Here is a 134,662-nt window from a genome sequence, read left to right as displayed (position 1 = left end):
TTTAGTAAGCGTATGTGTTTTTGTTGAGTGTAATGTTTGATACTTGAGTCTCATATGAGAATATGAAGCTCACATTCAGGAAGAAAAAACCCAGTTTTATCCATATGTCCAAACTGAGCAAAAATATGGCATTTAGTGCAGTTGCTGAAATATATCAGGCCAAAAAGTATAATAAAATTCTGACCTTTGTGACAGCAGAGATACTTAATACATGAAATGCATATCAGTCGTCACTTTATATCTGCCAATAATATGTCTTAATAAGTTGATATTTAAATGTTGTAGTTTTATGATCAAAACTCTGTTTTAAAACTTTTGCAATCCAATGATAATTGAGAGATGAACAAATAAACCTTCCTAAAGCCTGATGGATCCTCACATATATGAACATGATCTTCATCTTAAAATATTTCTAACAATATACAAGTTATTTTTTACGTTTACGAGCTGAAAATAGACATTTTTACTATTAGACTCAAAGGCCTTTTATTTGTTAAAAAAAACAGAAGGAATGTAGTAGATTGTGAACAACAGGTTTTTCAGCAACATTTTGATCATGTTGATAATGTAGAGGCCTTTTAATTTGCATTTCAAATATGACACAACATGCTATTGTGAATCTAAAACAGGTATGACAGCACATACTCAAGCAGAATAAACTCCCAAGCTGCACCGTAATTACACTTCTGGCCATTCATTACACACACACACACACACACACACACACACACACACACACACACACACACACACACACACACACACACACACACACACACACTGAAAGTCATTGTGAAGTGTGTTGTTGGCTGAATGCATATTTACTCATATCAATCATTTCATTTTTCCACTAAATGTTACATAACCAGCAGCCATGATTGGGATTCAAATCCCTCAGATTATGTGCATAATGGTAAAAACAAAACCATTTTTTTAACATCTCCATTAACCATCTTTTTAATCTTGCCTGAAAACTACATTTTTCAAGTGTCTATACTTTATTAAAAGTTTTTCTTTGGGAAAACTTTAACTTCACAACATTCCAAAGCATAATGTCGTACTTTTTACTGCCCTACATTTCACGTTGAATATCTTTAAATACTTAATTATAATAATAAAAATCTAGTACTTTCTTCCTTTTACTCAGATAAAAGTATAATTAAAAGTTTTACTTGAGTACAAGAAAGAAAGTACAACATTTTTATTGTACTTAAGTATTAAATGTTTTTAAAAAAAACTTTTATTTATTAAACATAATGCAGTAAAAAAGTACGACATTATTCTTTGGAATATAGTAAAGTAAAAGTTTTCCAAAAATTTTACTTGAGTACTTCACTACTGTCCGCTTCTGAAAGGGAAAGTATTTGTACATTATGGCTAGGTTAAAAATGTCAATTTCTCGATTTTAATACATTTTTAATCGATTCTTGGTCTGATGGCCCAATATCGATTCTTAAATCCCAAATCTTTAGGCTGTTTTTAGTTGATGAATGAACCATCTAATACATCGCAATAAGCTTTGTGCTTTCTTACTTTTGACATGAATCAAAGTCTCAACTTTCAAATTCTGTCGAATTAATTACAAAATTCAAACAATAGGCCTTCCGCTTTAGCACTGAGTCTGCTGACAGATCAGCTCTTCCACTTTACTACTAGTTACAGCACCAAATAAACATGAATGAACATCAGACTCGATATAGTCCGGCTATGGGTAACCCACTTTTTGCCAAAATAACTTGCGAGAAGTATGATGTACCATCATGTAAGTCAGCAGTGATTACAAGGTTTGGTTTCGTTTCTTTCACATGTTCTGGATGACTAGTGTATTCTTGGACTATGGTTCAACGTCTATTACATTTTCTCTGTAGAGGTCAGGGCTGTGTTCAGACGGCTATTAGATGTCTTTTAAAGGCAAAATTGCTTGCTGAGTATGTTAAAGTATGACTTACTAAAATCTGAATCATGATGTCTCATCGTGTAATCGCTTGATCAGAGTTTCAACCGAGGAAAGGCGTCAATAAAACAGCTTGTTAACAATATGTCCACGTAATAGCTCCGATAAGACATTCAATGCACTAACTCGTACAGCATTAGATATTTTCCATGTACTGTACCTGTCCTTATGGCTTCCCCACATTTTATCAACATCGAATCGTAATTTAGTCAAATCACAACTTGTGAATCAAATTGTGAAATTTGTGTGGCATAATTTTTTTATGTCCAAATACTGGAGCCATTGAAATGTCCTTTGCAATAGGTTACACTACAGTACAGTTAACTATAACATATACATTAGTTCTCCTTCATTTTGATAACAATGCTGCACAATCATGGATCACTCATGCTGAAAGGTGGAGAAATAGCAGACAGTGAAACATTGACATGTAGAGGCATGAGTGATCAAAATCAGGTCCAGACGGCACAAGCTGTAGGTTGGCAAACTGGAAGAAAAACATGCCATCAGACACGGACAATGCGGTTTATTAGAGGGGTGTGTGTGTAATGACATCATAGAGGACCAATAAAAAGTGAACTTTGTATGTCTGTGTGTGTGATGTTATATCTGTGATCAAAATGGCTGGTTCAAAGTAGCATAAAAAACCATGACACCTTTCATCTCTGAAACATTTAAAGTGTAAAATGTGATAGTGGTCTTCAACTGGTGCGCGCTGTATATCCCCAGCACTTCTTTTTATATAAAGAGCGAATTAAATAACATGCAAACTTACTAGCAATGTTAGTAACCATGAAATTCCCTAAAGGTATAGACACCAAAAGGTACCAAAAATAACATAAGTAGTATGTTGTGTGTTAGCTGGAAAGGATTTGCATACAGGTGTGATGTTCATCAGGATCAGTGTCCAGATGTTTGATTCACACTTCATGTTAGCATTGTGTATTTACAATGATAACCTAGTTTTCATAACCTTAATTTTCACACTTCATTTTCATTTTGTGTCAAAGCCTCTTTTGTCATTAAAAACTACTGTCAGGATTTACTAAAGACACGCAGTGATGAATTAGCGCTAAAAGGGCGTGGATAGGATTATTTTTGCGACTGTTCTTATTGCATAAGCATTTGTACGAATTTCTTTTTAGACCAAAATTTATAGGAGAAGAGCATTTAAATTAATTACGCAAGAGTATTTACTAAGGTTTGTGCTCCTCAATTTAATGTTGTTTGCACTAATATTTACCCAACCGGCAACCTCCCCCAGTTTCTCTTTTAGCCAATATAGTAATGATTTATTAATAATTAATAATTTAATGCAATTCCTCGACTGGCCAGAAGGACCAGAATCTCATTGAGCCCCATATTAAAATGCCCAACTTTACAGCAGAAAAAAACATGTTTCCAGCCTGGTACAAATTATGGTTCTCATCTATACGGCTAATTTTGCCTTTCATGACAACTGTGAGGGGGGTAAATTTATTTTATAACTCATTTGTTTACATTATATAAAGCCTTACATTTCCGCATAATTAAGGGCGTGGCCACTTTAATTGACAGGTGGATAGCCATTTACATTTAAGCTCCGCCCACGTCCCGCCTCTTTGCCCATTTTCAGTTATCCGGGAGTGACGCACAATGATGTGCTGCCAAGATGGCGACGGCCATCTCGTCTCTACTTTACGCTTCAGAACGGCTCTTCACAATCCAATGGGTGACGTCACGGACACTACGTCCATATTTTTCTCTATGGATTTACGGCACAAAAAAAGCACGTCTTAAACCAGACGCTAACTGGTCGATTGTTTTGGTCATTATGGAAATGATCCGGCTGTGTCTGTGTTGACGGTGTTATTTACAACCTTTTGGCATAAAGGGCTCTTTAAAATTGAGTCAAAAACTCTATAGAACCCCAATTAACCTTTTTTTTTCCGAAGAGTTTAGCAACTGCAGAGCAACGGCATGGCAAAAAAAAAAAACTAGCAGAAACTTTTACAGGCAAACACAACTTAAAGGATGGGTAAGTGTTATTTCAAAACCATTTTACAAAAAGGACTCGGGCCTAGTCCAATAACAAACTTGTAGCCAATCAGCAGGTAAGGGGCGTGTCTAATAACAAACTTGTAACCAATCAGCAGGTAAGGGGCGTGTCTAATAACAAACTTGTAGCCAATCAGCAGGTAAGGGGTGTGTCTAATAACAAACTTGTAGCCAATCAGCAGGTAAGGGGCGTGTCTAATAACAAACTTGTATCCAATCAGCAGGTAAGGGGCGTGTCTAATAACAAACTTGTAGCCAATCAGCAGGTAAGGGGCGTGTCTAATAACAAACTTGTATCCAATCAGCAGGTAAGGGGCGTGTCTAATAACAAACTTGTAGCCAATCAGCAGGTAAGGGGCGTGTCTAATAACAAACTTGTAGCCAATCAGCAGGTAAGGGGCATGTCTAATAACAAACTTGTAGCCAATCAGCAAGAAAGAGGCGTGTCTAATAACAAACTTGTAGCCAATCAGCAGGTAAGGGGCGTGTCTAATAACAAACTTGTATCCAATCAGCAGGTAAGGGGCGTGTCTAATAACAAACTTGTAGCCAATCAGCAGGTAAGGGGCGTGTCTAATAACAAACTTGTAGCCAATCAACAGGTAAGGGGCGTGTCTAATAACAAACTTGTATCCAATCAGGAGGTAAGGGGCGTGTCTAATAACAAACTTGTAGCCAATCAGCAGGTAAGGGGCATGTCTAATAACAAACTTGTAGCCAATCAGCAAGAAAGAGGCGTGTCTAATAACAAACTTGTATCCAATCAGGAGGTAAGGGGCGTGTCTAATAACAAACTTGTAGCCAATCAGCAGGTAAGGGGCGTGTTTAATAACAAACTTGTAGCCAATCAGCAGGTAAGGGGTGTGTCTAATAACAAACTTGTAGCCAATCAGCAGGTAAGGGGCGTGTCTAATAACAAACTTGTAGCCAATCAGCAGGTAAGGGGCGTGTCTAATAACAAACTTGTAGCCAATCAGCAGGTAAGGGGCATGTCTAATAACAAACTTGTAGCCAATCAGCAGGTAAGGGGCATGTCTAATAACAAACTTGTAGCCAATCAGCAGGTAAGGGGCGTGTTTAATAACAAACTTGTAGCCAATCAGCAGGTAAGGGGCGTGTCTAATAACAAACTTGTAGCCAATCAGCAGGTAAGGGGCGTGTCTAATAACAAACTTGTAGCCAATCAGCAGGTAAGGGGCATGTCTAATAACAAACTTGTAGCCAATCAGCAGGTAAGGGGCGTGTCTAATAACAAACTTGTAGCCAATCAGCAGGTAAGGGTCGTGTCTAATAACAAAATTGTAGCCAATCAGCAGGTAAGGGGCGTGTCTAATAACAAACTTGTAGCCAATCAGCAGGTAAGGGGCGTGTCTAATAACAAACTTGTAGCCAATCAGCAGGTAAGGGGCGTGTCTAATAACAAACTTGTAGCCAATCAGCAGGTAAGGGGCATGTCTAATAATGATGTTAAGAAGAGATTTTAAAGAGAGATGGTAAGGTATTATTAAACACACATGACGGACATTAGCCGAGAACTAATATATGCTGCTTTTGCTTGAATATGCTCGTGTGTCATGTTCGCTTGTTTGTCCATTTGTGATCGTATTCAGGGCCGGCGCGTGCCTATAGGCGAACTAGGCAGCCGCCTAGGGCGGCAGCTCAGCCAGGGCGGCAAGAGAGAGAGAAGGCGAGAGAGCGAAAGCGAGAATTTTTTTTATAAATTTATTTGTTAGTTTTACATTAGGTAGGTTACAATTATCGCACTTATATCAACAACATTTTTTCCCACTCCATTAGTATGAATTTAAATTAACTTTAAATTTAGAATAAAAATTCCCGCCCGATCGCGCCCCCACCTCACTTAGAGCAGCATCGATTAGTATATGCGTGCAAAATACGCTCGACTGTGCCATCCGTTCCGTGGAAGAGCGCTTTCCGCTGCTTCGAGACCATGGGCGCTTATTTGGATTTTTATATGACATCGCATCTCTCAAAGAAATAGGAGAACAGCCTACAATAGTTCTTCAGGATTGCTTAAGACTGGAAAAGTATGGCGTTATTTCCCTGTCAAATGTCGAGAGCGCAAATCTCTCTGCTCGCGCGCGGAATATAATGTGCGAGCGCGAATCTCCCTGCTCGCGCGCGAGAACTCTGCGTGCGCTCTCCCTCAGATACGCTGCTCTTGTTAGACATTTTTGTCTGGGCTCACTCAGAGAATATGCCTGCACTTAAAACGATTATGCAATGTTACTGTGTGCTGCAGCTTCAACTGTTCACTTGTATTCAATAATGTTTTACATTTATATTATTAGGCTGAGAATTGTGAAATTTCACTGATATCTACTGTTGTGGGTGCTTATTTATTGTTACATATTTAAGGTTACATTGGTCAAAACAATGAAAACAAATAAGTATAACACATGATATTCATGGTCTCTGGACCCCCTAAAGCAGCCTTGGCCACCCCATGTATAAAAGTCTAGTTCTGCCACTGCCAGTGGATTATTTAGAAATGTATGCCAACTTTTGCGGTGAAAGGTAACTTAACTCACAAATTGCAGTAACATTTTCCCAACAAAATGGATTTCATTAATTTAGTAGTCAGTATTTTTAATTAGTTTTATTCTGTTGCATTTGTGTTTGATGCAGTTAGATATATCATAATTTTACTGGGGCATTTTGCCCCCTTATCTATTATTACATTATATATGCTTATATTATATCTATTAGGGGGCATTTTGTTCAGATTTTAATTATTTTTGCCTTTTGGAATCTGAATTCGCGATTGCACTGGACACGTTTTAAGTGCAGGCATATTCTCTGAGTGAGCCCAGACAAAAAATTCTAACAAGAGCAGCGTATCTGAGAGCGCACGCAGAGTTCTTCAGGGAGAACTGGAGATTCGCGCTCAGACATTACATTCCGCGTGCGAGCAGAGAGAGATTTGCGCTCGCACATTATATTCCGCGCGCGAGCAGAGAGATTTGCGCTCGCGCACTATATTAATGTACTTTCGCGCTACAATAATGCGCTCTCGAGTTTGCAATCTTGTGGTGCATATGGTACGCGGTTTTTCGCGTGCATATGATACGCACTTTATGGCGTATTATACATACGAACCGTATTATTAGGGTTATGGCGTATTATACGCATAAAGTGCGTATCTATTTATACGAATGACCATGAGATTGTGTTGATTTTTCCAAATGTTTTTATAGCATTGAGAGTGCTTCTCACTCTCCCCGTCACTGAGCTCTGGAGAACGCAGTTTCTCAAAGCTTAAACTGATTAAAAATGATCTCCGAGTCCGACGTACAATGACAAAAGACAGACTCAATGACTAGCAACAATTGCAATTGAGCACGAACTTGTAGAAAAAGTTAAACTCGAGGACGCAATCAAAGCGTTTGCCACTGCGAAAGCCCGACGCGCACGCTTCTGAAATGTAGGCTATTATGTGAATGTCTGTTTGTGTGTATCAGTCAAGAAAAAATCAAAACCTCCAATGAGCTAAAAAGTTGCGTGCATATGTTTAGTTTTATTCTGTACACTGTCTATTATAAAACAGAAATTGCAGCTGTAGAGCACTGTGTACTTTTTTCACGTTGCAGAATGAAAAATAAAATCTGAAAACATGCTTGCACGTTTTTATTTTAGTTTAATTTTATAGATAAAGAAAATATTAATTTGTATGTACATGCATCTTAAGGATACCTAATTGTGAGTGGGGCGGCACGATCGTGCTCTGCCTAGAGCGGCATTTGAGCTTGCGCCGGCCCTGATCGTATTGTGTCTCACTTCAGCGATGATAAAGACCCGTTCATTTCCACACAGTATGAGCATCTAAATCTCCTCCGTGTGTGCTTCAAGCATCAGCTCACAATGTGTCACACATAAGATACTATACTCCTAATATATGTTTGTTTCCTCTTTTCATGATCTATATAACCCTTATCTGGTCATAACTGTAATATGTCGTTAGCTGGACTGTCGTGCTTGTGTTCTATCGAGTTGTTCATGAGAACGGTTTGTGTTTTTGTGATAGAATGGGATGACTTTTTAATTGAATATTCAACCTGGATTAGTTACACACAGATTCTGCCATAGTCGTTGCCTGGGTTACGTATGTGTGGGGCGGAGCTATCAAAATAGCGCCGAGACCCTTTTAGGGGTAGGGTGTGTTTCTTTTGGTGATTTGAAATAACAACAATGGTTACCAGATATCACTTACCCCACCTTTAAGGCTGATTTATACTTCTGCGCTGGACCTGCGCCGTAGCATTTAAGCTGTGGGCTACACGTCAATTTTCATCTATACTTCTGCATCCTTGTCCATGTCGACGTGCAGTTACCATAGACTGTAAAAAAATATGGACGTCGTGTCCGTGACGTCACCCAGAGGATTCCGATGAGCCTTTCTAAAGTAGGGCCGAGCTGGGCATCTCCATCTTGCGAGCGAGTCATCCCGTGTCACTCCCGGATAACAGAAAATGGGTAAAAAGGTGGGATGGGGGCGGAGCTGAGGTGATGCGATGACTAACATACAGCAGATAAATGGCTATCCACCTGTCACTCAAAATAACCACGCCCTTAATTATGCAGAACTTTAAGGCTTTATATAACGTAAACGAATGAGTTATAACAAAATTCACCCCCCTCACAGTTGTCATGAAGGTCAAAATTAGCCGTATAGGCCAAAACTACAATTTGTACCAAGCTGTAAACGTTTTTTTTTTTCTGCTGTAAAGTTGGGAATTTTAAAATGGGGCTCAATACGATTCTGCTCCCTTCTGATGCCTGTCCCTAGTGGCCAGTCGATGAATTGCAGTTTACATTACTTCTGTATTGGCTTCAAGAGAGATCGTGGGAGGAGCCGCTTGGCAGTTACACATGCAGAGGAAACATACCCTTAGGGTTCTGACAGACCAATCACAGCGCTTGCGGTCTTGTTACATTTTTGGAGAGGTACACATCAGGTTATGTCGTAGGCTACAACATGTAGCTATAGCGCAGAAGTATAAATTGGGCTTTACATTTTCTTTTTTTCTTTGTATATTTGTAATGATCTTTGTTGTTTGGCAATCAAATGAATGTCTGCATACACTCTCTCACCCAATCACCTGCTAGCGCACATATGTTCCCTTCAGACATGACCGCACACGCCCCAGAGCTCTGAAACACATTCTTGTCTAGTGAAAGCCAAACATCTTCACTAATTCATCAAAGTTAGTTAACATCACACTCTTTGACTGAATGCTTTTGGTGAGCTCCGTTTCAAAAACATTTATGATGGTTACACTTTAATTTGGTAGTCCCACTTTAGACATGCAATAAGTAGGCTAAGTAACTTTGCAACTACAATAACATTCTGGCTTCATGAAACATACCTCAAACAAATCCACTTTTTATTTTAATGGCATGTCTTTTTCCAGATCAAGTACAGGAAAAAAGTATGGAATCACTCAATGCTGAGGAAAAACGTCTTCCTCAAAAAAATTTAATTTCTATTTTAAAATGAATACTGGGGAAGCCTATATTTTTATTTAGTCAGCCGTTAAAAAGGAGTGCTTACGCACCTTATAGAAATAGAAATACGGCCCCAACAAGAGAGTTGACAGTTGAAACAATGGAAAGGGTTATAAAACAGTGGCCAAAGAAGTTGGTTGTTCCCAGTCAGCTGTGTCTAAAATTTGGTCCAAGTATAAACTAATTGGCAAGCTTATAAAGGAAAACGTACAGGCAGACCAAAGATGTCGAAGCACCAGGATAGAAATCTCAAATCTCATATGCCTTTAAAATAGAAAATGCACAACAAAACAAACGGAGAGAGGAGCCAACTGTAGGAAACCTGAATGAAATGGGATTTAAAACCAAACAAAAATGAGTATTAACAAAGTGGCAGTGCATGGGCTATAAAGAAGCAATCATGTAGTGTGTGGATAAATGGATGAAACAAATGCTGGGTTTTGTTTTGTTTTTGAACCCAAATGCTGGGTTCAGCTAGCCTGACAAGCCAGACCCACATCAAGATGTTTGGTCTGGAAACTCACCAGCTCAATCCGAGGGGCGGATAAACGGTTGTCTTTCAAACTCCCTCTGCACGCGATAGGATAGCGCTACAACCAACCAGAGCAACGAAGGTGAAGCAGAGCTAGCTGATAGATTAAACATTCGCCGTATCCGGTCGGCAAAACTCAGAACACATCTTCCCTTCTTAAGAATGACTTCAGTGCCGTTCTTTGTTCTTTTCTCAGAGAAAAGCTTAACTCCAAGTCTTCAGTCGTGGTCAAAGCTGATTCGAAAGACCGCCGTTCGCCAGTTTCTCTGTTTACTAGAAGCATGCGCACGCGCAATTCGGCCGTCGTCATTTTGGCCCCGCCCACCGACGATGTGATTGGCCCGATTACAGCTCAGAAAAGGGTATAAAGAGTTGCTAGACGACACTCGTGGGCAGATTAGGTTTTCTGCCACTAACGTGGGTCTAGATTTCTAGGCTAGGGTTCAGTCTGTTTGGTCCTTTTATTTGGTAATTTAAAGAAATATATTTTTTACACAATGCTCTGTGGTTTTTCTGTAACTCAGCGAGTCATTTACTGTCAATACAATTGATGAACCCCCCTCATAGATCAATCCAGCAAAAGGGTTAAAGTATAAATCCTAACAAGCTGGGTAAAAAATAACTCAGCATGTGTTCTGTCCAATATTTCCCCAGCGCTAGGTTGCCAAATAACCTAGAAATTGTTGTTTTTAACCCAGCATTCTTTAGAGTGGTGAGGAATCACGAATCTAGATTGGCCAAGGAGTGATCCTCAACTTTGGTCGGGTGCCGTTCTTATGAAACAGAAAACGATAATTTTTATTTATGATTCATGTGAGGTTACAGTAAATACACAGGTGTATATTGAAATTTTGGGCACTTTTCTCGTTCCATCAAAAGAAAATTGGTGATAGGACGATAATGCATCTTGCCACAGAGCAAAAAGCGTTTAAGCTTTTCTTTAGGAAAGGCATATTAACTGACATGGCCAGTAAGTAGTCAAGATCTCAATCCAATTGAAAATGGAAAATGGTGGAAATTAAAAAAACTGGTCCATCTTGCAAAGCTGATCTGTCAACCGCTATTTGAGAAAGTTGGATTGGGTTGATGGATTTTCATAGTGATGTCCATGCCTCCAAGAATTCAGGCTATCAAAAGCCAGAGGGTTTTTTTGATGATTGCATATTTTTTTCCACTGAGTGATTCCATACTTTTTTTCCTCTACTTGATCTGGAAAAAGCTATTAATAATAATAAAAAAAGATTAGTTTGAGGTATGCTTCATGAAGCCAGAATGTTAAGCTGTTGAATAAAACCTCTTTTTGTGTCATGATTTGTTTGATTGCTATAAAGTATAAAATCTGGGTATTTTTTTCCAGGGGTTGAACTTGGTGAGTTAATTATAGTCAGTAGAATGTCTGTCGTGGAGCATCAAAACAAAGTATCAGCAGATATTTCTATTTATTCATTGTAAGACAGTTATCATGCACTGTTTCTGAGAAATCACTCGCTCACACACCCTTTGGCACGAGTGGCTTTTTACGCAACTGTGTAAAGGTGTGGTACTTTATAAGATAAGACATAATTTAGTAATTGAATAAAGCAATGGTTTCAACCAAAATGAAAATGTAATCAGCCTTATGTCATTCAAAATGCCTTTCTGTCATCCATGAAACACAAAAGGAGAAATTTTGAACTTTTCCTGTGAAGAAAAATGTATTCATGCCTTGAAATAGCTTGAATGTAACTCTACACACCCATGCTTCATTTGGTACATGTGGAGCCATGAATATGCAAATTATCCCCGCCTCCAGTCTCTCTATTTAACTGCATCAACTATATCACTGATCTGCTCAAATTCTCGCTATATGATAAATTGAAAGGAGCTGATAACATCACCGTTTTCTCCAGAACGACTGTACAGCCAAATCAAATTTTGTTGCAATATTTTCCAACACTGTGAAGCTGCTTTGAAAAAATCGTCATTGTAAAAGCGCGATATAAATAAAGTTGACTTGACTCGCACCAGCTCAGCCTCAGAGATCGCTGGACGTCGTCTGACCACTTACAGATTCACTCGCTCAACAACTTTGCTGTAGTAAACGTTGCACGATGACAAGTGTAAATACTGTTTTAATTCTTTTATATATGTTTTAACCATGGTTCAGAAGAAAAAATGGAAGAGTGAATTATACAGGCTCGTCTTCAAATCAATGTATCAGAATGGTAATGCGTTTTATGTATCACAATATCGGACACATAACGCTATAATAAATTAGATTCGCCTTTAGCTTGACGACACTATCAAATAATAATGTGTTGCTAATGTTACACAAAGTGTATTCCCGTTCGCCAACTCAGAGTCCGAGTCTCTGTCCTTCTAACAATCAGCATCCTTAGAAACGCTTTGAACATTAGAAGGTCAATGGAGAATGGCATATCGTTTATCAAAACATTGTAAATGTTGTTGTTGATGTGCTAGAAGCAGGAAAATGATTTGATGGCTAGACGACTGGGTCAGAGCATCTCCAAAACTGCAGCTCTTGTGGGCTGTTCCCGGTCTGCAGTGGTCAGTATCTATCAAAAGTGCTCCAAGGAAGGAACAGTGGAGAACCGGCCACAGGGTCATGGGCGGCCAAGGCTCATTGAAGCACGTGGGGAGCGAAGGCTGGCCCGTGTGGGCCGATCAAACAGACGAGCTACTGGAGCTCAAACTGCTTTAGAAGTTAATGCTGGTTCTGATAGAAAGCTGTCAGAATACACAGAGCATCTCAGTTTGTTGCGTATGGGGCTGCAAACCAATCAGGTGCCCATGCTGACCCCTGACCCCGCCGAAAGCATCAACAGTGGCACCTGAGCATCAGAACTGGACCACGGAGCAATGGAAGAATGAGGCCTGGTCTGATGATTCACATTTTATTTTACTTTACCTGGATGGCCGTGTGTGTGTGTGTGTGTGGCTTACCTGGTGAACACATGGCCCCAGGATGCATTATGGGAAGAAGGCGAGCCGGCGGAGGCAGTGTGATGCTTTGGGCGATGTTCTGCTGGGAAACCTTGAGTCCTCCATCCATGTGGATGTTACTTTGACACACTCCACCTACCTAAGCATTGCTGAGACCGTGTTCAGCCTTTGATGGAAACGGTATTCTGGTGGCTGTGGCTCTTCCAGCAGGATAATTCTCCTGACACAAAGCACAAATGCTTCAGGAATGGTTTGAGGAGCACAACAACGAGTTTGAGGAGTTAACTTGGCCTCCAAATTCCCCACATCTCAATCCAATCGAGCATCTGTGGGATGTGCTGAACAAACAAATCAGATCCATGGAGAGCTCACCTCACAACTTAATGCGTTGTGTTTTCTTCTGGAGCATCAGTGAATGTTTGAAGCTTTTGTAATAGTTGTGGTTGAGTCCCTCAATCGTCCTCAGTGTGAAAAGATGGATCTGAAAATCATACAGCCACTGCTGGAGAGGGTTCAATTACGCAAAAGATGCTGGAAAACTCAAGAGTTTGCAGGACCTGAAGGATTTTTCTGAAGAACGTTTCTCAGTTTCACTGATCGGGACAAAAAAGAGACTCAAGATCAACTATCACAACACACACACACACACACACACACACACACACACACACACACACACACACACACACACACACGCACACACACACACACACACACACACACATCATTAGGGAACGACACAGTTAAAAATCAAGGGTTCATAAGCTTTTGAACGGGGTCATTTTTATAAATTGAGCTTTTTTTGTCTTGTGGACTATATAATCATCTTTTATGTAAAATATTTTATTTAGGAAAGCACTAAATGAAAAACAACATGCATTTTATATGATCCCTCTTATTTTGTTAAAATTATTCACATTTTCACAGAATCTGCAAAGAAGTACCACTTCAATGTCATTAGATGATTTTTTAATTGCATTTAACAGAATACATATTCAATAAAAACAATGAAACAGGATATCATTTAGTGAAGCATTCGGTTCAATAGATTCAAAAAGCTTCTTTTCTAGTTCTGTGGACTTTTATTTTGATAGTTTCGGTTTCCTATAGGTTACTGATTATATCCCTGTTAGTTCGGTAGACCCTTGTTTGTTCTTGTCTTTATTTGTATGTGGTTTGTTTATCTCTAGCAATCTCCTGCGTTACATACTACACACTATTTAGAGTGTATCCTGTTTGTGTGTATTACTTACTACACCATTTTAATGTTCAGTGGCAAACATTCTCCCTCATCAAGCTGCACATTTTGAGTTATCATTCACGTCATTAACATAGGGTGCAAAAGATCACTATCGCTATTGGTGATAACAGTGTCTACATGTTTTATATCATCCAATAACCAACCACAACCTCTTCGGTTTAAATCCATAAAAATCTGTATTTATAACTATATCTAATAAGTGTTGAACACACTGTTTTATCATAGCTAGAGGTGGGCAATATGACCAAAATGTAATATCTCAATGAGTAATTTTATTCTACAATAACGATATGTATCACAATACAGTTATTTTTGTTGTAAATAAGGTTATGATATCAAAGTTTTTGATACCATTAAAATTTCATAATTCTTATCAGCATTTTCAATATTATTTTAAAAAAACTAATACTAGCCTAAAAAACTCTCAAGCTCAAGCTTACTGAAGACAATTAAACAGTGATAAAGAAAACTAACTGCAACAGAACCGACACCAATGAAATAGACCTGAAAAACTCTGGAAATACTACATAAAATGTATAAAGTAATCAAATGTGGGGGAAAAAATGCAGTCTTTACTGTGAAAATTAAATATATATTTATTCTTATTAAAGTTACAAAAGTGATTCAGTCGAGAGCAGTACGAGATTTTCTCTTTTTTGTAATTTGATCATATTATTAATGACAGCAGGTAAATTTGGATGCTGTCACTTTAAGACAATATCGAGCGAGTGTAACCAACGATAGAGACGATAGTCCAGAATGTCTACGGTTGACACATTTATATATATATATATATATCGGTTAACTGTGTATAACAGTATAACACCTGCCATTTTTTGTGACATCTGGAGTTCATTTTCTGCTCAAAATGACAGTCATACTCATAAATGATCTATTGAGTGTTACCATCACTGTATATTGTGTACAATACCTGAGGTGTTCAGATGCTGCGTTAATTCTGCGGTGTGGATTTGGTGTCTATATATATTGTATTATTTACTTGCAATAAATGTATTTAAGGAAACTTCAACTAAGTGAAATGTTTTTACTGGCCAAGTTCCATGTACTTCCTTAGTTAATTTGACATTTAGTTAAGTAGGTTTTACGTAATATGTGAAATTTGTGTGTGCAAAAACGTGCGCTAGAAAAATCAAGTACGGTTTACTTGGCTTTTTTAAGTGCTGTACCAAAAAATGTTGAGTAGGTTTTACTATGAATTATATAACGTTGATATTTACGCTTGAATTAAGCACTAATTGATAATTTACTTTGTTTTATGAATTCTTGCCTTTTAAGTTTTTCCTGTAAAAATTATTTTTTTCTGTAGTACTTCACCACATAATCATTTTTATCAGTGAGGAGACCATTACCAAGGATTCTTGACAGGACACATTTTAGAACTTTTTATCATTATTTATTAAACAAAAATATCATCTCACATGTCATTTAAAGGATGTCACCAGATTGATGTGGGCAGTCATTATTTGGTAATGACGATTACAGATATGTGCTCATTAACAGCCCACCATCTCCTCTCTAAATAACACATGTTAAAAAGATTGAAAATATCCACAGTTTCAATTAATACACGATTCTCGTCGTCTTAAAAATGCCATTCAATTTAAAAATGATCTGATATGCAGAAGTAGAGCAGACGTCCGGGGGCAGGACAGAAAGTGTGAGGATGTGAGAGGAGCCGTGACAGGATTCATTTTGCTCCTTCTCCAGTCTTCTTTTCTTGCTCAATATCTGTGAACAGATGAAACGAGAGTGGTGTAACAATGACTGTGGTGGTGTGGAGAGAATTTGCCCCATGACAAGAGAAACAGAAACCGTTTCATTAACACTTTGGGCTCAGGGTGCGTTTGCACAACAACGATGTACTAAAAGCAGAAATGGTTTTCCTTTGCCTTTTTCGTGTACAGGCGACAACGTTTTCAGAGCGATCCACGGATCCACAAAGCGACTAAAAGCTCTGTGTTACGCTGCCAGACCAGTAGATGGCGACGTCACTTTGTAAAGAAAAACTATGCGCCTATAAAATGAACAAAGCCACTTAAAGGCAAGCCTGCAATCATTTTTAATGGATGTCCAGCACCTAATATCGCTCATTTCACCATCTCAGTTAACTATACACTGTAAAAAAGTTAGTAAAAATAGGGCACAATTGTACTGTACACTCTAAAAAATGCTGGGTTAAAAACAACCCAAGTTGGGTTGAAAATGCACCGACCCAACAATTGGGTTGTTTTAACCCAATGGTTGAGTTGTTCTTACCCAGCAATTGGGTTGTCCTAAGCAACATTTAACCCAACCACTGGGTTAAAACAACTCAACCACTGGGTTAAAACAACCCAATTGTTGGGTCGGTGCATTTTCAACCCAACTTGGGTTGTTTTTAACCCAGCATTTTTTAGAGTGTATATATATGAAGGAATTTTCCGTATTGTCTTTTTACAGGTGTTTCACCTGTATTTTGAATTACACATTGCATTAGTTTGTGTTTTAAGTGTTAACGGAAATTTCAGAAAATGATCTGGCAGAAAATGATCTGTACATTTTCCGTTTTTATTTTTTACAGTGTAGACCTGATATGGACCGGCACTGAGTAACCCACTTCTTGCCAAAATAACCTTGAATTTGGTTGTTTTTGCCAAAATAACTAGATGTATGATATTCCATCATGTAATCACTGTTGACTTTGCTTATAAGAAGTTTGGTTTCATTTCTTTGACATGTTCATGTTCTGGATGACTATTCTTGGGCTGTGGTTCGAAGTCTATTACATTTTCACTGACAGCACACATTTTGCCTTGTTTTAGCCTGGACGTCAGGGCTGTTTGGACCGTTATTAGCCATCTTTTAAATGCAAATTGCTTTCTGGGAGGCTTCACTAAGCGCTAATAAACTGCTTTTGTGAGAATAAAGCTTAATCATTTAATGAACCGACAGCACATCAGCTAATCTTCAACATGTTTGCTCTTGGATTGATATATTTTTAGGTTTACACAGAGAGAAAAAAAATCCTGTTTTATAAGAAGTCACAGACATTTTTGCGTGACAGCCGGGTATGATTAATTTTACGGCACTTCTTATTCCTACACTGTCAGAAAAAAAGGTACAGTGCTGTCACTGGGGCGGTACCCTACGGTACAAAACCGAAAAGGTACTACTATGTACCTTTAAGGTACTAATTCACACTCTTAAGGTACTAATATGTACCATTTAGGGGTGAGTAAGGTACAAAGATGTACCTTTTCACTTTTGTACCTTTAGAGTACCGCCCCAGTGACAGCACTGTACCTATTTTTCTGAGAGAGTAATCTCATAATTTGAGTTATGTAATCAGATTAAAAAGTTTTTCAAGTAACTAGTAAAGAAATGCATTACTTTTAGAATAGAAATCTGTTACTTTTTCAAATAAGTAACGCAAGTTACTTTATTTATCGACTGATAGCTCTCGTCCCAATGTTGAGAAAAATCGAGGCGTCTGTGAACATGATGGATATTATAGGATAGTTTTAGACTTAATGTGGGCATGCATTTACTAATCAGTATTTCTCAAAATGAGCAAGATCAGTCAAATGGTAAATCAGAAGACTATGCAAACCTCAGATTACTAAATATGTAAATAAATAAAACAAATATTTAATGCATTTAAATCTCAATTTATTGACCAATGTACTTGCAGATGACCTTTAATGATTGTGTTAAACCCATTTAAATGTGAATCTGCCTTTTCTTCAGCCTTAGTATTTCAATTTTGGTGTGAAAGGGTCTTTACATTTGCCCCAAAACAGAACTTTTTTGTTATAAAAATAAAAAAAACACACACACAAAAGTAACGTAATGCATTACTTTTGTTAAAAAGTAACTAAATTAGTTACTTTTTAACGGAATATTATAATGCATACCTTTTCAAAGTAACTTTCCTCAACATTGGTCACCGTCACCAAATTTGCAAATTAGACAAAAACGGTAAAAGTTTTCAAAAACTTGCACTTTGAAACTCAAAAACGTCAAAAGTTTGTTTCCAGGCCTCTAAAACACTAGCCTGTATGCCAGCCGAACATAGCCCCGCCCACAGCATTTGAGGTCGGGAAGTTCGGTCTGGACTTGATCCGTTGTGGAGCAACTACGCTCGAACCAGAGCTGTTCGGACCAATCAAATCATCAGGGCGGGCGTTATACGATGATCGACAGATGATCAACAGTAACGTCACCAAAGAGCGCTTGGGTTGAAGTTGTTCTAATGCTAAACGGAGAACTTGTTCTTATGCGTTCACCTTTACTATTTCTCTCAGAACTTATGATCGTGTTGGTAAGTACTCCGTGTATCCTGAAATTCTTTTACAACACCGGCAAATATCGTTTACACTCATCTTCTTCTCCTTTTTCTAGTGTGTGTGTGCAGATTGGTTGTAGGTCTGTCCAAATAAGTGCAGAGGCCTTTCTTTCCTGGTTCGGTTGAAACGCCCCAATAATCACAATGGAGCAGAATCAGACTCATATTCTGACTAAAGTATGACCACGGGAGGCTACCAAAACACCGTTGTGTAAATTAACAGACAAATTGCATTAAAAAAGTCTTCTCTTTTTATAGAAAACGGTATTGTGTAAACGGCCCCAGAGTGTGAAATATTGCTTAACTCTGGGTTAAAAGTGGCCTGAAGATTAGCATGAAAGATATGTAAATAAAAATGCAAGCGACAAATGCTACAAATGAAAAGCAAGGATTCGTTTTTAGCTAATAAACAAGGGTCACTGGCCATCTAAAACATTCTGAGAACCAAAGTTATAGATTAGGGTTTCCTCAGGACGCATGGGTTAAATCAGGTGTTTTAATAAATTCATAAAACACTGTTATGGAGCATGACTTGTACTCGAGCACATCATATGCTGCTTTGAAACAACCTTTACTGTAGCCGTATATAAATTAAAGTGACTTGACTAAATGATCATTACAATGCCAGCGCATACAGATATGCAAGAAAGTTTCTTGTACATTTTTCTCTTGTTTTTGAGGAAACTGTAAATGCAAATTTTTATGTAAATGAATGACTTCCACTGAATGAGCAAAACAAAGGCACATTAAACACAAAACACTGTGGGAAGAAATGTAAATGGGTCATGTGGAAGATGTTTATAATTATTAGTAGTAGTTGAGACATTGACCTGAGCAAGCTTGACAAGCTGTACTGAAAACTAAAGGCAATGCTTGAGGAAAATAAATACTTAAATCTACTCAGTATGTGTCGACTTAAAGGGTTAGTTCACCCAAAAATGAAAATTTGGTCATTAATTCCTCACCCTAATGTCGTTCGACATCCGTCAGACCTCCGTTCATCTTCACACACAGATGAAGATATTAGTGTTGAAATCTGATGGCTCAGAAAGGCCTTCATTGACACCAATGTCATTTCCTCTCTCAAGACCCATAAAGGCACTAAAGACGTCGTTACAAAGCCCATCTCACTACAGCGGCTCTACAATCATTTTATGAAGCGGCGAGAATAGTTTTTGTGCCAAAAAAACGAACTTATATAGTGATGGTCTGATTTCGAAACAAAGATTCAAACCGTTATGAATCAGTGAATCGATTCATGATTCAGATCACGTGTCAAACTGCTGAAATCACGTGAAATTAGCGATCCAAATTATGAATCGAATCACTGATTTATAACGGTTCGAATCTTTGGTTGTTTTTTTGGGCACAAAAACTCTTCCCGTGTCTTCATTAAATGATTGTAGAGCCGCTGTAGTGAGATGGGGTTTGTAACGACGTCTTTAGTGCCTTTATGGGTCTTGAGAGAGGAAATGACATTGGTGTCAATGAAGGCCTTTCTGAGCCATCGGATTTCAACACTAATATCATCATCTGTGTCTGACGATGAACGGAGGTCTGGCGGGTGTCGAACGACATGAGGGTGAGGAATTAATGACAGGATTTTCATTTTTGGGTGAACTAATCCTTTAAGTGTCTCATCTTATCAGGGCCGGCCCGTGGCATAGGCGGAATAGGCAAATGCTTGGGGCGCCACTCGTCCATAGGGGCGCCAAAATGAGTGATTTTTCCGGTTTTATTACTGCTACTTTTTATTCATATTAATTCAAAATATTACCAAAAAAACCTTAAACAAATCCCCAGACTCTTCCCAGACCACCGCATCAATCTCCTCTTGCGAGTGCTTTAGTGTGTCCGACATTGAACGCGCGATCAGTTTAACGTTGGGGATTTGTTGTCGCGTCACCTCTCGCGCATCTAACAGACAGGATTGTGCTTGTTTGCGCACCAGTGAAAGTTGGAAAGTTGCCTAATTATTTATGACGGATGGCCAATGTGTCAAAAAGACTGAAGCCCTCTAATAACAGGAATATAAAGGAATAAGGGGATAAAGACAGAGGTAAAGTGATGAAATTAATGAACAGTTTATCTAAATGCATTATCTAAATATGAATGTTTGCTAATTAATTACAATTATTTTTATCTTAAACTTTATGTAAGCAACTGTTCTGGATGATCAGAATCAGTAAAAAAATTATGTCAATTTTTTATAAACATATATAATTTTTTTTAATAGCCTAATGTTTTTACTCAGTTGTGCATTTGTAAGGGGATATATGGCGTTTGTAAAATGTCTTTTCTGAAATTAGTAATGATATTTATCTACAGGTTTATCTAAAATAGCTAAAAAATTAAATAAAATGCACACTAAATATAAAAATTTCTTAAAAAGTTTAATTCATGGTGAAAACATGAGCATGCATAGTTTAGTGGAGGATATACGTATACACACATTTTTGTATATATATATATATATGTATGTGTGTGTGTGTCCTTGTTTATATTACGTGTGTGTGTGTGTGTGTGTGTGTGTGTGTGTGTGTGTGTGTGTGTGTGTGTGTGTGTGTGTGTGTGTGTGTGTGTGTGTGTGTGTGTGTGTGTGTGTGTGTGTGCTTGTTTATTTTTATTTTAAAAATTATAAAAACACAACCAACATATAAAAACCAAAATGAGGGGCACCAAGTAAAATCTTGCCTAGGGCAGCAAATTGGTCAGGGCCGGCCCTGCATCTTCTCATTCCCTGCCATATGCAGTAACATTTTATACTTGTGTGGAGGGGTGTATGTTGCATCAATATTCATTAAAGAAAATCTAGCCTAAAGTTCACAACAAGCGTTTGTAAATCTTGCTGCAGCTGATAATCACAGGAGTGCCACTCCTTTCAGCTCGGCTCTTATCTCAGCAGAATTCCTCTATGTGTATATTCTTGCATTGTTTGCTTTGCCGTGTCAGATCGGCACAAGACCGTGCAAGGGTGAGCTGTGATCTGGAACAATGAATCATTAAGGGCGAGGCTGCCAAACACGCTTACCTTCTTTAGTCGGCAGAGTGTTCTTCTCCGCCGTGTTGGTCTTTTTTAGACATTTCTTGTCAAAGTTCTTCACTTCTTCTTTAACAGGGTTATCACTCATTTTGGAGAGTCTGTGAGAATCCAAGAAATTGAATATGTTACAGACAGATTCAGTCTGCTTAATCCTTAGTCATTAAAAACTTTATTTACAGACATTATAATGCTTTGGTCAAACAAAATGTGTATTGCTGTTCTCAAACATAGCTGGCAAGGCCTATAACCACATCTAAACTGTGGTTAAACCACATTTCTAAAAGCAGAAGTGCCATTTTTAACTACTGGAGAGCTATTTCCTCAAAGGTGTAAGTTGACATTTTCCTGACTTTGTATGGACACGTCGTAAATTGTGCCCCACCCGACCCTCAGGTGTTTGTTCAAAAACCAGGTTACACAACCCCTTATCAGCAAGATGACACACATTAATGCATTATTGAAATGGTTGTTTCTTTGCTTTTTGTGCATTTGCAGAAAAATAAAATCTAAGTGCCCTGAAGCATGATAAAAGCCAGCATAATACTAAAGCAACAGAAAAACAGGAAGTCATGTTACAAAATCACTCTGTGTGAAGCCATCTTAACACATGTGATGATCCAACTTCATGTCACAATGTTGTCTTGGCATAACCAAATTTTGTTAAGCAATACAACAGCATCTTTGTATTCAAGCCATTACATAATATGACTGATTTAGTTTTAATGGCCAGATCATGCTCACATTTTGCAGTCTTATAATTTAACATCAGATCATCTCTCCAAAAAGACACACACATTTAGCTATACACGCCTTTTATTCGCATGTTCTTATTTTCCAGACGACAACAGCCCCAAACACACACACACACATATGTGGTAAACGTGAATAATGTTGCCAGAAGGGCAGTGTGGTAATGAAGTTAATCACGTTTAAAATCCTCATATCTTCACCACACCCTATACGACTCGGCGCCAAATCTCAGGGATTTCGCAACACCCTCAAAATCCTGAAAACGTCCCAAACGACGTTTTGCTACAACTGTCTTTAATGCACCATGAGAATTAATGACAGATTGCACAGAGCAGAAGGCATACACACCTTTTCTACACCGCATACGACAAACTAGTACGCGCTTAATAAACTAACCTGCATGCGCACACTACGCATACTGCATTAACATACAAGCATATGTTGCACTGTCTTGAAATTTAAAATCCCTTCATATTATTACTATACATATTAAATGCATATGCTATTTAAACGTATATTCTCAAAATCGCATGTTTACAATTGTATAATGTGCATGCACACTTTTAAACGCAAATAACGTTTACATACTAATATCTGAAATAGATAGTATGCAAATAATTCATTTATATGGTATATTTCTTGGATTATATAAACGCATAATTCAGGAGGCTTACCTGGTGGTGGCCTCAGGAGCTGTGGTAAAAAATCTATCTTAAACAGATTCTCTGTGCGGTGCTTAAGGTAGGCAGCTGGTTTAAATAGCCATCACACCCCGTTGCGCAACATGTAATCCAATCGCTCGGATTGGCCCAATCTCTCACTCCTGTGTTCTGATTGGGTAAACCTGAAGCGCAGTGAAGTAACGGTGAATAGGAAGGACAGTTAGTGAAAGTGAAAAATATCCAGTTAGGTACTTCTTAAAGAAATTTAGAAGCGATATTGATGCTTCCTGCTCTTTTTGTGAAGCCTCTTCTGAAACTGTCGATCATTTGTTTTGGGAATGTCCTTTTACTCGATCTTTCTGGAATAATATTGATGCAGATCTGACCAAAAAGAATGTGTCTAAATGAGAAATATTTTGGACAATGCATTGTCCAAAATATTTCTCATTAAGACACATTCTTTTTGGCTTTTATGTCAAAGACAATAATCTAATTGATGCTAGTTTTTGTATAAACCTTCTTTTATTTATTGAAAAGTTTCACATCCATAAATGTAAATTTATGAAAAGTAAACCCCACTTTAACTTCTTTAAAGAAGAACTGAAGATTAAATACAATTTCAACTTCGGTTAATAAGAAAGCAATGAAAACATCAAGAATTTGTGCCATGTTTAATATTCTTTCTTAATACTTCTTTCTTTATTTTCGCCCTCTTCTTTCTTTTCTTTTTCTTCTCTTCTCTCCGCTTCCTTCACTTTTAGGTTTATTGTTCAACAGATTTTAACTTTTTACATACTTTTTGATTTAAAAGATGGTTTATATTTCTTGTATGTATCAAATTATTTTGTTTGTTAATTTTGCAATAATAATCCACACAAAAAACTCGCATCAAAACGCTGCAGCTGAAGTACTTCTCTATTGAAGCTTGCTTCCGCCACTGAATAAACTTTAATATTTGTCTTTATCTCGATATTTTTTATTTTTATAATTAAAGCAGGCCTATATACCAGTGAGCTGAGAGCAGTACAGACCCTGGACCAGTTTAAAGCTGAACTGAAGAGTTTTCTGTTCAGAAAGTTGATTGTTTGTTTTATTCTATATTTTTACTTTTTATTATTTTTTGTTATTTTTCCTTTTTACATTGTTGCACTTTGAGATTCTTCGGAATGAACAGTGCTTTATAGGCCAAATAAAATCTAATATTATTATGTCGCACATCTAACATTTTGCAATATATCGCAAATATCAGAGGAAAAAGCCGGTGTTATCTTTTCAAATGTTTTATTCCGTGGCGGAAACAATTAAGATTTCATACTTTTACACCTCTTTTCATAACTTTATGATGTCAAGGACCCCCCAAATATGATGAATCTTTTATGACAGACCCCCTTCCTAAAATCCATCTATATATTTGTTTGTATGAAAAAAACATTTAATCTGTTAGACAAGTGTGACATTATAAATACAACACATAGTTTCCGAATTTAAAGGTGCACTATGTAGTATTTTTGCAGTAAAATATCCAAAAACCACTAGGCCGGTGTTATATACTTTGTTCAGTTGAGTACCTACAATATCCCAGATGTTTCCAACTATTTGTAAATTGTGAGAAAATTGCTATTTTAACTAATGACCGGGACGTGTGAGCATAGCGTTTGAGCGAGTCGCTTGTCAATTGGGTCATATCTGCGCTACCCTCGGTTTCGGCTTTTATTTGGCAGGAGCGCTTTACTCTTAGACATGTGAACAAGTGAACGCACGGAGTAACGTCATAACATCATTTTAAAGACACTTAAATGTATCTCAAATAAAAATGATTTGTATAAGAAACTTTCACAAAGCAGCTTACGTCCTGCACTTATAACCCCAGTGAGAGAGATAAAGGGGACTATAGTGAGAAAAACTCACCAGAAAGATTCTGGAAAGTATGTATATGGCAAGAAAGGAGAGAAACATTTAGAAATGAAACAGTTATAATGTTTGGTAGTCTTTGTCCATTTTTACTTTCTCTTTTCTGGGGACCCCTTAGAACCTTCTGGAGGACCCCTGGGAGTCCCCGGACCCCAGTTTGAAAACCCCTGACCTAGAGAATGAGGCAGTGAACACACCAGCACCGCCATCTTGTGGCGATTAGCACCTTCAGGTGCTGAGGCAAAATACAAGTTCCTAATTTCTAATTCTAAGGGGAACAAACAAGAATGCTCTTTTAATTAAAATCGAATCAATAAAGAGCACACTAGATAGCCTAGACTGAAATCTGAAAACGTGGATAAACTACTTTCAGTTTCTCTTAAAGAGGATATTCACCCATAAATTATAATTCTTTCATCATTTACTCACTGGTCCAACTTTTCTTTCTCCACACTGTGGAAGTCAATGGGTCCCATCAACTGTTTGGTAAGGTTGCCCATATTCTTCAAAATAATCTTTTGTGTTCAGCAGAAGAAAGGAATTTGTTTGGAACAATGCTGGGTTAAAAACCCACGTTGAGTTGAAAATGGACACACTTAGCAATTGGGTTGTTTTAACCCAGCGGTTAGGATAAATGTTTGCTTAAAGCAATCCAATTGTTGGGTTTGTCTAGCGTAGAAATCTAGGCACACCCTAGCGGCAGCAAATCTAATTTGCAACCAACTCTCCGACTTGCTAGCTGGAAAAACCAAACTCTGGTCAGGCCAATCACATCGTGTATAGAGTCGGTGGGCGGGGCTTAGCATAATAACGGCAGAGTTGCAGAGGTTCTGCGTGCTTCTTGTAAACAAAGAAGCTGGCGAACGGCGGTATTTGGAAGATGTGGAGTTGAGCTTTTCTTTGAGGACAAAGAACGGCACTGAAGTCATTCTTAAAAAGGGAAGATGTGTTCTGAGTTTTACCGTACCGATACGGCGAAAGTACTAGTACTAGCTCGCTTCACGTTGCTCAACAAGCTCTGCTTCACCTTCGTTGCTCTGGTTGGTTGTAGCGCTATCCTATCGCGTGCAGAGGGAGTTTGAAAGACAACCGTTTATCCGCCCCTCGGATTGAGCTGTCAATGGTGAGTTTCCAGACTTGTCAGGCTATGGGTTTGTCCGTATTCGACCCAACATGGATTTTTTTTAACTCAGCATTTTTTAGAGTGCGAGTATCCCATATGGGATCAGTGCTAAATTACGACAGAAATAACCACGGACAAACATTTTATTTTTGAGCAACATAAACAGAGGGGAACATTTTCCCACATATCTTCCAATAAAATACCATGTTCATTAAAAACAGTTCCACATGCTCTTGCAGGACAAACAGCATCTGAGGTATATTCAAGTACACAATAATGAGAGTAATGCTTTGGTCATTTCAAGTGGACTAAAACCGTCACTTTCCCTTAAATGGGTCGTTGTTACATCTTTAATAGAACAGAACTATTTCACAAGCTTTCATTATATACGATACAGTGCAGATTCATATCTGTGCATCGATGAATACTTCAGCAGACTTGGCAGCATTGATTATTAACCTGAGTTGCTCTGGGCTTGTGGACTGTCATCTCGAGTGTCTCTCCAGCTGGTCATATATGGCTGTAGTGATTCCCCAAGTTACGCAGGAGCGCAAAATGACCAAGAATCCTCCACGGTACAGAAAAACCAATCTGTGCTGACGGGCCGCCCAAAGCCGCTGCCAGCTGGTTTTTACTCCTCTATCTCCTCCCTCTACTTGAGCCTGCATGTTGGCCACCAAAACAGAAAGAGGGTAGAGCGGTAGACTGATCACCATTGAGTTAAAGACCCCAGCCATGAAAGAAGCTACAACCGGAGAACAGCCATAAGCCCTGAGATTCTTAGACATGGGGTCCTTCAGGCCAAAATACAGGCTGCTCCCTAAGGCATTACGGACGAGTATAGGCAGAAAGGCTGTGTAGTACCCTGATGCTAAAGGCCTCGAAGCTAGTTTGAGCAATATGCTTCTTAAGGTAGGAAGGCGATTGTCGTTTCTGCTGTTTTGCAAGACGTTCTGCACACGCTCAAATGGGGTAAAGAGCAAGGCCTCCACCAAACCTGCACCGAATCCGGCCAGGGCAGGGATGGCGTTCCTGGGAAGAGGATCCAAAGAGCAGAGGGATAGCTGCTGTAGGAAAGTGTCCTGGAGGCCGAACAGAAGTGTGCCATTTAGGGACCTCATTAGCAAAGGTGGTGCGACTCCACGGTATAGTTTCACGGGACCCTCCTTTAATAACTGGGCCACCGCTTGTCGCACTAACGTGTTGTGCAGCTGCTGGCGAAAGACGGTCTTGTACAAAGGGAATGTAATTATGGTGGTCAAGGTGGAAATTAGGCTAGAAGTCCCTCCGTGCAAGTAGCTGCGAAACCAGGCCGTAGAGTCCGCAGATTTGAGGATGTCTTCCTGGCTGTGATCCGAATTGCTTCCCATCTCCGGAACTGCTGGGGTAAGTCAAACTGCATTAATACGTTAAACTGCATTACATTAGGAAATATTTTTTTTGCGAACACAAAGCCACACTGACATACATTCAAGTACACAATGAAGGTAGGCGGTCACGTCATTTTATACAATTCATCAATTTCTGTAAATCGCCATTTATCATAAATGATCTGATTTTGAAATTCACAATTTATCTCCAGACTCTGTAGATTAAAATGAAAGGGATAGTTCCCCCCAAAATGAAAACTTTCATACCCTCATGTTGTTCCAAACCAAGACCTTGGTTGTTATTTTTGGACCAAAATGTATTTTTGATGCCTCAAGAGACTCTAATTAACCCACTGATGTCTCATATGGACTACTTTGATGATATTTTTATTCCCTTTCTGGACATGGACAGTTTAGTGTGCATACACTTGCATCCGCTCTCTGACTAAATATAAAATATCTTAAACTGTGTGTGAAGATGAACGGAGGTCTTACGGGTGTGGAACGACATTAGGGTCATACATTTCTTTTTTGGGTGAACTAACCCTTTCAAGTGGTGTTACATCATACAAGTATGCACTCAGAGGAAGATTGTGAGGGCTGAGGGTTTCATTTGGGACCCCAAGCTTGGCAGAACGGTCACATGCACACAGATAGGCTACACCTCCATCCAACACTAAACCACTAAAGGCGATTTGCGTTTTGGTTTGTCAGACCTTCACCAATATTTGCACACATTAACTTTAGATCCAAATAATTTTGATACAGTAAACTGCGCTATAGGCTATTTGTTATGTGTAGCTCACCTCTTGTGGACACCACATCCAAACTTCTCTTCTAGCTATGAAAACGAGTCAATCTAATAAGAAGAAAAGCGCTTAGTTCAATGAATTTCTATGATCTGATGAAGGCCATAATACTACTGTTGTCCACTAGAGTGAGCCACATCATAAGAAAAACTCTCAGGTCTCTTTGATTACAGTTTTTCTCAGTCGCTTTGGTACATTTCTCAGATCAGAATTGAAGTTCTCAAAACTACCTGTTCAATTCTCACATCATTGTTTCACTTGTGCACATCACAAAAGCAGTTTTTTCATTTCTTTGAACAAGTTGCAAATGCTTTGGTACATCCATGCAAATGGTTATGTACAATTCTCTGTTGTTTCCTACATTATCAGTTGCTTATGTCATGTTGATCAAAATGTATTATATTGGGTGTCTGTTGAATAGTCTCACCCCCCACAACATTTAGGCACAAGCTCATAGCATACGTCTTTACATGCAAAATGGTTCAACAAGGTATCATAATATGTCAAGCATATTTCTATACTTTCTATATTTTCATTAGACTTTTTTTCTAAATCCGTCCTGAATTGGTCAATTGCTCCCAGGTGAATCGTGACTTGCTCTAACGAAGGTGCTTCTCATGAAACATCAACTAGCAGGTGTGTGTGTGTGTGTGTGTGTATGTATGTATATATATATATATATATATATATATATATATATATATATATATATATATATATATATATATATATATATATATATATATATATATATTCTACAGCACCGCATGCACAGTTTTTCCTATGTTCAGATTTCTTTAGGTTTTTTTTTGTGTGTGTGTGTGTGTGTGTGCTATTCAGTGCTGTCTTTTCATTTCTTTAGCCGTAGTTTCCATCAGAACATCCCTCCAGAGTAAACTGTTATATTGACAACATGACTAAACAATTTGACTGTCTTATCCGTACACAATGACACAAGGACTTGTCATTCTGATGGCACTGACATGTTCATTGACACAGATATTTACTTTTGAGAGATAAACTAAGGATTTTTAGTAAGAGTGGCTTTTGCAGGTTATCCATGGTGTTTTTCTATTTGTACAAATTGTTTTGAGAAATGCACTTACTGTTTTGCAAATTGTGAGTTTGATTCGAGAAATGTACCAAAGCGACTGAGAAAAACTGTAAAATCAGTGTAAAAGGTTCAATAGATTAGATAAGACTCGTGTAAACAAAATACATATTCACTGTAGCTTATTGTGCAGATGAATATAATCAATGCCAGGCTGAATGCATTGCTATAAACATTTTAAATGTTGTTGTCTTCCCATTAATTGTAGGCTAAAGATTAAGAAACAGAAATATATCTTTATGTTCAGAGTGGGTGTAGCCCTAACCCATTTATCCAGAGCCTCACAAATGAGGAATTGCTAACGGGAACTGTAAATGTGCACTAGCTTTTATTCCAGACAGTAGCCCATTAATAACCGAAAGTAATATTAACCCCACCCTGATCAATGGACTGAACCCTCTAACAGCCCTGTCCTCACATTTAGACTTACCTTTGGAAAGGTCTCTGCAAATGTTTCCTGTAAAATTATACACAAAACCTGTGATATTCCTCTTCAATACTGGTGTGTCGCGTGGTGTTTATAATAAATAGAAGACCTTCGGGTAAAATGAAACTGAAACAAAAAGGAACCAAAAATAAAGGACAAATACCCTCATTAAAGAAAATTGAAACGAGAGTGGAAAAAGCAAAATTGCTACCTCAAATCTTAGGCTTTCAGTTTTGGGCGAATGTAAGCCAATCCTTTAAGACTAGCACTATTCTAAGACACTCGAAGGAAATAAAAAAAGAAAAGAAAGCACTATTAAAATCTGCAATATGATATAGATAGAAGGTCATCTGTACAGACGTCCTATGATAAGACGCGAGCTCGAGCGTGACGTTTGCATGAAGTCATGCTTCCTGTCGCGTTTGAAATGTTATTGTGACTAACTCAAATAACAATAATAATAATAATAATTTGATAAATGACAGCTCCGATATAACTGCCGCGCTGTTTTAATAATCTATATTTTAGTTAAATTATTCGCGCCATCCTACACAGCTCCATATGACAACATAACGGTACACTGGCTCATGTACGTTAAACCTCGCTCACCATCTTTCTTTGTTTAATGGTTTCGTTTTAACTTCCTGTAATCTATACATTCTCCGTTTCATAACAAATTAATTAAACAGATTAGCAAAATGCAATGTTTGCTTGCATACACCGCGCAAAAAAAATAAAAATAAAATAAAAAAAATAGCCTCTTTTTTAGTATTGTCTTGATTCCAGACCAAATCTCTACAGATTCTTAAAATCAAGATGCTTTTCCTAGATAAGTAAAATTACATAAGATATCCCTCTCATTTTATGGGGAAAAAAGTCCAAATTAAGCGAGTTTTTACTTAAATCAAGCACAATACTCTGCCAATGGGGTAAGAAAACAATTATTTGTGTTTGAAATCTTGTTTGTCCCAAACAGAAAAACGATTTACCTTACCCCATTGGCAGATAATTTAGCATATTTTAAGCAAAAACTCGCTTTCTTTGGACTTTTTTCCCCATAAAATGAGAGGAATATCTTATGTAATTTTAATTTTAACACCTAAAAAGGACCAAAAAAATCTTCATTTTTTGCATTTTATTATTTAAAGGTGCAGTATGCACACTTTAGCGCCATCTAAAAGGGTGAGGTTGTGAAAAGCAACCGCCCACAGCTCACCCCTCTCTTTCAAAACGCAAAGAGAAGCTAAAAAAATGTATATCTAAATGTAGAGGCAAAAACAATTATCTCGATATCGTCACTATTTTTACAATATCCGATATATATCTCAATATGTTTGCAATTGCTTTTAAATATAAAAAATATATACATTTTCTTTTGCCTCCATTAAAAACAACAAAAACTATTTAGATAGAACCAAATTAAATACAAAATGTTTATGTTTACTGAACAGGTTGGGATGACCCAAATCTTAAATCATGATACGAGTAATTTAATATCTTTTTAAATGTACTTCTATAATTACAATAAATATTTTTAATTCTACGGTGGCCGAAACAGGACAAAAATGTCATCTGGGACAGCAGATTAGCTAGTACCATGTAGAGAAGTTTGTCCTTTTAGGGCTACTGTAGAAACATGACTGTACAAAATGGCGACTTCAAGGTAAGGGAGACCCGCGGTGTGAGTAGATAGAAACAGCTTATTCTAAGGTAATACAAAGATAACGGTACATTATGTAAGGTCTTTATACACCGCTGAAAACAGTTATGTACCGGTATATTAGGTTGCATTTCTGTTAGTAGATCCTCAAATACTACACACTGCACCTTTAAATCGATGTCTTCTCAGCAGAACGCATCAATAATTAGTGATCTGATGTAAAAATGCCGCACAGCAACATCACCACAATACTTACTTAAAAAGCATAGTATTCTAAATATTAGGATAAAAAATTAAAGATGTCAAAGAAGTCAACAGACAGCTGGAAATCTGAGGGGAACCAGGATGGCATAATGTAACCAAAACATTTTTTTAATTCATAGAAAGGTTCATATAAAGAGTTATTAAAAACATCCTTGCAAAACAAAATTAGGAAAATGAAATAAAACAGCCAATTGTTTAAGACTCTACCGTTAAGCTAAAAAAACGGCTTTCAAAATAAACCGTGTCCATTTCAAGAAGGCCATTCGAGTCTTCTCTCGACCACTTATTCATGATGTGACTTTACTCTTAAAGCACAGAAACGAATGCAAATAAATAAAAGAGGCTGTGAAAAGCTCTCGTCTCGAGTAACCTAACGTCTAACTTTCACAGTCACGGATTGTAACAGCAATTTGTAGGTAAAACAGAACTTAAACATCCCATATTTAACTTTGAGGAAAGAACTGGTGAAGTCTCGGATCTCTTTGGGTGAGATGAAGGTGTTCGTGGAGATGATGTTACAAAGGAACATGACTGAAGAGATAGGAGACGGATTCGCCGTTGTGGGTCCTGCGGATGGCCTCGGCGAGGATCATGGAAATGTCGATGACCTGCGGAGATCAGTGAGAAATACACTTGTCATATATCTGTTACAGACGTTTGGTAGCATGTTAATGAAAGAACATCTGTGTGATGTGAGTTCTGAGAAGAACGCAAGACAACACGATTTTACATCCAGCTAGGTTCATCTTTAATTACTCCTTCAGGGTCGGTCAGAAATCTTTGGAGTAATCTTTGATGAACAGCTGTCCTTCAAAGACGGCTCGGTCATGCAGGTTTGCATTGCACAACATCAGGAAAATCAGACCGTTCCTTACGGAGCATGCAACACAGCTTCTTGTCCAAGCCCTGGTCATTTCTAGACTTGACTATTGCAATGCGCTTCTGGCTGGACTTCCATCTTGTGCAATCAAACCGCTGCAAATGACCCAGAACGCTGCGGCACGTCTTGTATTCAATGCGCCCAAAAGGGCTCATGTCACACCTCTATTCATCTCTCTGCATTGGCTACCACTCGCTGCCCGGATCAAATTCAAAGCTCTGACTCTTGTTTATGGATCTTCCACAAGCGCAGCACCCGCATACTTCGACTCACTCCTACGAGTCTACACCCCCACCAGAAGCCTTCGCTCAGCTAATAAACGAAGGATTGTGGTACCATCACAGAGAGGCATGAAATCCCTCTCCAGAACTTTTTCTTTCACTGTTCCTGGTTGGTGGAACGATCTTCCGTCCTCCATACGCACGACAGAATCACTCGCTTCATTCAAAAGACAGGTAAAAACTCATCTCTTCCACGAGCACTTCATCTTACATAAAGAAATTTAAAAAAAAACACTTTCCCCCTCTAATTCTCCTTTCTTCTTCCCTTTTCTGGTCTTTGCTACTTTGAGTAGTGTACAAATCTTGGTATTTAGGGCACTTTTTGTGTTTCATTGCCTCTTCTTGACGGATCGCTTCCTGTTCTCCTGAGTTGTAAGTCGCTTTGGATAAAAGCGTCTGCTAAATGTAAATGTAAGACATTTTGTGTGTTTTATAGGGTACAACAGGGCTAAAGGTGCACCGGAGTATAAGGCACATCTGATTTGATTCTGCTTTAAACCTAGCCTGACGTGGTCATTCTCAACTGTAGTCAGAATATGAGTCTGAAACTGCTCCATTGGGCTGTGATTATGGAGCGTGTTCCAACCGAACCAGGAAAGACATCAATTGGATAGACCTACAACCAATCAGAGCAACGGATAGACGCATATCGTTAGTTGTCAAATGTCAACAGAGCTCAACTGCACTGTGTTGCCAAGTCTGCGGTTTTCCCGAGGGTTGTAGCGACCTCAATTATGTGATAAATAGACCCAGGAATGCACATTTTAGCAGGCAACCTTGCCAAAATAGATTTTAGGAAAACATTTGCATCTGTCCAAACATGTGCATTGTCAAGCTGCTCCACTGTGCAGGAGACTTTTCTACTCTTCCCACAAATAAAAAATGTCAACAGTCATGGTTGATGTTTATAATCCGATACCATGACAATTTAATTCAAGATCGTTCGTTTGTTTGGCCCATTTCAAGCCAGCTTCGCTCAGTGTCTTAAACTGAAGAAAGTGGCAACTGTATTCCTGCAAGCAGTAAGTAGCGATTTATCCACTTATTGACTGTTTAAACAATTTCTGATTGAAGTTTCTTAGAGAGACCGCATTGTCTAGATAACGCAAGATGCTAGTACAGTAACAATAGGAAACTCCAAGTACCATACCGAACTAAATAGTGTGTCTAATGGCAAAGGGTAATATTATTTTGTATTACAAAATACAACCGTAGATACTTTGCTTAGATCGTTCACTCGATCCTTCTAGCAAACGTTACCTTTCCACCATATAAGTTAAAACGATAGTCATTTGACAAGGCTATTCATTTTGTAAAGTTATATATTTATATTTTTGAGAACTGAAGTATGGTGTTTCCTATGATGTTTTTCAGATTAGGCTCCATCACAGTCACTGCGTAGCCTTAGCCTACATTGTGACTAACGTTATATAAACATGCAATATCGCTGACGAAAAAAGACAAGTCTAAAAGTTAGACTGAATGACACCAAGCAGACCATCCAAATGGAGATTTCTTAAATGCAGCTTACTTGTTTATTGGTGTTTTCAGATAGTCCGCGCACGAGAGAGAGCTCGCGTGCGTATGGTTGCCAGATTGGAAATGTTTAGGAAAAAACACTAGATAGCATTGGGGTTGTTTTCACAAAAAAAACTGTTTGGGGGATTTAATTACTGAAATCTGGCAGCCGCAAGCACGCGAGCTCTCTCTCGTGTGGATGATCTGAAAACACCAATAAACAAGTAAGCTGCATTTAATCAATCTCCATTTGAAATGTTTTGCTTAAAGTGTCATTTAGTCTGTCTGTGTGTTCTGTCAGGAAGGTCAGGACTCACGAGCTGAACAGCTGAGCGGCTGAAATAAGCCAATCAGAGCAGAGCTCAACATTAATATTCATGACTCTTCCAAATAAGGTAAAAACAGAGAATTACATCCTAGGGACAATTTATAGGGTTGTAAATTAAGCTGTAAAACAGTATCTGGGCAATTTTTGCCCTTAAATAAGCCACATACCCTCTATGTAGATATCAGAGAACAATTTAACAGTTTCAAATCATTCTAGGGCAGCTTAAATAATACACAGAGCACTTACCCAACATGATCATCATTTCAGAGAGAAACAGTGAAGGTGAATGCATATACGAACAAGTTCTCTGTTTAGGATTTGAACAAATTCAATCCAAGCAATTTGATGACGTGATGATTACGTTACTTTTGATCATCTGTCCATCTTCGTCTAAAGCCCGCCCTGATGATTTCTGCATAATCACTCCTCTATGGATCGAGTCCAGACCGAACTGCCCGAGCTCAAATGTTGTGGGCGGGGCTGAGTTCGGCTGGCATCCAGGCTACTTTAAACCACTTGTTCGCTCAAATACTCACCACAGCACTTTAGTTTCACTATACACCCAGGCTGTGTGCCAAATCACACCCTATACCATTCATAGTCCACTATGGGGGACTTTTTACTTTTTTTTGTGACTATCCATTTTGAAATAGCAAAACAAAGAAACACAGATGAATTCCATGTTTTGACCTGAATCAAACACTTCTGACATGACAAACCTGTATTTTGGGGCAATGTTTCATCTTCTCCTCCTGAGGAATGGTATTGGTCACGACTACAGCCTCAAAACAAGCGTTGTTGATGCGTGAGATGGCCGGTCCAGAGAAGATACCATGGGTCAGGATGGCATAGACTTTGACTGCACCCGCCGATATTAATCTAAATACAGAAAAAAAATTCATTACACAAGAACAAAACAACTAAAAGATGCAATAAATACTAGAAACATTGGCAATTGCCATGTTATTTTTCTCCTCATTTCTTATTTACATGTTCACATAATAGTTTTTTATCTTAAGTCCTGACCTGTGACACATTCTGAACAGCATCTGCTATACAAATATCATGTTTTATTATTATTTGTACTAGTTTCTTACTTGTCGGCAGCATGGCAGACAGTACCGCAGGTGTCTGCCATATCATCAACCAATATGGCCACCCGGTCTTTCACATCTCCAACCAGAACCATGCGATCCACCTCGTTTGCCTTTTTCCTTTCTTTGTGAATAAGGGCAAAGTCAACATTTAGCCTGTCTGCAATGGAGGTCACCCTGTCAATGGAAAAAAACAGCTCATTCAGCAGTTACACATGCTAAGAGCATCACGAAACAGCACGTAAAGCAGACGGCCGACAGACCTTTTGGCTCCTCCAGCATCAGGTGACACAATAGTGCAGTTCTTCCATTCTGGGATATTTTCCTTAATCCATTTCAAAACGGCCGGCTCCGCATATAAATTGTCCACTGGAATGTCAAAAAAACCCTAAAAAGGAGGAGACAAAATGTAGAGATCTTTAAGCACGATTCCCACATCTTTTAATTCACGCATTCTGCTCATCATGTGCTTACTGAATAAAAAAATATATACAGGTATTTTCACAAAGATCGCATCAGCATGGTGTCTAAAACCAGGCTTGAGGTGCACTTGATTTTAGTCCCATGTGCGCCCTAAATGTATTCACAATTTTATCAATATTGCGATTTCGCTTTTAATCATGGTTTTGAAACAAGATTTCCTTTACATTTCCTTAAAATTGAAAGCTGGCTTTATTGCCAATATTTGAAGGTACAATATCTTTGCATGATTTATATTTTGACATTGGTTATTTCTTTATGCCTTTTTCACATGTTGTGCCGTTTGCAAATGCCTGTACATTTTTGTATCCATAGTTTGGAAGAATCTTTTTCGTTTCTTTTGCAACATCCTGCACATGACACCGCTCTACGAGGTGCTTATAGCAAAAGACGCATCTCTAGACCAGCGTCTCGTGTTTTTAACCACAAAAATCTATTCTGTGTGAACGGCCCTTAATTCTCGGTTTCGCCACAGTGAAAGTTTGACAGGTCTCGCAAATGACCTGGCTCTGATACATCTCTCCTTTTTTTGTTTCTCATCCTACCCTGAATTTCTTCCCCAGGTTCACCCTTTCCGTAACAACACTGAAAGTTCAGCCAAAATGGATGAACAGCAGCTTTTTCCTCATCTTCATAAATGTGTCTAGTAGCAGAGCGCATGCAAGGGCTGGATTTCAATTTATCCGTTGCTGAAATGCAACTCAAAATTGAAGACAGGGTGTGACATTTTGATCAGCTCCTCCCCTTTATTTTTTAAAAACAGCCAATAGCGTTTAGGTTATATCACAGCTTGGCCAGAGCCATTGAGATTGGTAAAGCCAGAGTTTCATCCTAATTTCGAACTGTTTCCCATCATAATGTCCTCCATATCCCTTTAAAATACAGCATTATGTGCAGAATTCAAATGGTCCGGTACGTTTTCTGGTCTGCGCCGACTCTATCCGCTCTAGTGTTGTCACGATACCAAAATTTAGACTTCGATACGATACCAAATCAAAATACCTCGATACCGATGCTAAATCAATACCACGGTAAAAAAACAAACAAACAGATAATATGAATAATATGACAACAGAACTTATTAATCATTGTTTTATTTTTTTAACTAACAATTCACTTGGCCAGCATGTTCCTGCCCTGGTTTGTGCCCATTCCCTCATTTTATTGCTATAATAACTACATGCCATTGTGAACATCCTTACAGAGATCACATTATCAGTCCGGTTATCATTCACTAACCCTTCACTTCTCAACAGGTTGGGATGACCAAAATCTTACTTCATGATAGGAGTAATTTAATATATTTTTAAGTGTAATTTTATAATTATAATATAGATTTTAAATTGTATTTTTTTTTGTTTGTTGAAAAAGCAAAAATGCAAATTACAAACAATATGACAAAAACAGTGCTTTATTTTTCAGCTACATTAGGTCTCTTTAACAGTAGCAAGTCAAGAAAGAAATTAAATAATCAAATATAAAACTACCAGTCTCCATTCTATAATTTAACTATACTGATTCTTGATAAATATATTTGAGTTATTTAGCCAAACGTGGTGGTTTTCTATTTTTAATTGGTGTTTGATTAACATTAAATCACACAGAATAGTAGGTCTGGCTTAAGACCTGCACGGCTCTCATTACCTCAGCTGTACACGCTCACTAAAGACATATCCGACTGTGTTTACCTGAATACTCGCCAGACCGTGCATTTTAACATATGTTTGACCATTCAAACCCAAATAATAACTGAATCGCGACCGCATGTTGTCTGAAAGGTGTGTGTGTGGGTGCGCGCTTCAGTTCAGAGTCCGGTAGCGCGAGCACGTCCCGCGCTGCGCTTTTTCTTCTCATGCGCGCATATTTCTATTGCTTTCTTTATCATGCGCTGTGCGTATATATTTAACTCTTCTACTTCCCATGTTTAGTGAACGGTGGAAGCAGAGCTCTGCACACGTGTCCTGACACCTGCTGCCACACTTCCATGCAAATTAGCACTGTTTCTGTCCACCATCAGCTCTGTTTCTGTTCACCATCAGCTCTGTTTCTGTCCACCATCAGCTCTGTTTCTGTCCACCATCAGCTCTGTTTCTGTCCACCATCAGCTCTGTTTCTGTTCACCATCAGCACTGTTTCTGTTCACCATCAGCACTGTTTCTGTTCACCATCAGCTTTGTTTCTGTTCACCATCAGCTCTGTTTCTGTTCACCATCAGCTCTGTTTTCTGTTCACCATCAGCTCTGTTTTCTGTCCACCATCAGCTCTGTTTCTGTCCACCATCAGCTCTGTTTTCTGTCCACCATCAGCTCTGTTTCTGTCCACCATCAGCTCTGTTTCTGTCCACCATCAGCTCTGTTTCTGTTCACCATCAGCTCTGTTTCTGTCCACCATCAGCTCTGTTTTCTGTCCACCATCAGCTCTGTTTTCTGTTCACCATCAGCTCTGTTTTCTGTCCACCATCAGCTCTGTTTCTGTCCACCATCAGCTCTGTTTCTGTTCACCATCAGCTCTGTTTCTGTTCACCATCAGCTCTGTTTCTGTCCACCATCAGCTCTGTTTTCTGTCCACCATCAGCTCTGTTTTCTGTTCACCATCAGCTCTGTTTTCTGTCCACCATCAGCTCTGTTTCTGTCCACCATCAGCTCTGTTTCTGTCCACCATCAGCTCTGTTTCTGTTCACCATCAGCTCTGTTTCTGTCCACCATCAGCTCTGTTTTCTGTCCACCATCAGCTCTGTTTCTGTCCACCATCAGCTCTGTTTCTGTCCACCATCAGCTCTGTTTCTGTCCACCATCAGCTGTTTTCTGTTCACCATCAGCTCTGTTTCTGTTCACCATCAGCTCTGTTTCTGTTCACCATCAGCTCTGTTTCTGTTCACCATCAGCTCTGTTTTCTGTTCACCATCAGCTCTGTTTTCTGTCCACCATCAGCTCTGTTTCTGTTCACCATCAGCTCTGTTTCTGTCCACCATCAGCTCTGTTTCTGTTCACCATCAGCTCTGTTTCTGTTCACCATCAGCTCTGTTTTCTGTTCACCATCAGCTCTGTTTCTGTCCACCATCAGCTCTGTTTTCTGTTCACCATCAGCTCTGTTTCTGTTCACCATCAGCTCTGTTTCTGTTCACCATCAGCTCTGTTTCTGTTCACCATCAGCTCTGTTTCTGTCCACCATCAGCTCTGTTTCTGTCCACCATCAGCACTGTTTCTGTCCACCATCAGCACTGTTTCTGTCCACCATCAGCACTGTTTCTGTCCACCATCAGCTCTGTTTCTGTCCACCATCAGCTCTGTTTCTGTCCACCATCAGCTCTGTTTCTGTCCACCATCAGCACTGTTTCTGTCCACCATCAGCTCTGTTTCTGTCCACCATCAGCTCTGTTTCTGTTCACCATCAGCTCTGTTTCTGTTCACCATCAGCTCTGTTTCTGTTCACCATCAGCTCTGTTTCCGTTCACCATCAGCTCTGTTTCTGTCCACCATCAGCTCTGTTTCTGTTCACCATCAGCTCTGTTTCTGTTCACCATCAGCTCTGTTTCTGTTCACCATCAGCTCTGTTTCTGTTCTGTTTTCTGTGTTGGTTGATTGTTTGTAGTATTCTATATTTTTACTTGTTATTCATTTTTTGTGTTACCCCCCCCCCCCTTGTTGCACTTTGAGATTCTTCGGAATGAAAAGTGCATTATAAATAAAATCTATTATTATTAAATTAAGAAATACAACTCATCCTCTTTTTCGTGCACTATGTGCCATTCACCATGTAGAAAATAGTAAATGTGTCAACAACTGGCTGAGTATGATAGTATGCCATTTCGAACACAGCCTCCGCCTTAATAAATTAATCATTCATTCAAATTATTAGTTGATTGTTTCAGTAATAAAACACTGTGTTGCTAAGAGATGCAAAACAGTCCAGTGGATTTTGTTGGAGCTATTTTCATTGGCGAAATTGAACAAACACAGGCAATATTGTGTCAAAAATATAAGTCACATCATATTAACTTCTTGTTTATTGAACTGTTTTATATGCTGATATCTAAAGAGAGAAAAAAATTTGTATTTTTGCCTCATCTTGAATATCTGTGGCATTTTAATGGAATAAATCATGCAGTGAGTGTGAACTTCAACCAACTAGTGTGTAACCTCACGTAGTGTATGTGCGCGCACTCTACGTGTGTTTCTGAAAAGTGAGGGGCATACTCGATGTCAGATCGCACATCGTCAACAACAATCATGATATTATCGTAGACGATATATATTACACACCCCTAAACCTAGGAGTCTACTTATAATCTAAGGAGAGTTAGTTGATGTGTAGTTGCAAAGTTTCTTATACTTAGTAAATTATCTGAAGTGGACCATCAAAATAGGTCACGCTTACTATAATAATAAGCAAATTATCACAAAGTTTTCAGTGCCGTAAAGCCCCCACCTGTATCTGAGACGCATGCAGATCCATGGTTATGATGTGGTCGGCACCAGACACGGACAGCATATTAGCGACCAACTTTGCCGAAATTGGTGCCCGACTCTGCAGAAAACAAACATCACTTTATGAATTGACTGGGCAACGAGTGATTTATTATGCAACTCACATTTCAACAAAGTTCAAAACATTCTGCAAGCAAATGTTCAAACAAATGTCCACACACTGGCAATGGCACAGATTTCATATCAATTTAACCTCACCTTATCCTTTTTATCCTGCCGGGCGTATGGGAAGCACGGGATGACCGCTGTGACACGGCAGGCCGATGCGATTTTGCAGGCGTTGATCATAATCAATAGCTCCATTAAGTTATCATTTATCTCTCCACATCCACTCTGGACAATGTAGACATCTTCCCCGCGGACACTCTCTCCAATCTCCACACTGCACAACATTAAGGACATTAGGAACAGGTCAAAGTTAGCAAAGCACCCCTGCTATAGGCTATTACAAAACTCAGTATGTTTCATCGGGAACATGCCCTGAATGTGCTCAAAGTTTCGAGACAGTTATAATGAAATTTATAAAAATGCGAACAACTAGTGATTAATTTAGCTTTTTTTTAATGAAACAGGTTTTGATAGATTCCTTGGGTCATGTCAAGAACAACGACACCAATTATGCCATATTTACGCAAACTTTCTGTCCACCATTTTGAAATTAATTGAAAACCTCCTTTTTCGAACTAGTAAGACCTTGATTAGCTGGTCCAGGTGTGTTTAATTGGGATCAGAGCTAAACTTTGCAGGACAGTGGCCCTCCAGGATCAGATTCGGACAAGACCGTTGGTCTGTTTTTCAGCAAAATTGGCTCAGATCATCTTCAGACCGTGCCAGCAAAATGTTATCAATGGCTTTTCGATAGACCAACCCGTTCTCGACGCATTATACGAAAGTCTTCTTTGCCGAATAGCCTGATACAGGTATAAATTCCCCTCCCACAATAATTTTAATTTATGCGTTACCTTTTGCAGTTTAAATAGACCATATATCAAAAACATTTCAACAGTGAGTATTGATTTATTATTTATTAATTTCCTAAATAACCAAACTTCAACAACCTTATTTTCTTTCTTTTCAGAAAAAAAATGCGGATGCTCAAATAAGAAATGAGAAGCACCTTTATATCATTGTTACCTCACACCTATAATAATTGAATAACAGCACCACCTATTGGTCAAAAAAGTGATAAGAAACTTAATCAAATTAGTGTTTTTTAACCATTTTGACTAAAACAATTTAAAAACATCTTTAATTACTTATTGTTGCGGTTTTCCGAAGCTTCCAGCAATGTCACGTGGTGCCGTTTTGAGCTTGGCCCCCGATAACTGCTGCTTGCAGCTATATTAACTTTTGTATTTTTGATGTACAAAAACCTGTGATAATAATACATCATGTAACCTTGGAATAACGTGTAAATAAAATTCCATCTGAATCACTAAGTATCGTCTTGCACCTAAGCTACAGTATTGCCATATGAAACATTGCACTTGTATAAAAAAACACGGAAGGCATGCTGTGAAATAAAACATCCTTTATCAATGTCCCCATTGCAAACCGATAAGCAGTGAATGTTTCCTGTATCCAAGGACATTTCACACGGAGTCCAAAACCATCCCATAATACACAAATAAATGCAAATTGTGGCCTTGTGACAACATTTAAGTGACCCACCAGACTACTATCATGGTAAATGTGATTAAATGGATCATGTGGGGAGCATAAGCAAAACAATCATAGAATGACTGAAAGGTCTCAAACGATACTGATAGGGATGTCCATTCCGACATACGTTTTAATGGCAATATTAGTCGCAAAATGCACGTTAAAACTTAAGAAAATAGACATCGCCTTGCATGCGGACGCAAAGCATTTTGGAACTAGTAGTCTTCTCAAACCCACGTGGGCCGCTGTCGGTCGCAATCTGAACTACAGTTCCCAGCAGCCCCCGAGTAACGGCACTTCAACATGATGAAAAATAACATATAACAACCTTACGTATATGATAACATATCCAGGAAAAGCTCACCATGTCTCTTGGTTGCTAAACTTTTTCGTCACCACTTTCCCTAGCTCCAGTCCGAGGCGGTCCGCGATTTTCTGAGACAGATCCTGGTGGGAGCTCCCGCTAAAAATTTTAATATTGGGCATTTTTTGTATTATTATTTTTTTAGATCGTAAATGGAGGATGGAGTAGAACCCAATAGACGGAGAGATGTGTATCGTTCAGATACTTGCTATCCGAGGTCGATATTCCCAGTAAAGTGCGAGTCGCCACTACCTCTCGGCCATAGTTGATCCTGGATGTTACGCGCGTGACGTCACAAGCGCGCCTCTGCTGGCCACGCCTCCTGTTCGTGTTCGGTTTAATGGCGGTTGACAACCGTTTTATCGCCACCGACTGGACTGGAGCGCGAGGAAGGGCAGCGCAACAAAACAAAAATAAAAAAATAACAAATGTTCACTTTTGTAGTATGTTTAATCCTGTTAATCTGAGATAATTATTTGCGAAGGGTCAATGTCCTAATCTTGTCCGGGTCCCAGATATCGCTTCATTTTATAATCTATATTTTTTAAATAGATAATAAAATTAGATTTCAATATAGCCTATTTTGCCCTCTGGACAAGGAAATGTCCCCTTTTCAGAAATCCGGTTACAGAGATCTTCCTATTTTAATATTAAGGAAAACATATTGTATCATGATATGTAGGCCAAACGATTATTGAAATCATATTGTTTTAATAGGCCTATGTGTGCTTCAATCCCCCACAATAACCAAAGCAAATCACAAATATCAAAACTAATGACTGCACTACACTGAAATATATCAACTTATTCTAACATCCAGATATGGAAATGCTTGTTTTGTTGAATGTTAAGCAAGATTATAGAGCACTGTATCTCGACTCTGTTTCAGCCTCTGCTTTTGTTTTCATGGCCATCATCTGTGTCAATTATCCTTGACTGCAAAATCAGAAATCGTTTTATTCTTTCAGCACGTTTATTAGTCTCATTTTTCTCATTTTACGGAAAATGATGGCTATGGCGAGAGAAATGAAATCCATTTTTCACCTGCACGACACCATATAAGTCACCTCAGCATTTCTGATCAAATGGAAAATAAATCACAAATGCCCTTGTAACTTGCTTTCATTCAGTGGAACAAAAGAGTCCGTTCAAGGGTAGTTTCAAGCTTCATTAGCTTTCACCAAGAACCCTTTGCAGTTTAGAGATACAAAAGATCTGGAAAATGCTGACACTGAACTCTGAGAGAAATTCATTAAAGCCTGAGCGTCTCGTTCCTGCAGGTGAAGCGAGGCTGTACATCTACATCAGGTGGATTTATCATGTTTTCTTTGACATTCATTTGGCACTTAACAATATTAGCCTGCCATTTTAACAGTCCATGTTGATATTTGTAAAAGATTGTGTAAAAACTTAGGAAGTAGGTATTTCTGACTACTATATGTAATAGAGTTTTTCTCAACTGTTTACACACAAAAACTGGTACTTGAGACACAATGACCACAACATGTAACTCATGCACCAACCCCCTGAACCAATTCTGCTCAACGACAAGCACAATTCCTGCTTTACACTCAAATTGCAGTTTTAAAACACAGTTTTTTTTCAAAACACTACACACAATTCTCTGCATTTGGCACAATTTTCATTCAAAAATGCAAAATCTCTTGTTTTCACAAAGAACACACTGCCATTCAAATATGTACACTGGCTCATGGGCAAACAACTGGCAGTTTTACGATCAGCAAACATCATAAAAGGGCAACAGGTGAGCGCTTCTGTGTTCGTTTTTTGTTTTTACTGTAACTGTATACAGTAAATTCTTCTGTTGTTTTGTATCACTTTGTGTTGGATATAATGATGTAGACTGTTTTTATGGGAAAAATAAAATAGATTTGTGTATAAAAACAATATTCTAAAATATTTTACAACACAGTTGTAACACTGAACCAAAAAAAAGACCTAAGTCACGATGATTGAAGGAGTGTTTTACATTATGCACATCAGTGTTCAACTGGTTCTTATTAATGTTTATTCATATGAGGGCTTGTGTGTGTCATTTGTAAACAAAATACAATTTTGAGAACTAATATTCTTAGAAGAAAAAACAGTATTTTTATCCAACAGTAAACATGATTGTTTAAATACACCATTATATAATATTGAATAAATATTTTTCACCAAAGGACAGAAGAGTTTGAATTGGCTGTCTTGCCATTACAATTACCAAAGACAAACTCCTGTGTGTGTGTGTGTGTGTGTGTGTGTGTGTGTGTGTGTGTGTGTGTGTGTGTGTGTGTGTGTGTGTGTGTGTGTGTGTGTGTGTGTGTGTGTGTGTGTGTGTGTGTGTGTGTGTCCTTGTTTATATTACACGGTGGGGACCAAATGTCCCCATAAGGATAGTAAAACCTGAGATTGTGGGGACCAGCCAGCAGTCCCCACTTTTCAAAATGCTTATAAATCATACAGAAGGAGTTTTTTTGAGCAAAGTAAAAATGCAGAATGTTTCCTGTGATGGGTAGATTTAGGGGCAGGGGCAGTGTAAGGGGACAGAAAATACGGTTTGTATGGTATAAAAACCAATACATCTATGGACAGTCCCCACAAAGATAATGAACCAGACGTGTGTGTGTGTGTGTGTGTGTGTGTGTGTGTGTGTGTGTGTGTGTGTGTGTCATATCAGAACACAGATGTTTGTTTTTGTGGGGACATAGGCTTAGGCTAATGGCCTTATTTTTATACGGGACAAACCGTATTTTCTATACCCTGCACTGCCCCTACCCCTAAACCTACCCATCACAGGATCAACACTTTCTCAAAAAAAAAAAAAAAAAAAAAAACATTCTGTAAGATTTATAAGTCTTTTGAAAAATGGGGACATGGGTAATGTCCTCATAAGTCACCCTCCTCTTGTTCTTGTAATACCTATGTCATACCCACGTGTGTGTGTGTGTTTGTGTGTGTGTGTAATTCTAAAACATGAGTTTTTTATCCACTAGATGTCAGTGTTTCATTCAATTTTATCATTGTGCAGCAATCCTATTTAGATGTATTTTATTGGTACGTTATTAAGCTGAATGTGTTGAAAATGATTAACAGATTTGCTAATGTGAATAAAATGCAGGAAATAAAACATTAGATCGACTGAATAATAATAATGTTAGTAACAACGTGTTTTTAGGCTAGTAAGGCAAGGCAAGTTTATTTATATAGCACATTTCATACACAATGGTAATTCAAAGTGCTTTACATAGAAATATATTAAAATAGGGATAACAAATGCATAAGAAAAAGAATACAATGTGTAAAAATAAAATTAGGAACAGTTGTAAAGAGAATTCCAGATAGATTCCTATCTGCCTGATTCTAACTGATTCATAATGATTAATATTATGTATTAATCATTGCACCGATAGGTTTAAGAGACAATAAAATAGACATGACAGATTAAAAGACTTCTGGTAGAGCAATTCGGGTTTTTATCGAATGGATTTTTTAAATATATTTTTTTATTTTAGAAATCAAATTACAAACATTCAGCCATCACAGTAGCAAACTTCATACATCAAAAAAAATTTTTTATCTCATGCATTAGACACAAGTGCGGATGACGTGACAAACGCGGAGGCGGGGTTAGCGTCGAGACGTCACACTACAGGGGCGTGGCCAGCGCGCGGAATTATTATGGTCCAGTTGCAGTGCGCGCAGTGCGAGAGGAGTCCCGTTACACTCAACCTGCGCTGAGAAATGGATCATCATAACGCGTTATTATTTACATCTACTTCCTCCACGGACACGTACGCAAAACCAGCCCTTTAGATGGCATTTTCAACAGTGCTTGTACTGTGTGTGTGACTGACGGTAGGTGTCTGTGAATTGGGAACCTTCGACTATGGACAAATGAAAGGGACATCATCTGAAAACTGTGCATTTTGCTAGTCACGTGTTTGAGCTTTTTCTGAGCCATGCATGCTAATTTACATCGCATTTTCTGAAGGATTATTATGCATAAATTGTGTTTTGCAAACTGGAGAGCTCATTGGGACATCTTGCCTACATTTATCTACACAGTGTGAATTGCTGTTGACTTGTTAAATCCTTCACCAAGTGTCGTCTTATTTTTGGCTTTAGATATGGCTTTACCCGACAACGCCGTAGAAGAACTGGCCTTTCCAGAAATTATTGAGCTAAACGTGGGGGGTCAGGTGTATATAACCCGCTACTCGACTTTAACAAGCGTGCCAGACTCCCTCCTGTGGCAAATGTTCAGCCAGAAGAGCACCAAAAGCCTGGCCCGTGACACCAAGGGTCGCTTTTTCGTCGACAGAGATGGCTTCCTGTTCCGCTACATTCTGGACTATATGCGGGACCAACAGCTCGTCCTTCCCGACCATTTCCCAGAGCGAGGACGGCTGCAGCGGGAGGCCGAATTCTTCAACCTCCCAGAACTTGTGAAAATGTTGGCACCAAAAATCAGCAAACAGAACTCTTTGGGAGACGAAGGGTGCCAAAGCGACCCAGAGGATTCCTCCCCGAGCGCAGATATTGGCCGTAATTTGGCCTCCCTTGGGGCCGCCGCATGTTCCAATTTGGCCCCGGGCGATGGAAAATGCTCCGGGTTCATTACCATTGGCTACCGGGGCTCCTACACTCTCGGCCGTGATAGTCAAACAGATGCCAAGTTTCGACGAGTGGCTCGGATTATGGTGTGCGGGAAGACTTCTCTCGCCAAGGAGGTTTTTGGGGAAACGCTGAATGAGAGCCGCGACCCTGACCGCCCCCCAGAGCGCTACACGTCGCGCTATTACCTCAAGTTTACTTTCTTGGAGCAGGCTTTTGACAGGCTGGCCGATTCCGGCTTCCACATGGTGGCCTGCAACTCAACAGGGACCTGCGCCTTCGCCCATGAGCAAACTGATGACAAAATTTGGGCCAACTACACCGAATACGTGTTCTACCGTGAGTGAACTTACACCTGTGTGTCCCAGCGTATCCTCCCAGACTCCCAGAGAAGCTTCTAGATCACAATCCCAGACTTTCCTCTCATCATCTAACCTTTCGACCCCCATTGATCTTCCCCTCACCAAGAGACTGCCTTCCCCTTTTCCTTTTTGGGAAACACAAGCTGTTGCTATATTTTGTCGAGCTGAAGGTCAGAAATGAACTGCTAATCTATACACTGTAAACATTTTTTGTTGGTTTAACTTTAAAAAATAAGTAACCTGGTTGCCTTAAAATTTTGAGTTTATTGAAATAAAAAAATTGAATTGATACAATGAAGGAAATTGGTTTTTTAAATAGAAACTCAAAATATTATTGTATCTGAACACAAAATGTGATAAATCATGAAAATAGCATATTTTGGCAATGCATCATCATCACAAATAAAACACACACAATTACCCAATATGGTTACAAAACCTTTTAATCATATTTGAATAAAGGTTGTCGATTCTCAAACATGTTCATTGTATTAACTCAAGATTTTTTATTTCAATTAACTTAAAATTGTAAGGCAACCGGGTTACTTATTTTGTAAATATTTTTTGAAAGGGCTTCTCTAATGTCAGTCAAATTGTTGGACGTATTATAAAGCCTTTGAGCTGTTGGCCATTTTTTCATAAGAAATATATAGATGTATGTGATTTTAGGTCATTATTATCACGTGTAACCCTTTAATGGGCCCAAAGAATAGGGAATCCACTTGGCTTTAAAAAGGTTAGGTAAGGTAAGGTTAATTTAAGGTGACGTGGTTACATGTCCGTACATGTACTTACTATAGTAATAACAGTACATTAGGCATAATTAATTACAAGTGACTACAACCCTCTAAGCACACCTTGGCAATAGAATCACCACATATATATATATATATATATATGAGAGATATAAGAGAGAGAGAGAGAGAGAGAGAGAGAGAGAGAGAGAGAGAGAGAGAGAGAGAGCTTAGTGATGTCAAATCAATTAATCACGATTAATCACATCCAAAATAAAAGTTAATGTTTAAATAATGTGTGTGTATAATTAAGTGTATAATTATAATTATATATTTAAGAAGAATTGTTTTTTTCCTATAATAATTTGTCATGTATATCGGTGTATTCAAATATACATAATAACAGAGTATACACACTTATTATGTAAACAAACTTTTATATATCGCGATATAATCATTTGACAGCCCTACCATATATATATATATATATATATATATATATATATATATATATATATATATATATATATATATATATATATATATATATATATGTGTGTGTGATGTTTTAACTAAACCTTGGTGGTGGTGCTTAAGATATTGTTGGTCATTTAGTGTTTTTGTAAAAAAAATTCTAATAGTAATAAGATAATAATACTACTACCAATGACTAAATACAACGCACTAAGGATTGATGAGCTTCTGGGTTCATGAATATTAATCACATTGTCTGCATTCGCGCAAACTGATTTGTTGAAATAAAAACAGGGAGACTTCCGGAAAAAACAGCATATCTTCTGCTTGTTATTAAAAGCTGAATAACTCAAAATGAACTCGGGTATTTTGACAAGAAAACACAACAAAGAATATTGTTAACATGTAGCGCATCGATTCTGCGTGTTATGTCAGACTCTCTTTGCGTGTGTGAGAAACAGCGCTCTCAGCAAATCGACAGCGAGTTTACGCTACGTCAGGGACGCTGCGAATTTGTTTGTTTTTGTTGTTTTGAGCTGAATTTCAATAGTACAGATCGCTTGACGGAGAGCGAAACTGTTTCTATGAGTGTTAAGCAAGTGACAGTATATATATGCTAAACCTATTCTTAACCTCTAACACACACACACTGGCGAGTAAACTAAGCATTTATTAGCCAATGGCTATTGATGGGCATTATTTAGTAGCCCAGAGTAAAGATTTACTTGCATGTGAGTGATTTACTTGCATTGTAGAGGGTTGAACTAACCCTAGACCAAACCCTGACTATAGTAAGTACATGTAGTTAATTAATATTACTCAGTTCTTATGTTGGTAATTACAATGTTACAACTATGTTACATTCAAATAAAGTGTAACTAAAGTTTATAAAACCCTCTTTACCAATAGATGCAGTTACTGCATCTGGGTATTCAAGTGTCACTAGCCGTGTTTCCATTACCCTTTAAATTGCGCAAATTGAAAATACGCCCAAATGGAAACACATCAATTTTGAAAACACTCATATATCGCAAAGAGGTTTATGCTCGGATGAAGTGGTTTTTCTGGCAATTCGAAAAAGGACATTTTCACATAACTGCAATGGAAACCTGGTGTACATAAAAGTCGATCAATCTTTAAAGATAACGCAGTGTGTTATCGAGACCGAGTCCTTTATTAAACTCATAAAGAAAATAGAATTACTGGAATATTGTATACTAAACAACTAGGAAATGACACAAATGATCATTAAGACCTTGAAGCTGATATGAGGGAGAAACACACACACACGGTTAGTGTGGCGGCTGGGATATACATAAACCTACCAACATCCATAATTTTTGGAATGACTTATTGTGAGAGAGAGGGGAAAAAGTTTTAGTCGCATAGCATTGGTTAATGGAAACGCCATCCTTTCGCATTCGGAAATATCGCAAAAGTTGTGCGTAAATCTGTAATGGAAATGCGACTAGTGTGATAATACGGAATATTTCCATTGGAGGAAAAGTTGTTTTACTTTGAGTATATTTGTGTGTCTATTTTAGTTTGTAACTGGGATTACACATAGTGAACAGTGTCAAGGCAGGTTATAAAGCAAGTAGGCATTCATTGGGCAGAACGAATGTATCAGGACTGCGTAGAAGCTTTCAGTGTTATATTTGTGTGAGGTTAGAGGATGTGAGTCCGAAGTTCACACACGTTTCCAGTTCAGTTGAGCCATAGCCTCATCATGTTGTTTATTATCAGTCAAATATTTCAGTCTCACATTTTTCATATACTAATATTTAATTTTATCTTATTCAAATGTAATGAGAATACATGTAAATGAGTATGGATCATCAATTAAATTCAGTAATTGATGTTTGCATTTTTAAGTGACACTATATTTTTGATTTATGAAGATGAGATTTGTTATTTTTGTGATTTGTGTCTTTTAGAGCTTTAAATTTCAGGTATTTCCTACAAACACATCTGATGTAACCTCAAGCTTGAATTATAAACTGGAACACACAATCTCACAGTGGGCTTTAGTTATGAGATGCCATTCGGGATAATAAATATCAACCAGTAATTTATGTCAATCAGAAATGAAACGAATCCCTTAATCTTAACTCTTTCCCCACCAGCACTGGTGTTTTTGATCATTTTCACAGTCGTTTTATGGCCCCTAGAATATTTTGTTGAGTAAAATATACGTAAACAAAAAGAAAAAGAAAAAGAACAGACCCTCTGCTTTTAAAAATAAAAACGTGTTTTATTCTAGCTTCATGCATTCTTAAATGATGGTCAATTTCATAAAAAAGCAACATTTTGAGCAAAAGGCTGAGAGAATCCTGTTTTTTGTCAAAGACTGCATCTGGATCGGATACATCAACAAATTCAACCCAAAGCTTTACAGTCCTGTAGCTCGTCGGTGGACATTTAATTCAGTAACTTTAGGAAGTTTTGATTTATAAGCAGTTAATTGTTGGTGATTGCATTGTTTTACATATGCATATGATTACATTTGCTATCACATGTTTCTGCTTCTTCTTCGCCTGTGTTACTCTGTCAGAAGATGTGTCCCCCTAGCGTATAACAGTGGAACAACAGAAACCCCCAAAAATTCTGTGTTTGGCAGGGAAAGAGTTAATTTCCTGATAGAAGGTTATGCTTGGCATTGTTTATAGTGCTAGCCTCGAAGTATCTTTATGAAAGCATGAATAAAACATAATTATTCACCAAGTATTTTGTCCTAAATATAAAACAAATGTATGTATGTAATGTATTTGCGCACTATTGAGACAGGCCAAAAATGTTATACTGTACAAACACATTTCCTGTTACATCAATAAAATGAAGTCAAGTTTAAACGAAAGCAACAGTGAATGCTGTATTTAGATAAGGCAGTGTTTCATGTCTCAATTTCAGAGCCTCATTCATGAGAGAAATTTCCATATTGAATACCAATTTGCAAGCACAGAAGAATATTTAAATGAATCACGCAGGATGATTTACTAGGGTTTATGCTTGTCAATTTACTGGCACTCAAAAAAAGTATGTCTTCAATCAGACGTTAACTAGTCGATTGTGTTGGTCATTAATTTAAATAATTTATGCGTCGTCAGTAGATCATGTGCAGAACTTTCCACTCCCATCAGTTCTTTTATGGGATTGTGCTTTCATGCTAATTTAAGTTAGTTTATTAAGATAAGGGCCAGATTTACTAAACAGGGAAAATTAGCATGAGAGTGCGATTCCAAAAATTTAAATTCCTGTCCGATAGTAAGTAAGTAGTAAGTAAGTAAAATGTATTTGTATAGCACTTTTCATAGATAAAAATCACAACAAAAAGAGGAAATACACAACATTACAGTTCTAGTCAAAATAAGTAACAAAAACAATAAGTATAAATGAAAATAAACTGAAATACACAAAAGACCAGCCAAACCCTACACTCTAGATAAAAGCCTCTTTAAATAGAAGAGTTTTCAACTGTGTTTTAAAATTTTCCACCGAGTCCAGGCAGCGTAAGGGAGAAGGCAATGCATTCCACAGTCTAAGTGCCACAGCTTGAAATGAACGGTCCCCTCTTGTTTTAAAATGTGTGTGGGGGGCAACTAAAAATCTTTGACCTGTTGATCTTAGACTACGTGAAGACGTACGCAGCTGAAACAGGTCAGAGATGTAATTTTCTCACTCCCATCTCATCCAAGATGTTTGTGTTTTTCTTTCTTCGGTTGAAAAGAAATTAGGTTTTTGGAGGAAAACATTCCAGGATTTTTCTCCATATAATGGACTTCATTGGGAACGGCTGAAGGTCCAAATCAGTGCCGTTTCAGAGGAAGAGCTTCAGAGGCTCTGACCGATCCCAGACGAGGAACAGGGTCTGATCTAGACAAACTGATAGGACAGAAGAACACATACACAGCCATATCATTTCCAAAATGACCAGCAAAGTCTACCCGTTAGTTTGGTTTTTCATGCTCGCAAGCCAGTGGAGAGTTGCTAGACGACCCTACTGCATTTACATTTAATCATTAACAGATGCTTTTATCCAAAGCGACTTACAAAAAGGGGAGAGCAATAGAAGCAGCGAAACAAACAAGGGCAACAACCTGTAAGTGCTGTAAGAAGTCTTAGGGTGCGTTCACACTTGTAGTTCGGTTAGTTTGGTTCGGACCAAAAAACAAAAACAAAACATATAGTCCTGGTCCGCTTAGCGTTCACACGGGCATTTTTAACAGCAAACCTAAAGTTACCGAACCAAAGGCATAGGGAGACTGTAACAACCTGATTGGTCGGCTTATATGACGTAGGAGCTCGCTTACCGAACATTCAAAACAATGCTGTGTGCGGATTACAAGCGCGGGCATTTTATGCGTGTACATATGGCATTATTTTTTACCAGAGAACTCATGAAGAGCTTATGAAATGCTCAAAACATTCAAAACAACGCTGTGTGCTGGATTAAACGCGATAATTTTATGCATGTACATATGGCATTATTTTTACCCGCTGAGAACTCATGAAGAGCTCATAAAATGTTCAAAACATTCAAAACAGCAGCAGGATTTCCTCCGTTGTGCAGAAAAAAGACGGGCGTTCTGTCGTCTGTACCTGATAATAATGGGCAACACAGGAACTTTGATGAGAAGAGCCAGGTGTGCTTTTTGTGCGTTTTTTCTAGCATTTTCGAAACATGCTCGTCTGACCAAATATTGATGAGGCACTTCCTCGTTGCTCTACGTTTGCCCTCTAACGTTAAAGTTACTTATTTTGGATACACCGATCTTTCTGCGTCGTCAAATCAGCTGCATTATGCGTTGCATCTTGTGACATTACGTCCGGTTTTTGGTTCGTTTACATGTCTTTGGTCCGTGTTGCGTTCATATATCAATCGAACCGCACCAGAGTTCGTTTGGAAGCGGACCGAGACCCATCTTTATAGCGCTCTCGGTCCGCTTGTTTGGTGCGCACCAGGGTTCGGATGGCAGCGTTCACATATGTTCAACTGAACCGCACTAACCGAGCAATCGCACCAGGGTTCGTTTTAATCGAACTAAACATGACAAGTGTGAACGCACCCTTAGTTAATCAAGCACAGTACACAATTATTATTTTTCCCCAAACAAAAAGAAAATTTAATTGGATAGTTAAGTGCTAGTCTTTATTGGTTTATTGCTGCAAATTACATTTGCTGCCGCTAGGGTGCGTCTAGATTTCTAGGCTACGATGGTTTGTCTGGATCAGACCCTGTTCCTCGTCTGGGATCGGTCGGAGTCTCTGAAGCTCTTCCTCTGAAACGGCACTGATTTGGACCTTCAGCCGTTCCCAGTGAAGTCCATTATATGGAGAAAAATCCTGGAATGTTTTCCCCAAAAACCTAATTTCTTTTCGACTGAAGAAAGAAAGACACAAACATCTTGGATGAGATGGGAGTGAGAAAATTATCAGGAAATGTAATTTTGAAGTGAACTAATCCTTTAAGATGTGTTTTTTGGGCGGTAAATTATGGGGCCAACACCAGTCAATTGACGAGCACCAACCTTAGTAAATCATCTTGCATGATTTATTTAAATATTCTCCTCCCTTAAATTTTGTGTCTGAAGGGGAAACTCCTACAAATGCATATGATCACCCTCACAAATAACCCTGTCCGGACCTTTTCAGTGCTAAATCATCACTGCATGTCTTTAGTAAATCTTGACAGTAGTTTTTAACCACAAAAGAGGGATTGCACAGGGGCAGGCTGTTAGTAAATCTGGCCCAAACCTAGTAAAAAACATGCGATCCTTTTATTTTTATATTTCGTCTTATAATCACTGGTAACATTCTTTTGAAGTGTTGAATTTGGCAGATCTGCTTTGCTTAGTGAGAGTAAAGAAAAGTGGAAGCAATAGATCAGATTATTAAATCCTTGCCCCCCAAAGTCTCTTTTCACTGAACCCTCTGCTATCATGCTTCTTCCCGGTTTCTCTCTTTCATGATTTTGCTCTTGCGTTCTCTCCAGCGAGATGTCAAAGCGTGAACATATGATAGGCAAGGCCGAAATGAAAACCAGGACAAACCTCTAACCAGCTCAGTCAAAGCAGATTACACAACCAGCCTTTGTGCTGCTGTGTCTAATCTATCTAATTAAGATTGCGCCGGCACACTGAGCAGCTCACACTTTGCTCCAGTGAGGGACCAACACGTTTATATATCTTTTCAGCTCAGTTATTATGGAAGCGATACAAAAATTCACACAAATAATGAGAGCTGGAAATGTGCAGGAGTCTGAAACATCAACATCCCTGAGCCGGTGTATGATGAGAGAAAGTGAACCAGACTCTAGAAGGCCTGAAACCAGTACAGACAACCATCTCAAATACTCAAACACATCTTAAAATGGATCCTGCTGTTTAATGTAATGATAAACACTGCACAGGTCGAATCAGATGAGGCTGAAGGATCATTTGGCACATCTGGCCGTTGGCCCAGTTTGACGGAGCTGCACTGCTCTCTCCTGAAAAGGTCCCAAAAAGCCCACAGTAAATAACTCAAGGCCTGGGTTGATACGTGTGACCAGTGGCGTAACTTTGTTTTAAAAAGTGGGTGGGACATAAATTGCGTATCATATGCACGCAAAAAACTGTGTACTATATGCACGCCAAAGCTCATTTTGACGTGTGAGGGGCGCTCATACATCAAAATACAACATACAACAACTCACGTGCATATGATATGCACTATGTGGCGTATTAAGGGGGTTGCATTGCTGATACAAAGTTATATCAGATGTAAAATATGTACAATAACAATTCCAGAAAAATTAGTATTAAGATGTCCGGAAATCAATTAAATAGGCCTAGTTCATTTATTGATATAGATCTCGTTTAACTATTGCATCTAAACACAATATAGCGTTGTGCCAAGATTTTTCACGTGAATAAAGGCAATTAGATTTGCACACTTTGCTTATAATCCCTGGTCTAGTCTGTTAAACTTGTCAAAAGTTCTCGTTTCTAATCTGCCCTCGTAGCCTATTTTTTCTCTCATCAAAACCGAATACCATCAGTGGTTGTACATCAAGAGCAGGAACAGTTTTTGTGCATTTTGTTTCGTAAACTGACCGAAACAAATAGAAAGTCTGCAACGGCGTTAAGCGTTAGATTAAAGCGCTCGTCTGTGTGAAGACTGCATGAGCGAGAGAAATCTGCAGCACTGATAACAGCGGCAACGAGCGATCGCCTCTTATTTAACAAACGAATGAAATGATACTCTTCTAGTTAACCAGAGATGTTTTGTTTGTATTAGTTAGGTTCATCGTTGAAGCAAGATGTTTTAAAAAAGTGGTGGGGACATGTCCCACCCGCAGATTACGCCTATGCGTCTGACCCCGGATCTGAGTAACACAAAAACTAACCAAACACTGGGTTATGTCTGACCCAGGATCTGGGTAACACAAACACTACCCAAACACTGGGTTATGTCTGACCCAGGATCTAGGTAACACAAAAACTACCCAAACACTGGGTTGTTACATCTGACCCAGGATCTGCGTTACACAAAAACTACCCAAACACTGGGTTGTTACGTCTGACCCAGGATCTGGGTTACACAAAAACTACCCAAACACTGGGTTGTCACGTCTGACCCAGGATCTGAGTAACACAAAAACTACCCAAACACTGGGTTGTTACATCTGACCCAGGATCTGCGTTACACAAAAACTACCCAAACACTGGGTTGTTACATCTGACCCAGGATCTGCGTTACACAAAAACTACCCAAACACTGGGTTGTTACGTCTGACCCAGGATCTGAGTAACACAAAAACTATCCAAACACTGGGTTGTTACGTCTGACCCAGGATCTGGGTAACACAAAAACTACCCAAACACTGGGTTGTTACGTCTGACCCAGGATCTGGGTAACACAAAAACTACCCAAACACTGGGTTGTTACGTCTGACCCAGGATCTGGGTAACACAAAAACTACCCAAACACTGGGTTGTTACGTCTGGCCCAGGATCTGAGTAACACACAAACTACCCAAATACTGGGTTGTTACGTCTGACACAGGATCTGAGTAACACAAAAACTACCCAAACACTGGGTTGTTACGTCTGACCCAGGATCTGAGTTGCACAAAAACTACCCAAACACTGGGGTGTTACGTCTGACCCAGGATCTGAGTAACACAAAAACTACCCAAACACTGGGTTGTCACGTCTGACCCAGGATCTGAGTAACACAAAAACTACCCAAACACTGGGTTGTTACGTCTGACCCAGGATCTGAGTTGCACAAAAACTACCCAAACACTGGGTTGTCACGTATGACCCAGGATCTGGGTGACACAAAAACTACCCAAACACTGGGTTGTCACGTCTGACCCAGGATCTGAGTTGCACAAAAACTACCCAAACACTGGGTTGTTACGTCTGACCCAGGATCTGGGTGACACAAAAACTACCCAAACACTGGATTGTTAAGTCTGACCCAGAATCTGAGTGACACAAAAACTACCCAAACACTGGATTGTTAAGTCTGACCCAGGATCTGAGTTACACAAAAACTACCCAAACACTGGGTTGTTACGTCTGACCCAGGATCTGGGTGACACAAAAACTACCCAAACACTGGATTGTTAAGTCTGACCCAGAATCTGAGTGACACAAAAACTACCCAAACACTGGGTCGTTACGTCTGACCCAGGATCTGAGTTGCACAAAAACTACCCAAACACTGAAAAAATAACCCCCAAAAAAATGACCCAAAAGGCTGAAATAACCCTAGATTTTTTAGAATGTGCATCATCATTTGTTTGGCTTTCACCAGACCAAGCTTAATTTAAGACTGAACATTGGTCTGGGAAGTCTGCTCTGTATTTTCAACTGCACAAGAAGCGTGATCAATGGGCATAGTTCAAATGACTCTACGCAATTGGATAGTCCTTCAACCAATCAGAGCACAAGAGGCGTGATCAACGGGCAACAACACATCGCTTCTCTATTCGTCATCGTGTTAAACCCGCCAATAGCGCACCAGATCGATAAGCCAGTCTGTGATTGGTTCCTGCAAAAGTGTAACAGAAGCAGAAGAAATGAATGTACAGGTTTCCAGACCGAGTTGCCGGGCGAAATTAAAATCAGGCAGATCAGGCTGGGTTTACTCTGTCTATGCCATCATTGCATTATATTCTGAAGAAGAAGAAAAAACGTTATGGAACAGACTTTTCACAATCCTATCACTTTGCTGTTTTATTTGGAAATGAAACCGTAAAATGGCCATTTCATGTTGACTTTAGGTGTGTCGTGGATATATTACAGCATGTTTCATCTAAGCACTGAATGGTTTAGCCGTGACAGTGTAAGTGTCGATCCTTCACTCTGGCCAGCGGTATGATTTGTTGCATTGTGTGCTCGTGTTATTTATAGGGTTCAGGCGCAGCTGTTCAGCAATACGGCCTGCCTATGAACTCCAGTGAGCCAAAGTCACCATCATCACAGGCATTGAGCGGGATATATCCTCCCAATAATCATAATGGGATTTTTAATCCCAATGACAGACTCTTCCACTCGATTCCTTCTAATCCTCCACATTCTTGCATGAAAACACACAGCTCTCGGTGTGGGGACGGCGGAGCAGCTTTACTAATTAAAATCGGCAGTGACAGAGAGGGCCTGGAAACTTATCTGCTGATGCTGAGCAAGAGGAAGCCCCTGGGCTGATGATCTGAGCTTTTCTTTTGCTCCCTTCTCTTTCGTAAGTAAGGAAAGACTTACAATGGCCGTAACCACCACAGACATTGAGCGGGACATGTCCCCCCCATTTTTTTAAATTTGTTTATTTATTTAAAAGAGGATAATGTACATTAATAAACATAATGTAAATGTACCCGAGTTAGCTCAAAAGTGCTAATTTTCATCGGCAGTCCTCCAGCCAGATGTACAGAAAGGCAACCTTAAAAATACTTACAATTATCCTCAAAATATAACAAAGTGACCCCAATTATGTTATATTTAGCACCGGAAATGCTAATTTTAGCAGGGAACCATGGCAAAAACCATATTTTACCCCCCGGAATGCATTTTTTTTTGACTAGGAAACCCCCAAAAAACACCATTGGGCTAGTTTTGAGTTGCAATTGGACAGGTTTTGCTGTGAAAACCTGGCAACCCTGCTTCCCTCACTGCTAGAAATGTGATAAAAATGTGTAAAGCTGACAGTAATATTCAGTCAATCAACTTTATAAAATTTTCAACCCAGGCTCATTGGAAATACGTGACTCTGCCTACATTTTTGCAACACCCAAAATATGTACCTCCAGGTACGTTTACCTACACTTTTGGGTGAAACGTCCACCGGAGGCGCTAACTGGTAATGTTTTTTCTCCATTCCCAAACTGATCTCATGAAATGGCGTATGTATGACACACCAATTCGTCTGCCATTTTGGCGTGCTATCAAGACGCATAATTGCTTTTTAGCATGTTTATCAACGCCGTTTCCATTATATCCCCCTACACTGCCCCTACCCCTAAACCTACCCATCACACACACACACACACACACACACACACACACACACTGCTCCTAAACCTACCCATCACACACACACACACAGCCCCTAAACCTACCCATCACACACACACACACACAGCCCCTAAACCTACCCATCCTTCTGCATTTTTACCAGTTTCAAAAAAACGATTTAGTATGTTTATAAATCAATTTACCTTGTAGACACACACATATATTCAGACACATTTTGAACGTGTTACTCAAACGCTTCCCTAAACCTACCCATTCGAGTATTATAAAAATCAGGATACAACAGGCAGATACGACTGCAGACATAATTTATTCAGAAAGTACAAATACTCCAAATGTTCCGAGGCCAAACGATTGATTTGTGTGAAGAAAATCCCCAAAAGCGATCAGAACGTCGACTCCATCCGCCAAAGATTAATAATACATTTCAAATATTGCCGCCGGAAGAAACGTCACGTCAGCTTTGACAGCATTGGCTGTCGTGTGTCTCGTGACCAATTGCGTCATTACGTCCGCTTTGATTGTAAAATGCCATTGGCTCTCGTGTGTCTCGTGACCAATCGCGTCACTTGCCGTGTGTATCATTTTGAAATTAGAAATATAAATGAACGAGTGCGTGTGTGTGTGTTCTGTTCGCAAAGGAGCGCGATCATCATTCAGCAACTAAAACATTAATATCATCTCTGTTCTTCACATGAAGATCTCATCTGACTTCAGAAGACTTGGAATGCAACATGAGTTAATACTTTTATTCAGTTTTTTGGTCAGTTTTTGCAATTAATACATGTGACTGTACATTTATTTGCCTGTTATTGTGTTTTATATTGGTTGAGAGTGTGTAGGTTTAGGGTAGGAGTGGAGTTAGTTACTCCAAAATATAAAATTAGGCTATAAATATTCATTCTGTGAGATCAGGTTGGCGGAATCACACGGCGTAGCATACACGCGGAGATGATGGTTTTATATTTTATATTTAAAAACATTACCAGTTAGCGCCTCCGGTGGACGTTTCACCCAAAAGTGCAGGTAAACGTACCTGGAGGTACATAATTAGGGTGTTGCAAAAATGTAGGCAGAGTCACGTATTTCCAATGAGCCTGGTTGAAAATTTTGCCTTTTTTAATAGAAAATATGAATCATGATTCATGTAATTCATAACTGAATGTGACGGGACAAGAAACATTTAGCCTTTTAGACATATTAGACATAGGCATGCTTGAATTTTGTTTTGTTCTTTGTAAATAGTTTAAATTAAACTTTGCCGTTTTTTTTATTTATTATTTCCTTCCTTTAAATCCCTTTTAATCCTTTAATTATTTTAAATATTAAGACTAATTCCCCCCCCCCGCCAAAAAAAGCTCCCCCATATGTTTAAGACACGTCTATTGCTTTAATATCGCATTTGTTCCCCTAGACTGATACGAGTTCAAATGTGAAAGTTTCCTACTTCTCTGGGTTTTCTACTCAACTATGTATCAAATTGTTCAGATTTGCAGCAATACAGACATTTCTTTTCAATTTCTTTTGAAACCAAATGATCTGAGCAACAAAATCCCTCAAGGAATGCAATAATTGCTATCACAATATGTGTCATAAATTAGAACAACAGACAATCTCTAGCGATCCTAATGGTGTCAGCTAAGAATCCAATAAGCTCCTGCTCAAACTGAAATGCATATATAATCAAACAGTGCAAAGCAATAGAAGCTCGTTTGATTCGGGTGCAGTTAATGCGAACTCTGATATGGTGACCCAGGATCTGAGTTACACAAAAACTACCCAAACACTGGGTTGTTACGTCTGACCCAGGATCTGCGTTACACAAAAACTACCCAAACACTGGGTTGTTACGTCTGACCCAGGATCTGGGTTACACAAAAACTACCCAAACACTGGGTTGTTACATCTGACCCAGGATCTGGGTTACATAAAAACTACCCAAACACTGGGTTGTCACGTCTGACCCAGGATCTGAGTTACACAAAAACTACCCAAACACTGGGTTACACAAAAACTACCCAAACACTGGGTTGTCACGTCTGACCCAGGATCTGCGTTACACAAAAACTACCCAAACACTGGGTTGTTACGTCTGACCCAGGATCTGGGTTACATAAAAACTACCCAAACACTGGGTTGTTACGTCTGACCCAGGATCTGGGTTACATAAAAACTACCCAAACACTGGGTTGTTACGTCTGACCCAGGATCTGGGTTACATAAAAACTACCCAAACACTGGGTTGTCACGTCTGACCCAGGATTTGGGTTACATAAAAACTACCCAAACACTGGGTTGTTACGTCTGACCCAGGATCTGGGTAACACAAAAACTACCCAAATACTGGGTTGTTACATCTGACCCAGGATCTGAGTTACACAAAAACTACCCAAACACTGGGTTGTTACGTCTGACACAGGATCCGAATAACACAAAACTACCCAAACACTGGGTTGTTACGTCTGACCCAGGATCTGCGTTACACAAAAACTACCAAAACACTGGGTTCTTACGTCTGACCCAGGATCTGGGTTACATAAAAACTACCCAAACACTGGGTTGTTACGTCTGACCCAGGATCTGGGTTACACAAAAACTACCCAAACACTGGGTTGTCACGTCTGACCCAGGATCTGGGTTACACAAAAACTACCCAAACACTGGGTTGTTACATCTGACCCAGGATCTGGGTTACACAAAAACTACCCAAACACTGGGTTGTTACGTCTGACCCAGGATCTGGGTTACACAAAAACTACCCAAACACTGGGTTGTTACATCTGACCCAGGATCTGGGTTACACAAAAACTACCCAAACACTGGGTTGTTACGTCTGACCCAGGATCTGGGTTACGTAAAAACTACCCAAACACTGGGTTGTTACGTCTGACCCAGGATCTGCGTTACACAAAAACTACCCAAACACTGGGTTGTCACGTCTGACCCAGGATCTGCGTTACACAAAAACTACCCAAACACTGGGTTGTCACGTCTGACCCAGGATCTGAGTTACACAAAAACTACCCAAACACTGGGTTGTTACGTCTGACCCAGGATCTGAGTTACACAAAAACTACCCAAACACTGGGTTGTCACGTCTGACCCAGGATCTGGGTAACACAAAAACTACCCAAACACTGGGTTGTCACGTCTGACCCAGGATCTGGGTAACACAAAAGCAATAGCAATAGAATCTTATTTGATTTGGGTGCAGTTAATGTGAACTCTGATATGGTGCTCACGTGAAAGCAATCCCAACTTGATGGTGTACAGTTTGCATTTTGCAATGTTTGCATGTTCCCAGTTATAATATTAGCCTATATAAGATTGCATTTGTCTTTGTTGCTCGTCTCCAAATAAATGTCTTTCTAAGCAGTGCTTAATTCTGGACAAATACTTCAATAGTACAGTGAAGATGGTGTCTTCTCCTCCTGAGATGCACTAGTAACATACTCATAAAGATGCAAAAACACCACAGTTCACAACCAAATAACACAATGAAGGGAGACCTGTGGGGGCAGAGGAATGTGGGAGGACTTGAGCAACCGAGACTGAGAAACCGAACCAGTGAAAACAGCATCTGAAAGAATGAAATCTTAAAGAGGTGAAACACACACAAAACTGTGAAACGTCTCCATTACTAAAGATGCAAGGTGCCAGAAGGAACAAACGATCATGGCCACATGCACCTTGACAGCCAATCTAAAGACAAAACCAACGTTTCCCATATTTTGGATCTGCTCTGATTAGGATGCTCCTTCAGGGACATCATGACTTTCTAAAGCCAAGTGGTCTGTTATCTGTATGTATTTTGAGCTATACGTGTGTATGTCTATGCCGTGTGATTTCATGTGAATGTCTACACCGAAACGAACCATTATGTGTGTGCAGAGGTGGAGAAAGTACACAACTCTATTCCTTGAGTAAAAGTAAAAGTACTACCGGTCAAATATTACTGCGCTACAAGTGAAAGTTGTAAAAACAGATTTTTACTCAAGTAAAAGCACAGAAGTATTTGTTTTCAAAACTACCTAAGTATCAAAGTAAATTTCCTTTTTTATGCCAATGCATTTTTTTTTATTGTTGTATAAATGCACATTATGTCATCATGCTTTAAGCTAGTCAGTGATGCTCCATCTGACATACTTGTATAAAAGTTATAAAGCTCTTTATAAAGCGCTGTCACTTTAAGGCCGAATGCACGGATCCAATACACTGATACACATCTGATATTCTCACACTGTCATCATGGTTTAAGCCAGTCAGTGATGCTCCATCTGACATATTAGCATGCGACTAACTTAAACTCATTTAAATACTTGTAGAAAAGTTATAAAGCTCTTTATAAAGCTGCTGTCACTTTAAGGCCGAATGCACGGATCCAATACACTGATACACATCTGATATTCTCCCAACTTTACTCTTCTCTTTCTCCTAGACATTTATATTTTTAATATTTTATAAGACATGCATCAAGTGTGTGCCAACTACACTAATTTTTTTTTTTTTTTTACTAAAACATACTTTCAAAGAATGGCTATGGGTGCACACACTTGTGCCTAAGAACCGTCTTCTTCCATTTTGCTATGAACAGATCAGTGTTCAAAAAATGTTGGAAAAATGTATATGACCCTATAAGAGGGATTACTGATAGACTGTCTGAAACAACAACAACAAAAACTTTTAAAAAAGGAAAAAAATCCTCCGACTTTCAGAGCTGCTGCAGAAACGACTTTCGACCTTGATAGAAATGTAGTGGAGTAAAAAGTACGATATTGTCTTTCAAATGTAGTGAAGTAAAAGTCATAAGTTTCCAGAAAAAATAATACTCAAGTAAAGTACAGATACTCAAAAAGTGTACTTAAGTACAGGACTTGAGTAAATGTACTTAGTTACTGTCCACCTCTCTCTCTCTGTGTGTGTGTGTGTGTGTGTGTGCGTGCGTGCGTGTGTGTGTGTGTGCGTGTGTGTGTGTGTGTGATGGGTAGGTTTAGAGGCAGGGGCAGTATGAGTGTGTGTGTGTGATAGGTAAGTTTACGGGCAGGGGCAGTATGTGTGTGTGTGTGTGGGGGGGGGGGTAGGTTAAGGGGCAGTGTGTGTGTGTGTGTGTGTGTGTGATTGGTTGGTTTAGGGGCAGTATGTGTGTGTGTGTGTGTGGGGGGGGTAGGTTAAGGGGCAGTGTGTGTGTGATGGGTAGGTTTAGGGGTGTGTGTGTGTGGGGGGGGGGGGGGGGGGGGGTTAAGGGGCAGTGTGTGTGTGTGTGTGTGTGTGTGTGTTTGATGGGTAGGTTTAGGGGGTGTGTGTGTGTGGGCTGGTAATCCCTACGTTATGGGGACAAAATGTCCCACAAAGATGGGAAAATCCGAAATCCTTGTCGGGACATTTTTTGGTCCCCATGAGGAAAGCATCTTTAAATTATACAGAAGGAGTTTTTTTTGAGAAAGAAAAAATGCAGAATGTTTCCTGTGATGGGTAGGTTTAGGGGCTGTGTGTGTGATGGGTAGGTTTAGGGGCTGTGTGTGTGTGTGTGTGTGTGTGTGTGTGTGTGTGTGTGTGTGTGTGTGTGTGTGTGTGTGTGTGTGTGTGTGTGATGGGTAGGTTTAGGGGTAGGGGCAGTGTAAGGGGATAGAATAAAACGGCGTTGATATGCGTCTTGATAGCACGCCAAAATGTCATACGAAATGGCGTGTCATACATACGCCATTTCATGAGATCGGTCTGCCAGGGAAGACACCAGATCCGAGAACCTAAACCTGTCACAATGGAAGCAACCCCAGTTCGTGACTCAGGGTGTTTCAATGGGGAAAACTGGGGGGATGCCTGATCATTTGTTTGGGGCACAAGGCGTGCAGATTGGAGAAAGCCTGTCGCATATGAGGCATATAGTATCATTCTGTGCCTGTGTGTCAAAGACCTTCTTGAATGGGTGATTGAGCGGCAGGGAAAACCCCTGAATACAAGCCCTGACTCAATATACGCTCAATCCTCAGCACACGTCATTAGCCTGATGTGTCCATACTCAATTCTAGTCAGAATATGAGTCTGATAATGATCCATTGGGCTGTGATTATGAAATATCATCCAACTGCGGCCACAAATGGGCGTTATCGTGCTGGTGGGGGTTACCGTTTTTGCAGACTGGAACGCCCCCTTCTTCTTCTTCTTCTTCTTCACCTCTTCAGCTGAACTGCTAGCTGTCAACATCCGGATTAATATGTTCAACATTCGCTAGTTAATTTTTCTCAAACAGAAGCTTCAAAATAAGATCTAGCATCTTGCAACATGACTTTGCGTAAACATACACGCCACTTTCTAAAGCCAAGTTATCTGCCGTGTTCGCATTTAGAGCTATCCGTGTGTGTGTCTACGCTGTGTGATTCCGCGTGAATCTCTACACCTAAATGATCCATCATCCCCGCATGTGTTTGCACGTGTATGTCTACGCCAAAACAAACCATTATGTGTGTGTGTTTCATGACGGGAACGCCCAAGCCGCAGCTGGACCCTTCTCTAATTATGGGGGGTGTTTCGACCGAACCAGGAAAGACCTCAGTTGGACAGACCTACAATCAATCAGAGCAACGGAGCGATGCATTACACTAGTTGTCAAATGTCAACAGAACTCAACTGCACTGCAAGGTTGTTTTCCATGTCCGCGGGTTGAAGTGAAGCGACCTCAATTATGTGATATACAGACCCATTTTGACCTTGCCAAAATAACAAATTTTACCCCCCAAACCAAAAAATTTTTCCGGAGAATTTCATTTGATTAGGAATGGCCCTCTGGACACACAGAATGGGAAATCTTAGGCCTTGTTTACAGCCGGTATTAAGACGCATTTTGGTCAATCGGATCACAAGTCGACCAGGGAGACACATTCCCGTTTACATCTGGTGTTTTAATCCGTCTCTTTTGTCTATTTTTAAACTCTTCTGTCCTGATTTATTCGAGGGGAGGGTCTATGGGTGGGTAAATGTGTTTTTAACATCTAAAAACAGAAAAACATACAGGAGATCATCAGCTTTCGTTTCTGCTCTGATAGACACAAGACCAGCCGAACGCTGTGAGTGTGTGTGTTAAAAATCCGGAATGGTGAGAGAACATTGTGACTGAAGAAGAAGAAGAAGTTTTATTTATATAGCGCCTTTTCCGTAGCTCAAATTTCACAAATACAGCACATTCAGACACTTACATATACATTTATATACACATCACATAATACATATAATTGCATTATCCAAAATGCTTGTTAAATAGATATGTTTTTAACTGGGACTTATGTGCACCCACAGATGAGATGTTTCGTAGTGTAAGAGGCAGCAAATTCCATAATTGAGGAGCATTTATACTAAATTGGGACGTTTCTCATCTTCAAACCAAACTTGGGTCTCCAGCCGATAAAGTTTAAATCCCATCTGGCTAGAACATGCTGGGTTATTTTTACCCAGCTTGTTGGGTTTTATACTTTAACGCATTTGCTGGGTTGTTCTTTGAAAGTGCTGGGTCAGTCAATTTGATATTGAAGGTTTAGAAGAAATAGTCATATATAATATTTTTTATTCAATGGCAAGTCAGTCTTTTACAGTAATAAAATACTCAAAAACGTTAGTAAAGGACGTGACAGAAGCAGCAAGCGCAGCCAATGGGAATCAGTGGGAGGAAAACTGGTATCAGACTGTTCCAGTTCATTAAATGACAATCTTATATATTACTTTTTGAAAATTTAAATAAAAAAACTGCTTTACCTTATGCCATCACACCCGTCCGAGTCCGACATCTAAATTTCGTCCCATTAATAGCGTGACCACAGCTGCGACGCTAGGACACTAGATCAACAGCGCTCCTATTATAGTCACTGGAGCAAACGAAACTTTGTTAAATAGGCGATATTGCGTCGTTTTTCAGCCCTGGAGCATTCGTTTGGCGGGAGGCGCCGGCGCGTCGTTCGGCTAGCGTTCCTAGCAGACGTTAGCTGCAACATAAATGTAAACAAAAAAGTAAAATGTGAGACTTTAGACATTCTCCTCGTTGTACATTAATAATCTGATAGGAATGCAATACAAACCTTACTTTCATTCAGGAAGTTTCCCCTCAGGACGTTTTCTCTCAGAACAGAACACAAAATGACCACTGACAAATGTACCCAGTTGCAACTGGTCTGGCACAGACCACCAAACATTGGGTCACACTGACCCAGCGCTGGTATGTTACAGAAAAACTACCCAGCACTAGTTAAAAATAACCCAACCCATTTGGTTAAAAAAATGGTTTAAAGGCATTTTTTTAGAGTGTAGAAAACAGCAATGCGGTACTCAAGAAGCTTTGGTTGATTTCGCTGTTGGCTGCTGGTTCCACACAAAGGAAATATAAAACTCTACGTGGGTCACAGGAAACATGATACATCCAATAATGAAATAATCCAAGGCTTCACAAAAAGCACAGGCAGATAAACCGTCATCCTGAAAAGCTGAAATCTGAGGATTAACGGACAGATCCTTTTGAGGATCTGGTGACGCATCGCCTCCGTGGGTGCACGTTTGTGCCAACGGCCAATGATATGAAAATGCTAAAAAATGCTGGGTTAAAAACAACCCAAATTCAAATGATTGTGCTTCCCTTCATATCCCCCTGAGACAAGATATTTATGCATTTTATTTCTGGAAAAATTCCTCCTATGATGCAAATTGACGATTTTTGCATCATAGGAGGAATGTTTGGCCAAAGGCTAAAGACTACAGCCAGCAGAGGGAGCCATTTCCGCATGTTTTGAACCCGCTCATGGGGGATGGAGATCACACTCAGAGCTCAGCTCGCAGCTACAGGCACTCATTTAAACGGAGATATGGTGAGCAATGTAAGTCTTTTAACTTCTCAAATTAATTTCTATGAAAGTTAAGCTAGCAAAGGCATGAACTGAAACGCGCCAGACTGAACTCGCGTTGTGAATGTATGCCGCGAGTGTAGTCGCGATGACCTCAGCTCTCATCATGAGAGCTCATCAGCTCATTTATCTCACTCCTGCAGTTAGTGCTCAGTGCTGTGATACTCGCGCGGCGACTCACTCATTATATTGAACAGACACGCTCAGTTTTTAAGTGTAGTGTCTTCTCCAACTCAGTCACAGTAATCCAGTAGCGGTGGCTTTGGGAATGGCCTCACTGGGCAGCAAAGCATTCTGGGAATTGTAGTCTTTCATCCCCATGAGACAAAAATACATTTTCTGTCTTTTCTCAGTCTAGAAGGCACCAAATTCAAAAATAATTTCACATTTGTACTACATTGATGACCCAGTTTAAATACCGATTCATCTTCCCAGCGCTGAAGTACCCCTTTAACGCCTATGCCCCGTGTGAATGCGGCATAAGGTACAAAACCGAAAAGGTACTATGATGTACCTAAGGTACTAATATGTACCTTTTACAAAGATGTACCTTTTCACTTTTATACCTTAGGGTACTGTCCCAGTGACAGAACTGTACCTTTTTTTCTGAGAGTGAACACTGGTATTAACACACCTGGAGGGTGTTCCCATAGTCATGTGAATCTATGAAAGGGAACTGAATGAAGAGTCAGATTTAAAACTGCATCTATGAGTGAGCAATCTGGAAGCAAGCATGCTGGAAATGACCTCAACCATCTGGAGTCTTGAGCCTTTAATCTGCCCTCTAACAGTCATTAATCTCAAGAAAGCTCAATCCTCAGTCGCCTGACCCTAGAAGATTTACAAGGATGGGCTCTTATACCTCGGGCTGAGACGTGTGCAACCTCACAGCACAATACAGAGCAGTCGCGCACTGCAGTGATGCTTGCCAACATGCAGATCGAATTTAGGTTTTGAGCTAGATTACTGTTTATTTTCATCTTTCTATTTTCATTTCTATTGCTTACATTCACACGCGTGCTGTGAGTCAGATTGAGACTGGCATGTGCGTAATGCGTTAAGAATCCGTCACGGCACAGGCAGCTGTCAATGCAGATAAACTACAGACTCTGGAAGAAAGTTCAAAGAGAATCTAAAGACAAATATTGACACAGTGGGATTAATTAAAGCCTACATCTGCATTGTTGAGGAACACATGAGGGAACGGAAAGGAGAGAGCACAGATGGAGGAACATCTACAGAGATGGTGTTCCTCTATTGTCTGTTTTATCTGCACTGTCCATCAAAAAACAAAAACAAAAAACCTTGTACTATCTTAGCAGAGAGACCCTGTAGCAACATTGCAATACTTGTTCAAAGCCACATGTATCTCAGCACTCTCACATAGCAACGAGTTCAAGGTAATTATAGCAACAGTTTTTCAGTAACGGATGAATATGTAAAAGTATGGTATTTGGGGCTGCTGTTGGGGAGAAAGACACAATAATTAACATGATAATAAACAGCCAGCTGACTTTTCCATTTGTTGACATGAGTAGATTCAGATGAGAAATATATTAGGTTAGAGGTAATACCTAGCCTGACAAGCCAGTCTCACATCAAGATGTTTGGTCTGGAAACTCACCATTGACAGCTCAATCCGAGGGGCGGATAAACGGTTGTCTTTCAAACTCCCTCTGCACTCGATAGGATAGCGCTACACCAACCAGAGCAACGAAGGTGAAGCAGAGCTTGCTGACAGATTAAACATTCACCGTATCCGGTCGGCAAAACTCCGAACACATCTTCCCTTCTTAAGAAAGACTTCAGTGCCGTTCTTTTCTCAGAGAAAAGCTTAACTCCAAGTCTTCCAGAGTCGCGGTCAAAGCTGATTTGAAAGACCGCCGTTCGCCAGTTTCTGTGTTTACTAGAAGCACGCAAACGCAACTCGACCGTCATCATTATGGCCCCGCCCACCGACTCTATACACGATGTGATTGGCCCGGCAAGAGTTAGGGGAATACAGCTCAGAAGGGTATTGAGAGTTGCTAGACGACAGTCACGGGCAGATTAAATTTGCTGCCGCTAGGGTGCATCTAGATTTCTAGGCACGGTAAAACCCATATTTATAATGAAAAAATCATATTTAAAAGTACAGCTCTGGAAAAAATTAAGAGACCACTTAACATTGACAAATCAATGTTAAGTGGTCACTTAATTTTTTCCAGAGCTGTATATTTACGGTAGGAAATTTACAAAATATCTTCATGGAACATAATCTAGTGAATTTTGGCATTAAAGAATTTTGACCCACACAATGTACTGTTGGCTATTGCCACAAATATACCTGTGAGACTTAAAGTTTACGTGTGTATATTTATATATACACACACACACACACTTTCTCAATAATGGAATTTTGCTCATTTTTAACCAATAAATCTTCCATAGTGCCACATGCAACGGCTCTTATTTGGCATAGTCTTGGATATTCTACTGAAGTTTATTCACTGACTGCTGGTCTTTACAGCTTTACTTTCCAGTTTTATTCAGATAGTACAGAAGAGAAGAGAAGAGAGAGAGAGAGAGAGAGAGAGAGAGAGAGAGAGAGAGAGAGAGAGAGAGAGAGAGAGAGAGAGAGAGAGAGAGAGAGAGAGAGAGAGAGAGAGAGAGAGAGAGAGAGAGAGAGAGAGAGAGAGAGAGAGAGAGAGAGAGAAAGATTAAATCACTATTAATACAGAAAAAAGCTGATCACATGAAAATTAAACTAAACAAGATCGAGGAGGCAGTCGATCAAAATTCTTTTTGGGAATTATGGAACAATTTAGACAATTCCAAAAAAGCCAGACAGCTTCCCATCAATGACCCAAAAATCTGGAATGAATATTTTGAAAATCTCTATTCACCAGATAAACCGACCCTCACCCAAAAACATCTAACCTCCCAATTACATCACCTGGAGACTGGAGTGTACTATAAAAGACCAGCTAAACCATTTAGACTAGTCCATAGCATTACATGAACTGACAGACAAGATGAAATCCCTAAAAAACAGAAAATCCTGCGGCGTGGATGGAATATCAAATGAGATGCTGAAACACAGCAGCCCCAAACTGAAAGATGCTATTCTAAAATTATTCAATCTCACATTAAAATCAGGACACTTTCCTGAGATACGGAAAGAAAATTTGATTACTCCAGTTTTTAAACAAGGCGAGAAGTACGACCCAAATAATTATAGGGGCATTACAGTGAGCAGTAACCTGGGAAAACTGTTCTGCTCCATTATTAATGACAGATTAGTACAGTTCATTCAAGAACACAAGATTTTAAAGAACTGTCAAATTGGATTTATGCCCAATCAGAGAACCTCAAACCACATCTACACACTCCACACACTTCCAAAACATCCAAAAACATGTTCACAAAAAAAAAAACAAGGGAAAATATTCAGCTGCTTCATTGATTTTAAAAAAGCCTTTGACTCAGTATGGCATAATGGACTTTTTCTAAAACTTATACAAAGTGGAATAGGAGGAAGGACTTATGATATCATAAAGGATATTTATAACGGGAACAAGTGCTGTGTCAAGATCAACGACAGACGGAGTGATTATTTCAGTCAGAATAAAGGAGTCCGTCAAGGCTGCAGCCTCAGCCCGACTCTCTTTAACATCTTTATCAATGAGTTGGCATCAGTACTTGAGAAGTCCTCTAGTCCTGGGCTGACCCTCGAGGGCAGACCAATCAAATGCCTCCTGTACACGGACGACCTTCTGCTGCTGTCGCCTCATGAAGAGGGACTGCACCAAAGCCTCTCGGTTCTGGAGCAGTACAGCAGCGACTGGGCCCTACCAATCAACATGTCCAAGTCCAAAATCATGATCTTCCAGAAAAAACCTCGCCTTACTGATAAAAAATACCATTTTACAATCGGGGGAACACTTCTTAATCACGTCACATATTATAATTATTTGGGTCTCACAATCTCTGCTTCTGGAAAATTTGAGATGGCAATCAAAGATCTGACTGAAAAGGCACGCAGGGCGTATTACTGTATAAGAAAATCACTGTTCAAATTTAACCCACCTATAAAACTGTGGATGAAGATTTTTGATAGCATCATCAAGCCCATTCTTCTTTATGGCTGTGAAATCTGGGGCCCTAAATTTAAATCAAACTATAAATTATGGGATAAAAACCCTACTGAAATGTTCCACCTTGAGTTCTGTAAGAACATCCTGGGGCTTCACAGAAATGCCCCTAGTTTGGGCTGCAGAGCAGAACTGGGCAGATTCCCTCTCTTATGTGAGATCCAGAAGAGAGCGGCGAAGTTCTGGTTCCATCTCTCAGACTCACCGACAGACGCCTACCATCACTGCGCGCTCACATACAGGGCAGGACACCCAGAGAATGACCCCTTGCATTATTTAGTGAAAACACACCAACTCAATCCAACAATTCGGTCAAAACTCACAAAAATTAAAGAAATAGGGGAAAAAAACCAGGAAGACTACATCAACGACTGGCAAATCAAAAAAGCACAAATAAACAAATTGAAGTACTTCTGTAGAATAAAGACTGATTACCAATTGGCACCTTACCTGATCCAAACTAAAGACTATCGTCAGAGAAAACTCCTGACGAAGTATCGTTTGAGTGAGCACAGTCTGAGTGTGGAGACGGGCCGACACAAGCAGAGCTGGAGAGCCAGAGAGCTCAGACTGTGCTCCCACTGCCCTGATGGAGTCGTGTGTGTGTGTGTGTGTGTGTGTGTGTGTGTGTGTGTGTGTGTGTGTGTGTGTGAGAGCCAGAGAGCTCAGACTGTGCTCACACTGCCCTGATGGAGTCGTAGAGGACGAGCTGCACTTCCTCACACAGTGCAGCAAATATAACAACATCAGAGAAATGTACTTCACCCAAATCACTCAAATGTTCCCCGAATTCCAGCAAGCAAGTGACATCGCCAAACTGTGTTATATCTTAGGAGAAAAAGAGAAATGTATCCACTTGGCAGCACAGTATGTGTCCTCCTGCCATATCATGAAAGACAAAGGCTGAACCCTCTTTAGTCTCTTCACTGCTCTCTGTAACCATTTACCCTGTATCTTACAACCGATTGAGTTATGTCATAATATATTTACAATATAGCAATGTATATGTTTTTTTTTCTTCTTTAATTATATTTTGTATTTAGATATCTGTACCTGTATAACTTGTTACATGTTTAATGCTTTGGCAACATTGTACTATCCGACAGTCATGCCAATAAAGCTGAATTGAATTGAGAGAGAGAGAGAGAGAGAGAGAGAGAAAGAAAGAGAGAAAGAGAGAGAGAGAGAGAGAGAGAGAGAGAGAGAGAGAGAGAGAAAGAGAGAGATCATAGGATTGAAACCTAATTGTTTGTGTTGTTGTTGGTCTGTTATCTCACGCCCGTCACTTTATGCCGAGGCATTTATCCTCAATCTGTGTCTGAAGCTGGAGAACCTGAACACTTGCCCATTGATATTCATTCTGTTTGGACCAATGAATTACAGATGCAAGACTTGCTCGTGTCTACAATAGAGATATGTGGTTTGTGTTAGTTGTACTTTTATTTTCCAGCTTTGTAGTTGAGGTGACCCTCTCCATTTAAAAAGTGATCTCATTTAATTGCTGAAATTACATCGATTTAAAATGATACCTTGAATAGACATCATAATGGGAGGACGGGGGTTAGTTCTCTAAGGGTTAGTAAATGCGCTTTTAGGTTAGGAGATCAACTGTATTTGTGTACGGTGAACAAATATTGAGATTGGTCGGTTTTGAATCCGAAGCCATTAAAGTGCCCTCTGGAGGAGATGTGACTACATCATAAAGCCATTATGAGCCGTTACCATAGAGACAATATGCATTTGTCTCTTTGAAAAACATCTCCCAGCCCACTCAGGGCCAGATCACAGGCTCTTAACTCTGGGTGAGCGCAAGATAACAGATATTCAAGACAAGATTCACTTTTCTTGTCAGTCAGTAACGTTTACAGTTTGCATGTTGGTAAATATGGAAGGATTTATGAAATATTTTTCCATAGTGTCAATTATTAAATTGCTATTGTTAAAAAAACAAATGTTTGAAAAAGGTATGTGTAATCATGTGTACACACTAAAGAATGCTGGGTTAAAAACAAGCTGGGTTGAAAATGGACAAACCCATCAATTGGGTTGTTTTACGCAAATATTTAACCCAAACGCCGAGTTAAAACAACCCAATCTGTAATGATTGTTCCCACTGAAGACGAGGATGATGAACTCAAATGCAGTTTATTAAATCGTAACATTAATCAAATTTCAAACATTGATAGACTAGACTTGACTAAACTAGACTTCACATAAACGGAAACAAGTGGTTACATTGACAATAACAGACAAAGATACATGGCTAACACGAGGGCTTAAATACACAAAGACTGAGGACTAGACAAGACACCTGTGAACAATGATTAACCAATAAACCAATGACAACATGACATGGGAGAACATGGCAGGATCACATGACGAACCAGGAAGTGCAAGACAAAACATGACTGTGAACATGAGCTCAAAAACAAGAAACATGAACCCAACACCAAAACACCATGGGACACAATTGCTTGGTTTGTCCATTTTCAACCCAGCATTTTTTTCAGTGTATGACGGCATTTTGAGTGCGCACATCTTCACGCTCATGGGTACGCAGCAGGTAATAATAGTTTTCAGTCACGTGACTGTCGAGAAGCCTTGGAGGGCAAAACCGCCACAGAACTCCATTGAACTGCAGCACAAGTCTGTCAAATTTCCATCTTTAAACAAAAATATGTGAACAAGATACACGTTTGGGCACTATACAGCACCTGCTGCAGTATTTCAATCACAAAAAACAACGGGACGTTTTTAAAATGCTTAACGTGAAAAATACTATAGTGTGAGTCGCACCATGAGGATTCAGTTAAGCAAAGTTTAATGCTAATCTGGGATTTGTTGATATGGGTTTTATTTTAAATTGAGTTGTTATAGCACTTGATTTTAAACAGATTAATTATGTGTAACAGGGGCCAGCTAGTAGTAGTTGCTGTGCAAGTAAACCTTACTCGAGAGACGCTCTAGTGACTGACACTAGAGGTTGCAGCCTTTAGTCTCCTTGTTAGAGCGTCCAACTCCCATGCCGACAGACCCGGGTTTGAGTCCCGGTCCGAACGGAAGGGGTTACATATGCAGTAAAACCGTAATAGAGCTGATCAAGCAGACGGAGGGTGAACTGACGACTTCTTTTAATCCATTAAAGTGCCGTAATGTACTAAAACAGTGATATTAAAAGATAAAATTCAGTTTACACCTTTTTGGTGATGCACACTATATAAAAGGTGAGTAGATGAAACCCGGAATATGAACTTATAACAAAAAACAGATCAATGTCTAAAAGCTGATATGTGACAAGGTGTCCAATAAACAAGCTAAAAAAAAAAACACAGAACCAAAAACCCAGAAGTTTTTATAAGCTATTGTCCCAAATAATGAAGGTGTAAGGACACAAAAGTGTATACAGGCACTTGAGAAAGAGCGTGACACAGAACTACGCTCACTGGAGGAGAAAGTACTCAGAGACAGGAAATATAATATATAAAACTGACATTTGGATATTTGACTTAACAGTGACTAAATGTTTACTGCACATGTAGACATACTGAGTGTCAGGATCCCAAACGTCTTATTGTCTGTGTCCACTTTTGTCTCCTTAAATGCTCGTTTCTTGGTTCGACAGCTTATAAAAACGTAGTTCAGCGTTTCCTGTACACCGTCACATATCAGGGTTAAAGGGTTACTTCACCGCTTTTTCATATTAAACTATGTTATTCCCTTAACTAAAATGAGTTGACACACACCTCTCTCGTCTCAGTGCGTGCACTTAATCTCTCTGACGCGCGGTGATGATCTGATAGCATTTAGCTTAGCCCACTAAGCCCAGTTCATTCACTATGGTACCAAACAGAGATAAAAGTTAGAAGTACCAAACACCTCCACGTTTCCCCTATTTAAATACAGTTACACGAGTAGTTGAACGACTAAGTATGGTGACAAAATAAAACATGGCGCTTTTCTAATCGGATTAAAAAGGAGAACTATAATGTATGGCGGAATAGCACTTTTGAGAGTACTTTGGCTCGGCGCATTAAAAAGTCCCGGCCGAAACATCTTCCCTAGATTTTTCAGCCGGGACTTTTTACTTGTGAAAAGCGCCACCATACTTGATCGTTCAACTATTCGTGTAACTATTTAAATAGGGAAAATGTTTTTGGTCGCTTCTAACTTGATCTCTGTTTGGTACCATAGTGAATGAACTGGGCTTAGTGGGCTAAGCTAAATGCTATCAGATCATCACCGCGCGTCAGAGAGATTAAGTGCACGCACTGAGACGAGAGAGGTATGTTTCAACTCGTTTAAGTTAAGGGAATAACAATTTAATATAAAAAAGTGGTTAAGTAACCCTTTAATAAACCAGTTGCCGTGAGTTTGTCATTAATGTTAATGAAAGAACAAAAGGCAACAGAAAATTGTATCTTTAAAGGATTAATCCATATTTAATTTATTATTTATGCAGGGCAGACTGTTTGATGTTGGAACTTTATGTGTTTTATGGGTTTATGTGAAGATTGTTTTAGGTCAACTTAAATTAAAAAAAAATGTTTTAAAGCATGATTAATGTAATGTTGAATGTCTATCGGTAATATTCACCAATTTCATAGACACATAAGTATCAGTATCAGTGTCTATTTCTGGCATTCATTCATAAAAAGACGTCATTACAACAAATATTTAGAATATACTAAATGTATATAGTGTCTTTCAACATTCATTTGGAGAGTAATTGTGAAATTATTATAATATAAAAATATAAAAAACTGCAAATCACGATTAAAATGTGTGATTAATTAGTTAATTGTTTTAATTGATTGACAGCACTATTTTACATTAATACATTAATTTACATTAATTTCACTGTATGCGTTGCGAAAGTCATGCTATATTGTGGAAACGGTCAGCTATAAGGCATGACTGTATTCACATAGAAATGAGCATTCCTTTAAATATTAAATAACTTCTTGAACTGAGCATGACTGTGATGATACATTTTTCATATTCATTGCTGTACACACACAGACACAAGCACGCACAGACACAGCACACATACTTGTTAACAAGAGCCTTGCTCTCATAACACATTCAAGTTGATGATGGGGCTGTAAAAATGTGCCACAGACAACAGATGGAGTGCCTGGAAAAGAGTTGAGGAAAATATATTTAAACCGGCTTAGAGACCGTACCAAAGCAACGATGAAAGGCTTTCATAGGTTCACTTGACACAGCAACAACAGCTGGTGCGATGGGGACTCGGCCTGAAGATCATTTGGTGATGATTGTCTGAAGCCTAGAAACACCAATTCTAATACCACCAAAAGGTTAGAAGTCACCAGTGTCTTATCTCTTTCCCCACCAGCGTTTTTAAAGAAACGTTGCCAGCCAGCACCAGTGTTTTTGATCATTTTCACAAGAATTTCATGGCCGCCAGAATATTTTGTTGCATGATGTTGCATGCAATACATCAAAAGAAAGAACAGACCCGATTTCAAGCAAAAAACACAGTTTTAAAATATCAATACGGGTTTATTCTAGCTTCATATATTCTTTTTATCAACACTTGAATATTGTTTCATTAAAAAAAAGCAACATTTTGAGCAAAAAGCTGAGAAATTTGTGTTTTGTCAAAGAGCGTTGATCAAAAACAGATGGAGTAGATAGAGTCCATCAACACACCCAAAGCTTCACAGTCCTGTAGCTCATCCTGAGTTGACATTTCATTCAGTAACATTAGGAAGTTTTGATTTACACTCACCTAAAGGATTATTAGGAACACATACTAATACTAAGTTTGACCTTTCGCCTTCAGAACTGCCTTAATTCTATGTGGCATTGATTCAACAAGCTGCTGAAAGCATTCTTTAGAAATGTTGGCCCATATTGATAGGAGAGCATCTTGCAGTTGGTGGAGATTTGTGGGATGCACATCCAGGGCACGAAGCTCCCGTTCCACCACATCCCAAAGATGCTCTATTGGGTTGAGATCTGGGGACTGTGGCGGCCATTTTAGTACAGTCAACTCATTGTCATGTTCAAGAAACCACTTTGAAATGATTCGAGCTTTGTGACATGGTGCATTATCCTGCTGGAAGCAGCCATCAGAGGATGGGTACATGGTCAGAAATAGGGTTGGGAACCGAGAACCGGTTCATATGCAGAACCGATACTGATTTTTGAAAAATACCGGAACCGCGCGAAATTCCTGAGTGTCGGTTCCGAAAACGGTTCTGGAGCAATGTGTGTGCGAAGCGCTGGGAGCATAGCCGCAAGCCGCACTCCCGCTCTCTCTCTCTCTCTCTCTCTCTCACACACACACGCACACACACACACACACACACACACACACACACACACACACTGTCTTAGCGCTGCCGCCTCCCTTCCCCTCACGTCACTTTTTTAAAATCCCCCACAGCGCGAGTCCCGCAAACGCGACGCCGAGGAGCTTGTTTGTAATCCGAGGACCATGGCTCATTAGTTTCTAAATGGTTTGGGTACAAGCTGATCGCGTTGAAAATAAAGGCATTTGTCCAGCGTTATGAGCTCATTTGAAACATTGCCGCGGCTCATTTAAGAAAATGACAGCTCTGAAGAGACGCCGCTTTAGTTTGAGGTAAGTTAGTGCTAACAATAATAAAGAAAGACGATCAACACCTTATGTGTTACCACTGAAATGTAGATATTATATTTCCAAATGTAAGCCCATCTTATGCGGAATGACGCTTCATACTGTCGTCTGCTCTGGATCTAACCTCGAGTGTTTTAGCCTGTTTACTTTTTGCAAACCTTGTGAGCGCGCAAACGCTGCGACCTCGTGCCAAATGTTTTTATTGGTTTATTAAGTACAAACAGGAGAGTTATGAAAAATTGAGTGTGAGGGATTTGCTCACTTCACACAAAAAGATTTTATAATGAGACGGCTAACTGTAGTAGCGTTTAGTCCACTGTCTATAATAGCCTAAGTTAATTTAGAGATCACTTTTTTTTTTTAACCGACAACTTTGATCGGTTAACGTTGATACGGTCAACCATGGGTCAAACGGTCATCGGTTAACATCCCTAAAACAGAGAGAGAAAATGTAATAAGACAATTTCAGAGGTGTAAATTTGAACATGTTTATTTTAATCTCCATAAATTCCATATGGCTCGATTAATCCTGTAATATATGTATAGTACAGGACTTTTTTGACATTGCCAACCTGTAAATTCATTTGAGAGCAAGTAATAAACACAAAAAAGGATTGTTTAAAGTTGCGTATTGTGCCTTTTTCCTTTACCACTATTTGTTTAATAATTTTAATGGAACCGGAATCGGAACCGGAATCGTTAGGCGGAATCGGAACCGGAACCGGAACCGGAAAATTTCTCACGATTCCCAACCCTAGTCAGAAACAATGCTCAGGTAGGCCGTGGCATTTTAACGATGCCCAATTGGCACTAAGGGGCCTAAAATGTGCCAGGAAAACATCCCCCACACCATTACACCACCACCACCAGCCTGCACAGTGGTAACAAGGCATGATGGATCCATGTTCTCATTCTGTTTACGGCAAATTCTGACTCTACCATCTGAATGTCTCAACAGAAATCGAGACTTATCAGACCAGAAAACATTTTTCCAGTCTTCAACTGTCCAATTTTGGTGAGCTTGGGCAAATTGTAGCCTCTTTTTCCTATTTGTAGTGAAGATGAGTGGTACCCGGTGGGGTCTTCTGCTGTTGTAGCCCATCTGCCTCAAGGTTGGCGTGTTGTGGCTATTTTAGGTTTCAGAAGGGGGCTCACGAGCTCCCCCTTTGCGCCCATAATGTGTTATTGATGCACTCCTTAGATAAGCTGGCAAGTTTGCGAGCTACGCAGAGGACTTTACCCGGCGGTCAAAGCGCGATTACGTAATGAAAGTGCAGACCGTGAGGGTTTAGGGAGCCATTTGGGATCCAGCCTTAGACTGCTGAGGCAGACCAACCTAAAAATTTAACATATATATTTAACATGTAACCTAGCAAACAAACAACTCTGCAAAAAATGCATTTCCTACTTAGTATTTTTGTCTCGTTTCTAGTCTAATATCTAAAAATTCTATCATTATGAAACATTTACTAGACAAGTAAAAAAAAGTCTTGTTTTAGGAAAAAAATAACTCAAAATGAAGAGGTTTTAAAATAAGCTAAATAATCTGCAAATGAGGTAAGAAAAATTTAGTTTTAAGATTATTTTGCTTACCCCATTGGCAGATTATTTAGCTTATTTTTAAGCCAAAACTCTCTTCATTTTGAGTTATTTTTTTCCCCAAAATAAGACAATTACTTTTGCTTGTCTAGTAAATACTTCTTGTTTTAAGAATTTTTGGATGTTTGGATTAGAAACAAGACAAAAATACTAAGTAAGAAAAGCATTTTTTGCAGTGAAAGCGGCGTGTAATGGAGTACAGAAGAGCAGCATCAACAATCAAATATTGGGGGGGGGGGGGTTCTAGTTATTCAAGGGGACTTGTCCGCCTCAGTTTCTACAGTGGTTACAGCCCTGCACTAACCTTAACCAGTGAAATTGACTGCAAGACGGGATTTGCGTTGAATAGCGTGCTAAAGAAAAAAGGCAGTTCAGGAGATAAGCAGTACTAAGATCAGTATGAGATCGCTGAGCTGGGCCGTCTGTAACTTTCCAACCGGACATTGGCACAAACTCCGGTCCGAATGCCACTGGCTTCCTCTCTGATGGAGCGCATTTATTTATATAGCATATTTTATATATCTTTTGGTTCTAATATCAACTAGAAACCATGTTTAATTTACTGACATTTATTTTGAAATCAGTCTTTGATAATTGGATGAAGCTAGAGCCAATAGGAAAAGGCTTTTTCACTTGGAGACCCTGCCCCCTTTTGAAGGTTCTGCCCACTTTTGGAGTTCACGGCCCATTTTGGAGATCGCCAGTCTGCAGTTATACCTACTTGTGTTTGTCGAGGAAAGAGTTATGAGTGTCCTCATGGCATCACTCCTCAGATTTCAGTTCTTCTGATAAGATCTGCTCGTGTATTATTTGCTTAGCATTATTATTCTCCTCAGTGGAAAACGGTGGCTTTCGGGAGTGTTTATCTCGCAAGTGTGTGTAATGCTTGGGCGTTTGGCATGTGCAAACGGCACTTGAATGGACTGGTTGAACTGCCTGCACTTTGATATTTTTAAAATAAAAGTGCTTCACTCAGAGCTTGTCTTCTTTTCGAGGCAAGAAGTGCAATCGACTATCCACCATTGCTCTAGCTCTGAGTTTGAAGGATCTGATGTTGAAGTTATGAAAAGCAAGCAGACAGTCTCTTTCTCTCCTCTCCCCAGACTGTGTGCAACACTGTAAACAGCTCTTGCTCTCAAACTATCAACTTGTATATATGTCTCTTTAATTTTGCAGTGACCGATTTCGCACTTCACGCTACCAATTGGTCCCTCCATGACTGATTCTGCTTCGCCAGGTCCACTGTGTGCCGTATTTTAGATAACATCAGTTTAAATGTGAGTTTTGGGCTTGATAATATCTTGATTGTGGCTTGACTGTGACTTTAAGTCAAATTAGTCCCTTTGTCTCGTTCACGCAAATGTACGTCATTGCTTGCATTCAGGGGCATAGTCATTTATTTAAAAAGTGAGGGGGACAATGTCGTGTTATAGCATTTTTTTCTGACCATTGTCTACACTGCAAAAAAATGCTTTTCTATAGCCCCGTTTCCACCAAAATTACCCGGAACAATTTGTACCAGGAACTTTTTTACAGGAACTTTTCTCCCCCCCAGACCTGCAGCTGTCTGCGTTTCGACCGCGATAAAGTTCCGAGAAGATTAGGCAAATTAGTCCGGTGATGTAGGACTGCACGCGACTGCTCCTCCAAATCAGTGAAGGACATGTAATCATTTTTAAGTGTACCGATTGAAAGGACTGTTTACATGAGACGTTATCTAAACCGATCTGATGTTTACATGTGATGACTTTGAATCGCAATCATTTTGTCACATGCAGTTTGTCTGCCGCATCAAAAATGTCAACGCTGTTTTCTCCAGCAGCTGAATGTGTTTACTGTAGCCATAGCAACTCTTAACGGCCACCAGGACTAATACAGTATTATTTATATCTATCTGCTGTAAAGTGTAATAATCATCCCAGAGAAAAAAATCTTCTGTCAGGCGCAGTTAAAGTAAAAACTGCCCGGGGCAATATACGTTGTGTCATTACTCCAACATTATCTTCATAACTCACGAAATAAAAAGTTTACCCCTCAGAAAAATTTACTTTCCTCTCTTGTCAACATGAGCGCGGCGCGCGCCGTGACGCCGTCACGTCATGTAAGGACACACACTTAAAAGTAATCGGTCAGGTCGTTTACATGGTGGAAAAAAATGAATAACGAGTATGGAAGAGATTCAAGCTGTGCTGCTTTTGCTGGTTATGTATAGGTTTACGAGGTAATTAACAACGACAGAAAAGAGCACTAATATGCAGATTCAGCAGCATGCAGCATATTCAGAAAGCTTGTAAAGCTAGATTTAAAATGACAATATATTATAATCAGCTATTACGGACATTGAACGTGAGATGGCTGAGACGACCGCGCGCCATCAGACAGAGAGCAAGACTGATTTTATTGAACGCAGAACGAACCTCGCAAAAGACTTTTAAAAATGCCTGTTGAACTGAAATGCTGCGTGAGCTCAACCAATCAGCATGTTCAGCGCCCAAGTCCCGCCCTCGAAAGTTCCTGAACTTTGAAAAAGTACTACCTCGCGAGCAGGGCCGTTTGGAGGGGGAAATATTTACCCGGAACTTCATTTATACCCTGGTTCCTGCGGTCTAAACACACGAAGTACCACCCAAAGTTCCTAGTTCCTGGGTAAAGTTCCTGTGGTGGAAACGGGGCTTCTTTTGTATTTTTTTCTTGTTTCCAGTCCAATATCTGAATATTCTTAAATTAAGCATTTACTAGATAAGTAAAATGACATAAGATATTTTTTCTTGTTTTCTGGAAAAACATATTAAAAATGAAGTGAGTTTTTGCTTAAAACAAGCAAAATGATCTGCCAATGGGGTGAGAAAAATAATCTTATTTCTGTTTGGGTCGGAAACAAGAAACAAGATTCCAATCAGAAATAAGATTATTTTTCTCACTCCATTCGCAGATAATTTGGCTTGTTTTAAGCAAAAACTCACTTTAATTTTGATTTTATTTTCAACAAAACAAGAAAAATCTCTTGTCGTTTTACTTATCAAGTAAATGCATCTTTTAATCTTATACTTTTTTGCTTAATTGGCTTAATATGCCATTTATGTAAGATATTCAGGGTCCCCCAAATGAGGTTTGCTGAACAATCTAAATGGCATGAGACTGGATGTGGAGGTGGACATTTGCTAGCTCTATAAACAAAAAATGTAAAATAAATTGAACTGTCATCTAGGTGTTAGCATGAAAAAAATGTCACGTGTCGTGTCCACACAGCTTTCAAAGTATACTCAACTGCGGATGAGCGCAGATGGCCGAGTTCGACACATGCAGTACAATTGATGTGACTCTTCTGACTTTCTGGAGCATGTGTAACTGAGGCCAGCTAGTGGTTGCTGTGCGAGTACATTTAGCATGAACGAGATGAAGGGACTAATTTGACTTAAAGTCACAGTCAAGCCACAATCGAGATATCGTGCCCAAAACTCGCATTTGAACTGATGTTATCTAAAATACGGTAAACCTCACTCCTCTGATCTCAAGGGATGCTTTGGCAATGCACGCTTGAGGTTGCAGTCTTTAGCCTCTTTGTTAGAGCACCCGACTTTCATGCTGGCCGACCCAATTAAAGCTGGTGGTTCGAACAGGAGGGGTTGCGTTGGTGCTGTGACCCAGATGGGACTGAGGTTTAGAGGTGTGAGTGTAATGGAGGCCGGCTAGTAGTCTCTGTGCGAGTAAACCTCACTCCTCTGATCTTAACGGATGCTCTAGCGACTGACACTTAAGGTTGCAGTCTTTGGCCTCCTTGTTAGAGTGTCCGACTCTCGCCGGAGGACCAGGGCTTGAGTCCCGTTAGGAGTGGGCGGTTCGAATAGTAGCACAACAAATAAATCATGCAAACAGTGAATGAACGTGGATGGCGGAAGTATACTTTGGGCTTTAAAGGACCACTCCTGTGAAAAAATAACCTAGGGGTAATTAACAGATGGGTAGCGAGTAGATCGTTCTCTGGGATGCTTTTTCATGAAAATCGAATGTAAAGAGCTTTATCTCTAAAAACGGATTAGCTTATAACACGAGTGAATGGGGCATAGAATAAGTCAAATTAAGTGGCTAGTTAACACCACTAACAAGGCTCAAAATAGCCTCACACCAACACTGTAGCATAATGAGGGTCCCTACATGCAAACCGAAGCACTGAGAACTTTGTAAGAGTACAAACAGTTTAATAAGAAGATACTTTATAAAGACAGTACATTACACGTTCACGGACAGCAGCCATCTTGGAAAACAGTCTCGACAACTCGATCCACAAACGCTGTGCTAAGTGAGCTGGTCAATAGGAATTAAGTTTGTGAAATCTAATTACATGGAAATGCATAAAATATCTCTGTTTATTAAAATATATGGTTGACTAACTACAAGTAAAGAAGGCGTCCCATATGAGATTCAGTCACAGTTCATCACTAAGCACAGCGCTCGTGGCTCGACTCATCGAGACTGTTTTCCAAGATGGCTCCTGTCCGTAAAAACTTAATGTACTGTCTTTATAAAGTATCTTCTTATTAAAATAATAATGCTCAATGCTTCGGTTTGCATGTAGGGACCCTCATTATGCGGCTGTGTTAGTGTGAGGCTATTTTGAGCTGTTAGTGGTGTTAACTAGCGATTTAATTTCACTTACCCTGTGCCCCATAGACAAGTGCTTTAAGCTAATCTGTTTTTAGAGATAAAACTCCTTATATTCAATTTTCAAGAAAACGCATCCCAGAGAACAATCTACTCGGTAACCATCTGTTAATTACCCCTAGGGTCATTTCTCACCGGAGTCGTCCTTTAAGGTTTTCGGGGTCTCCAGAGAACCCACACAATAAAATGTGAATCTGTAACAATGTCATTTTTTTTGTAAACAAATGTAATATTACTCACTTTATTGTTTTTACTCTACATTTGTGCAGTGTTGGGAAGATTTAAGGATTTATTTCAAATGTATATAAATAAATTTAATTTAAAATTAGCTTAACGTCACATTTTCTTGCTCCAGTTGTGTCTCAACTCAAATGTCCACGCCATAGACCCAGGCATGTTTCATGAGATTCCTTTATATCCATAAATCGGCCATTTGCTGCATTTTTCCTTTTCAGAAAATCACGTCACTAACATTGAAACACCAGCGACCAACACTACCACTACCATTAGGCCCATTATGTGACTCTGAAAAGTGGTATTTTTAAGAAAATGTCCAAATGTTGAGTGAAAGCATGCAGTGGCCCTATATTTATTCATCCATTAAGGGATTCAGAGAAGTGCACGAGCTGCTGGCAGATTTTCTCTCCCACACTTTGAAATCGCACAAAAAAAAAAACCATGCCATCCCACATTGTATGGACACTCATTTCTACACACACACACACAGAAAGCAACCAGCACTGGAATTAACAGGTTTTCTGCGAGGCAGTAGTTTTTTCAGTTATGTAAGCCGTACCAGCATTGATGAGCCTGTGGCTGAATGAGGGTTTTTATGTATGTGATTAGAAGCAGATGAAATGATGCCAGAGCTTGAGCACTAGTGAAAGCCAGGGGCATTTTCTCAACGTTTTACACGGCTGATCGTGTTCTCACACTTTGTGCTGCTGATATAACAAACAAACATTAGGGGACACATACATGTGCCAGCATAACTCTTCCCAACAAATCCCAAAACGCTGTCTGTATCCTCTTTTACATATAAAAAAAACATCCAGCCTGGATCAGCTATTTTCCACCTGTACTCACTCTAGCCTAGAAATCTAGATGCACCTTAGCGGCAGCAAATCTAATTTGCCGCGAGTGTCGTCTAGCATCTCTCAATACCCATCTGAGCTGTAAATGCCAAACTCTGGTCGGGCCAATTAAATCGTGTATAGAGTCGGTGGGCGGGGCTTAACATAATGACGGCCGAGTTGCGTTTGCGTGTTTCTAGTAAACACAGAAACTAGCGAACGGCGGTCTTTCGAATCAGCTTTGACCGCGACTCTGGAAGACTTGGAGTTAAGCTTTTCTCTGAGAAAAGAACGGCACTGAAGTCATTCTTAAAAAGGGAAGATGTGTTCTGAGTTTTGCCAACCGGATACGGCGAATGTTTAACCATCAACGAGCTCCGTTTCACCTTCGTTGCTCTGGTTGGTGTAGCGCTATCCTATCGCGTGCAGAGGGAGTTTGAAAGACAACCGTTTATCCGCCCCTCGGATTGAGCTGTCAATGGTGAGTTTCCAGACCAAACATCTTGATGTGGGTCTGACTTGTCAGGCTACACTCCATCACTTTACCTTGAGAAATATCATGCATAAAGTTGCCCAAAATGTAAAATGTAACTGGACACTTATGTCACACTTTTTATTTCTTGAATGGCGTGTTTTGTCTCCCAGACCAGTTAATTGCAAACCCAGCACCATAGCCATAGAGTTGTAAAGACTACCTGAAAACCAAAAGTAGAGGTCCCGAAAAAACAAAGGGAGGGGACGGATTCCAGTGTCATGCCAAATTTCAACCTCGGAAGCGGTTGGGTTAAATGTTGCTTAAGACAACCCAATTGCTGGGTTAAAACAACCCAATTGCTGGGTTGGTTCATTTTCTACCCAACTTGGGTTGTTTTTAAACCAGTATTTTTTAGAGTGTAAACCTACCAATACGAGGGGGGTAATCATCTGGCAGGGAGTCAGAATTTGCCACAACAGCGGCAAGTTAGTGGGGTAGGGAAAGGTAACAGAACATAGCCTATGGCCTACATATGCACAGTCGTGTTTCCATCCAATTATTTTGATGCACATTTTTGAGAAAAATGGACACTCCGAATTATAGACATTTAATGCGCTAGATGCAAATCTTGAGTTTTGCTTTAGTTAAAATGCGCGTTAGGGTGATGGAAACAGTTTATTCGCATATGATGATGTGTTGTGACCATTTACACATGTAAAACACCGCCATGGCATTATGCATTAGGTACAACAAAAGGTCTAAATTGGCACACAACTCTTCCAACATAGCCCTTGCCATTCATGACAAATTCATTTAAACTCTAGCCATAGTTGCTTGCAGGTACGGAGGTCGCCACACCGGCGAATAGGCAAAAAAGCTGTTTAAGCCCCCATATGATGGGTGTGGCAAGCAGCGGGGCGAGGGACCGCGAGAGCGGGCCGGTGACGAGTGGTAATGAGTACCAGCTGCGTGACACACTGGTCTTGTCTCGCGGCCAAGTGACAGGAGCATAAAAGGAGGAGCGAAGGCAGCGGAAAACGAGAGAGGACCAGGCCTGGACTGTATGTTGAGTTTTGTTATGTGTGTGGTTCGTATCGCCAATGTCACGTGATTTCAGCAGTTTGCCAGTTTGACACGTGATCCGAATCATGATTCATTACCGTTTGATTCTCTATTTGAGGCACACAGAAGAGAAGACAATGCTGAATAAAGTCGTTTTTTTTTTTTTTTTTTTGGTTAAAAATACTGTATATTGTCGACGCTTCAAAAGAGTTTAACTTACTGTCTCATATGGACTACTGTGATGATGTTTTCATTACCTTCTGGACGTGGACAGTATAGTGTGCATACACTTACATTCAAAGGACAGAAAGCTCTCGGACTAAATCTAAAATATCTTAAACTGTGTCTGAAGATGAACCGAGGTCTTACGGGTGTGGAACGACATTAGAGTGAGGAGTTAATGAAAGAAATGTCATTTTTGGGTGAACTAACCCTTTAAGTATTTTACTCGTACTGAATGTAGGATCAGAGATGGACTAGACTTTATGTACCTAAATTACTATGTTATAATAAGTTCAGGAGGAGCATGTTCAATCAGAACGAAAGGATGCCTGAGTTTTTCTGCCTCGCTTCGCCACCTCAATTCAACTTCTATCCCAGCCGGAGATACGGGGGAGTACTCTGGGTTTGGGCCACGTTCCTCTCCCGGACAGCGCGGCAAATACGCATACTATTTATACTCTTTTACTCCATCTGATTATTTGTGAGTGTGCACTCGTGAAGAGGCATGCCAGTGAAAAACATCTTAGGTTGTGTATACAACTCAATTCCCTGAGAAGGGGAATAAGACGCGGAGTCTGGCGTTGACACTATGAAAAATGGCATCAGACCGGTATCTGAGCGTCAGTACACACACAGCAATCTGAGCGCGAGTACACACACAGCAATCATTGGAAGACGGCAATCATCAGCTCTTTTGTCTGAAGGAGTTGTGCAGGGATGCCCAGAAGCATGGTAATGAGTTCTTAGGGAACCAGGTTGCATTCACAACTGTAGACATCCCCATTCGAAGTGAAACTACATGCTGAGGAAATGCCTGCTCACTAGATTGTGGATACGCACAAACAAAATGAGCATAATATTAGGATATCCTTATGTGACTTGAGCAAAAGTTGCACAGTGGCTCCACATGTGTAAACCAGCCCCTCGGTTTTTACAGGGCAGGCAACATCAACCATGCCAATACTCAAAGGGGAGCCATGCACTGCAAATTAAGAGTTTTTGCTTAAAATAAGAAATAATCTGCCATTGGGGTAAGTAAAAAAAAATGTTTTCTGTTTGAATTCAGATTACTTTGCTTAACCCAATGGCAGATTATTTATTTTATTTTAAGCAAAAACTCTTAATTTTAAGTTATGTTTGAGCTTGTCTAGTAAATACGTCTTGTTTTAAGAAATTTTTGATGTTTGGACTAGAAACAAGACTAAGTAAGGAAAGCATTTTTTGCAGTGTGTACCTCCAAAAAATAAAGGAAGGATGCAAACAAGAAAATGTTTCCGCACTGCAATGCTGGCGTGGAAGAGATCAAATGATCATCTCATCATATGTATAATGAAGACTCTAGTCATTCTGTTTTGCTCTTTCTGAATATCTCGGAGTAATCGCTTGCCTAATGTCTGGTTTGGTCTTCTTCACAGCGCACCTCTTCAAAACAGCTTTACAAAAATGCATGTTCATTAGAGATGCACGATATTATCGGCACGACATCGGAATCGGCCGATAAAAGCTTAAAATATAAAAATCGGCATCGGCCGATATGAAAACATTATGCCGATATGCCTTGCCGATATGATAACGTGTTGATATGCGCCTGCAATAACTCACGTGTGCAAGGAGTCCTACAGCGATAAGACCATGTCAGCACTGCAGTCATTCTTCAAGTGAAAACAAGAAAATACATTGCATGTACATTGATTTATATTGACTGTTTTTAAATGCTGCCTTGAATTTCTGAATGCACGTACAGAAGGACGTGACCGTCAGCAGCAGATTTGCCACGTTTTCACAACAAAACTAGCCCAAAACAAGCCCAATCGCGTCTCCCCACTCTCTAGCGCGTGCGGCAGCCTCCACAGCAGCAGAAGCTCCTCCAGGTCCTAGTGCCCTCCAGCTAGAGCGCTATATATTTATACATGTAGTGGGTGCGCTGTTGTTAGTGAAAAGTTACTTCTTGTTCTGAATAAACAAATCAGTAATGATGTCATAAATCACAAGCATGACACTTGTAAATTAAATACTTTTATATAGAGTGTATTAATCTGTAATAAAATTTTACGAAATGGATGATGAAAAATAATCCAAGGAGCTCTACAATAATTGTAGAATTAAAAGACAGCATCAATGGATGTCATGCCACCCCCACTTCATGTGCACAAACGTTACATCCAAAAATACAATATTTAGGTTACAGCTGCATCTGGGGTGAAAAATTACTGACTTTATTATTGTTATTTTCAGAGCTTTTAATATACCCTTATCATAAAAAGAACTTGATTAACATTTATTTATCTTCAACAAGAATCCTTTTAGTAAGGATACCTCAGAAATCTGAAACCAGAATGAAAAAAAAATAGTTTTTGCTCAAAATGGTGTTGTTTCCAAACAAAGGGAAAAAATAAACATATATCGGCATCGGCCAAAATGAGCTGAAAAATATCGGCATATTGGATATCGGCAAAAATCCAATATCGTGCATCCCTAATGTTCATACATTACAAAAGTTTCTACATTGTCAAAGTAAATGTCGATATGTCAGCAGCTAGCTAACATTGTGTATTCATTTTAGGCAAAGAGTGCATTAAAGACATTAATATAGAGGTAAAGACAGAAAGCAAATGGAAAGTGAGTAGCGTAGCTGCTGTTCTTTACATTTAAAGCAATTAAAAGTCATGTGCATTTGATCTGATATAACTGGAGTGCAAGGTTATGAGACGCATTATGTGAACACTCAGCTAAAGAGTCTTTAATCTAGATTAAAACTGGGAGAGCGAATCTTGAGCCCCGAACATTATCGGGAAGGCTATTCCAGAGTTAGGAGTCAAATGTGAAAAGGGTCTCCCTCCTTTAGTGGACTTAGATGTCCTAGGTACCAGAAGCCCAGAGTTGGATTAGGATGGATTATAATGCGATAGAAGATCAGTTAAATACACAGGAGCTAAACCGTTGAGGGTCTTATAGGTCAGTAGCAATACTTTGTAAATGATATGGAACTTAATAACCAGTGTAAAGATGATAAAATGAAGGCTATTTGATCATATTTTCTCAAACTAAATTCTAGTGGGTCATACTAGATCTATAACACTGTCTTAACATAATGGCTATGCTTATGCAGTTGCCTCAGGGGTTTAACTGAAGAGGAAGAATTGATTGTATCCTTCTAGATCTATTCTAAGAGATACGCTTTTGGTCCAATAAGTAATACCGCAATCATTTTCTTCTATTAAATTCAGATAAGACTGTCATCCAATATTTTATCTTTAACACACTCCGTCAACTTGGATAATCGACATAACAGTGGAAACTACACTGTAAAAAATTATATGTTCAATAAGTTATGATAACATATGTTTTTACATTGTTTTAACTCATCAAAATAAGTTAAGAAATGTTAAACTTGTTTTTATTAGTTATGCAAGATGCAACTCATGTTTTAAAGTCAGTTTAACATAATTTAAGTTGAAATAACTTAAACATCCAAGTCGATTGTACTGCAAAAGTTCAAAATTTGCCTTTTTTTTTACAGTGTAGTTCTGTGTTTTCTAACAATATTACCAAGGGGCAGTATATTGAGAACAGCAGAGGGCCTAACACAGATCCTTGCGGCACGCCATCATTTACTGATGTTAACTCGGAAAATTCCCTATTTAAACAAACAAAATGGGAACAGTCAGAACACACAGATTTTAGACATAAATGGACAATTTGAAATGGGTCTGTAATTGAGACGAGTTGAGAAGAGGCTCTTCTGCTACTTTGTACAACTTTTCAGTGGGTATTGGATCTAATAACCAGTTGTTGGTTTAGATGCAATGATACGTTTATTTAGCTCTCCCTGTAGTTAGTAAAGTAAAGTAAAGTACTGTAGTTATCAAGGGGGCGGTAATTGAGTCTGAATCATAAAATGCTATCAAAGGTTGAACATTTAAAATTTAATTTTTGATGCTTTTTTTTCTTCTGTGTTGGAATATTCAGTTCAGGTGATGTCTGTTTATTTAGCCGTGTTTCCACCGCAGGACCGTTCCCATCTTTGCACTCGGTGTGCTTCGACCGCAGGGATCACACACACACAAAAAAAGACTCTTTGAATGAACATAAAAAAAAATCATGGAGAGTATTTCCACATGATTACCTTGCTTTATTTTAGCATTATGCAATTCTGTTATTCCAATTTAATGTACTTACGTTGGGTCAACTTAATTTATTACGGTTGATTCAACTTATTTACTATGGTTGGGCACAGCTTAATTTAATACTGTCAGCTCAACTACACAAATTTGTTGTAATCTTGTTGTATTAACTTAAAATCATTTAGTCAAAACTACTGAAAAAAAATCATGTCAATCCAACTAGATAAAGTAGGATATAGAGGGATAGAACTGATGGCCATATTTATTCTATGGGAACTGCTTCACATGAATTAGTTTTCTTTATTTCTATAAAAACTATTAGTCAACAACACTTGATCACTTGCTAATTGTAACATGCTAGTAATGATCAAGTAAAGCATTTCTCGTCACTGGCATTAGCACAGTTTCAGCTCATTGAGAACAGCACACACTGTAAAAAATATTTAGAAAAAAAGTTACCTGGTTGCCTTAAAATTTTGAGTTCATTGAAATTAAAATTGTGAGTTATTTCAATGAACATTTTTTGAGATTCGACAACCTTTATTCAAATATTATTAAAAGATTTTGTAAGCATATTGGGTAATTGTGTGTGTTTTATTTCTGATGATGCAGTGAAACATGCCAAATTGTGCTATTTTCATGATTTATTTTTTTTTTTATGTGGTTCAGATACAAAAATATTTTGAGTTTCTATTTATTAAACACATTTTTAACAACTCAAATTTTTAATTTCTATATACTCAACATTTTAAGGCAACCAGGTTACATACTTTATTAAGTTAAACCGACAAAAACCAACAATTTTTTTTTACAGTGTAGCTTAACCACAAGATCTACACTTCACCATAATGGTAACCTAAAAAAAAAAAAAAAAAAAATCACCACAACAACACAACACAACACAACACAACACAACTTTTAAATGTCAAATAAAACATTAACAGGTCTTTCCCTGCACTTCACTTCAACATTTACTCTCCTGAGGCATCCCTATGCAAAGCATACTGGGAAATAGAAATACACTGCCCAGTTCAGTCAGCGCAACATAAATGATTCATGTAGTCTCAACACAAATGGTTTAGGTTAACTTAACATTTGACAAATTTTATTTCATTTAACCTAATAAAATCAAGTAAAAAGATGTGTTGTTTCAGCTTATTTTATTTAAATACACTGAGCAAACAGCTAGACTTGTTTTTTTTTTGAGTGCAGGGTCTAAATGAAGCTCCAGGTAAAAATGTAGGTAGTACTTTTTCAAAGTTCAGGAACTTTCGGGGGTGGGACTTGGACACTGACCATGCTGATTGGTCGAGATCACGCAGCATTTTGGTTGGTTGACTCCACGCATATTTCAATCACCATTTTTAAAAGTCTGTTGCGTTGCGAGTTGTTTGCTATTCGAATAAACAACACTCAAAAAAATGGTTCAGGCCCTTCATACGACACGTTTAAATTATGTTTACTTAAACATATCTAATTTTGATAACATTTAATTTAATTGTTTTCAGTCAACCTAATATATTTAAAACTGAAGTTTACCTAATTAATTTGTGTTGACATAACTAACTGGGCAGTGGATCTGTAGTTCCCAGCATGCTTTGCAAGGGACTAAATGATGAGAGTAAATGTAGGGATTAAAGTGTTAATGTATGGTTTTCTGTAAAGGGAAAGATGTTGTAAGTTAATGTTAGTGTTTAATGTCCAGTAATGTTGGACATTTAGAGGAGTTTCTGTAATGTTTTTTAATTGGTTACCATTTTGCTGAAGAGTGGTGCCTGTGCTTAGGCTGTGGGCACTCAGTGAGCTATGCTAATGTTAGGCGTTACATCACCCTTTTCTTACATTTTCATTATATACATTGTATATGATGATGAAAGTATGACACGTTCAAAAAAGTCATGTTATAAAAATATAAACTGTATTTGATAAAATTGAGTTGGACCAACTCAATTAATTGTCCAAAACTGAGTTTGGCCAACTCAATTACATTTCATTGCATGAATTAGATTTTTATTATTTAGGGCTACACATATTTATTGGATGGAAAACCTGCCCTCAATTAAATTGAGTTTGTCCAATTAGTTATTTTTTTTTGAGTGAATGGAGTTTAAAAAATACGGCCGATGGACTGATGACAAGTAAATGAGTTTGCTCTAGCATACGATTGTCTCTCTTGGTAGCGCGAGTAATACTGTTGTATCACAGTGCAGTACTTTTCTCTACATTTTTCTTAATCTGAGGTGTGCAGCAGTTTCTAATGTACTAAAGATAGTGTCCATACCGCTAGCCATTTCATCACGTTTATTTATGTGTACACTGAGCAGATGAGACAGATCAGGCAGGTTATATATGAATCTAGCTTTCGTGTTTGGGATGATTGTTCTCCCTGGTCGATAATGCGGCACAAGACGGCAAATATCAGCAATACGCGCGTTAGGTAGTGATTATTGGTCACTTTGCGGTATAATATCTATATCAATAAGATTGATTGCAATGCGATATAATTAAATCTAGAGTATGATTAAAACGCTGAGTGGGTCCGGGGACGTTGTGCTGGAACCCAAAGGAGTTTAAATGCAATTTCTAGTGCATCATTTGCATTATCTACCAACAATCAATACTTTATTGATGTTGACCAATAGGTCTAAGAAAATCTGCAAGCTCTTTTAGGAACATAGGGCCCTGGAGGTCGACACACGATAGCCAAGACAAGGGATTGCAGTGATCTCTTATATCTGAAAGCATAACATTTAGTCTGCCTGACTGTCTGTCTATCTGTCTGACAGACAGACAGACAGACAGTCAGACAGACAGACAGATAAACAGACAGACAGACAGACAGACATAAACAGACAGACAGACAGACAGATAAACAGGCAGATAAACAGACAGACAGTCAGACAGACAAACAGTCAGACAGACAGACAGACAGACATAAACAGACAGACAGACAGACAGACAGACAGATAAACAGGCAGATAAACAGACAGATAAACAGACAGACAGTCAGAGAGACAGACATAAACAGACAGTCAGACTGACAGACAGATAAACAGACAGACAGACAGACAGACAGAGAGAGAGAGACAGACATAAACAGACAGACAGTCAGACAGACAAACAGTCAGTCAGACAGACATAAACAGACAGTCAGACAGACAGACAGACAGACAGAGAGACAGACAGAGAGAGAGACAGACAAACAGACAGACAGTCAGACAGACAGACAGTCAAACAGTCAGACAGATAAACAAACAGACAGACAGAGAGAGAGACAGACATAAACAGTCAGACAGACAAACAGTCAGACAGACATAAACAGTCAAACAGACAGACAGTCAGACAGTCAAACAGTCAGACAGACAAACAGTCAGACAGACAGACAGACAGACAGACAGTCAGACAGACAAACAGTCAGACAGACAAACAGTCAGACAGACAGACAGTCAGACAGACAGACAGACAAACAGTCAGACAGACAGACAGACAGTCAGACAGACAAACAGTCAGACAGACAGACAAACAGTCAGACAGACAGACAGACAGACAAACAGTCAGACAGACAGACAGACAGACAGATAAACAGACAAACAGTCAGACAGACAGTCAGACAGATAAACAGACAAACAGTCAGACAGACAGTCAGACAGATAAACAGACAAACAGTCAGACAGACAGTCAGACAGATAAACAGACAAACAGTCAGACAGACAGTCAGACAGATAAACAGACAAACAGTCAGACAGAGAGACAGACAGATAAACAGACAAACAGTCAGACAGACAGTCAGACAGATAAACAGACAAACAGTCAGACAGACAGTCAGACAGATAAACAGACAAACAGTCAGACAGACAGTCAGACAGATAAACAGACAAACAGTCAGACAGAGAGACAGACAGATAAACAGACAGACAGTCAGTCAGACAAACAGATCTGCTTGTTTACAACTTGGTAACTTCCAAATATATTCTTTTGTGTTCAGCAAAAGAAAGAAATGTATACAGGTTTGGAAAAACTTTAGGGTGAGTAAATGATGACAGCATTTTCAGTTTTGGGCGAACAATCCCTTTACGTGTCTAAATACTTTTTCAAAGCACAGAATGTAAACAGAAAAGGGGGATGTGAGTATTCTCTGTGAAGTCTCTCCACAGGAGTAGCTCAAAAGCAGAGGGACCTGTGGGAGGTTTAACTGTTCACCCAGTCCAAAAGACCAGCGAGATTTCCGTATTGGACGTTAAAGTGCATCGCATTTGTAATTCGTCAGGGAATGATTTGAGTACAGTTTGCTTTAAGCCTGTGGTTTGTTCTGCTTTTAACATGCATTTTGTGTCCATTTGTGTCCATTTTTCTTTCCCATTGCATGATTCTAATCCAAATATTTTGTGTTTTAAAGCTAATGATACGCAGTGGCATTCAGATGAACATTTTTAAGGATTTAATGTTTAATGTGTAATGCACATTTATTAGATATTCTTTAGTATTTTAAAAACCAATCCTTCATTTAATTTTATTTTATAAAAAATATTTTATTCATATAAACATTTGAAAACAATCAAATATTTTTTTTAAAGATGCTTTAAAAGCATCTTTAAAAAAAAACTATTTTGTTGAATTAAATGTAATATATTTGTTATGAATTAAAAAATACACTGGTGTATTGTGTAATATTGTGTAGTCAGACAGACACTGTAAAAAAATATTTAGAAAAAAGTTACCTGGTTGCCTTAATTTTGAGTTAAAATTTAAAATAGTTTTGAATTTTGAGATTTGACAACCTTTATTAAAATATTATTAAAAGATTTTTGTAAGCATATTGGGTAATTGTGTGTGTTTTATTTCTGATGACGCAGTGAAACAAATTGTTATATTTTCATGATTTATCAAATTTTTTATGTGGTTCAGATACAAAAATATGTTGAGTTTCTATTTATTAAACACATTTCCTTCATTGTATCAACTCAAATTTTTAATTTCAAAAAAAAAAGTCAGACAGACAGATAGAAAAAGTCAGTCGGACAGATAGAAAAAGTTAGTCAGACAGACAGACAGACAGTCAGTCAGACAGACAGACAGACAGAAAAAGTCAGACAGACAGACAGTCAGTGAAACAGATAGACAGACAGTCAGATAGAAAAAGTCAGTCAGACAGACAGTCAGTCAGTCAGATAGAAAAAGTCAGTCAGACAGACAGTCAGTGAAACAGACAGACAGTCAGATAGACAGACAGACAGACAGACAGTCAGACAGACAGTCAGACAGAAAAAGTCAGACAGACAGATAGAAAAAGTCAGTCGAACAGATAGAAAAAGTCAGTCAGACAGACAGACAGACAGTCAGACAGACAGACAGACAGACAGAAAAAGTCAGACAGACAGACAGTCAGTGAAACAGATAGACAGACAGTCAGATAGAAAAAGTCAGTCAGACAGACAGTCAGTCAGTCAGATAGAAAAAGTCAGTCAGACAGACAGTCAGTGAAACAGACAGACAGTCAGATAGACAGACAGACAGTCAGACAGACAGACAGTCAGACAGACAGTCAGACAGACAGACAGATAAACAAACAAACAGACCGACAGACAGATAAACAGAAAGACAGACAGACAAACAGTCAGACAAACAGTCAGACAGACAAACAGAGAGAGGGAGACAGACAGTCAGACAGACAGACAGACAGACAGACAGACAGACAGACACAGAGAGGGAGACAGACAGACAGACAGACAGTCAGACAGAGAGAGGGAGACAGACAGACAGACAGACAGTCAGACAGAGAGAGGGAGACAGACAGTCAGACAGACAGTCAGTTTTAATGGCATTTCAGTAAGCTTGCTCTCTCAAGCCAACTTAATGAGTTACAATTTTATTCTCCATTTTAATTATGCTGTATACTAAATAATTCTTTAAAAATTACAAAGCCATTATTCTGTATATTTGCTAATAATTCCATCATCGAACACATTTACAGATATGTAATTTAATTTCTGTTTGTCATTTTCCTATTGACAGGTGGCAGAGCATCCATGTCTCCCTGCTTCAGTGATCCAGATATTGACGGAGCAGTGACGGAGACCCTTTATAACCCACATACGTCCAGCGTCTGCAGCCAGGACCACACAAACACTGAGCTGGACAATGACTCTCTTTCAGACCCCCTTCCACCCCTTCCTCCACCCCTTCCTCCACCCCTTCCTCCGCTGGACAGCCCCGAACTGCCCCCTCCGGACCCTGTCAGTCCTGCACGTCCCACCACTTTATCTCTGAAAACACTGCCCCGATTCACAGTCACCAGCACCATGGCCTCCACCACCACCTCCATTACCAGAGAGAACGGTGGGCCGCTGTGCAAAGACCCCGAAGAAAACGAGAAGAAAGTGATGGAGGATGAGCTAAAGAAATGCATTGAGGATTTCAGGAAAATCCGCATACCGAAACTCTTCCCTGACCGCAAGAGACACTGGCAGAGCGACCTGCTCAAAAAATATGAGTAATATTAAACCGCCCTGCTGAAAACACCAGCATTGGTTTGGGTTCTGGGTCTAGTTGCACCAGCTATATGCGAGTTGCTTTGCCTAGCTGTGGCATAAAGGAGCATTACACATTACGTGAATAAATGAGGCTCTTCAACACAACCTGATCGAAACAGCTCTGTGTTGGGCTGTGTTGTAAATGTCAGTTATTGTTTTTCTTGTATCAATCTATTTATTGCTCCTTAAAGGCACAGTATGTAAGTTTGGCCACTAGAGGTCGTTTATTCAAAACAAAGGCGTAGCTTGATGATGTCGTGTATGAGTGTGGAATTATGGGAGATGTAGTCTTGACCTCACACCTCCACAGCCGATGGAAAGGAATCTGATCGGGCAGAAATCATGCTCATGAATGAGTGAATGTATTAATACGTTTTATTAACGTTATGGCGGTATGAAGCAGGACGTGCTGAGAGCCGCGGGAGTGAATGCTAATGAGAGAGACCTTATTATTTTATGCTTTTATTCTGCTTATGCTGAAGTCGCCACCTCCGCTATTTCCGTTGTGTATGTGGGGTAACGCAGCGCTGTTTTACATGCTTAAAACAATCACACTAAATACATCTGAATGTGTTGAAAGTTATAAGTAACATTACTCTGTGTGTTCACTCGGTGGCGGCTATGAGAAACTTGTTGCTGTTAAAAACAGGATGGCTAATTAACCGTTGCTAAATGACATGCAAATAATTTTTATAAACTGTATTGTATGATGGAGAAAGCTCTCTCTGATTATGCTGTTAGCCAAAGCGTCGTCTCTGAGGTAAAAACGTTACTCGCGGTGAATCAAGAAAAGAGCGATTCAAACAATAAGACTAACCGAGTTGAGCTGTATAACAGTGATCGGTTTTCTGTTGATAAACGTATCCAAACAGAGGCTCGTCTGTCTAACAAAACATTTGGAATAATGTAAGTACACAAGTCAACAAAATAAATAACATTGTTATAGTGTTTTTGGATATTTTAATTTAAAAAAAAATTGTGCCTTTACTAATTATTTACATCAAATACTTTTGTTGTTTTATGATTAAGTATCGTATTGCTGTGGAAACTATTTTTACCCTTAATTACGTGAATCAAATGAAGCTAGTATCAACATTAACAACCGACCCCTTATTGATAACCTACACTCTAAAAAATTCTGGGTAAAAAACAACCCAATGTTGGGTCAAATATGGACTACACTGTAAAAACAAATGTGTTGTTTTTTGTTGGTTTAACTTAAAGTAAGTATCCTGGTTGCCTTAACATTTTGAGTTTATTGAAATTAAAAATTTGAGTTGATACAATGAAGGAAATTTGTTTAATAAATAGAAACTCAAAACAGTATTGTCTCTGAACCACATAAAATTGATAAATCATGAAAATAGCACTATTTGGCATGTTTCACTGCATCATCAGGAATAACACACACACAATTACCCAATATGGTTACAAAATCTTAATTTTAATAAAGGTTGTCAAATCTCAAAAAATGTTCATTGTATTAACTCACAATTTTAATTTCAATGAACTCAAAATTAATGCAACCAGTAACTTTTTTTCTAAATATTTTTTTACAGTGTAAACCAGCAAATAGGTTGTTTTCACCCAGTGATTGGGTTGTCTTAAGTAAATATTTAACCCAACCACAGGATTAAAACAACCCAATTGCTGGGTTAGTCCATATTTGACCCAACATCGGGTTAAAACAACCCAGCATTTTTTAGAGTGTACTAGCTGCTCCAGCTTTTGTTGTTTGTAAAGTCATGCCGGTGAGTAAATAAAGTAGAAACTTGCGAATGGCTGGTGCAACCCTTCCCTCGCCCCTAGTATGGGATGCTGCTTCACTAGCAAAGTCTACTTTGGTCAAACCAGCTTACACTCTAAAAAATGCTGGGTTGTTTTGTAAGAATCCAAAATAAAAGATATTTGATATTTGACTTTTTTTTACTGTGTTCCACCCCCCTCTCTCTTATCAGTGGGCGGGATTCCTAAAGACAAAGAGATGTTGAGGGCCTGTAGGCCAATGTGTGCCACACCTGTAGTACAGTGGGGGAAGTTTGGTCTGATTGGTCAGTTTGAATGTCTCAGGGTTTCAGTCACATGGTCAAGGGATGGATAAAAGAAGATTGCAACTGTTGCTCTGGCGGTCTTTTTGCTCTGGCTGTCGCTTATAGGGGCCTTCTTTGGCTCCTCTCTCTATCTCTATCTCTATCTCTATCTCTCTCTATCTCTATCTCTATCTCTATCTCTATCTCTATCTCTCTCTATCTCTATGGTAACATTCTATACATGCTGGGTACGATTAATGGTATAAGTTTTTATCATCTCATTTATCTATTTTGTAACCATTTTAAGTGTAACCATAACCGGATTTTGTCATTAAATTCTTTCAATTATAAATGATTTGCTAACCAGTTTTGATTTGGTATTGACTTTGAAGTGCTACCTATCGCAATACTATATAGTCACATTAAAGCAGCGCTCTCCCACATATTTTGCTATTGTAACTGCGCTTATTTCCGTCGTTGGTATAAGTTGCAGTGGGTGGTTATAGACGAGAAATGTACAGTTTTCTACCATCACGCTGATAACGTTTCTTTAGTCGTTCGGCAACCCTGCCGTCAGAACCACTGTAGGCGATCCACCTTTACAGTTTTAACCCAATGTTGGGTCAAATATGGAATAACCCAGCAATTGGGTTGTTTGGGTTAAATATTTGCTTAAGACAACCCAATCGCTGGGTTAGTCCATATTTGACCCAAAATTGGGTTATTTTTTACCCAGAATTTTTTAGCGTGTAGTTTTGCTGGTCAGCATCTTGGCTCTGCTGGTCCATCAGCTACAAAACCATCATTGGTATGGGAATTCATGCTGATTTAAGCCTGTGTTTTCATAAAGGGAACAAACTGAAATTACAATTATGAAAATGATTTCTGAAAACAACACGATGTCAAAGCATTTGAATGTCTTCATTTTAAGTCCAGAGTCTCTTAGCAGTTCAGTAAAACATGTTGAGTAAATAAACAAATCTTCCTTAAAACTGGGTGTTTTAAAAAAGTCAAGACATCCTGAATGAAAAAGAAATTCAAATGTATATATGGCAATTTATGTTGAAGCCTTTGATGGTTTGAGATTTTTTAACTTTTATTTTTTTCATTATATTTTGTGTAGAGAGAAGAAATTATTGTATGAACAAAATAATTATGGTTAATGTAATAGAATGGACTACAAATATGTGAAATAGTTCCTGCTAGTAATTTCTGAAACAGTAAATAAAGCAATAATACCTTAAAGCTGTCCGTCTAATACCACAAGAAACGCTTTGATGGAGTCACAGTGTTAACAAAGGAATCCACCTAATGGCTTACAACTAGATCACAAGTGGACAACTCTATATAAAGGTGTAAAGGGGGAGTAAAATGATTTGAGCTTGTCCTCTTTCGACCACTTCAAGAAAGCGCATTAGACCGGATTTGCTTTGGCAGTGTTAACACTCATGGGGTCGAATGCGTTCAAAAAGCCGCAAAAGACCACCTGCTCTCCAATTGGTATTAAGACGTGTTTTGTACATCTGACGTGTACATCTGGTGTTTTAATCCGTCTCTTTTGTCCACTTTCAACCACTTCTGTCCCGGTTTCATTGAGGGGAGGGTCTATGGGATGTAAACCTCACGCAACTTATATATGTACGTTCACCGAGATGACAGGAAAACATACGGAGAACGACAGCTTTAGTTTCTGCTCTGACAGACACAAGACCAGCCGAACGCTGTGAGAGGACATTGTGATTGGGATGTTTCTCATCTTCAAATCAAACTTGGGTCTCCAGCCGATAAAGTTTAAATCCTGTCTGTCTAGCGCGCTTCCCATAATGTTTATGCATTAGTTCAGACGGCGGAGACTCTTTTAGGCCCGATTTACACTGCATGGTTCAAGTGACCCAATTCCGTTTTTTTTCCTCTCATGTGGCACGGATCGGATATGACGTGAACGCAAGCAGGAAAAAAACACATGAATTCCGATATCTTCAAATCGGATTCAGGCCTCACTCATATGTGGTAATAAATTTGATATGAATCGGATACGTGAATTTCCATCCGCCATGCAAGCGGTCAAATCAGATATTCCCCAGTAAATGCGAGTCGTACGTCATTGAAGAAGAAAAAAAGGAGGGAGGCGAAAGACGTCAACTCAGCTGGACATGAACTGCAATCAAGGGCCAGTGTTGCCAAGTCCGCGGTTTTCCTGCGGGCTACTTCAACACAGTTTTGAGTTACAATTTGGCGGGTTTTGTTGTGAAAACCTGGCAACCCTGTCAAGGGCTCTCCTCTTTTTCTCCGCCTTTAGAGAGAAAGTTTTGCTGAGCTTTAAAGATGTGTGGAAAAGTGCAGACAGCAAAACATTGTATAATCATTTTGTCTGTGTCCATTGCATATCGCGCCGTTTTACTTCCATTCACCGGTTAAGAGCGTCTTGGGCTGTTTCGCCAGTGTACAGTGTAAATGCAAATATTGGATACGGGTCACTTTTAAAAGATGTAAGCAGGTCGTCCAAAAAATATATACGGATATAGTCACCGAATCGGAATTGTGCATCAAGACGTGCAGTGTAAATGCAGCCTTATTGGCTGTTCTTGTGCATTTGATCACATGAGCGTTTACACTATAAAAGCAATCCGGTCGAATGCCTTTTTGACTACCTCTGGAAGTTGTCGAAATACCTGGTGTAAACAGGGCCTGCGCCTACTGACCTAATGCTAAACATTATGGGAAGCGTGCTAGCCAGACGGGATCTAAACTTTAAATGGGCTGGAGACCCAAGTTTGATTTGAACATTTACGCATTTAGCAGACTAAATACCAAGATTTGTATACTACTAAGATTAGCAAAAAACAGAAAAAGGGAAGAAGAAAAGAAAAAGAGGAGGAAGATTTTTTTTAATGATAAGATTAAGTGCTTATGGAAGAGATGAGTTTTTACCTGTCTTTTGAATGAAGCGAGTGATTCTGTCGTGCGTATGGAGGACGGAAGATCGTTCCACCAACCAGGAACAGTGAAAGAAAAAGTCCTGGAGAGGGATTTCATGCCTCTCTGTGATGGTACCACAAGCCTCCGCTCATTAGCTGAGCGAAGGCTTCTGGTGGGGGTGTAGACTCGTAGGAGTGAGTCGAAGTATGCGGGTGCTGAGCTTGTGGAAGATCCATGAGCAAGAGTCAGAGCTTTGAATTTGATCCGGGCAGCGAGTGTTAGCCAATGCAGAGAGATGAACAGAAGTGTGACATGAGCCCTTTTGGGCTCATTGAATACAAGACGTGCCGCAGCGTTCTGGATCATTTGCAGCGGTTTGATTGCAGAAGATGGAAGTCCAGCCAGAAGCGCATTGCAATAGTCAAGTCTAGAGATTACCAGGGCTTGAAGATGAGAAACGTCCCAATCACAATGTTCTCTCATCATTCCTGATTTCTAACCCACACACTCACAGCGCTCGGCTGGTCTTGTATCTGTCAGAGCGTTCATATGTCAGACGTTCATATGTTAATTGTGCGAGCCTATTTGGTCAGATTGAAAGATCTGAGAAAGCCCATACATTTACCCACCCATAGACCCTCCCCTCGAATAAATCAGGACAGAAGTGGATGAAAATGGACAAAAGAGATGGATTAAAACACCAGATGTAAACTGGAATGTGTCTCCCTCATCTACTTGTGATCCGATTGACCAAAACACATCTTAACACCCGCTGTAAACAATTGGGATAAAAGAAAGATGGTTAACTGTTAAAAATTGGCAAAGAAAAATGCAGTCTTTAAGTCTGCTTATTAACACATTTCCATGTGTTAGTTGGGTATGAGTGTCTTGCTCGAGGGCACAAAGGTCTGGCAAACTTTAATCACAGCACCACACCACCCACAGACTGTGGGGATGCATTGATGTAAGCTTCTGAACCGCATGAAACTCAAAGGAACAGTAATAATTTAGTTGCACAAGGTTTGATGACAGTGGTTCGCATCTTACCATATCTGATTTTTAGTCCTGTTTACATTCACTTTAGACACGTCTGGTATACGTGTTTACATTAATCCCCACACAAAATGATTCTGTTAGTGATCGCTTTACTATGCGACATGTTGACCCTCGGGTTTTGAATGGTCATACTAAAACTATTTTAAAATTCATGTCGGGTGGCCATACTTATTTGTCAGCATGGATTAGTTAAAATCTGACTGAATTGATATATAATTTGAAGGAATTAACGAGAGCGAGAGATTGTGCGTGTGAATTACCTGTGTGCATCTGTGTGTAATACTGGATGAAGCTTGTTAGTTTAATTACAAAAACAGCAAAGTTATCTCCTAATTGCTGAGAAATAGCCTATTTAATGTAGTTTTCTGTAGCGAAAGCTGTTTTATTTGACAAATTCACAAGGCGGAGGTTGAAAACCAGTTTCTATGCTCCTGAATGAGTGTGAATTTAGATAACTAAAGTTTCCACAGTAAAAAAAAGTTTTTAGTGTGAGTGCATACAGGCACGTCTGCACCATAATACCACAAAATTCAATGGGGAATCGAATACATGTGTTTAGAAGCAGGTCAGATGTCCAGATATCGGATACGGGAGAAATCGAGGACGATAAAAGGTAACACTTTATTTGAGCATCAATAACTCAATGGTTGTTTAGGCTACATCTCTCAAACTTTGATACATGGTAGCCACATGTATCTGCTACAAATAAAACTCATTTAGACATGTACAACACAATCACAGATTATTAGTTAATGTCAAATACAGAGAGTTGCGCTGTTACAACCTTCCTCACAACTATAGGGTGAGTTTTAACAGAGGATGGGGATAGACGTAACACTGAAAGGTAATTTGCTGAGATACACTAAATTTGTTTAAGAACAAAGAATAGTCAGTTTTGAATAAAGTGAACAAGTTAAAATAACAAAAAACATTGTATTGTATTTCTTTAAGGACTTTAAATTTAACACAAAACCGACTGTCGTGTGTGTTTTGTATTCCTAACAGTTCAGTCACTAACCTTACCTTATTAAGTATACTTTATGTAGTATATATACTAATATCAATGTAATACTCAATTTTAAGTATTTTTCTGAGAAGTACATAAAAAGACTGAAAGTTTACGTTCTCATTTTTAATTTAAAAGAAGTATAATTGCACATTTCAGTAAACTTTTTCGTAAGGGTACAGCAAGATAATTGTATTTACCCAAAAGGAAATTTAGGCTAGTGTCCGGTTACAAATGAACTTTGCATTTAAAACTTTGGATGGTATATGAAGACCATACTTATGAAGATGAGATTGAATCCAGGGTTAGATCAGAAATCCAGCCGACCATCACAAAATTGTGCTGTTAACATTTTCAAATGAATTCACAGCTGTGAAATGGACATACTGACTAAGCAGATAATAGTGGGTCGTTTCACTTGTGTTTCTGCTAATGCAGAAGGATCACTACACTTTAATCAAAAAGCTCTTTATCCAGTGCTCACATTTATTAATGTCTTGCAGCTTAATTTTTATTTTATTTTTTTTTGCAGTCTGTTCCTAGACTGCCTTTCAGAGAGTACACAGGTAAATCCGTCTTTCGGATGAGACGTTAAACCGAGGTCCTGACTCTCTGTGGTCATTAAAAATCCCAGGATGTCTTTCGGAAAAAGAGTAGGGGTGTAACCCCGGCATCCTGGCCAAATTTGCCCATTGGCCCCTGTCCATCATGGCCTCCTAATAATCCCCATATCCTGATTGGCTTCATCACTCGGTCTCCTCTCCACCAATCAGCTGGTGTGTGGTGAGCGTTCTGGCGCAATATGGCTGCCGTCGCATCTTCCAGGTGGATGCTGCACATTGGTGGTGGTTGAGGAGATTCCTCCCTTCTATGTAAAGCGCTTTGAGTGCCTTGAAAAGCCCTATATAAATCAAACGCATTATTATTATTATTATTATTATTATTATTATTATTATTAATATTATTATTATTAAATCTTTGTCATTTAACAATTGTATCTCAAGAGTAGATGAGAATTTCATAGATTTCCATATCATGAAGAAACTAACAAGATGTCTAATGTCGGTTTGGAACCTATATGTGTAATAAAGAATAAACTGATATGTGTCTGTATGTACACTACTGCCAAAAAAATTAGGACACCACACCAAATCATTGACTTCTGGTGTTCAATCAATTCCATGACCACAGGTGTATAAATCAAGCTCTAGTCCTGCAGACGCTTCTACACACATTAGTGTAAGAATGGGTCGCTCTCAGGAGCTCAGTGAACTCAAGCGTGGGGCCGTGATAGGTTGCCACCTGTGCAATAAGTCCATTCCTGACATTTCCTCACTACTAAATATTCCACACAACTGTTAGTGGGATTATAAAGTGGAAGCAATTAGGAAAATCAGCAACTCAGCCACGAAGTAATAGGCCATGTGAAATCACAGAGTGGGGTCAGCAAATGCTGAGGGTCACAGTGCACGTAAGTCACCAACTTTCTGCAGAGTAAATAGCTACAGACCTCCAAACTTCTGAGTCCTTCAGATGAGCTCAAGAACAGCGTAGAGAGCTTCATGGAATGGGTTTCCATGGCGAAGCAGCTCATCCAAGCCTTAAATCATAAAGAGAGCAATTCAAAACGTGGGATGCAGTGGAGTAAAGCAGCCGCCACTGGACTCTAGAGCAGTGAGACGTGTTCTCTGAGTGACCAATCACGCTTCAGTCTGACAATCCCATGGACGAGTCTGGGCTGGGTGGTTGCCAGGAGAACGGGACTTGCTTGACTGCATTGTGCCAAGTGTAATGTTTGTTGGAGCGGGGATTATGGTGGGGTTTTTTCAGGAGTTGTGCTTAGCCCCTTAGTTCCAGTGAAAGGAACTCTTAATGCTTCAGCATACCAAGAACTTTTGGGCAATTTCATGCTCCCAACTTTGAGCGAACATTTCGGGACGGCCCCTTCCTGTCCCAACATGACTGCGCTCCAGTGCACAAAGCGTCGGTCCATAAAGACATGGATGAGCGAGTTTGGTGTTGAACTTGACTGGCTTGCACAGAGTCCTAAGCTTAACCAGATAGATCAGCTTTGGGATGAATTACCCCTTTAAGTATTTTCAGTGATCATGGCAAGCTGCGTTTCCACAGAAATTACCCAGAATATTTTGTCCCCGGGAACTTTTTCTCCTAGACCTGTCGCTGCATTTCCATCAAGGTCTAAAGTATCGTGAAGATTAGGCAAATTAGTCCGGTGACGTAGGACTGCGTGCGACTATCCAGTTCCCACTGGATTTCATCCTCCACATATAAGCTTAATAAAGCCTGAACCTAGTCGTCAGTCCATCAGCCGTATTTTTTAAACTCAATTGTTGATGTGAATAGCAAACAACTCTTACTGCACACACAATAACACACCAAAAAATGGTGGTTGAAATAAAATGCTCAAGTGTTCAGCATGTTCAGCGTCCAAGTCCCACCGACAAAAGTTCCTGAACTTTGAAAAAGTACTACCTCGCAAGCAGGGACTTTCTTTTGGACCCTGGTCCCTGTGGTCAAAACACACCGAGTACCACCATGAAGCCCCTAGTTTCTGGGAAAAGGTCCTGCGGTGGATGCGTGGCTTTTGAAATGATCACCTCCCATTTTGTCACTTTTTACACACTGACTCAACTAACGCAGTGTTTGGCTTTCATCACATCTCATTTGCATACAGTTGAGACTGTCTCAGTTTTCATCTCCTAGATTGCTCCCCTCCATTGTCCCACAATCCCCTGCATCTGCAAAGTTTGTTCCCATAGAGACTGAACTGAAAATGTCACTCATCTGCACTCACTCAATGCCAGTGGAAACAAGACTCACTCCCTCTTCATTGCAAAATTTAAACCAGGATTGGATCTTCTGTCAGATGCGCATCAAAGTCTACAGCTCTGATATTTTTTAAGTAATGATTATATTAATTCTAGGATTACATTAGCGCCAGGATTACAAATGGCATCAAGCAGAGGACAACATTAGGACAAGTAAGAGCAAAGGGAGATTAGACAAGACCAGTTAGAAACCCTAAAGCATGAACAGAAATTGTGTGTTTTTACTTATTTAATACACTACGGACACATACACACCAGGGGCGATTCTAGGGTCAGAGCTTTAGGGGTGCTGAGCACCCAATGAGCCCCACTGCCATCAAAATACACACGTACCCTAGAGAAGAGAAGAGGATGACACCATTTGCTATGCGGGATGTTTTCTTTTTCCTCCTTTACACATACATTTTAAACCACAAACTACGGAGTATGTTTTGGAAATTATTTAACTGTGTAAAAGACTAACAAAAAAATTAAATAACCCAATTTCTTACTCGAAGTTTTAGGGGTGCTGAGCTCCTTTTTAGGGGTGCTGAGCTCCTTTTTAGGGGTGCTGAAGCACCCCTAAAATGGGGCTAGCCTCGCCCATGATACACACACTAAACATGCATGCTAAAAATCAATGTTTAGCAGGCCCAAGACCTCAGAGAGGAGACTAAACCATACATGAAAGTATGTCAGAGAATGGAGAGATGCTCTCCTCTCTTTCCACAGCATTAACATTTCCATGTTCATCATTAAAACCATAAAATAATCCAGTCCTGCTCCTTTAATCTCCTAATTCTCTTCTTTCTCACTCTCTGTCGCTTTCACGGCATAAATTGTCCGACTCTCGTCAGGATCACTAAAATCTCTCAGCACAGGTGTGAGTATCCAGTCTCCTCTCCTTTTTCCTCCTGATTTCTCTCACTCTGTATCAGTCACACACTCTCAAGACTAGCATTGCTATTGCTGATATTAAGGACTTGAAGGATCTGAACAAACCCTGAGTGTGTAACTCATCTAGTGATGAAAACTTATCCTTGTAAATACTTTCCATCATTTCAGTAATAAAAGTGTAGGCTAGATCTTTAAAATGCATCTAAATTACAGGGAAACGCAACGATACGGTGGCCTGCTGTGGTCAAAAAGGATAAACAGTTAAATTTGAAGCCATTTTTTCTTGAAAACTTAAAGATGTGGACTCGGACAGCAATTAAATCACCACACAGCCTTGGTGTTTGTCAAAAAACACTCGGTAATTTGGTCTGGGATTTTTATGCAGGTGGTGGGGAAAAAAACACTGACATTCTGGATTCAGACGGCAATAAAATCACAGACTAGCCGCTGTGAATTATGAAAATACCTGATGACCCTATACCTGATGAATTGCATAAAGCGCTATATAAATAAAGATTTACTTTGGTTTTCAGTTGTATTGCATTGATTGTAATTTTACATTAAATATACAAAATACCTTTTACAAAAGAGTTACATCTGCAGTTAGGTGCATGAACTACTACTTGGTTAGAAATTGTGCATTCTGATTATTAATAAATGTAACGTATATACATATACAATGGATTTGAAACATCTACAGGTTGTAGGATGTAGGTTGCAAAGCAGTTTACTGTAGCATGCATTCACCAGCAAGTAAAGCTTTTACAAGCAAATAGACATAATACCCAAATAAATGGCTTAAAATATAATTGTTGCATTAAGTTTGTTAGTGTAGTGCACATATGGGAATATATGAGCTGGTAAAGACAGCTCTTTGACTTATGAAATACTGTCAATATGGAGAGGCACAGCAGGCGGAGGAGATAGAGAACTGTCTGATGGAGCTTTTAAGACCGCAATTAGGCCATTAATCCTGCAGCAGGACTCTTGCATTAATGGATTTTTAAACGTAGCAAATTCACAGCCGTTTGTCCCCTGCTACCTGCTGACTGCATCAATAATGCATCGAAGCGACTTAAACACAACCAAACACCACACCAACAGCTGATGTGTCCTCAGAATCAACTCAAGATCTTGTTAAACGGCGAATCAAACTAAACGTATTCCTAATCAAATGTGATTAATCATTGACTGACATTTAGCGTTCACCCAATCCAGTTTCAGTAACTTTAACTTTTTGTCAGAATGAATATATTTGAGAGATTCTAGAACCCCCATACTGTAAATTCAGACAGACCTCAGACCTGTGTTTTTTTGTTAGTTTTTTTTATAATCTTTAATTTATTTTTTCTAAGTACTAATAATGACTACTAGCGTTTCTGGAGAGGTTTTAAAACAACAGACAAATGACAATCATGCTCTTATTCATGCAAATGGTTTTAAACCATTTACCATTATGGCTCACTTTCTGCTGCTTGAGCTTTCTGCAGTACGGTTCACTTAAAGGGTTAGTTCTCCCAAAAATGAAATTCCAGTCATTAATTCCTCACCCTCATGTCGTTCGACACCCGTCAGACCTCCGTTCATCTTCACACACAGATGAAGATATTCGTGTTGAAATCCGATGGTTTAGAAAGGCCTTCATTGACACCAATGTCATTTCCTCTCTCAAGACCCATAAAGGCACTAAAGACGTCATTACAAAGCCCATCTCACTACAGCGGCTCTACAATCATTTATGAAGACACCAGAATAGTTTTTGTGCGCAAAATGCTTCACAATAGGGATGGTGTTCCTGGGATGGTACTCATCATTCTTCTTCCTCCAAACACATTTAGTGGAATTATGACCAAAAATTATATTTTGGTCTCATCTGACCATATGACTTTCTCCCGTGACTCCTCTGGATCATCCAAATGGTCATTGGCAAACTTAAGACGGGCCTGGACATGTGCTGGTTTAAGCAGGGGAACCTTCCGGGCCATGCATGAATATTAAACCGTGACGTCTTAGTGTATTACCAATAGTAACGTTGGAAATGGTGGTCCCAGCTTTTTTCAGGTCATTGACCAGCTCCTCCCGTGTTGTTCTGGGCTGATTTCTAACCTTTCTTAGGATCATTGAGACCTAACGAGGTGAGGTGAGCCCCATTCCGAGGGAGATTGACAGTCATGTTTAGCTTCATCCATTTTCTAACGGTTTTGCTCCAACAGTGGACCTTTTTTCACCAAGCTGCTTGGCAATTTCCCCATAACCCTTTCCAGCCTTGTGGAGGTGTACAGTTTTGTCTCTGGTGTCTTTAGACAGCTCTTTGGTCTTGGCCATGCCAGTAGTTGGATTTTTACTGATTGTATGGGGTGGACAGGTGTCTTTATGCAGCTAACGACCTCAAACAGGCGCATCTAATTTAGGATAATAAATGGAGTAGAGGTGGACATTTTAAAGGCAGACTTACAGGTCTTTGAGGGCCAGAATTCTAGCTGATAGACAGGTGTTCAAATACTTATCTGTTTTTTTTTTTCAGATTATGTCTCACAGTGGACATGCACCGATGACAATTTCAGACCCTCCATGATTTCCAGGTGGGAGAACTTGCAAAATAGGGTGTTCAAATACTTAATTTCCTCACTGTATGTGTGTGTGTGTGTGTGTGTGTGTGTGTGTGTGTGTGTGTGTGTGTGTGTGTGTGTGTGTGTGTGTGTGTGTGTGTGTGTGTGTGTGTGTGTGTGTGTGTGTGCGTGCATGTAGACTACAACTGTGAATAAAACTGTGGTCTGGATTCAAACATTCCGACCTGTAAAGTGAAGCATTCACGTGACTGGAAAGATAGTGAGGCTTAATTTTTCATTGATCATGTGTTTCTCTGAAGAAGAAGAAAACGATACGCCAGCACAGAGCTTCATGAGAAATTGCTCTGCAAACACTATACACGCTGCAAACACTATACAATTGATTTTCTAAAGTTCTTTGACACTCCAAAAAAAGAGCTTAAAGTTGAAACTGTTTCTAATTTATTTAGTTTTAGTTTATTTAGGAAGCAGTTGGGAGGTGCACGCCATTACTGTTTATGTCTGTGTTTTTTCCGGTGTTTGGCTAGAGAGGCAGTAAGGTAAGGAGTTCGTTGTTGATTTTGAATTTTATTTTGAAAGGTTAGAAAAATGTTCCTCATTAAGTCTGAACTTTAGGTTTATTATTTTGACCTTATCCCCTCCTAAAGCCTTTTGATGCTTCCATTTTTGTACTTTGGACCTAGCAAATCAAATGTCACATTTGAGTGTTACAGTGTTTTGAGTGGACAGGAGAGGAGAGCTCTTGGTTGTCTCTTATCGTAAATTGTCACAAACTTCCTTGTTACTGCTTTCCTAGTCTCAACCTAAAGTATAATAATAACAATGCGTGTTCTTCCAAATATACATTGAGAATTTGCCTAGAAATCTAGACTCACCCTAGCGGCAGCAAATCTAATCTGCCCGTGAGTGTCGTCTAGCAACTCTCAATACCCTTCTGAGCTGTATTGACCTTTCTCTTGCCGGGCCAATCACATCGTGTATAGAGTCGGCGAATGTTTAATCATCACCGAGCTCTGCTTCACCTTCGTTGCTCTGGTTGGTGGTAGCGCTATCCTATCGCGTGCAGAGGGAGTTTGAAAGACAACCGTTTATCCGCCCCTCGGATTGAGCCGTCAATGGTGAGTTTCCAGACCAAACATCTTGATGTGAGACTGGCTTGTCAGGCTAATTGAGAATATCTTATATATTAAATGAATGTCAATTAGTGCTGCTTGTGTGGAGGTAAGGGTAGGCATAACAAGCTTTAGTTTCAGCATACACCTTTGGTCAGTAAGAGTGTAACATTGTATTTTTTATGGTTATGTATGCATGCCCAATTGTATGTATGTACCTCTATGACTTATGCTATCTTGTGTAAAGTTATTGCAACTGGAATTTGGCTTGTTGAACATAAAAAAATAAAAATAAAAAAAACACTCAGACATCACGCCCATTTGGAAACAAATGCAACAAAGCCAAATTCCATCATGAAGGAAGAACGCCGTTGTGTTTACAACTGTGACAAGGAGCTCTTACCAGGATAAACTGAACGCTGGATTTAGTCTGTGAAGTTCACGGCTCCATTGTTGCTTTAAACTTGCACAATGTTCTTGAATGAAACTTCTAGATGCACGCCGGTCAGTTATCGCAGGAACAGCGGCTTTTTCACATTTTCATGCCCCTAAACATGACGCGGAACAAAACTACACTACAAAAAAATGCTTTTCTTACTTAGTATTTTTGTCTTGTTTCTAGTCCAAACATCTAAAAATTCTTAAAACAAGAAGTATTTACTAGACAAGCAAAAGTAATTGTCTTGGTTTGGGGAAAAATAACTCGAAATTAAGAGTTTTTGCTTAAAGCTACACTGTGTAACTTTTTTAGTTTATTCTTAGCTAAAAATCACTTAGTTCTGTCAAAAATATATGTGCTCATTAATGTATATTTACTTCTTTCAAGTAATAAAGTATTCTCGTAAGTTTATAATATGCCATTGAAAATACATACGGGTGAGGGGTTCGAATGCCGGTCGCCATGTTGCCCCTCCATCTTGAAAGTACATTAGCCAAAGAGGGACATACCCGTAAATTCAAGCTTTGCCTTTCGCGTTTTAACACTCGATGGCAACGTGTCAAATGTGAAGAGGGGGATTGCCATGTTAATCTTGGACTAAACTGGCCACCGTAGGAGTTCAAACGAAATCAGGATTGAGAGGAACAGAAACTTATATTCACTGGATGGTCATATACCTTTACACCGCTAGATGGGGGAAAATATCACACAGTTTAGCTTTAAAATACGCTAAATAATCTGCCAGTAGGGTAAGTAAAATAATCTTAAAACAACATTTTACTTACCCCATTGGCAGATTATTTAGCGTATTTTAAGCAAAAACTCTGAAAAAATTTTGAGACAATTTTTACTTGCCTAATGTTTCTTAATGTAATTAATGAATTTTTTTTTTTTTAGACAAGAAACAAGACAAAAATACTAAGTAAGAAATTCATTTTTTGTATTGTAACTGTGATTGGTTGCGGTACATGTCAGTCAAACGTCCTCTTGGGTGGTCCTTGACCAATGAAAGATCTTCAGATTGAGGACAGAAGGTCTGGACTTTTTTGCAGCTTTCATTGGTCTGCCCAAGGACTGCCCAAGAGGACGTTTGGCTGACATGTACCGCAACCAATCGCAGTTGTGTGTAATGCGAGACTCCTGCTTCCCTGACTGCATGTAATAATACAGTGTTACTATGCTAAATATACATTTTTGGAAAAGTTTTAATTTTTGGTTCAAAATGACAAAATACACACATTTTTAACCAGAGCTCCAGGTTCAGTGAACATCCCAGAAACTGGGGCTCTTGTCTACGGCTGTCACTGACACAGGCGATAGGAGACGTTTTGTGCAGTGTCAGGCCGTGTGGTGTGAGGGGACTCTGAGACTGTGCTTTGCTCATACATCATTTTCACCTTCTGAACAACACCCCAATCTGCAGGGACACTCGTGGCCACCGGACGCAATGCAGTGATGCATATCCAGCCAAACACAATAACACAGAGGCTGAAATCAAGTCCATTTTTAAGTTCGCATTTGTAGAATCAAACGCATGTGGCTACGAAATTAAACATGTGATGAAACCGAACACACTACTTGTCAATTGAACACACCTACAAACTAGCTGTTAGTTATCTTTTCAGACATGATCACTATAAACGTTCATTATGAAAAGAGCTGTGTGAACATTCTTTCAAAATTCTCCATTTGAGTTCCCCAGAAGAGGTCAATCATATGGTTAAAGCTACACTGTGTAACTTTTTTAGTTTATTCTTAGCTAAAATCACTTAGTTCTTTCAAAAATATATGTGCTCATTAATGTATATTTACTTCTTTATGCAATAATGCATTCTCGTAAGTTTATAATATGCCATTGAAAATACATACGGGTGAGGGGTTCGGATGGCGGTCGCCATGTTGCTCCTCCATCTTGAAAGTACATTAGCCAAAGAGGGACATACCCGTAAATTAGAGCTTCGCTTTTCGCGTTTTTACACTCGATGGCACCGTGTCGAATGTGAAGAGGAGGATTGCTTGAGGCTGCTATATGATGATGGAGGATCACTCTTAAGCCCCTTTCACACTGCACGTCGGACCCGCAATATTCCCGGAACATTGCCGGGTCGCCTTCTGTGTGAAAGCAACCACGTCCCGGAATTGATTACCGAATTCGACCCGGGTCGGGGACCTAGTAACATTGCGGGATATGTATCAGAGTCGCCAAGAAAGCGGAAAAGAGAATTAAGACGGCAACGCGACAGGCAAATCAACGAGACAAAAGTAAATATTGGAGTGGCCTTTCCAAGATGGAAAGAGCTCATGAGGAGCAACGATTTTAAAAAGGACGCCGACGTTGCCTGCTTTCTTCTCGACAGGTAATATTAATTCAGCCTATTTGTGTATATTGGAAGTTTTATTGTTGCTTGGCTAATTATATCATGGTGTGCTGTGCATAACACTAGAACGACGTCTAGGATAGTTTTCCTCGCGTCAATGATGAAAAAGTATTGTTTACCTTATAACATAAATCCGTGTTCTATGACGGATAACATGAGATTAATATTTTAATTGCATTATAATTTGTTTGCCTTACGCTAGTGATGTCGTACAATAACGATAGCACTGATAAAAGTTGCTTTACTAAGATTAGCTTGCATTCGTCTGGGAACCTGATCGCTGATGTTAGCAATGAACTGGTAAAAAATAACGAAAACGTAAAACTATTATTCATTTTACATAGATTAATTTGATCATAGATCATTTGGTAAATTAAATAACTGCAAATTATAATAGTTTTCAAAAATTACCTCATCATTTGAGTTGAAGCAACACTCACCGAAGAGGTCGAACTGGAAGCCATGACTAAATCGGCCACCGTAGGAGTTAAAACGAAATCGAAATTGAGAGGAACAGAAACTATTATTCACTGGATGGTCATATACCCTTTCACCGCTAGATGGGGGAAAATATCACACAGTGTAGCTTTAAGTAAATTATTTAATTCAATTAAAAATCTGTAAAAACTGCTTTTTTAACTCTTTCCCTGCCAGATATATTTATTAATTTATTTTTAAAAAGAAGAAAAGAAATAAAGCTGCCAGCCACCACCAGGGTTTTTGATCATTTTCACACACACACACAAAAAATGTAATGGCCCCCAGAATATATTGTTGCAATATATTCAAAGAATAGACCTTCTGCTCTTAAACAACAGAAATGTTTATTCTAGCTTCTTAATGTATTCTTTTTTATGAACACTTTAAAGTTGTTAAGTTTCATAAGAAAACATTTTGAGGAAAAAGCTGAAAAAACACGTTTTATACTACATCCAGATCAGACTCAGAGCGAGGATCAAACACATGGAGGAGATCAAGTCCTTCAAAATTTCATTCAGCAACATTAGGCAGTTTTTATTTATATGCTGTTTAATGTTGACGTTTTTTACATATGCATATGATTATACGAGATCGCTTGATTCTGCAACTTTTTCACAACCCCCTCTTAAAGAGGCCATTAAATGGCTTTTTCTTATTTTTTTTATACTGTTGTATGAAGTCAACTTGACATTTGCTTGGTTTTTACATTCAAAAACATAATGCATAAGTAATAGGCTATTTTCTACCCTGGTTTTAAGCCATTCTGCATTGAAGGCTTGGAAGTAAACACCAACAGAGATGATTGGATAACAGCTTAGCATATTATAATGAGCTTCGGCTCCCCCATCAGTACACGTGAGGGACCGTTTAGAAAACATGTGAAAAACTGGAAAGATTCGCCCATAGGGCTCACGAAATGTCTTTATCAAACACAGTGATTTCTCTCTATCCACCCGCAATTAATTGGAAAGTATTTTTTTACGCAAACCACACACACGAGCAAACCATTTCAATTATTTGAATAATTCCAACATAATTGAATATTAAACACAAACAAGTCCCCCTTTCTCATTTTGCTCACAAATACATTAAAAAAAAAACACTTAACAAAATAACACTTACTCGCTCGATTTAGCCATATGCAAATCACGCTGGGAACTAACAAGCCCCGCCCAGTCATCATTCATGTTCTCAACACAAACAGATTAAGTTTGGCTTCAATTTGACTTATATTTAAGTGGATTGAACACAATGGTTGACCGTATCAACGTTAACCGATCAAAGTTGTCGGCTAAAAAAAAGTGATCTCTAAATTAGGCTATTATAGACAGTGGGCTAAACGCTGCTACAGTTAGCCGTCTCATTACAAAATCTTTGTGTGAAGTGAACAAATCCCTCACACTCAATTTTTCATAACTCACCTGTTTGTCCTTAATAAACCAATAAAAACATTTGGCGTGAGGTCACAGCGTTTGGGTTTGCGATCTCAAGGTTTGCAAAAAGTAAACCGGCTAAAACACTCGAGGTTAGTGTTTTAGCGCCGGGACACTGTGTGTGTGTGTGTGAGAGCGGGAGGCAGAGCGGCAGAGAGATCATAGAGCGATGCGACAGTTGTGAAATTGCAGGCGCGGCTGGCGGCTGTTATTTCAAATAGCGCAGCATATTTTAAACTAATCGGTTAACCGGTTTCCACCGGCTAATGAGGCTCAGTGGTCGGTCAAGAAAATGTTTAGTTTTCGCCTTCCCTATAGTTTGGACAAAATGTAAAGCAATTGTGTTGCTTTAGCTCATTTTATTTAAGCAATTTGAACAAGCAGTAAAAACTCTTTTTTCAGTGTAATTAGCCAATGCACATTCCCACTCATTTTGCCAGTACGGGTCAAATATGACTGACAACAGCATACAGATTGTCTAAAATATGAGCGACATTTAATTTCCTCCCTGGCCTCCCCCTCTAAATGGTCAAACAAAATAAAAGCTTGTTCAGCAAGATTCAAATGACAGGCTTGCATGCAGGCACGCGTCTCCTCAACCCACTCATTAATACCCACACCAGAGCAATAAGGCGATCTGAAATGAGATGCTTCAGTGTGTGGAAAGGCCATATCTGGTTGTGGCATACTAGTAGTAAAGGACCGTCCTGGTGCCAGTGTCCCTAGTGTTCTTGGGATGAATGTTATTAGCAAATACTATGAGCTTTTGTTCACTCAACATGCCTTAAAGGGTTAGTTCACCCAAAAATGAAATGTCATTAACTCCTCACTCTAATGTCGTTCCACACTTGTAAGACCTCCGTTCATCTTCAGACACAGTTTAAGATATTTTATATTTGGTCCGAGAGCATTTGCAATCAGCGTATTGATTCATGATTCGGATCGTGCGTCAAACTGCTAAAATCACGTGACATTGGTGATCCGAATCATGAATTAATACGCTGATTCATAACCGTTTAAAACTTTATCTGAGGATTGAAAACAAACCCAGAAGAGAAGACAATGCTGAATAAAGTCGTAGTTGTTGTTATTTTTGGACCAAAATGTATTTCCGCTGCTTCAAGAGACTCTAATTAACCCACTGATGTCTCATATGGACTACTGTGATGATGTTTTTATTCCCTTTCTGGACATGGACAGTATAGTGTGCATACACTTGCATACACTCTCGGACTAAATATAAAATATCTTAAACTGTGCGTGAAGATGAACGGAGGTCTTACGGGTGTGGAACGACATTAGGGTGAGGAGTTAATGACATCACTTTAATTTTTGGGTGAACTAACCCTTTAATTGACTTGCCAATGGTGTCTCAGGCCCCTGGTCCTGTGTTTATGTCATGTTACATGGCTTTGTAAAAGCAAGGTTCATCGTATTCAAGTTGGTGCAACTTGTTCAGCCCATTTCTCTGGTGGTTCTGCTCTATTTCGTTAGCTTAGGATCGTTAGCTTCCCATACTTTATTTGGGCTGTCCCAAACAAAAGATTACCAATCGTAGTGATTTCTGTGGTCATGGCTCCTAAACGGTGGTCATAAATCGTACAGTGAGAGAGGTTCAAATATGGATGTTGTCACAATTTTGTGACCAAAGATAGTATGCGATTATTCTCCGACAGTGTCAGAAATTTAGCATGATCATCTCAGTGTGTTTGCAAAGTAGACGTCTACTGACTAGCCAATAAAAATGCAAAATGATATGGCACATTGATCAACGTGACATGGTGATTAAACTTAAAACTACGGACCTCAAACTCTAATTACAAAATTGGCATGCCAAGTTTGGCCTCTTTTCCCTAGCCTTGGCCGCGCCCATATTTCCTATTTTTTTCAGCACACATTAAAACCACAATTGCCGAAGTATGATTCATCTTGCTCTATTCATTTACCACTAGCTGACACTAATGACATTTTATTCTTCTATAGTTGCATCTTGGCCTAAGATTCAATAGGTATCAACATCGTACAATCTACATAGATGTTGTACTCAGGTTTATCAGATCCATGTCATACAGTGCGTTTTATAATGATCTCATGTTCCTGAAATCGCATAGTCTGTAGCAGGCATGATTCCAAGGGTACCACCCTGGTGTAAATGTTTGTAGTTTGTAGCTTTATGCTCTCGCCGTTGGGTCACCTATGCAGTTATGACGTGGTTAGTTTGCCCAACGGTGTAGCTGAGTGGGGGCAATTGAAGCTGTTCCAGGTCTATTGAGAGTCAAATTGATGCTCTTGATTTATCCAAATTCAACAGTGAGAATAACCAACTGGTTAGGACTTTGCTTACATCTGATTGATCCAATGGCGTTGAACACTGCTAAAAGCCGAGCCACTTTCATAGCACCTAAAATGCAGGTTTGGCACAAAATAAGGTGAAACACCCCTGCCTATTCACCCAAACCAGCTTCATGCACTCTAAAAATACTGGGTTAAAAACAACCCAGGTTGGGTTGAAATTAGACAAACCCAGCGATTGTTTTTTTTGTTTTTTTACCCATGGCAGGTTAAAATTTAGCTTAAAACACCCCAATCGGTGGGTTAAGACAACCCGATTGAGACAACCCAGTCGGTGGGTTAAAACACCCCAATCAGTAGGTTAAGACAACCCGATTGAGACAACCCAATCAGTGGGTTAAAAGTTAAAACACCCCAATCGCCGGGTTTATCCATTTTCAAATAAACTTTGGTTATTTTTACCCAGCATTTTTTGGAGTGTGGTTTAAGCCCCAAAACTCAATGAAACTAGACATAACCCTGGCAATACCCAGGATATTCAAATGCCCATGGTTGAAGAAACACCCTTCTACAAATAAAACCAGGTAGTGTGATGGGTCTACATTAACTAACTCATGTTTTAACTGGTGTTCATCATCAATAAAGCTTCTCTTTGATCCTGCTTGCCAAACCAATAAAATGGCAGCATTAAACTAGATTTTTATATTTCTGAAGACAATCTGAGCTTTCCACTACAGTGATCCTGCAATACTGTATGTGTGCGATGTTGTTCTGAGTGGTTTAAACACATTGCTTGTTGCTCAGGCTTTGCTTGCCTTATAAAATAAGAGCTATGGCCAAGGGGGAGTCAGTGGTGATCAACCCCGTCACATTAGATCCCTAAATGGCTTCTTAATGAGCCGGTTATTCATAACACTTATCTCAGATGAAGTGCAGCATTAAACGATACTGTCCAGAGGTGTTAATGTGCCAACATCAGCTCTAATATAACACCATCCACCTTCATGGCCTGCTGAAGATGCAGTCTGATGAGGACGGTGTCAGATGAACTGCTGATCTGTTTAAACTCATTTGCATACACATGATTAATCTATTATTGTTAATCAAGGGATCTGATAAGACAGTCCTTAACTAGACGAAATGCACTACATGAATGTACAATTGTTCTACCTTTTCATCATAAAAAGGGAAAAAAGTATTTAAAAGAAAACCATATTCGCTTGCCTGTGTGAAATCCACCATCACGATGCCTGGGTGTTTTTTCTAGCTGGTTAATAGACCTTATTTCACAGCAGCGCCATCTTTGATTTTTAAAGGGAATGAAAGCGAGGCTGTGAGGGATAGACATACATCTCTTCAGTGGGCTGTACTGTTATTTAAAGGGTTTTTTGGGGGTTGTTCTGCTGACAAAACACTGTAAAATGTTCTTTCCAAGAAGTTTCATTAGACAAAAAGACTTCAGACAACACGAGCTGTGTTATAATTATAAGTGATCATATAGGGCCTTTATACTGTTTCTACAGCGAATGCCACTGAAAACAGTTAGTCTAGCTCTCACAGCCTCACTTTCGTTTCCACCGCAATTACCCAGAACCATTTGTCCCAGGAACTTTTTCCCTCCAGACCTGTTACTGTGCGTTTCCATCGCGGTCTAAAGTACCATGAAGTTCATAATATGTATTATGGCAAAATGAAAGTGTTTTCACCTTTGATGCATGTAGGAGACTCCAAAACAACATTAGGAGCCTTTAAAGGGTTAGTTCACCCAAAAATGAAATTTCATTAATTACTCACCCTCATGTCGTTCATCTTCAGAACACAAATGGAGATATTTTTGTTGAAAGCTGAGAAAGGCTTCAGAAAGGCCTCCATTAGCATTCAGTAGATTTCCACTCACAGGACCCATAAAGGCACTAAAGACTTCGATACAAAGTCCATCTCACTACAGTGGCTGTACAATAATGTTGCAATGAGACAAATAGTTCTTGTACGCACAAAAATCTAAATAACGACTATCCTCCAAATCGACGCATGTGCGAGAATATGACGCAGCTCCGCCATTCAGACACATGACCCGGAAGAGGAGGAGCGCCGCTATCGCCCGAGTTCACGTCCGAGACCTACACAAAAGACAATAATTTGGCGGATAAAGTCATTATTTTCATTTCCTTTCATTTATCATGCAGACCTGTTACTGTCTGCGTTTCCATCGGGGTCTAAAGTACCATGAAGTTCATATGCATTATGGCAAAATGAAAGTGTTTATTGATGCATGTAAACCTGTTGTAGGAGACTCCAAAACAACATGAGGAGGCTTTAAAAGAGCATAACAGGGGCACTGATGTATGTGCCAGTAATAATTCGGCCAAACCTATCTTTACCTGGCAGCCAAATGTGAATGCATAATGTCTATCAATAGAGGGCTACAGTATTGTGGACACGGGTGAACTCCTATAGATTTCTGTGGATTTAATCAGGAGCACATCCGCTCAAACACCGCAACGCACGCAGATTAATGTGAAGTTCATTCAGTCAGGACTGCATGAGATAAACCAATCCCCATTTTATGCCTTATCTGCATGTATTGTGTTGAACAATGCAGTGTTAGCATGCAGTGATGGGCAAACAAGAGATACACGAGCTAGAAAACCCACAGCAGCACATTCCATTGAAACTGAAGGGACAAGACCTAGAAAAAAGGCTGATAACTTGTTCTTGCTCGTGAACATACTCTGGATATGTCTTCCTATCAGTTATTAAAAATAAGACCCCCCTTCTAAGCAGAAGGGAAACAAGGGCTACATACACAAGAGGGTAATGGACTAATAACAAGATACACCAGGAAACTAACCAGGGGGAAACAGGAACTAGAAACAAACTAAAAGTCCACAGTACAAGAAAGGCAGTACATTTACACCCACACTGCATGACAATACAATAATCCACATACAATAATAAAACATCCAAACCATACACTGAAAAAAAAAAAATTCAGGCCCCAATTAAAACTTTTCTAGTGACTGATCACATCTAAATTTTTCAGTTGACCAAATTTAATTTCTGTGAATTGATGCAATTTAATTTACAGAAATTCAATTTGGCAAACTAAAAAAAATTATGTGATCAGTCACTAGAAAATGTTCAATTGGGGACTGAATTTTTTTACAGTGTATACCAGGGGTCCAAACTCAAACTACCTGGGGGCCGCTGGAGATAGACTCTGGGTCAGGCTGGGCCGCATCAAATTTTACAACAAAAAACTAAAAAAGTACAACTGATCCAATCTTAATCTTTATTATTTGCAGTTTTTCAACATGAATGTTTCTTTTGACCATGAACATGGCTTCTCTTGCTACTCGTGTTTTTTTATACTGCCAATATATTTTTGAGATTTTGGTTATCCTTCGTCCTTCGCACCTATCCATTTCCCAACAGGTGTGTGATGGTAATTGTGTACTAATAAATATGGCCAATAGAAATTAAATCATTATGTAATACTGAAATAAATGCTTTTATTTTTATTTAAAATAATAGACTATTTTTCAAATTCATAACCAGGTCAAACAGATCAGTGAACAAAATACTAGATCTAATTCTAGTTGGGAAATAATAAATTTGGGACCATTTGCAAACAATATTTGCATTAATTGTCGTCAAATATATTATTAGTCCCGAGATTATTCCCATGAGTGAATAAATACGTACATCCGCTGCTTGTATTTGAGTTCCTCAGTGGTCTAATAGTAGACTTTTAGTAAATGGTCTCAAATGTTCTGAGTTTTAATCCGCTCATGTAGTTTTCTTCATTATAATGTTCATCAATGATTGTATATTAAGAGCATGGAAACGTTGCATTTTGTGTGCATTTGTGTGTGTGCAATTTAGTTTTGTGATTTTACCGGAAAGAATAGTCTCTTTCCGCACTGGCATTACGCGATAGATTGAAACGCTCGTCTGTGTGTGTGTGTGTGTGTGTGTGTGTGTGTGTGTGTGTGAAGACTGCGGGAGCATGCGCGCGAGCCAAAAGAGAATGTAAATCCCGCCTACTTTGATTTGATTGGCCATCTGAGCGCCGTTAAACCACATTCATTTCGTCTGTCTGAACATGTCAATCATGCGGTGTCAACCAATTATACTGCATGAGAGAGGGTCGAGCTAACTCTCTCAAACACACACACACACACAAAGTGACACACGCAACAACTCCGCCAAAAATGGTTTTCAGAGACGGGAGTTTGAGACCCCTGGTGTATACATTCCTCAAATTGATCTAAAAGATATGATCGCATTGCCATATTTATTTATTTTATGTGAATGAATGTTCCTTTGTTTTCTATGAGCAAACAAACACTAAGATAAACTGAACAGAAGCGGGTGTGAGGGACTAATTACCAATGAAGGAAACTAAGGGAACTCAGGCAGGCAAAACCGCAGGAGAACAGTGAAACAAAACCAAAACTGAACATAAATATTGCAACTTACCTCAAAGATTAAGTAAGAGTGTGGATCTAAATGCAGATAAATAATAACATATGACATGAAACATAGCTCTTGACCCATAACACCATGAAAGGCACAAACAATAATTCACACAGGGCAAGACTGAGAACACTGTTAAAGCTACACTGTGTAACTTTTTTAGTTTATTCTTAGCTAAAAACACTTAGTTCTTTCAAAAATAGATGTGCTCATTAATGTATATTTACTTCTTTCGAGTAATAAAGTATTCTCGTAAGTTTATAATATGCCATTGAAAATACATGAGGGGTTCGAATGCCGTTTGCCATGTTGCTCCTCCATCTTGAAAGTACATTAGCCAAAGAGGGACATACCCGTAAATTCAAGCTTTGCCTTTCGCGTTTTAACACTCGATGGCACCGTGTCGAATGTGAAGAGGGGGATTGCCGTGTTAATCTTGGACTAGATCGGCCACCGTAGGAGTTAAAACGAAATCAGAATTGAGAGGAACAGAAACTATTATTCACTGGATGGTCATATACCTTTACACCGCTAGATGGGGGAAATGTTGGGGGATAGATGGGTGGACTATCCCTTAAGGAACTAGTTTTTAACTTTTCCAAAACACAGATCCATTCTTCCAGTATTATCATTAACGGAGAGATGGTTGAAAGAGAGGAGTATATCAAATATCTTGGCATTACATTGGCTTAACGTCTCAACTTCATTCAGCCCATATAGGTGTGCTGTAAACAGTAGGGTTGCACTGAATTTTCCGCCACCAAAAATTAGGCCGAAAATGTCCCAAAAGCTCATTTTTTGGTTTTCGGCCTAAATATTTTTATCACCGAAACAATACGCCCTAAATGTGATGATGCAAACAGAAGCCGCGATCTGGACGTGAAAGTGATAACTGCGTCAGGCTGAAACTAGTAAAAAACCCATTGCACCAGATGGATGGATGGATGGATGGATGGATGGATGGATGGATGGATGGATGGATGGATGGATGGATGGATGGATGGATGGATGGATGGATGGATGGATGGATGGATGGATGGAGTCATGAATTGAGTCTTGGGCTACTGGCAGTTTAAATTTGAATTTTGACAGTTGGAGTTCAAACAGTCTTGGCTCATTTGAAAGATTCGTCAATGTAAGTCTGGGATTTTTACCATTTATTAAAGAAAAACTTAGTTGGATCTGTTAGAAAAGATATAGCAAACTATTTAATTATTCAAGATAGTAATATTTCAATACCAATAAAATACCAATTAAACCATTATTTCATCCCCTTTCCTTCTGACCGTAGGTATAGATTACCCATGTGTAGAAAGGTCAGTGTTCCTGTAGCTATACAGGCTTTAAATACATAGGAAATCTGCCATTGATAAGTTATCGAATTGAACTGAATATACTTTAGTCCCATTTCTGGGACATTCATCTTGGACAACTATAACAAGGCCAGTAACAATATTATACTCATATAATACAGTACATAACATACAATAAATTAATACTGTAATAAATAAAATAAAAACTATTAAAAACCCACAGTATACCTAACGGGCATCTCATTTTGGATATCTCATGCTCTCGCTTTTTTGTGATATGTCTGTGATTGTTTTGATGGTATTATGATAAGTTGATAAGTTAACATGTGTTGTGAACACATCTATGGTGGAAGAAAATTTCCTTGAGGACAAATAAATTATCATTATGATTATATACATGCTCAGTTGGCAAAGGAAAATGCCAGTGAGCTCTGTGTTCTTCCAACCAAATTGAGATAAATGTCCTGTCCACATATCTCGGCTATGGGTGCCTCATAACGCCAATAACAAATAACATATGGCTGAACAGGCCCATAAATGTGATTGAGTGCTGTGGTGATGTGGCTATCTGGCTGAAAGCATCGCTCAATCAGGGATTATACCTTTATTCAGGCTTGTTGAAAGTTCCCTAAAGCTAAGCTGAACGCTGTGGATTGATGCTTTGGTGGATATTAGCATTTTCTGCACAGCTTGAGACTGCAAGCCTTTGTGTCACAGCTGGGGGTGCAGCAAAACTTAGTCAATGTTTTAACATTGTGCTACACTATATACTATCCCTGGAGAATGGAGCATGCGTGTATGGTGTGTACATTACCCAGATGACTACAGGCTGCAATGACAATTAACATAAGTGAGACTGCATAACAGGTAAAGGAAGAGATTCTGAAAAAAAACCATCAACAAGTTGATAAAGCAGTCGGGTGCCCCATGAGTCCTAAGAGGTCACAAAATATAGCACATTAAACTGCATAAACACCAGAGTACACTGTCAGAAAAAAGGTGCATTGCTGTCACTGGGGCGGTCCCCTAAGGTACAAAACCGAAAAGATACTAATATGTACTCTTAAAGTACTGATATGTGCCTTTTAAGGTACTAATACCATTCAGGGGTAAGGTACAAAGATGTACCTTTTCACTTTTGTATCTTAGGGTACCACGCCAGTGACAAACTGTACCTTTTTTCTGAGTGTAGGTTGTACTTTCTGGTATTTTGATGTATGCAGCAGTTTAAGCAGTGACCGATGAGCTGTTTTACTCATCCTAGAAAACCCACACACGAAGGACCATCCCAGGACCTGAAATGGGTGTCAGATCATGGAGACATCCATCATGGATCCCATTAGGAGAACTTCAGGGCTGCGGTTCACTTCAAATTTGTATGCGCGTCCCTCAATATCTCCCCTCCATCTTGTGACTCAGATGTACGCCATTGCTTCTGTTGCACACATCCCCACTATAATTGTTTTTTAAGAGATGGAGGTACATTTGAGTAGACTTGTTCCAACTGACAATATTGAGGGTCTGTTTACGAATTAAATGTACTTCCAAAAAGGCTGGACGTTTGTGAGCGTTTCATTAGCTGCATTTCCATTACAGATTTACGCAAAACTTTTGCGATATTTTCTTTATGTCAATAGAAAACTACTGCGACATGACGGCGTTTCCATGAACCGATGTTATGCCAATAAAAAAAATTTCCTCTCACAATAAGTCATTCCAAAAACCATCCCTACGTATGTTGGTAGGTTTACATATATATCCAAGCCGCAGCACTAGCCAATATTTTTAATCAAAGGAGACATTGCCATGTTATCCAAGCATTAATGGCAAGGGAAGTCCCTTATTCTTAAGATGTTGTCACGTTATAACTAAAGAAAACTGAGGTGAAGACTCATGTGCGCAAGAATTATAATTTATTATGACAAAATAAAACATAAACACAAAACAAAACCCACAAGGGGGAAAACCATAAACTAGAAAATACATAAACTGAAGACATACCAACACAGGGAACCGGGAGACGAAGACAAGACATACAACGATCCGACCAAGACTGACAAACACAAGGAGCTTATAAAGGGAAGAAATCAAAAGGGAATTAGGGAACACAGGTGGGGCCAATAACACTAATCAGAAAACAAGGGGGAGGGATCTGACAATTACACGAGCACATGCTCAACATAACAAAACCCACATGTGCACACAAAACAGGACAGGCATGTGACATTACCCCCTCCTTAAGGAGCGGCTACCAGACGCTCCACTAGGAACAGGGATGGGAGAAACAGACCAGGGACGGGACGGGAGGGACTGACCAGGGCGGGACGGGAGGGACTGACCAGGGCGGGACGGGAGGGACTGACCAGGGTGGCACGGGAGGGACAGACCAGGGTGGCACGGGAGGGACAGACCAGGGTGGGACGGGAGGGACAGACCAGGGCGGGACGGGAGGGACAGACCAGGAGGGCACGGGAGGGACAGGGGAAACAGACAAGGAAGGAACAGACAAGGGAGGGGCAAACAAGGGAGGGACAAGGAAAACAAAAAGTTCAGGAGGCCATGGTGGCCCACAAAGTTCAAATGGCCAGGGCGGCCCACCGAGTTCGGGAGGCCCACCGAGTCCAGGCATCCAGGGCAGCGCGGGTAGAGCAGGGTGCCAGGGAGGCGCGGTGAGAGCAGAGCACCTCAGTGGCGCAGGCAGAGCAGGGCGCTTCAGTGGCGCAGGCAGAGCAGGGCGCCTCAGCGGCGCAGGCAGAGCAGGGCGCCTCAGCGGCGCAGGCAGAGCAGGGCGCCTCAGCGGCGCAGGCAGAGCAGGGCGCCTCAGCGGCGCAGGCAGAGCAGGGCGCCTCAGCGGCGCAGGCAGAGCAGGGCGCCTCAGCGGCGCAGGCAGAGCAGGGCGCCTCAGCGGCGCAGGCAGAGCAGGGCGCCTCAGCGGCGCAGGCAGAGCAGGGAGCCTCAGCGGCGCACTGAGAGCAGGGAGCCTCAGCGGCGCACTGAGAGCAGGGCGCCTCAGCGGCGCACGGAGAGCAGGGCGCCTCAGCGGCGCACGGAGAGCAGGGCGCCTCAGCGGCGCAGTGAGAGCTGGACGCCTGGGAGGCGCGGTGAGAGCTGGACGCCTGGGAGGCGCGGTGAGAGCTGGACGCCTGGGAGGCGCGGTGAGAGCTGGACGCCTGGGAGGCGCGGTGAGAGCTGGACGCCTGGGAGGCGTGGTGAGAGCAAGGCGCCTGGGAGGCGTGGTGAGAGCCGGACGCCTGGGAGGCACGGTGAGAGCCGGACGTCTGTGAGGCGCGGGGAGAGCAGGGCGCCTGGGAGGCGCGGTGAGAGCAGGGTGCCTGGGAGGCCTCTCCTGCCCAGCAGCGTCTACCGGAACAGAGTCCACCGGCACAGGGACCACCGGAACACGATCCACCGGCACAGGGACCACCGGAACACGATCCACTGGCACTGGGACCACCGGAATATGATCCGCCGGCATAGGGACCACCGGAACACGAAACACTGGCACTGGGACCACCGGGATACGATCCGCCGGCATTGGGACCACCGGAATACGATCCACCGGCATCGGGACCACCGGAACATGATCCACTGGCACTGGGACCACCGGAATATGAGCCGCCAGCATAGGGACCACCGGAACGCAATCCGCCGGCATAGGGACCACCGGAACACAATCCACCGGCATCGGGACCACCGGCTCACGATCCACTGGCACTGGGACCACCGGGATACGATCCACCGGTATTGGGACCACCGGAAAACGATCCACCGGCATCGGGACCACCGGAACACGATCCACCGGTACTGGGACCACCGGCACACGATCCACCGGCACAGACACCTCCGGAACAGGGACGAAGAGAGCCTTCCTTCTCCTCCTCCTCCGTTTAGAGACTACCGGGACCTGTTCCAGCTGAACTAATTCCACCGGAACAGAGTCCACCGGAACAGTCCTCCTCTCCCTGGCCTCTCGTTCCTGCAGGCGAGCGAGGCCCTCGACCATTAACTCAAAGAAGACGTTCTCGTACGCGCTCCTAGTCACCCAGTCCATGGGCTCATCAAGCGCATAAAAGAACAAGTCCTTTAAAGGTCCTTCATTCAATTTCAGTCCCTCAGCCGCTCTCAGGAACTCCCCCGCAAACTTCCTTAAATCCGCCCCTTGTTGGCGGAGGGACGCTAGAGACTGGAATCTTAGAATGCGCTCATAATACGGACACGAGACTGGTGGGTGACGTGCATTCTTGCGCTGAGTCTTTGACATGGTCGGATCGTTCTGTCACGTTATAACTAAAGAAAACTGAGGTGAAGACTCATGTGCGCAAGAATTATAATTTATTATGACAAAATAAAACATAAACACAAAACAAAACCCACAAGGGGGAAAACCATAAACTAGAAAATACATAAACTGAAGACATACCAACACAGGGAACCGGGAGACGAAGACAAGACATACAACGATCCGACCAAGACTGACAAACACAAGGAGCTTATAAAGGGAAGAAATCAAAAGGGAATTAGGGAACACAGGTGGGGCCAATAACACTAATCAGAAAACAAGGGGGAGGGATCTGACAATTACACGAGCACATGCTCAACATAACAAAACCCACATGTGCACACAAAACAGGACAGGCATGTGACAGATGTATGAGGTGTTTCTGGGTGTTTCTCCCTCATATCTGCTTTGAGGTCTTGATAAATTGTGACATTTCTTTGTTGTTTAGAATCCAGTATTCCCATAAATCGTTTGTCTTTTGTGAGTTTAATAAAGAACTCTTTAAGACATGTAAATGCAGAAAAAAAATTGCAGTGTTTTTAGTGAAAAATTCCTTTACTTTAATGCAAGCATAAAAACGTTTTTTTGTGACTTATGGGAGTTTTTGCAAAAATGTACGTTTCCATTGGCCGTTCTTTTCAATTTTGACAATCTGAAGGTTAAAAGAAACGCAGCTAGTGTTGTCATGATACGGTTTCCTCCAGCTCAAGCGTAATTACTCATGTAGCTTTTACAGCTCAGGTGAATGACTCAAAAGCAAATGCATCCAGAACTGCAGGCAATATGCAGTGAATATAAGATTTTACATTTTCTACTTTTGGCATGTCATGTAACAGCTGAGCAACTGTACTATATACATTAGTAGATTTTAAAACTTTAGTTTATTAATTTGTAAAAAGTATTTAATAATTTAAATTTACAACAATTCTACTAAACCATCACCACTGGATGTGTAATATTGCCATGGCTGTGTTACAATATACACAAAAAGCCCACCACTGCCATGCTAAAAGGCAGAGCACTCCCTTATCAAGTTATTACGCATATTACAGAAGTCATGGGAAATAATGTCTTGAAGGTGTAGAAAATGTTCACTAACAGAGACTGGACTGGACTGGTTTGCACTGTGCTGGCCTGGCTGGTCTAGTTTGATGGTTTTAGAGGGGTTTGGGACATTTTCTGGATCATGTCCAGAACACTTCCTGGAAAATTAATCTTTGCTCAGAGCATGGTAAATCCATATATATCCAATTTAAATTCAAGCAATTCAAGTATTCTGTAAAACTAAACTGGGCTGTGTTTCCCAAAATCATCGTAAGCTTAAGTTGATCGTAGAACAATTGCCACCAATGGTCTCTACGATGAACTTAGGCTTACAACACTTTTGGGAAACACAGCCCTGGTCTTTAAGCACTTTAGGACTGTGTGTGAACCCTGTTGAAGTCATCTAGCCAAAAAGTCATCAGGATCTCTAACCAAACTGTTCCTGGTCTGTCTCTGAACACAAGCTGCCTTAGTGTTCCTCTGCTTATTGTGGTGTTGTGCTGGCATATGGGACACATGGTTTTTAAAAGAGGATAGACATGTATGCTGGAGTGTAAATCCCTGGCAGGCCTGGGTCCATCAGAGATGCTGGATTATGTCTGCAATCTTCTGGAGTGAGTGGCTACACACACACACACACACACACACACACACAGTGTTTCCATGTTTTATAGAGACTCTCCATAGACGTAATGGATTTTATACTGTACAAACCGTATTTTCTATCCCCCTACACACACACACACACACACACACACACACACACACACACACACACACAGTGTTTCCATGTTTTATAGAGACTCTCCATAGACGTAATGGATTTTATACTGTACAAACCGTATTTTCTATCCCCCTACACACACACGCGCACACACTCTGCTGCCTACAAACACAGACTTCAAACCCAAACCATATTGATGGTGGGGGGAACCCAAACATGGAATTCAAATCGAGAGAATGTGATTGCCCTACAAGCAATATCCATAATTTCACCTTCTCAGTTAACTATAGACGCGATATAGTCCAGCTATGAGTGACCCACTATAGCTAAAATAACCTTGAATTTGGTTGTTTTTGCCAAAATATCTTCCGAGATGTATGATATTCTATCATGCAAGCAATGTCAACAGTGATTACAAGGTGTTTGGTTTTATTTCTTTGACACGTTCATGTTCTGGATGGCAAGCAAGATATTTTATTTAACAGAAGTTCCCTTTCAAAGCCTACAGCGAACGGCTGGTTTGGACTACACCGCTGCACTTCCTGCTGTAATGACGTCACTAGAACAGTTTGTTGACTAACGCTCCGCCCACAAGTACACGCAAAATAGGGGGCGTGGTCTCGTTGCTCTCCCACGTGGAGAAGAGCGCGCATTCAGCGCTTGCATCTCCCCGTTATGGTAAGAGGCGGGACCTTTCCGGGCTAAGCTGCTGTCCAATCACAACATGGGAAGCGCTGGTCCAATCAGAACTCGTTACGTGTTTCTGAAGGAGGGACTTCATAGAACAAGGAAATCAGAAAACAGCGCTGTGCAAATAAGTAAATTGTGTGAAAAATACTGTTTTTTTACACGCGAAACATGAACTCCTGTTATATTGCACACTGTAAACATAATCAAAGCTTCGAAAACACACGAAAAACAGGACCTTTAATGTTGATGATCACATTATTTTTCATTTGCATCTGCTTACATGCGATCACTTGTTTTACTCAGTCTTCCTCGTTTGTTTTGATCAGGAGATTCTGTACTCATTCAGAAGATGCATAATAGCGCCCCCTAGCGTCTGACAGTGAAAACACAGAAATTACTTTGTCTGGCCGGGAAGCATTCTCACGAATAACGTAAAATTCTGTGTTAGAGTTAAAGTAAGAGATTGAGAAAGACAGCGATTTTATGCAGTCAAAATATGAAAAACAAAAACAAAGACGAGGATGCGAAAAAAGACTAAGCATTTATGATACGAGCCCTCAAGTTTTGCTTGTTTGTCAGTGTAATACTTGCAGAGGTGGTAAAAGTACACAGCTTCATTACTTGAGTCAAAGTTAAAGTACTGCTGGTCCAATATTATATAAGTGAAAATATAAGTGAAAGTTGGAAAAACTGTTTTTTACTTAAGTAAAAGTACAGAAGTATTTGTTTTCAAAAGTACTTAAAGGGATCGTTCACCCTGAAATGAAATTAAAGCCATCTTTTACTCACCCTGCTGTTGATTCAGTGCCCTATGTTCTTCTATCCCTTTCAGACCTCAAAAGCGTCGTGCATGCTGACGGTTTGTACTAGTAATTACAGGAACGTGCTCAGAGTAACGGCTGAGCTCAGTGTTTTGACTGAATAATAGTTTATTTCTCCCAAAACTTTATAGTAGGCCCCCTGGACACTTTTCATATATGGCGGGCATCTCACTGTATCACTGCGTCATAGTTTTGTATCATTTGTGTAATGTTTTACCATGGTTGCTATCCATTGCCATTATAGGAAGGAGCGCATGCAGAACTATTTTTAAAATGACCGCTTTTAAGATCCGAAAGGGATAGAAGAACATAGGACACTGAATCAACAGCAGGGTGAGTAAATGATCGCTTTGATTTCATTTCAGGGTGAACTTTCTCTTTAAGTATTAAAAGTAAATTTCCCTTTTTTATGTCAACACATTATTTTATTATTGTTGTATAAATGCACATTATGCTATAATGGTTTAAGCCAGTCAGTGATGCTCCATCTGACATACTAGCATACGACTAACTTAAACTCATTTAAATACTTGTTTAAAAGTTACAAAGCTCTTTATAAAGCGCTGTCACTTTAAGGCTGAATGCACGGATCCAATACACTGATACACATCTGATATTCTCACACCGTTTACCACCACTTAAGACATAATCAACCTTGTTTATGTGAATACCCACCAAAAATGAACATTTTGACATCCGTCTTCTTCCATTTTGCTATAAAATATAAATCAGTGTTCAAAAAATGAGTTCAAACTACAAGAGTGATTCCTGAAAGGCTTTCTGCAAAAACCCAAACACCTTTTAAAGAAGAAAAAAAATCATCCACTGACTTTAAAAGCTGCTACAGAAACGACTTTTGACTTCGAGGACATTGATAGAAATGTATTGGAGTAAAAGTCATACGTTTCCAGAAAAAATAATAGTCAAGTAAAGTACAGATACTCAGAAAGTGTCCT

At 39.6% G+C, this 134,662-nt stretch overlaps 4 protein-coding genes across 6 annotated transcripts; 1 reads left to right on the top strand and 3 right to left on the bottom strand.

Annotated features, from left to right (window-relative positions):
- Positions 1-15,645: 15,645 nt before the first annotated feature.
- tmsb1 (thymosin beta 1) lies at positions 15,646-23,202 on the bottom strand. The gene is made up of 3 exons (XM_067456439.1): positions 23,066-23,202; positions 21,630-21,739; positions 15,646-16,002 (listed from the first exon to the last, which is right to left on the bottom strand). Exons 2-3 carry the CDS (start codon positions 21,727-21,729, stop codon positions 15,962-15,964), a joined length of 141 nt encoding a protein of 46 aa, XP_067312540.1. The 5' UTR covers positions 21,730-21,739; positions 23,066-23,202; the 3' UTR covers positions 15,646-15,961.
- Positions 23,203-26,222: 3,020 nt separating this feature from the next.
- LOC137092582 (solute carrier family 25 member 53-like) lies at positions 26,223-30,536 on the bottom strand. 2 transcript variants are annotated; one of them, XM_067456874.1, is made up of 2 exons: positions 29,808-30,536; positions 26,223-27,468 (listed from the first exon to the last, which is right to left on the bottom strand). In XM_067456874.1, the coding sequence occupies exon 2, from the start codon at positions 27,455-27,457 to the stop codon at positions 26,573-26,575; it is 885 nt and encodes a 294-aa protein (XP_067312975.1). In that variant the 5' UTR covers positions 27,458-27,468; positions 29,808-30,536; the 3' UTR covers positions 26,223-26,572. The 2 variants fall into 2 exon arrangements, with proteins under 2 accessions (XP_067312975.1, XP_067312974.1); XM_067456873.1 differs by having other exon boundaries at positions 26,223-27,465; positions 29,808-30,535.
- A 1,257-nt stretch (positions 30,537-31,793) lies between these two features.
- Positions 31,794-43,128, bottom strand: prps1b (phosphoribosyl pyrophosphate synthetase 1B). Its single transcript, XM_067456872.1, has 7 exons — positions 42,823-43,128; positions 40,995-41,178; positions 40,738-40,836; positions 36,093-36,217; positions 35,833-36,006; positions 35,455-35,614; positions 31,794-32,336 (listed from the first exon to the last, which is right to left on the bottom strand). The coding sequence occupies exons 1-7, from the start codon at positions 42,942-42,944 to the stop codon at positions 32,244-32,246; spliced, it is 957 nt and encodes a 318-aa protein (XP_067312973.1). The 5' UTR covers positions 42,945-43,128; the 3' UTR covers positions 31,794-32,243.
- A 3,358-nt stretch (positions 43,129-46,486) lies between these two features.
- kctd12b (potassium channel tetramerisation domain containing 12b) lies at positions 46,487-102,170 on the top strand. Of its 2 annotated transcripts, none has more exons than XR_010908312.1 (2): positions 46,487-47,971; positions 98,399-102,170. XR_010908312.1 is itself a non-coding variant. In XM_067456875.1 (2 exons), exon 2 carries the CDS (start codon positions 46,953-46,955, stop codon positions 47,784-47,786), a length of 834 nt encoding a protein of 277 aa, XP_067312976.1. In that variant the 5' UTR covers positions 46,487-46,680; positions 46,951-46,952; the 3' UTR covers positions 47,787-48,694. The 2 variants fall into 2 exon arrangements, 1 of the variants encoding a protein (XP_067312976.1); XM_067456875.1 differs by lacking the exon at positions 98,399-102,170 and having other exon boundaries at positions 46,487-46,680; positions 46,951-48,694.
- Positions 102,171-134,662: the final 32,492 nt, after the last annotated feature.

Source organism: Pseudorasbora parva, chromosome 11, assembly GCF_024679245.1.
Source record: "Pseudorasbora parva isolate DD20220531a chromosome 11, ASM2467924v1, whole genome shotgun sequence".
NCBI classification, from domain to species: Eukaryota; Metazoa; Chordata; class Actinopteri; order Cypriniformes; family Gobionidae; genus Pseudorasbora; species Pseudorasbora parva.
Note: the sequence above shows the minus strand (reverse complement) of the source record. Positions and strands in the feature narration are given on the sequence as shown.

Bases quoted from the DNA above. Each gene is read 5' to 3' on its own strand.
- prps1b (XM_067456872.1), bottom strand. From the start codon at position 42,944: ATGCCCAATATTAAAATTTTTAGCGGGAGCTCCCACCAGGATCTGTCT. The intron at 40,837-40,994 runs GTGAGGTTAAAT...TGTTTTCTGCAG, and splicing joins GGCAGGATAAAAAGGATAAG to AGTCGGGCACCAATTTCGGC. The intron at 35,615-35,832 runs GTAAGAAACTAG...TTCTGTATTTAG, and splicing joins GTCTGCCATGCTGCCGACAA to ATTAATATCGGCGGGTGCAG.
- tmsb1 (XM_067456439.1), bottom strand. From the start codon at position 21,729: ATGAGTGATAACCCTGTTAAAGAAGAAGTGAAGAACTTTGACAAGAAA. The intron at 16,003-21,629 runs GTAAGCGTGTTT...ATCTGTTCACAG, and splicing joins CACTCTGCCGACTAAAGAAG to ATATTGAGCAAGAAAAGAAG.
- LOC137092582 (XM_067456874.1), bottom strand. From the start codon at position 27,457: ATGGGAAGCAATTCGGATCACAGCCAGGAAGACATCCTCAAATCTGCG.
- kctd12b (XM_067456875.1), top strand. From the start codon at position 46,953: ATGGCTTTACCCGACAACGCCGTAGAAGAACTGGCCTTTCCAGAAATT.